Source organism: Stomoxys calcitrans, chromosome 3 (assembly GCF_963082655.1).
Source record: "Stomoxys calcitrans chromosome 3, idStoCalc2.1, whole genome shotgun sequence".
NCBI classification, from domain to species: Eukaryota; Metazoa; Arthropoda; class Insecta; order Diptera; family Muscidae; genus Stomoxys; species Stomoxys calcitrans.
In genome coordinates, this window is record NC_081554.1 from 13,983,182 (window position 1) to 14,093,431 (window position 110,250).

The window sequence follows — 110,250 nt, forward strand, 5'->3', positions numbered from 1 at the left end:
AAATGAAATTGTCTTTTGGGTCTTAGCGTTGGGGCGAGCGACCATCTCCTCCCAGTAAAATCAAAACCAAACTGTCATGGAGGACAACCGAGAATATAATGTACTCAAATGAAAGGATGTGTCAGGCGGCAATCCAGGATGTGGGATGTGTCAGGGGGCAATGTATGAAGGTCTATCAGAATAGAATAGGACCGTAATAAAAGGTCTTTGGTAGTAGAGTACACTTTTTATCCAAACAAAATCGTGCTATAACACGATGCTGGTATAATTTCAGTGTCCGCCCCCTAAACTCCCTTCATACCGGCCATGTTTTCTAATAAATAATGGGTATTTGATAGTAGAAAACGCATTTGATATCCAATTTTGAGGCCATGTGTTTGGGGGTCGTCTAACCCCATAAACTCGCCCTAAACCATACATATATACTGACTACCCTATTTCCAAAAATTTCAGGTCTCGGAGATGGGTGTGGCGATTTAGTGTTTCAGGGACGTCTCACCTCCTAAACTCCCCCTAAACTATACATATATACCGACTATAATAATATGTAGCTTAAATTTGGTTTTTGAGAATAGAGTATGGGGGCAAAGGGTTTGACAACTCTTATCCACCACTAAAACCAAGAGAATGAAGTAGATCTAACATCCAAACTTTAATGGGCGGACCTTCTCTTTACCCTATTTCCAAAAACCTCAGATCTCAGAGAGGGGCGATTGTTTATAATAACTCAAAAACGGAAATTTGGTATCCTTATTTAGAATGGGTTAACTAGGAGCCATCCCCAAACCCGTCAAATGGAAATATAAAACAATAATGACAATATGGGGCTCAAATGAAAGGGGTTTGGGACTAGATCACGAATCTGATATATGTGCGTACATCTTACCCCCAAAAATGGAGGTATTTTCGGTTGTGAGATGGACGCACCGGATATATTTACCGACTACAGCAATATAAGGCTCAAATGAAAGGTATTTGGGAGTAGAGCACGAAAATGATATCCACATTGGGGCGAAATATCTGAAAGGCCATACCAGCACCCCAAAACAGGACTTATTCTCCTGCCCAAGTCAGTATATGGCTCAGATAAAATAAAAGAGTGAAAGAAGGCGCTGCTGATCGGGCCCGGTCTTGCTAGTTTTCTATAAAAATTTAATTGTGATAAAACCGTCACCGACAAAAATCGTCATTTTTTCTTTAAATTCTATATTTTGTTTAACTTTTTAATTGGCCTGGTTATTTCAGCAATTTTCGCCTGTCATATATTCGATGTGTGTCTATGGTATGTGCTTGTGTGGGTTTCTGTATTTTTGGGTAGCTTTTTGTTTTTAACCATAAGCTTTTTAGCATTGTACACAAAATTCTTTTCTCTAGGCTAGGGATGCGGTTGGTTAGGGTGGGCATGGCATTGAATCGCCCCTCACATGGCACAAAAGGTTATTTCACTTGTGCTCTTGACAAAAGTCCTTATGGGAATTTTGGGGTTTTGTGTAAACTTTTCTGCAATTCGTCCTCGAGTGAGTGTACATAGAATATTGGTTTTTGTATTTTTAGCCAAGATTTGTCACAGTTCATATGGAATATCGTTTGCAGCACCATGAGCCACAGAGTCAGCAGAGTGATATAGTCTGACACAGTCACCTACATGTGAGGAGTCTAGCACGATGATGACTTTTTGCTCTACATGGCTTTGAACTCCACATGTGTGGGTGTTCGTAGAACTCTGTATGTACCATACTTACACTTTAGATTAAAATATTTTTAAACAATAGAGGACTTATTAGATTTGGGTATAAATAACCTTTAGTTTCATTATTAAAACAGTTGTGTTGTGAGAAAGTCATTGTAGTCTTTTCTGCTGCAAGTGTAACCTTACATGAGCCCCCATGAGTTTACTCATGCATTATGGCATATATGATAAATTATTTGAAGTGCCATAAATATTTGCATTGCGTCTATTGACTTGAGTGTGCACCAGGTGTGTGCTGGGACTTTATTAAATTCAAATTAAATATTAAATTTTTAATTCGTATTTGTTAATACGATATCTACGTCTAAAAGTACTTGCAGTGATTTTTGCATAACTGATTAGCGTTTGTCAATATTAAGAGAATTAACAATATTTTGTTTAGGAATTATTTTGCCTGAATAACATTTTATTGATTGTAGATGTACCTGAGGGTGTAATGAAATTAATTTTAAACAAATTCAGTCGATGTCCAAATAAATTAGTTTTTAAAAAGAAACTGGATAAATGCCAATTTTCTTATTAAAAAAGGGTGATTTTTAAGAGTTATAGGATTGTCTTTATTTGAATCGATAGTACGGTCCATATAATTTAATGTTTGAAGATTATTTCATGCAAATGTTGGCCGTGACTGCACCTTAAATGGTCTATCCGACATTTCGACTATCTATCCAACATTTCCACCGGTATCATACAAATAAATGCTTCAATATTGTCTTTCAATACGTCAATTGAAGCGGGCTTGTCAGTATAGACCTGAGATTTAACATAGTCCCAAAAAAATAGTCTAAAAGCGTTAAATCGCACGATCTAGGTGGCCAATTTACTGGTCCCACTCGTGAAATAAAATCTTCACCGAACTCAATAAATCCATTCTTACGAGTGCTGTGTGGCATGTGACACCGTCTTGTTAAAACCACAAGTCATGCAAGTCAAGCTCCTGCATTTTGGGGAAAAAAAAAACGTTGGATATAATTTCACGATAACCCTCACCATTCACACTTACGTTACGATTTGCATCACCTTTAAAGAAGTACGGTCCAATGATACCACCAGCCCATAAACCACACCACTCTGTGACTTTTTTCCTGGATGCATTGGTAGCTCTTGCAATGCTTCTGGCTGATCTTGACTCCAAAATCGAAATTCTGCTTATTTACGTATCCATTTAGCCAAAAATGAGTTTCGTTGCTGACTGGAAAAAGCCCGCGATGAACTTTCTTAACATGGCACGCATTTTGATAACAAAACTCAATAATTTGCAAGTGTTGTTCGTATGTAAGACGATTCTTTCTAAAATTATAGAACAAACTAAAGATGTTAGTCAGTGAAACAAAACACGAAATGTAAGTGATCTGTTTAAACCAGTATTGCCAAAAAGAGAATAGCTAAAAAATCACCCTTTATAAGGGCAGTATAGCCAAAAATATAATAGCTATAAAAATCACCCTATATAAGGGCAGTTTTTTGAGGATCAGGATGGGAATTGCCTTATGCAACAAGAACGGCCTCCGTTTGTATCAACGGTACCCACTAAAAACTCAACTGTGTCACCTTGGGGGAAAAATTCCACCTTGGAATCACTTTTGATTTCCAACAAATGCGCTAAGTAGGGTTTAAATCGGTCATTCATCTGAAATAACTGCCATGTAAACCGATCTTGAATTTTGACTTCTTGAGCCACTAGAGGGCGCAATTCTTATCAGTTTTGGCTGAAATTTTGCATTAGGTGATTTGTTTTGATTTCCAACAAGTGTGTTACGTATAGTTCAAATCGGTCCATAACCTGATATAGCTGCTATATAAACCGATCTGGGATCTTGACTTCTTGAGCATAATTATTATCCCATTTGACTGAAATTTTGTATAATGGCTTCTCCCATGACCTTCAATATACGTGTCAAATATGGTCTGAATCGGTCTATAGCCTGATACAGCTCCCATATAAACCGATCTTCCTATTTTACTTCTTGAGCCCCTAAAGGGCGCAATTCTTAATCAAATTGGCTGAAATTTTACACAATGACTTCTACATTCAACTCCAACATTTAATTCAATTTTGGTCCGAATCGGACCATTACTTGATATAGCTCCAATAGCATAGCAATTATTTTCCTTTATGCTTTGTATGCCTACAAAGAGATACGGGGAAAAGAACTCAACAAATGCGATCCTTGGTGGAGGGTATATACGATTGGGCCGAACTTAGCACGCTTTTATTTGTTTTTAAATGTTGTCTCTATGAAGATTTTCGACCAAAATCCGTTCATATTTTAGAACTGAAAGACGAAAAAAGTTGTGCAAAATTTGGAGAAGATCGGTTGACAAATGGCGAACATATATGTATATAAGAGCTATATCCAAATCTGAACCATTTTTTTTCAACTTCAATAGACTACGTCTTTAGGCCTAAAAGATATCTGTAATCAATTTTGTACTCAAATTAGTATGATCAGAAAGACAGATAGATGGATGCAGCTAAATCGAATCAATACGTGATGGTATGCTTATTTAGGGGTCTATCTCTCTTCTCAGTTTTCGAATCGTTTAAAATCCCGTACTCAGAAACGTGGTACGAAACAATTTTTAAAATTATTTAGTATTATAAACTAAAATCAATCTGGACCAAAGAACCCATTTGCAACGGCCAACGGCCAAAGACATACATCAATAAGAAGTATCTATGAAAAATTTCATGCAGATGCCTCATTCGTTCGAACGCTATCGGGATTTGGGCTATCTGCTGAACGGATGGACAAATATGGGTACACCAACTTAGCCCATTAACGACGAATGGGTAGAAAAATATCCAAAAGTAGAATTGTCTTAGAAAAGTTTTAGCTCAACTTATGAAAAAGGTGATCTATTGAAATTTGGTTTTGGCGTAAGGTGGTCGAATGATAATAGTTAAAAAAAAAATCTCGTCATATAAGGTCACGTTTTGTGGGAAAATTGGATTGTCGATAGTTGTAAATTTTTTATAGCTTCAAAAGTCAAACAAAAATCTTTCTTAGGAGTTAGATTTTTCGATTCTTGTCTCATGTGATGGATTCTATATCAAAAAATAAATTAATGGCGATAAGCCCGATTCTTTTGAAAGCAGGTGCGGTTTTATGCCAAAGTCATTAAAATCCACTTTTCTTTGCTAAATGGTCATAAAATATTAAGGACTTTTCGGAGTCTATGAAAAATTGCATGCGAATGCCTCATCCATTCGAACCGTATCGTGATTTCGGCCATCTGCTGAACGGATGGACAAATATGGGTAGACCGACTTAACCCATTAACGACGAATGGGTAGAAAAATAACTAAATATAGAAGTGTCTTAGAAACTCTAGCTCGACTTAGGAAAGAGGTTATTTAATGAAATTTAGTTTGACATAAAGTAGACGAATGAAAATAGTAAAAAAAAATCCCGTCATATAAGGTCATGTTTTGGTCGAAAGTCGTAAGTTTTTTATAGGGTAAAAAATCAAACAAAAAACTTTTTAGGAGTGAAATTTTTGGATTCTTGTCGTATTTGATAGTTTCTATATTAAAAAATAAGTTAATGGCGATAAGCCTGCTTCTTTTAAAAGCACCTTTCTTATGGCCATAAAAAATTAAGAACTTTTAGGAGTCGGGTATAAATTGCCCTACTCCGCAGCCCTGCCCCCTATCCTATAAAAAATAAAAACAATAACTGTACTTTTCCTATTGCATGTGTTTTTGTGTAATGGCAGATTTTTTGTCTACTCCTTTTCCATTTGCAAAAGAAAATCTCCGATTATAACAGGACACCACATGCAAAATTTCACCCAAATTGGACAAAAATTACGGCTTGTAAGGGGGTCAAGAAGTTTAATCGGGAGATCGGTTTATATGGGGGCTATACCAGGTTGTAGTCCGATTTGGACCGTACTTGGCACAGTTGTTGGAAGTCATAACAGAACACTACAAATAAAATTTCAGCCAGGTCACAGATATCTATTATCACCTTTGGTTTTAGGATGCCATTGAGAGATTCACAGAATACCTACTTATTTTCACCTGTGCCCATCATCAGGAAAATTTCACTCGTTTTTCCTGGTGGACGAAGCGGATGCTGATTTTGGCTTTCTCCGTAAAGCTTGGCACATTCTACAATTTAAATATCTTTCTACCAGCAATATTTAAATAACCGAGGCCATTTGTTAGAATATTCATTGTTTAAGAAGTATCACAAGATTTAATAATTTTCCCAAAACCAAAAAAAAGATGCTCTTGGCCACAAATTTGTCAAAAGAACATAAGTAAGTAGAATTAACATTTTTTTTTAAATCTTTCATTGTTGTTACAAAACGTTTTCACACAATCAAATGGCCCTGAAAACAATAAAGAACTCTCGCAGACAATTAAAGAGTTTTGGCCAAAAAAAGATCAAACACAAATTGCCAACGATCAAATGCACATTAGGACAAAAAAAGATATTACATGGATGCTTAAGTTTCCTTTTTATAAGGAAGAACAAAAAACTAAGGCCCAAAAATAAAACTGTTCTTGCTAGCAGCCTACATCAGATAATCCTGTCTAAGCCTTGTTGTTTATTGAAAGTGGCAATGCTGTAAAATGGCCAGAGCATATTTTTCGTTAACGGTCAATTGAAAATGGTCAATGGAACGATTGAACGATCAAGACCAGACTACATCTCACAGGGAGCGGCAAATGTTTCGAAACATGTGAGCCAACTAGAAATTTGGATGAGTAACACAAAAAAACTCCATACCCATAATAGACCACATTTGATTGTTCCAAGCTGGTCTTTTGTCCTATGGATTGTTTACACAAACGGCGTGAGCCGACCAGCCGGCTGATTGGTCTGTCTGGCTGCTCTACTTTTAGTCTTATTGTTAGACCTCAGCTCAGCCTACACAGGAAGACCTTTCATTGAAAGCAGGCTTTGCCAGTGGGGTAATTATTTCAGAGATTATCACTTTACGCCTAAAACTATCAAGGAGAAAAAAAAATAATAAAGACCTTGAAAAAATAGTCTCAGTACATGCAAGAAGACAGCCATACATATTTGTTTTTGTTTTATACCTTTCAAGGAATTGTTTCATATTTTTTAAAAAATTTTTTATTACATGTGGAGTTTTCCCATTTTCTTTACTTGCTACCTTTAAGTAAGCTGTTATTTATTTATACGTGTACAGGGAATTATTTTAGCAATCGATCTTTTATCCTTTCATGATCTTCAATATTTGATTAGATTACACAGCACACCTAGTAGTTTACATGGAAAACCCCTTTCAAATATTTGTGATAATTTGTAAATACCACTGTGTTAGTAGGCAAGCCAAAACAATTGTCCGCTGCTGTTAACCCTTTGTCGATTGCTTTGCTTGTATAGCACTTATAGCAAACGCCTTAAGGATAGGCTGCAGCATTACTTAAGTGGTTCCTGGGCTGTTGTGTGATCTCTAGGTTGACTGTAGCATTGTCTTGAGCGCTGTCGATGATTGGGGAAGCCAAATAAAGCTGAAATATCATCGTCAACATCAGTGCAAAGAGTTAAAATAAACAAATATTTAATTTTGGGTATCCATGAATTTGGCTTCTCTCCTTTCACTAGCCTAAGAAGCCTAGAAAATACCTAAAGAGTGAAAATATGTGTGGTGATATGATTTACACAAAACTATAGGGGATTTAATAAAGCATTTCATGTGTCTTGATATTTGTTTGTTATTTCGTTGAATATGTATGCTGTATGGGAAGGATATGTTATTTTTATAGCATAGCCATCCTTTAGATTTGTAAAATAATATTTAGCTGCAAATTTAGAAAGAGTGCTTTTGGAGTTCTGTATTCATCTACCACCAGCAATCTCAAATTTATATCAACTATTTCCCACACATAACACCTCTCTTTACCTTAAGTGCTCAAAATCAAGGATTATTTTATGCGATTTCATCACCGATATTAATTCTAACCACATGCAAGGAATTATAAGAAACGTAAATAGGTTTTCATAGTTTTAATTTGTATATCTGTGTTTTAAATCATTCGACACTCATTGGCATGCATGTTGAGAAAAGTTAATGAGATTATAATTAGGATTTTGCAGATAACCAGCCAGTCAGTCAGTCATTCGTTCAGTTCTTCCTAAATGGCCAATCAATGCTTACGCCCCCGTTCTATTGTTCATTCTCAGCATCGATTTGAGGGTTATGATAAAGCCTTGTGATGGTTCACTCATTCAACCATCAACTGCTACTGCTGCTGACAGTTTAATAAGATTCTTCGAGTGTTTTGGGTGAGTTTGACTTGCTGGCTGCCGCTTGAGTGTTGGAGGTGATTGTTGGTATTCCTCAATGCTTGTTATTCCAATTGTCTTTTCTGGCTTTGTAATATAACCACCAGAATAAAGTCATTTAATAATTTCACACCCTTTTTGCACATTTAGGGTTTCATTTCTAAGGAGATGAGGGAAAAATGTATGCCTTTTTTAACTTTTATGAGATTTTTATACCCACCACCGAAGGATGGGGTGGGGTATATTCATTTTGTCATTCCGTTTGCAACACATCGAAATATCCGTGTCCGACCCTATAAAGTATATATATTCTCAATCAGCGTAAAAATCTAAGATGATCTAGCCATGTCCGTCCGTCCGTCTATCTGTTGATATCACTCTACAGTCTTTAAAAATAGAGATATTGAGCTGAAACTTTGCACAAATTCTTTATTTTGTCCATAAGTAGGTTAAGTTCAAAGATGGGCTACAAACAACAAAGAAAACTAATTAGGCTCAAAAATATATCAACATATCAATGTCCGATTCAAGTTTGAGTTCAATGGTAAGGGGCCTTCCTTTTATAGACGTGTCCGAACGGCGTGCCGCAGTGCGACACCTCTTTGGAGAGAAGTTTTACATGTCATAGTACCTCACAAATGTTGCCAGCATTAGAAGGGAAAAACCATCACTGAAAATTTTTCTGATGGTCTCGCCAGGATTCGAACTCAGGGGTCAGCGTCATAGGCGGACATGATAACCTCTGCACTACGGTGGCCTCCTATATATCTTGATATAGCCCAAATATAGACCGATCCACCGATTTAGGGTCTTTGGCCCATATTTATTATCCGATTTGGGACAATGAGTTGTGTTAGGCCACTCGACATTCATCTTCAATTTTGCCCAGATCGGTTCAGATTTAGATATAGCTGCCATATACACCGATCTCTCGATTTAAGGTTTTGGGTCCATTAAAGGCATTTATTGTCCGATTTCGCCGAAATTTGGGACATGAGTTGTGCTAGGCCTTCAACATCCTTCTTCTATTTGGCCCAGATCGGTCCAGATTTGGATATAGCTGCCATATACACCGATCTCTCGATTTAAGGTTTTGGATCCATAAAAGGCGCATTTATTGTCCGATGTCGTCGAAATTTCGGATAGTGAGTTAAGTTAGGCCATTCGACATCTTTCTCCAACATAGCACAGATCGGTCCGGATTTGGATATAGCTGCCGTATAGACCGATCTCTCGATTTAAGGTCTTGGGCCCATAAAAGACGCATTTATTGTCCGATTTTGCCGAAATTTGGGAAATTCAATTGTGTTAGGCCCTTCAACATTATTCTTCAATTTGGTTCAGATCGGTCCAGATTTGGATATAGCTGCGAATAGACCGATCTCTCGATTTAACGTTATGGGCCCATAAAAAGACACAATTATTGTGCGATTTTGCTTTTTTTTGAATTGTAGCACTTGTATTGTGAACACGCGTTTTTGATTCGCTCCGAAATATTAACGAGGAATAAAGTTTGTGGCCACAATTGGAACCTATAAAGGATTGCTTCTCATAGCCTTGTATACAGCTTGCACTGGATGTTTGGATTACACGGGAACCGAATTGCAGAAAAAGCGGTATATTATTTATAAATCTAGCGAAAATTTGCAAATTCAAAGGGAAATTTTGCGGAAAAATAACTTTTGGTGCTAACCGGTCGGTGGATAAATTTATTCAGCACTCTGGGTAAATAAACAACAGCTGGTATGTGTTTGACATTAAATGTAACAAAAAAGCGCTCCTACATGTAAATTAAACTCGAGTCACCTAGTTGCTAACAAATATAGTTCAGCCTAAAAGTATGCTATAATTATCAGCTATAATTATTTGTATAAATTAACGGCCGATAATTCAAAACGTAACCAAGGAATGCCAAAGACACCAACAACAAACGAACAACATTCATCCCAGCAAACAAAAAGAAAATTAATGGAGACGTCACCTGAAATAATAAATATGGCAAAGAAGCCAGTGGGAAACATGGAAGTAGGCGAATTGATGAGCATGATGAAGATTACAATGAATAGTATACTTGAGGAAAAACTGGAAAACTTGCCAACGAAACAGGATATGGAAGAGGTTAAGGCTGGTATAGTTTTAGCATCATCGGAAATAGCTGACTTAAAAGCGGAAAATAAAAAATTAAAGGAGGAAATTGAAATTTTGAAAAGAAAGATGGAATTAGATGGGGCAAACTTGAGATGGTTTGAGCACCAAATAAACAATACGAAGCTAATCTTCAAGGAAATTCCAAATGAAAAACCGGTGTTAAATGCAGTTTTAAAAATTTGTACAGAAAACCTTAAAATTACACCGAAGATTATCTCGGCTAAAACAATTTTTCAAAAACAGCACACACAATCAGCGATTGTTGAATTTGAAAATGAAGATGCTATTAAATTGGTATTAAGGAACACAAAGCATCTAGCTGGAACCAAAATTTCAATAGAAAGAGACTTAAATCCAAGAAGGCAACGAAATAAAGTGGCGATGCTTTTAATACGAAAGAAGATCTTGGAAGAAAGCCAAAAACATAAAATAATGGTCAGGGATGACAAATTGAAAGTCAAGGACAAATGGTTTACTTGGACAGTTAATGGAAAACTAGTGTGTGGAAGAGAAAATGCTGAAGTTGCACTTAAGATGCTTTATGGAAATGAGCTACAAAACGTATCATTTGATAACATTTTTGAGCAAATAGACTCAAAAAACTAAAGAAGCCCCAAGCCAATGCCAATAAAGAAACAACCGCTGGAGAAGTAGTGAATTTGAATTTAAAAATAGTGTCATACAATGTTAACGGATTAGCTAATAAATACTTGTATCCTCTTTTTTTTACCTATTTAAAATCTTTTGATGTTATAATACTGGTCGAGACTCATTTAATGAAGGAATCAACAAAACAAGCAGAAAAGTATTTTCCGGGCTTTGATATTTTTTGGACAGAAGCAATTAAAATTAACAGATTTGGAAGGGCTATAGGGGGCAAAATGCTGGGAATTAAAAAATCCTTAAAAAACCTAAATCTGTACTACGAGCTGGTAACAGCATATCAAATTAACGCACTTTGCATTAAGGTAAATAATAAGAGGATAACACTACTCCCACTATATTTGAGAAGCGCGAACTGGGAGCAGGATTTTTCGTTGGTAAAGCAATTTATGAATGAGATGGCAGGTGAAAACCCTATATTAATAGGAGATATGAATATAAGAATTGGAGAGCTGCAACAAGATATCTCGATGCACCAAGACACGTTCTTAACTGCCACAGAAATCAGAAAATCTATGGACAAGGAAGTAAACCACAAAGGCAGAGTTTTCCTGGACCATTGTAACAACCATAGCATTGTTGTTCTAAACGGACATACGAAAGGAGATGAAGAAGGCAAATTTACATTTTTGAGTTCAGCCGGCGAGTCAGTAAATGATATCTGTGCTGTATCGTATAGTATGCTAAAATATGTCACAAGTTTTTCTGTTGAAGATTGTATATGGTCGGATCATTTTCCCATAGTCCTTGACCTTAAGCTGGATGTAGTAGAAACTGATGTTAAAAAACTAAGCCTCCTACCCAAATTGTTGTGGAGGCAGTCAGATTTGAGTAACTATCAAAGAAACCTCAATTGCCATTTGAGAAAAGCTCTGGAAGACCATACGATATGTACTCTCAAGGATTTGACAAATACAATTATTATTTCTGCCCAGCAAAGGGGCAATAAGCCGATATTTAACCCATTAAATAAGTGGTTTAATAGCAATTGTTATTGGGCAAGGAAAAAGTCATTTAAATCTCTAGCGAAATTCAGGAAAACCAATTCTGAAGAGCACAAGAAAACATATCTGGAGTCAAAGAAAAAGTTTAAGGAGATATGCGAGAGTAGCAAACAAAATTACTACAACAGCATCAGCCTAAGAATTAATGAAGTATCTAATGCTAAAGAGTGGTGGAGCATAGCTAGAGAATTAAATGGTCAGGATTTTAACATTGGCTCCAGTGTCTCTGCACGTGAATTTGAACAATATTTTAAAAAACTGCTTAACTTAGAGCAGAGATCAAGATTCATACCATATGCTCCACTGTTAATCGCTGACGAAAAGCTCGATAAGGATATTTCTGTGGATGATATTAAAAACATGTTGTCCAAAGTTAAAATGAACAAAGCACCTGGTGAAGACAGGACCCCTTATGAGTTTTTTGCCAACGCATCGGAAGAGTTTCTGACAGAATTGGCTAGGACATACAGCAGAATGTACAGCAACGGAACCATAGATGAAGTATTCATAAAAACGATAATTTTCCCTATACATAAAAAAGGAAGTTTAAATGATCCCGCAAATTATAGAGGGATATCTTTTATGAATGCGATAGCCAAAATTTTTATGGGTATCTTAAATGAAAGATTATATGCTTGGGCAGAAGAAAGAAGTATAATTGTAGAATATCAGGCCGGATTTCGAAAAAATTATTCGACCACGGATAATATTTACAACCTATCGGCGATAATAAACATTAAATTGTCAGAGAAGAAAAAAACATATGCATTTTTCGTAGATTTCAAAGCTGCCTTTGATAACATATCACGAAACCTAATGCTTTACAAATTATACGAACTGGGTTTATCATATAAATTAACTAAAATAATTGAAAGTGCCTATCAGAGGACAGAAACAGCAGTGTGGACTGGGAATGAATTGTCCGAATATTTTAACACGAATTCAGGAGTAAAACAAGGCTGCCTGCTGTCGCCATTACTTTTCACCTTATATGTCAATGACATACATGATTCTCTGGGAGGAGGCATAATGGTGGATGACATCAATATACGAGTACTTCTTTATGCTGACGATATAGTCATTTTGGCTGAAGACAAGGACGTTCTTCAAAGAATGATATACAATCTAGAAGATTACTGTGTGAAATGGAACCTTATCGTAAACTTAGCCAAATCGAAAATAATGGTCTTTAGAAACGGTGGTAGATTATCGGCGCAAGAAAGATGGACACTGAATAATGAACAAATTGAAGTAGTGTCAGAGTACAATTACTTAGGATTCATACTGACACCTCAAATGAAATTCAACCAACATGTCGCGGCCAGAACAACGCAAGCAAAACTTGCCTTAAATATGACCTGGAAAAACTTCCTAAGCAAGAACAATATATCCATGAATCAAAAATGGAATCTCTACATGGCAGTATGCAGATCAATCCAATCTTATGGTGCACAAGTATGGGGATTTGGCTGTTTCGATGAAGCTGATAAGTTGCAGCGGTTCTTTTTAAAAAAGGTACTAAAGTTGCCTGATTCTACACCCAACTACGCAATAACTTTAGAGACTGGAGTCGAAGAAGGCCACATTTATATGATGCAGATGCATTTGCATTATATCACTAGAACAAAATTTCAATACAAAAGGGAAAGGCTGCCTTACCAGTTAACCCAAAAAATAATACAAAAAAAACTATTTTGGGCACATCACTTAAACAATCTTTTAAGCCAGTATAACATACCCCACATTGATGAAAACTTTAGTCTGATTTCCTGGAATGCAATGGCAGCAAATTTAATTGAAGAAATGAGTTTACGCAACAAAAGTATTGCTATTCAAAGAGCACAGCAAAGTAGCACTAGACTATATAAATATTTGGACTACACGAGAAGTCATATGTACCTCAGTGGAAACTATACCAATGAAGAAATTGCATGGATATTTAAGGCCAGATGTGACCTAATATTTTTGAACGCTAACCACTTTGCCACACATACAAATGCCAACGACCAGTGTACGATATGTAACCTACAAGAAAGAGAAACGCTTCATCACTTTTTAGGTATTTGCCCAATATATCGACATTTAAGGAATGGTTTTTTCGGTAGATCTGCATTAAATGAGGACGCCATCATACGAATATTAGATGGAACAGACACCCAAGACTGGAAAAATCTTATCGGATATATAAAAGCGGCTCTACACTACCGTAAATTGATAACAACGGAGTTTGCCTAGACCTTTTTTAACTGAATAAGTTCATTATACTACAAATTTTAAAATGGATAACTCATAAATATCCGGCTGACGACACAAGTCATAGCCGATTAATCTTTATTATTTTTTGATTTTCTTCTTACACTCACTCAATTAATTTTTATAATCACTGTTAAATTATATAATGAGAAATGTAATAAATAAATAAAGATTGTACTACTACTTGTGCGATTTTGCCGAAATTTGGGACAGTGAGTTGTGTTAATATCTATGGCCCAGATCGGTTCAGATTTGGGTATAGCTGTTTTATAGACCAATCTCTCGATTTAAAGTCTAGGCTCCATAAAAGGCACATTTATAATCCGATTTCGCTTAAATTTGACACAGTGACTTATGTTAGGCTTTTTGACGTCCGTGTCGTATATGTTTCAGATCGGTCTACATTTGGGTATGGCTACCAAAAAGACCAATATTTGGTTCTACAAAATTGAACAATGACTTGTACTTAATAAACCACTCAATATCCATGTCGAATTTGGTCCAAATCGGACCATATTTCGATAAAGCTGCTATGTGGGCATAAATTATGCATTTTTCACCGGATTCTGACGAAAAATGGTTTACATATATACCCGAGGTGGTGGGTATCCAAAGTGTGGCCCGGCCAAACTTAACGCCTTGTCGCATTTGTCAAGTTCTTTACACAGTATTCTTTATAGGCAAACAAAGGATAATCGATAAAAATTACCATGCTATTGGAGCCATATCAGGTTATGGACCGGTTCGAAACATACTTGGTTTGGATGTTGGAGACCTAAGTAGAAGTCATTTTGGAAAATGTCAAATGTCAATGTGGCCCAGACTCAGCACAGTTGTTGGAAGTCATAACAAAACACGTCATGCAAAATTTCAGCCAAATTGGATGACAATTGCGCCCTCTAGCGGCTCAAAAAGTCAAGATCTCAGATCGCTTTATATGTCAGCTATACCAAGTTTTGAACCGATTTGAATCATACTTAGCATAGTTATTGGAAGTAATACCAAAACACCACGTTCAAAATTACAGCCAAATCGGGTAAGAATTGCGCCCTCCAAAAGCTGAGGAAGTCAAGGCCCAAAATCGGTTTATATGGTAGCTATATCAAAACATGGACCGATATGGCCCATTTACAATCCCAACCGACCTACACTAATAGAAAGTATTTGTGCAAAATGTCAAGTGCCTAGCTTTACTTCTTCAAAAGTACGCGTGCTTTCCACAGTCAGACAAACAGACGGACGGACATGGCTAGATTGACTTTAAATGTCATGGCAATCGAGAATATAAATGCTTTGTGGGGTCTTAGACCAATTTTTCGATGTGTTACAAATGGAATGGTCAAGTTAGTATGCCCCCATCCTTTGGTGGAGGGTCTAAAGAGAACATATCTCAAAACTGTAAAATGGTCTTCAAAGATGATCTACGCTACTTTATTATTTGTTTTTATTTCTTCTAAAACATGTATAACACAAAAAGGAAAACAGAAATAATGCTAAAATATGAGAAACCATTCTAAGCATTTTATTTTAAAGGATACACCATGCTTTTTGTTCATTTAACAATATAAGGATCAAACTCGGATTATTTATGATCCCACATTGCTCCGACGAAAGTTCTTTTTTACTTCAGCCCTTCTGTGGTGGATTTTCTTGATGAGCGGGAGGATCTCATTACCTTTTAGAGGATTTCAATTAGGCTGAAAATTGACCACAAACAAAAAGAAACTCACTTGGTGATCTTTGCGTTGCTCTTCTAAAGTAGGTGATATTTTCACTAATCCATGAAGTTCTTCTTGTTCATTTAGTCCGTTTCACTTTTATAACTTACAAGGGCGTGGACATGTTTGAAAATGTGTCGAAGAAGAAGAAAGGGCTAGGATAAGTGTTTGAAATAGGCACAGTAAAATAAAACTACTCGGATGTCATTTAGATTACTCATATCTTCAACTTCTTACTAACTAATGTAAATGCAGCAATGGTTGAAGTATACTTTTTGAGTTTGAAACATGGCTCTAAATGTTAGTTTCTCTTGAAAAATAATACCACATTTCGAAAAACTTCAAAAAAATTATTTTCATGATAAAACAGCAATTGTCATATTAGAGGAGTGGAAAGGTTGTCATATTTTCGAGTTTGAAAGTACTGTGCAGATATAAAGGATATGAAAAATGCTTCTTTAACAAAATAACAAGAAATTTAAGTGCGTCTCTCATATTCAGTGGTGAGAGTGTAAAAGACTTCAATTAAGTTACAAATTGTTCAGATTATGGTTGAGCCTGACTACGATTTTAAAGGTTATAACTTCCATCAGGTAGTCATGGTACAGATTTAATCCTTTTCCCACCCCTTTATCCAGTAGCGACATATGCTCTTTTCATAAATTGATCAGTCAGATCATATTTAAGCCTGGTTCAGTAAAGATCCACTCTAGGAGGAAGTTTTATATGCGAAGGTCTGGACTAACATAAAACTGGAAGGGTATTTGCAGGCGGCAAGACTTGTTTTGTTATGTCAAGGATTTACTTGAGGAGCAGGAGGATCTCATTACCTTTTATGAGATTTCAATTAGGCTCAAAATGGTTTACATGCGTGTTGAGTTTCATTTTTACCCGTTCAAAGTAATTGAAATACTGTAAAAGGTAATGAGATCCTCCCGCTCATCAAACTAAGCCACCACAAATCAAAACAAAACCAAAGGTGCTACCATGGTTAAGTACTTTTTTAGCCTTTCCGATTTCATTCGGGTAGCAGGTCTCCTTTTAAGTTGCGAATGTGACTCAGACTAAGTGTGGACTTGTACTGATCTGGGTCACGAGCCTTAGATTAAAATTTGAGGCGATGATCGTTTCTTCCATTGTGTACTTCGTCATGAAATAGAGAAAACGAGGGAGATTTTCACCTTATAGATTGGGCAGCAATATATGTGCTAATAGTCAATTCGATATCTCAATTGGTGTCTTTAACGATATAAAGTGGAATATAGTCCTAAGTGGGACTTTATTCCACTATATATTGTGAGAAAAGCATAGAACATATATATCCATTTTCTTCTACAACAACTTAAGTACTTATACAGCGACATACAGCAAAAGATATTTTTATCCCTCCACCATAGGATGGGGGTATACTAATTTCGTCATAATAAATAAAATAGAAATAAAATACAGTAAATAAATAAATTACAAATAAAACACACTAACTTTCGAAGGAGTAAAGCTAGCTGCTTAAAATTTACAGAAATACCTTTTATTAGTATAGGTCGGTTGGGATTGTAAATGGGCCAAATCGGTCCATGTTTTGATATAGCTGCCATATATACCGATCTTGGGTCTTGACTTCTTGAGCCTCTAGAGGGCGCAATTCTCGTCCGATTTGACTAAAAATTTTGCACGTGGTGTTCTGGTATCACTTTCAACAACTGCGCTAAGTATGGTTTTAATCAGTCCATGTATATACCGATATTGACTTCTTAAGCCTCTAGAGGGCATGCAAAATTTTGCATGAAGTGTTTTGTTATGACTTCTAATAACTGTGTCAAGTATGGCGCAAATCGATTCATAACCTGGTATAGCAGCCACACAAACCGATCTTGGATCTTGACTTCTTGAGCTTCTAGATGGCGCAATTCTCATCCGATTTGGCAGAAATTTTATACAACGGCTTCTCTCATGATTTTCAACATAAGTGTCTAATATGGTCTGAATCGATCAATAGCCTGATGCAGCTCCCATATAAACATATCTCCCGATTTTGCTTCTTGAGCCCCTACAAGGCGCAATTCTTATCCTAATGAACTGAAATATTACACAATATCTTCTACAATGGTCAGCATTCATATATAGTCCGAATCGGACTATAACTTAATATAGCTTCAATGGCATAACAGTTCTTATTCAATATTCTTTGTTTGCCTTAAAAGAGATACCGCGCATAGAACTCGACAAATGCGATCCATGGTGGAGGGCATATAAGATTTGGCCCGGCCGAACTTAGCACGCTTGTTTTGAGTGAGTTTATTTGATAACTCTTTTTCCGTTTTAAACCAAATGATCTTGACCCAGATCTTTCTTGGTGCGCTAAAAAAGAAAAATATTCTTAAGAGCAAAATTTCAACCTAGAGGCCATATCTTTTTGACAAATGCTACTGGTACCGAAGAAAAACGCGATCTAGGAAACCAGTCAAACAATTAGCAAATATTGATTTCCTTTAAAGGTAGGTAGGAAAAATTGTGACAATTTTTTTTTTTTTTAAATATTGACAAAAAAAAACCAAATCTCCTTATAAAGGGAAATTCATTAAAATGTGCGAGATTTTTATTAACCCAATTAGTAAAACTGCAAACTAGCCCAAGAACATTACATTAAGGAATATCGGGAATACCTCTCTTATATAAATGAGTGCTGTCCGATTCAAGTTTAAGGTCAATGATAAGGGACCTCCTTTTTATTTCGGAGTCCGAACGGCTTGCCGCAGGGCGACTCCACTTAGAGAAGTTTACTTGGCTGATAACCTATGGTAATAACCTCACAAGTGTCGCCAGTACTAGGAGATAGTACGATAGTACGGTTCATATAATTTAATGTTTGAAGATTATTTCATGCCAATGTTGACCGTGACTGCTCCTCAAATGCTCCATCCGCTTAGTCCAATTTTGGCATACTCTTTTCAACATTTCAGCCGGTATCTCACGAATAATGCTTCAATGTTGTCTTCCAATGCGTCAATTGAAGCGGGCTTATCTTTATTGACATGAGCTTTAACATTGCCCGACAAATAGTCTAAAGGCGTTAAATCGCACGATCTAACTGGCCAAAATGTTCTCTGAACTCGCCTCTCAATAAGTCCATTGTTACGCGTGCTGTGTGGCATGTGGCACTGTCTTGTTGAAGCCACATGTCATGCAAGTCAAGCTCTTGCATTTTAGGCTAAAAAAAAGTTGGATATCATCTCACTCACCATTTACAGTTACGTTACGATTCGCATTATCTTTGAAGAAGTACTGTCCAATGATGTCACCAGACCATAAACCGCAACAAATTGTGATTTTTATACCCACCACCGTAGGATAGGGGTTTATTCATTAAGTCATTCTGTTTGCAACACATCGAAATATCAATTTCAGACTCTTCAAAGTATATATATTTCGGATCTTCGTAAAATTCTAAGACGATGTAACGATGTCCGTGTGTCTGTCCGTCCGTCTGTTGTAATCACTCTACAGCCTTAAAAAAATGAGATATTGAGCTGAATTTGGCACAAATACGTCTCTTTGATGCACGCTGGTTAAGTTCTTGAACGGGTCAAATCGGACCATATTTGGGTATAGCTGCTATATAGACCGATCTGCCGATAAAGGGTCTAATGCCCATAAATGCTTTATTTTTTTATTCGATTTCGCTGAAATTTGAAACAGTGAGTAGTTAAAGGCTACCCAATATCTGATATAAATACGGTTCAAATCGGACTATATTTATATATAGCTGCCATAAATACCGATCTGCCGATAAAGTGTCTGCAGCCTATAATAGCTTTATTTATTACCTGATTTCGCTGAAATTTGCAACAGTGAGAAGGCCTCCCCATATCTGATCTGAATATGGTTCAGATCGGACTATATAAAGGATCTGAAGCCAATAAAAGCTTTATTTATTATGCGATTTTGCTGAAATTTAAAAGAGTGAGTAGGTAAAGGCCTCCCAACATCCGACCTAAATATGGTTCTGACCGGACTATATTTAGATATAGCTGCCATATAGATCTGCCGATAAGGGGACTGAAGTCCATAAAAGCTTTATTTATCACCCGATTTCGCTGAAATTTGAAACAGTGAGTTTTTCTGAGCCTTCCGACATCCGACCTTTATATGGTTCAGATCGGTTAATATTTGGATATAGCTGCCAAAAAGAAAAGAAAATTATATAGTGATTTATATATAATAAACCACTCAATGTCCATGCCGAAAAGGGGTTTACATATATACCAGGGGTGGTGTATGCAATTGCACCACAAAAGAAAACAAACTAGAGAGATGGGCAAATACATTCCACCGTTCACTAACATACGTATCCCTGCTACTAGCCTTACGTTCGGGCACATGTCGTTCTGTAGTTGTGAAAGTAATCAAATATTGGAACTTAAACTTAATAAAGAAGTGACAATGGCCATAGTCACGATTTAAGACAAAAAATATCTCTTGCGGGATGGCGCGGCATAACTACTTAAGCGGTTGTAGAAGAAAATGGAATAAAGTCCCACTAAGGACTATATTCCACATTGAATCGATAAAGACACCAATTAAGATATCGAACCGACTATTATCACATCAATTGTTGCCTAATCTATAAGGAGACGAACTCCCTCGTTTTCTCTCTTCCATGATGAAGTAGAGAAATTTGTATAATGAAACCATCATCCCTTCAGATTTTAATCTAAGACTCGTGACCCAGATCAGTACAAGTCCACACTTAGTCGGAGACACATTCGCAACTTAAAAGGGACCTGATGCCTGATCGAAATTGAAAAGGCTAAAAAAGAACTTAACCATGGCAGCACCTTTGGTTTTGTTTTGATTTGTGGTGGCTTAATTTGATGAGCGGGAGGATCTCATTACCTTTGAACGCGAAATATTGAAATTCTAGAAGTATGTAAACCATTTTGAGCCTAATTGAAATCCCATAAAAGGTAATGAGATCCTCCTGCTCTTCAAGTAAATCCTTCGTATAACAAAACAAATTTTGCCGCCTGCAACTACCTTTCCAGTTTTATTTTAGTACAGACCTTTGTATATAAAACTTCCTCCTAGAGTGGATCTTTTCCGATCCAGGCCTTAATATGATCTGGCTGATCAATTTAGGAAAAAGCATATGTCGCTTATGAAAAAAGGGGTGGGAAAAGGATTAAATCTGTACCATGACTACCTGATGGAAGTTATGACCTTTAAAATCATAGTCAGGCTCATCCATATTCTGAACAATTTGTAACATAATTGAAGTCTTTTACATTCTCACCACTGAATATTAGAGACGCACTAAAATTTCTTGTTCTTTTGTTAAATCAGCATTTTCCATATCTTTTATAACTGCGCAGTACTTTCAAACAAGAAAATAATAGGAATGGACAAGAGATTTGTACAAATATGACTTGTTCTAGCAACCTTTTCACTACTCTAATATGACATGAATACAAGTTTTTGAAGTTTTTCGAATGGTGATACTATTTTTCTAGAGAAACTTTCATTAAAACTCATGTTTCAAACTCGAAAAGTATACTTCAACCATTGCTGCATTTACATTAGTTAGTAAGAAGTTGAAGAAATGAGTAATCTACAATAAATGATATCCGAGTAGTTTTATTTTACTGTGCCTATTTCAAACACTTATCCTAGCCCTTTCTCCTTCCACACATTTTCAAACATGTCCACGCCCTTGTAAGTTATAAAAGTGAAACGGACTAAATGAACTAGAAGAACTTCATGGATTAGTGAAAATATCACCTACTTTAGAAGAGCAACGCAAAGATCACCAAGTGAGTTTCTTTTTGTTTGTGGTCAATTTTCAACCTAATTGAAATCCTCTAAAAGGTAATGAGATCCTCCCGCTCATCAAGAAAATCCACCACAGAAGGGCTGAAGTAAAAAAGAACTTTCGTCGGAGCAATGTGGGATCATAAATAATCCGAGTTTGATCCTTATATTGTTAAGTTAACAAATATCATGATGTATCCTTTAAAATAAAAGGCTTACAATGCTTTCCCATATTTTAGCATTATTTCCGTTTCCCTTTTTGTGTTATACATGTTCTAGCAGAAATAAAAACAAATAATAATGTAGTGTAGATCATCTCTGATGACCATTTTATAGGTAAAATATGTGTCTTCAGATATGTTCTTTATTTCCATGTCTCTAGACTAGCAGGATCAATATGAGACCAGGATTAATATTTACTCTGTTTCACTTTCACAAGTAGTCTTGGAAAACGTTTTAAAATGAAAAGGCAGCTTCGACATCCTTCCTCCCATTGAGTTTCTTTGCAGGAGGATCTAATTACCCTTTTAGGGATTACAATTAGATAGATAAATGTTAAAAGAGAATAGACCCATGTGGTGACCAACTTCAAAATTTGTTAAAACAAAACGGTATTTTGTTTTGGGACAGTGAGTCGTGTTGGGGCCTTCGACATTCTTCCTCAATTTAGCTCAGATCGGTCAAGATGTGGATATAGCTGCCATATAGACCGATCTCTCGATTTAAGGTTTTGGGCCATAAAAGGCGCATTTATTGTCCGATTTCGCCGAAATTTGGGACATTCAGTTAAGATAAGTCCCTCGCCATATTTCTGCAATTTGGCTTAGATCGATCAAGATTTGCTTATAGCTGCCATATAGACCGATCTCTCGATATAAGGTTTGTGCATTTATTGTCCGATTTCTCCGAAATTTGGGACAGTGAGTTGTATTAGGCCCTTCGACATTTTTCTGCAACTTGGCTCAAATCGGTACAAATTTGGATATAGCTGCCATATAGACCAATATCTCGATTTAAAGTCTTGGCCCCATAAAAGGCGCATTTATAATCCGATTTCACTGAAATTTTAAACAGGGACTTATGTTAGGCTTTTCGACATCTGTGTCGTATATGGTTCAGATCGTTTTTTATTTAGATATAGCTACTAAAAAGATCAATATATTGTTATACACAATTGAACAATGACTTGCAGCTATTCGTATTTGGTCCAAATCGGAACATATTTCGATATAGCTGCTACGGGGCATAAGGTATGCATTTTTCACCGGATTTTAACGAAAGTTGGTATACGCATATACCCGAGGTAGTGGGTATCCAAAGTTCGGCCCGGCCCAACTTAACGACTTTTTACTTGTTTTTTATTCAGATATACTCGTATTGCTCCTAAAAATGGCCACCTTTGACATATTCAAATCCTGATTTCGCTTTCATCCAAAGATCTCCAAGCGATTTGATATTTTGTTGATTACTATTCATAGCTAATGGTAACTTAGGCTTTTGAATAAAAGCTGTTTTCCTCGAGATTAATATCCAGAAGGCATCAATTCTACATATCGTTCCAGCCTCAACATTTCCCGCAATCATCATCTTTGCAAAAATTTTTAAATTCCTTTTAAGGAAATGAAAGCCAAGCAAACAATATTCATAAGATTATCGCCTCCATTAGATGGATTTTTCTAAAAAATAAACACCAGGCACTCTAAGGACGTGCGTTCAGAGTCTGTTTTGTGTTTTTTTCTGCCCAAACTTATATTTGAAAACAAGAAGAAAAATTGATATTTTTACACTTGGAATAATGCGCACAAATTGAAGACAATCCTTGCTGCAGGATATTTTTCATATTAGCACACCAACGTATAGTAGTTCATATATGAAGCTCGCATCCACACTCCTACTCACACTCTTGCACAAAGCCAAATGGCTTTCAATTGAAATAACAAGAAAAAAAAAACAACAAAAATTCATATGACACACGTCTCGTACTTGTTCGTATATGTTCCGACACATGCATATGTCATACAGACATCTTACAACTTCCCTTTTACTAGTCTCCACTTGGCATTATCCTTAAGTAATAACACCATCACCACGCCGTATATGTGCTGTGATGAATAATAATCTTCTGCTGTTGGTATTCAAGGGATTTGCAAATATTAAAACAAAATTGTTTTCTGGTCATCTTATGCTGGTTTTGGTGGATACTATCATTGGATATGACTAGCCAGCCTGAAGCCATTGGTTGCCTTTATCAGGGATGATTAAAAATCGTATATATGTATAAAAAGTCAATACACTTGGTTTTTCTTACACCTGAAGGGTAGGATTAAACCTTATTTTGTGATGACCTATTTATTGTGACGTAGGGGATGGATTGGATACCAAGTAACGGCTTTCGTTTTTATATCCACCAACATGGGTGGGGGTGTAGTTACAAGTCATTCCGTTTGTGACACTTCGAAATATTGATCTGTGTTCGCATAGGGTATATTCTTGATCAGCTTGATATTCCCAGTCGATTTACTTATGCCCGTCCGTCATTCTGTCCCACTGTCTGTCGAAATCACGATAGAGGTCGAACGCGTATGTAAATAGAACAATGCCAGGCTCTAGTACCTCACAAATGCATTAGGAAGGGAAAACCACAGCTGAAAATTTTTATACCCACCAGCGAAGGATGGGGGTATATTCATTTTGTCATTCCGTTTGCAGCACATCGAAATATCCATTTCCGACCCTACAAAGTATATATATTCTTGATCGTCGTAAAAATATAAGACGATCTAGCCATGTCCGTTCTGTCTTTCCGTCTACCTGTTGAAATCACGCTACAATCTTTAAACAAAGAGATATTGAGCTGAAACTTTACACCTATTCCATTTTATTGCCCACGGCAGGTTAAGTTCGGACTATATCTTGATATAGCCCCCCTATAGACCGATCCGCCGATTTAGGGTCGATTTAGGCCGATTTTTGCCTGAAAATCCTCTGCAGCCGTGGCAGAGTTTCCCAAAGAACTCTTGCAGCATAGCCGGGATGACACGGTCTGGTACAGCCGCCTTAATCGCCTGTAAGGTGCGAATCGCTTACACTAACTTCTCCCGTCAACGATGTTATCGATATCAATGTCCTTGTGTCTCCATCAGTTGTTCCACCATCCCGTGGTTGTTCTTCGAGCTAGATATGCTAGGATCCTTGGAGAGGACTTTGCGCAATCTAAATGCTTCAATAGTGTTCTTTAATTCGTCGCAGAATTTCGCCATCTTCGCCTTCTTCTTGAACATGACCAGGGCCTCACGATATTCGTCTAGACCTCTTCCAAGTTCTAACCCTTTGCCTTCTTAAACAGCCTCGGGCTTTTCTTCCTTAGCACCTTTAGTTCCGATGTCCACCATGAATGGTTCGTTTTACCCGGCGGTACTCATTCCGGACCTTCCCTCCGAAAGTCCTCTTTCAGGCTCTTCGTACAAAAATTCATTGTTGACTCCAGTTACCTTGCGTGCGATATAGGTTCTCCAGGGGACCCAAATCTCTTCATATGTTTCCCCGAAACTATCTCAGTTTGTCTTCCTCGGATTTTTATACGGCTTTCTTCTTCCTCTCTCGTGATCTCTTGTGACTATATAAACCCACAAATCGTAAAAACCTCAATCAGAAAGATAGTGCAGAAATCGATATGATTTCCGAACTCATAGAAACTCAACTCGGAAAATCTATCCTGCAACGATCGAAAACGGAGCGGCTGTTATGGACTTATATCTAAATTTGTTCCGATATAAACCCTGTTGGATCGCAAAAACCTTAACTTGAAAGACAATGCAGAAGTCGATGTGATTCCCTAACTCTTAGGACCTCAAAAAAACACCCTTGCCCCGTTTCCATCCAACTTGGACTCACTAGTGGACCATATCTGGTCTAAGTTTCAAACTTCTTTCTAAGCGATATTCAGCTCGGTAAAAAATGGTCTAAGTACAGCACTGTACATGTAGTGGACTGTATCTGATCTAAGTTTCCAACTTTTTCTTTGCTCTCTCCTTAGCGGTCCCTCTCCAATTCAATTTCTGATCAAGAAAAACACCAAGTTATTTAATCTCCCGAGATAGCGGCAGCGCCGATCTATCCAAAACCTATCCTATAAGCTCGCCATACCTCCTCCTTCCGGTGAACAGCACCAGCTCACTCTTTCTAGGGTTTATACCAAGCCCATTGGTCCTTGCCCATCTACACAGCTTCCTCATCACAACCTGAAGGAGATCCGTGATGGTTGCGAAACAGCGATCGGCAATTGTAATGACAACGTAATCAGCATAGGCCTGTTGAGAATCCCATTAATGACCAATAGCCACAAAAAACTGAGGTATCCCTCTGACCACAATCTTCCTAATCGAGTCTTCAGCTTGTGAAGCATTGATTATTCTGACCTTCAGCAAAGCTTCAATTTTATTCATCATAAGAGAGGGGACCCTAATATCAACCAAAGAATCATACACATATGAAGGCCGCCAAAGTAAATTCAGCTGTTCCCAAGTTTCCCTCCATGTAACCAACCGCATCGTGAAGGGCTCAAATAACCGAACGACTCTAGCCATGATAATAGCTGCTTACTACCGATGGGTCAAGAAGATCCCTGATGAACTCGTCTAACAGTCTCTCAAGTGTTTTCAAAGTGAACGACGAGAGACTGATCGGTGGTTTCAATCCCTGCCTTGGAATTGAAAAGTACCCTAAAATCCCGCAACCGATTCGGCGCATAGCCGAGATATTAAAATCCTACAAGAAGCCGCATGGCATATGGTCCCTCTGTAACATACCAGGCCACGTATCATTCGGTATGGTCGATTTGTATGGCTCGATCGAATTAACCGCCAGATTAACTTTTCCTCTGTTATTGTCCCCTCAACCAACGACAGCGAGTCACCACTGTTTTGTATCCGAGGAACCTCCATAAATGGACTCCCGGAAAATGCGTCGTAGCTAAGGGTTCGAGAGTTTCGGAATTAGACTCTGTCCAAGTTCCGTCATTTCTCAGATATGCAAATTTGCCCATGAACATTATCAGTAAGTGCTGTCCGATTCAACTTTAAGCTCGATGATAAGGGACCTGTTTTCAAAGAAGCGTCCGAACGGAGTGCAGTACCTCACAAATGTCGCCAGCATTAGGAGAAGACGATCACCGCTGGAATTTTTTCTGATGTTCTCATCAGGATTCGCACCCAGGAGTTAAGCATTATGCTAACCTCTGCGCTACGGTGGCCTTTGGAGATATAATAACTCTTAATCGAGTAATTACGTACTTTATCAGCTAGAAAATATAGCAGATTGGTGAAGCGAATGCATCGTTTTAGGTCACCCTGTGTTTGCTAGCGAAAAGTTCGCTAGAGCTGCGTATTGACCTTTATTCCTTAAGGTTTTTACTCAGTTAGACCCAGTAAGAACCTCAAACGAAATATGCGTAAGCAACCACATGTTGACAAAAAACTATGAATTCGTTTGACCCATCGCCACATTATTTTGCTGATAAAGTACGTTATATTGAAGCATTAATGTTCTTGCAATGAAAAAAATAATCCACTGCTTCCAATTTCACCCTGTAGCACAAAGCAAACAGAACATTTCGCTTAGGATATGTCAATGCATATCTTATGGCAACGAAAATTTCGTTTGAGCTGCATACCGCCCTATACATTCAAATTTCTAACTTTTGGTTTCTTTCACTGTACATTTGAAAAATAGGAGTCGTCCAGTCAATACTGCTTTGATAACCGTTGCAACCGATAACAAAGTAATGTGGACACTGCTGTATCAGCATTGTATTTAACGATAACAATGTAAAGTGGACACTGCTGTATCAGCATTGTATTCATCAGGTTTTGAAGCTTGTTCCAATATAATAAATTTTTGGTTTTTTCATTTTTATTTTGTATTTATAATTTAATGGCTTATAAAACTAAGGCAGTGGTGTATTAAATTAAAATTTTCTTATTGCTAGCGCTGATGCTCATTTCATACGTAATCTTAATCTCTTGGCTTCAGTCGTTGTTGAGACAACAACGAATCAACAAACGCGTCATATCAAAATCAATATAAAAACAATGTTTTCTTCTAATTTAATGTCAGGCAGGTAAAAAGGTTATTTAATTTTTTTATGTTATATTTACTTTTAAATAATTGCATTGGTTTGTTAAATTGTTTTATTTTCATTTTTAGAGAGTAACTCACGAAGCCAATCTCGTTTTCATTTTGTGCGCCTCTGAACCAAGGTAATAAATATTTTAATGGCGTATGTTATAGCATGTGTCGCCCTGTTTCAGTATTGCAATTTCCGTTACAGTCGATAATAAAGTATTTGTCACTGCTTTATCTGCATTGTTTAAATCAGCTATTGGCTTAGTGCGCTATGCAATAGTCGATTTTTCCACTTATATAGGCATAAAAAAGCGATTATACCAATTTCTTCAATAGTGTGACTTTAGTTGGCGCATTGAATGAAAGTGTGTCTTTAGTTGGCGCATAGAATGAAAGGGAAAGAAATATTTTTCGTCTCATCAAAGTTTTCTTACAACGTTTTAATTTAAAAAGCTGAAAGAAGAAAACTGATGACACAAAGATATTTCGTTATTATATTTATGTATGTTATTAATATTACAATATATTGATTATCCGATGCACTTGATATCGGCATGTTGCTAAGACTAGTAATTGTTACAAAAACAAATGCGCATTTGCCCATGGACATTCCATAAAGGGATTAAGTAGTAAACTTCTCACATATCAATGACTGCTGTCCGATTCAACTTTAAGCTCGCTTGTTTTCAATCGATTGTGGACATTTTTTGCATTTAAACTTAAAATTAGTTTTATAAAACACTGTATAACATTCTTTTTAGCTTTGTTTAGTTAATTTACTTTTTTTACTGTTTTTATGTTCCCCCCCCCCCATTCCCTTTTCTTCCCTCTTAGGGTTAGTATTCCATTCTGCTTTCGGAATAGTCGCGGAAATTTTTAATTGTTCCCCGAGCGGAATTTGATAGTTATGTTTTGTTTTTATTGTCGTACCAAAAGACGTTTTTTATCTGCATTTATGGTTTTATTTTGTTTTTTCGCATATAAATAAAATTACAAAAAGAAAAACAAATGAAACATTGAAACCAAATAAACAAAAATGATGCCGACATTGATGTCAAAGGTTGCCACTAAAATTTATTTTTGCCATTTTCCTCATTATAAACAGAGTACTTCTTTTTCGCCTATATTCCTCCATTGTTTCACTGACTATATTTTTTATATGGAGTTTGACAGCATTCCGCTTGAAAAGCTGAACAGAATACTCAGTTTTAGGTGACTCAAGTATGAAACTCTTAATAATGTTCGTGGTGGCCCATTTCTGTGGAAACGGTAATCGACAAATGCCAATCATCGAAAAATCAAACGGAAGCATAAAGTTCCTTTGCATTGGCCACTAAATCCGGATTTATTGCATTTTCGAGATTTATGGGCTAAATCCTGTATTTTTTGCAAGTTTTACCATACATAAAATAAAACTACGTTTACACTGCTCATTAGGTCCGGAATTAAAGCTCTCATCAGCTGATTTTAAAGAGGGAAACATATAGTCGAGTCATTAAATATAGATTTAAAGAGCAATATAAACGGGGTTTATATCCCGTTTTTGCAGGATTTATTTTTAAATCCTAAATAAACCCGATTTCATGGCTGAATAATCGATAAAAGGCAAAAAAAAAAAATATGCAACTGTTTTGAAGAATTGTGTATGGTTGTGTGTGATATGTACATTCATGTATACGCATGTACGCGGACAGGATATGTTTTTGGATTTAGTTAAATACAGATTTAAAAATTCCGATGTTAACATGTTAATACAGCCCTATGTTCACCAATGCTATTATAATGATCACTCTTCATGATGTGCAATGTAAAGTCCCCATTACTTTAAGGTTGGCTATTCGATGGCTAAAAACCACAAAAAGTCGACTTCGACTTTTCGATAAATCGATTAGTCAAGAATCGACTTTTGGATCCCTAATAAAAACAATAACAATTCCCATCTTTTATTGGTATTACTTGGATAAATAAGGAAATATGTAAGTTTTCTTGTAGTTTTAAGCCTAAATTTAAATAATTTATTCTTTATTTGCTTATAGGGCAGACTATTGGGTTTCAAATGAACGAAAATATTGTGATTTTTGCAAATGTTGGATCAGTGATAATAAGGCGGTAAGTTGGAATGAACAACTTTTGTCCAACCGGCAATCATTTTTTTTATCCCATTACACCATAATTCTATTTGCAGAGCATATCCTTTCATGAAAATGGTAAGCGACACAAGCTCAATGTGGCCAAGCGTATTACGGACATTAGCCGTAACAGTGAGAAGGCGGAGCAAGAAAAACGTAAAATGGATTTGGAAATACGTAAAATGGAAGAAGCTGCCATGCGTTCCTACGCCATGGACATTCATAGCAAAGGTGACTTAACGGCAAGATCCATTAATGCTGTAATGGCAGCTGGTGTAGGACCCTCAACTTCCACTAGCAACAGTAGTGGCAAAGTTGATGCCAAATACAGACAACAAGATCCCCTGCGTTTGGCTGGACCCTCAGACGATGAAGAGGATGGTCCTCGCGTCTCTGTGGGTGCACAAAAAGTTGATCATAGTGCTGTGCCTAATGCCTCCCTGTGGGTGGAGGGTAAAAACGATGAGGGTTATTCTTACTATTGGAATGTCAAAACCAATGAAAGTGTTTGGGAACCACCTAAAGAGGGTTATCTTTCATATGAAGAATATCAACGTATCAATGATATAGCGGTTCAACAACAGGAGCTACAACAAGCTGAAGAAGCCAAAAAGTTTCGAGAGAATGTCAATGAAGAGGTGGCCAGATATAATCGTGAAAAACTTAAAGCCTACAAACGACCGCCCTCGATACAAGAACAAAAGGCCGAAAGGGAATTGAAACAGAGTTTTAAAACCGAAGAAGATGCAAAGGCACCGGTGATGGGCCAATGGCAAGTGGTGGAATCAAAGTGAGTAAGAAATTTTAATTTTCGATTGAATTAGCAACAGTTGATTTGTAATTTTAGGCCTCCTCCTGCCCCTGTAGATTTGGAATTGCCTCAGGTCAACAATCACTATGTTGCTCCTGTAGTTTCGGATATCCCCTATGAACCCCCAGTTAAACGTTTTAAAGAAAAAACCATAACGAATTTGGATCCTGAAGTTGCGAGTGGAACATCAACGTTCTTTAAAAAAAGAAAATTTGCTGCCAAAGGAAATGCACGTCAACGTTTAGATGATGATTAATACTAGAGTTAATGTTAAATAAGTAAGTCTTTTTATAAAGTAATTTTTGTATATTTAAGAGCTGTAGAGCAATAAATAAGACGACATTTTGTTTTTTAGAAAATATCTGTATATGTTAAAATAAAAACATGTTTTAGGCTTAATATATCTGGTTTACCGTCGATATGGGTATAGATTTATGCCGGTATCCTACAACTTTTGAAAAGAAAAAGATTGAAGTAACGTCTGTAAAGGGTTGGTAATTAGAAATAATGCCCTTCTTAGGTCATGCAGCCTTCCATACGTCATGCTTAAGCTTTTATCAACATCATAACGTCGTAAGAGTGTAGTTGAAACTCGGACATTCCCCCTTGTTCTGGTTGGCGGTGGCGTAGTCGAATCTCCGTGCCGGATAAGGACTTTCGAATCCCCTTTTGCAAGATCTGTACTTTGGTGTCATTCCATTTGGAATTACATTACAATTTTTTGGTTTCAAGTCCGAACCAAAATTGACAGCAAAAAAATCCGTTTCTTGATAAGCATACTCGTATTTGGTCCTTGATAGGTTATTTTTCATCTTAAAACCGATATGGTTGTTGTAGGTTTATATGTATTTTGTGTCTTCATCTGTTATTCGGTAGCTAAGTTTTTTTATTACAGATTCAAGTCTAAGATCTCTGTATTAGGGTACGTCCGAGTGATCTGATTGTAACTGATTGGCTGAACAGATATCCAAATGATATTTGGTGTGATATTATCCGGCGCGCACATCTATCGAGTGGAGAGATTCCAGTAGCGGCTTTTTCATAAGTACTGAGTACCTTTAAATAACCAATTGCCATAACGTTTCCGCGGCGATCGGTCCTATGGATCGGAACGAGTTTGCTAAACTACAAGAGCTGCTTATGTGGCTACAACAACCAAAAAACAACCCGCATTTAACATGTTGGGGCCAACCCCATAGCAACAGGATGTAAAGCGGCTTATATGCCGAATCGTGGTTGAGCGAGAACTACCACGGTGTCTCGTAGTACCTCGGAACCATGTAACAATACGGGTAGTATCAGTTTCTAGTCCCGACAGGGCATAGCTGTGAGCACCACACAGGCTGGAACGTTGAGGTCCGATCTGTGTGGTGTTTATTGCTGTCACGAGAAGCTTAGTTACAAACTACCGGACGCGCAGACAGGGTGCGGATAGTAGAATTTAATTGCGGACAATTAGCGGTATCGAGCAAAGAGTCTCAGTGAGAGGCCGGGCGGCACTGGTTCTTGCACAAATACTGCGTGGCTATTTTGCTCGATATGACAAGGCGTGTTATTGGCGTCTTTAAACTTACAGGAGCTTGACGAGGATCGCCACCTCCACATGAAAATGTGGCTACAACAACAGCAGTGTCTTGTATAGTGTGACATTTGTCTGTCGAGTGGTGGCCTTATTTCAAAACTGCTTGCTTAATCCAAAGTTGTTGTTGTTGTATTCTATCTTTCGTCTGCTTGATTCTGTTAAGTGTCCAGATCCAGGAACTCTGCAACTAAGATGGGGTGCGTCCAGACGTATCTGAGTCTGAGTAGAGTGGGTCTGGCTGGGCAGTTAAACAGGTGACTTGTGGTCCCTGGTCACAATCGCGACTTACATTCTGTAAGTCGGCATCAATCCTTGCTCTGTAGGAGGTAGGCGGATGCATCTGCTGTAACGTAATTGAGCCAGAACTACTCTCATTTCCCGGGGGAGGTCAATTTCTTCAGGTGCAATGGGAGGCGGTCGTTCTTTAAGGACTACATTCGCCCGGTAGCTATTTACCGCATCTGCTACCGTGTCTGCATTAATGTTATCTAGACCCGCTTGATCTAGAGGTTCACTCTGAGGTGCTTCGACTTTTTATCCCTAAATTCCACAAATGACTGGCGACCACACAGATAATTCGTGACCCAGCGTTTCAGGCCTGACTGGAGGGACGTGTTGGCGATGTCCTCAAATAGTTTGGCATGACTGTCGAAGGTATTCGACACGGTCTATATCGGGAGATCCGTTTATATGGCAACTATATTAATTTTTGGTCCGATCTGGATGATATTCAACAAACAAGTGTAGAGGTCTATCAAAACGCACTTTCAATTTTCATCCAAATGGATCTTTAATGGCCTCAATACCCTATATCGAGAGATCGGATGGTTGCTCTATAGGGCAGCTATATTCAAATATTGTCCTATCTGAACCACACTTTACAAAATGGATAGGGGTCTATCAGAACTCACTGTGCCAAATTTCATCGAAATCGGATGAAAAATGACAAATTTATTGTCTCAAGACTTTAAGTCTGAAAATCGGTCTATATATCGGCTATATATCCGATTTTAAGAGATCAGAAGGTCAGGTTTATATACGAAGAATACGAAATCATCAAACATTGTTTGGAAAATGTTTTTATACCCAAGATATCTGCAAAATTATAAATACCCAAGCGTTGGGTATTTACCCTGTAGAAACCCATCTATACCCATGAGCTTTCCATTAAGGAACAGGGACAATCTTCTCACATATCAATGAGTGCAGTCCGAATCAAGTTTAAGTTCAATGATAAGAGACCTCCTTTTTATAGACGAGTCCGGAAGCGGACTCCTTTGAGGAGAAGTTTTTACATGGCATAGTACATCACAAATGTCGACACCATTAGGAGGGGATAACCACCGCTGAAAATTTGTTGATGGTCTCGCCAGGATTTGAACCCAGGCGTTCAGCGCCATAGAAGGACATGCTAACCTCTGCGCTACGATCGCATACCCTCTCTTTCCTAGCTCGAACTAGAATTTTTCTGAGACAGCTCTATTCTTGGTTATTTTTCTACCCGTTCGTCGTTAATGGATTAAGGCAGAGTCCATGGTGGAGGGTATATAGGATTAAGTCCCTCCGAACCTATCCCGCTTTTAGTTGTTTTCTATATCACTATGGTATGTTAGTGGCAACTTACTTGTTTTCCTTACAGTAATACAGCTTATGCTTGCCTTTTATATTTATTTCACTTGGAAATGGTGTATTTCATTCATAAGGGAAATTCGAATGGACAGCAGCACATACTTACGTCTCAGTGTACATACCTACACATGTATGTGAATGAATGTATGGTCGAGTAAGATATTTTGATGTCATTATAATTAATAATATTTAATGGCATTTTCGACGAAAATGCGGCAATCGAAAGTGTATTGTCATTTCTTCCCGCTGGGTTGGTTGACGTCTTAAGTTCATTCCATAGCTAAGTTCTTTTCGAGATGCGGCAACAGCGTACAAATCGGAAATGTAAATAAATTTTATGAGTATATCGTACGGATAATGATTTTTTTCTTCAACTTTTGAGGTTCTCACAGACAATCGTCTGTATTGCTGTCGTTCTGTCTACTCTGTTGTCTGAGATTTTATTATATTGGCAAATATCACTAGAGGTGGACTTTTATAGGATTAAAATACCTCAAAAAATCAGAAAATGAACTGAAAGTAGAGTAAACAACAATTATGTCCGTGGGTTGAAAACGTGGTCATTAACTTGAACGACTCAGTATTGTGGGTTTTTTACTCATTCACATCATATTGTTTTATGTATGCCCCTTAAATGACCTTTTTAAATAATTTTTCCGGCATCAAAGTCTTTTAAATTATGTTATTGGCCAAAATTTTCTCATCAGCAGATATATAAACAAGTAAGAGCGTGCTAAGTTCGGCCGGGCCGAATACTATATACCCTCCACCATGGATCGTATTTGCCGAGTTGTTTGCGTGGTATCTTTTTTTAGGCAAAACAAGCGTAATGGATAAGAATTGTTGTGCAAATAAAGATATATCAAGTTATAGTTCGATTCGGACCATAAGTGAATTGAATGTTGAAAACCGTAGTAGAAGTCATTGGGCAGTATTTCAGTACATTCGGATAAGAATTGCGCCTTGTAGGGGCTCAAACAGCATAATTGGGAGATCGGTTTATATGGGAGCTGTATCAGGCTATATATCGATTATGACCACATTGGAAATGTAGGTTGAAGGTCACGGGAAAAGCCATTGTACAAAATTTCAGCAAAATCGGATTAGAATTGCGCCCTCTAGAGGCTTAAGAAATCAAGATCCCAGATCGGTTTATATGGCAGCTATATGAGTTTATGGACCGATTTCAACCATACTTAGCACAGTTGTTGGAAGTCTTAACAAACACCTTCATGCAAAATTTCAGCCAAATCGAATGAGAATTGCGCCCTCTAATGGCTCAAGAAGTCAATACCCAATATCGGTTTGTAGGGCAGCATTATCAGGTAATGAACCGATTTGAACCATTCTTAGCACAGTTGTTAGTAGTCGTATCAAAACACTTTGTTCAAAATTTCAGCCAAATCAAATAAGAATTGCGCCCTCTAGTGGCTCAAGATATCAATACTCAAGATCGGTTTGTAGGGCAGCTTTATCAGGTAATGAACCGATTTGAACCATTATTAGCATAGTTGTTAAAAGTCGTATCAAAACACTTCGTTCAAAATTTCAGCCAAATCGAATTAGAATTGCGTCCTCTAGTGGCTCAAGAAGTCAAGATCCAAGATCGGTTTATAGGGGAGCTTTATCAGGTAATGAACCGATTTGAACCATACTTAACGCAGATATTGGAAGTCGTAATAAAATACTTCGTGCAAACTTTCACCCAAATCGGATGAGAACTGCGCCCTCTAGATGCACAAGAAGTCAATACCCAAGATCGGTTCCAACTGACCTACACTAATAAGAAGTATTTGTGCCAAATTTCAAGCGGCTTGCTTTACTATTTCGAAAGTTTGCGTGCTTTCGACAAACGGACGATCGGACAGACGAACGGACTGTCGAACAAACGGACGGACGGTCGGACAGACGGAGGGCATGGCTAGATCGACTTAAAATATCGTAACGATCAAGAATATATATACTTTATGGGACCTCAGATGCACATTTCGAGATGTTACAAACGGAATGACGAAATTAATATACCCCCCTTCTTATGGTGGAGGGTATAAAAAGGAGGAAATGTTCTGTTCAGAAAATAATTAATTTTGTTAAATAATTTCGGAAAAGTTAAAATTTAAAAAAAAAATTTAAATGGCTAGTAACACTGCGTGCACACTTAGCACACTTAAGAGTCTATTTGTCAAAGAAGAAGAGATGCCGAAAATTGGCAATATCCGACAAAATCATTCAGATCGATCTCCTCATTTTTCATGTAAAGCTAAGAAGGCGTAATTTTCTTCCAATTTCACTGAAATTTGTAACTGTGAGCTCAAACTACTTCGGGCCATCTTATGCTCGATAACATTTTCACGATAATATTATTTAAAGTTTTGACTAATCATACTTCCTTCTGTATCCACATTATGGCGGTTGCTGTGGTGTTCATTCAAATGAACTTGTCATACATCCATGACATTCATACTGGCAATTCACATGTGCGAATATAGCTGCATGCATACATCCATACATGTGTCTTTTTGTATGTGTGGACTGAGTGATACTTGCTCATTTGACTGCTAAGATGTTGAAAATTCATTTCGTAAGAAACATTTTTTTAATGAGAGCCACCGCACAGTGTTCCTGAAGAAAAATAAAAAGACCAAAGGTCAATAATTTCGAACTGTAAGGAATTCCATTTGTATCTGTGTTCGGTATTTGTATATAAAAAAAACTAAAATGTAAATTGTTTCTTAAAAAAAATCAAAAAAATCCTATATATTTTAAATATTTAAAAAATTTTCAGAAATGTTCCATTTGGCTTTTTTCATGTTTTATTGCTGAAGATGCAGCAAATGCATCATATATGAATTATAATTTCTCTTATAATAAATGTTGCTCAATTAATGTTAATCTGGATGCCACCGTGGCGCAGAGGTTAGCATGACCACCTTTGACGACTGGGTTCATTTCAGCGGTGGTTATCCCCTTATAAAAGCTGGCGACATACGAAGGTATCCAGCTATGAAAAAACTTCTCCCAAAAGTATTGTCGCACTGCTGCCCGCCGTTCGGACTTGGCTATAAAGAGGAGGCCACTCACCATTGAGCTTAAACTTGAATCGGACAGCACTCATTGATATGTGAGAAGTTTGCCCCAGTATTTTAATGACATGTTCTTGGACAAATTTGCAATCAATGTTAATCTTAATCCTCCAATTAATGGAGGTTTGACTCTAAGAACACGAATCTGAACTTTTTTTTGGACAAAGGCCGGACCCCCTACGGGCCAAATAATAAATACATTGCGCCTATAGAGGGCGCAATTTTTATCCGATTGGGCTTAAATGTTGTACAATGATTTCTCTCATGACCAACTTTTTTCAGGTTGTGCCCCCTAGGGGCCAAAAACCCTTCGCATTTAACACGATTTTGGCGTCTAGTCGATGAAGAAGTCAAAATCCGATATCGCGTTATATGGCAGCTATGTCATGTTATGCACCGACTAAGATCAATCTTGACATAGTTATTTAAAATCAATTCCTTGTACCTTGTGCAAAGTTTCAGCCAAATCGGATAAGAATGGCTCCCTCTAGAGGCTCAAAAAGTCATACTCCAAAATCGGTTTATATGGCAGATATATCAGGTTATGAACAAAGACCTTTCTTGGCACAGTTATTGAAAGTCAAAACAAAGTATCTCGTGCAAAGTTTCAGCCAAATCGAGTTAGAATTGCGCCCTCTAGAGCCTCAAGAAATCAAGATCCGAAATAGGTTTATAGGGCAGGTTTATAGAGCGGACAATAATTGTGCCCTTTAGAGGCTCAAAGAGTCAAAACTCTACATAGGCTTATATGGCAGCTGTATCAGGTTATGAACCGATTTGTACTATTGTTGGCACAGTAATTGGGAGGGGACAAAATGGGAGGTATAAATGGATAGGTTACCAAGATGCAAAGAATTGAAGTTCAAACTCTAAATTGACTCTAAAAATGAAAATTGTTCGTTAGCGGTGCTTTTTTTTCGTTTTTCCCCAAAGCGAACTTATATTTTTTTCAAATTTTAAATTCAATTTATTGGTTCTATAATGAAGCCAAACAAGGCTTAATGTCGTTACAAAAAATATAAATAATTCAGTAACAAAACCAGTAAGGAAAGGGAAAAGTCGAGTAGTCGGTGCCGACTACATAATACCCTACACCACCTGGTGTATGTAGTAGTTTTTATATGTAGAACTTATCTCGGAATATAGTCAGACTTTAATTTGGATACCAATTGAAATAGCAATTTAGTACCTTGTAAGATTTTTCTACCATGGGACAAAAGATTGGGATTTCCACATCTATAAAAGGCCATATCGGTTATATCGAAACCTGTGCCAATTTTAATGACACATACTAGGACAAGAAATAGAACATCTTACGCTCTATATTGTAGAGATGTGACCAAAATTATGGATTTTATTGCTTTAAAAGTCGATATCGGATGAAATATACACATTGGAGTTATATCTAAATTAGGACTGATTTTAATGAAATTTTGCGAACGTATTGGAACGTCAATTTAAACGTCTCATGCTAAATCGGATGAAAATTGTGGATTCTACAGCCTAAAAAGGCCAATACGGATGAACAATATATATGGGAGCTATATCTAAATCTAAACCGATTTTTATGAAATTTTGCACACATATGAAGACGTCAAATAAAGCACCTCATGCTAAATTTTGTGAAGATCGGACCAAAATTGTGGCTTCTACAGCCTTAAAAGGCCAAATCGGGTGAAGGATATATATGGGAGCTATATCTAAATCTGAACCAATTTTTATGAAATTTTAAACATACATTGAGACTTCACAAAAACGACTCCTCGCCAAATTTGGTGAAGATCGGACCAAAATTGTGGCTTCTACAGCTTTAATAGTTTAAATCGGATGAAAGATATATATGGGAGCTATATGTAAATCTGAACCGATTTTGATGAAATTTTCCATATATGTTTAGATCAGTAAAAAAATTTTGTGCAGATTGGTTGAAAATTGTAGCTACTACGGTCATTTAAGTGCAAATCGGTCGATACATATATATGGGAGCTTTATTTAAATCTGGACCCTTTTTTATATAATTTTGCACACATATGGAGACGTCAAATAAAACCCCCCATGCCAAATTTTGTAAAGATCGGTAATTGTAAAAATTGTGGCTTCTACAGCCTTAAACGGCCATATCGGATGAAATATATATATGGGAGCTATATCTAAATCTGGACCGATTTTCATAAATTTTCCACACATATTAGGATGTCAACTAACACTGTTCGCGCAAAATATATTAAAGATCGGACTAAAACTGTGGCTTCTACAGCCTTAAAGTCCATATCGGTTGAAAGATATATATGGGAGCTATATCTAAATATGAACCGATTTTTATGAAATTGTAGATCTCAAATAAAATACTCAATGCCAAATTTTGTGAAGATTGGACGAAAATTGTGGCTCCTACAGCCTTAAAAAGCAATATCGGATGAAAGATATATAAAGGGTGATTTTTTTGAGGTTAGGATTTTCATGCATTAGTATTTGACAGATCACGTGGGATTTCAGACATGGTGTCAAAGAGAAAGATGCTCAGTATGCTTTGACATTTCATCATGAATAGACTTACTAACGAGCAACGCTTGCAAATCATTGAATTTTATTACCAAAATCAGTGTTCGGTTCGAAATGTGTTCATTCACCGTAACGTTGCGTCCAACAGCATCTTTGAAAAAATACGGTCCAATGATTCCACCAGCGTACAAACCACACCAAACAGTGCATTTTTCGGGATGCATGGGCAGTTCTTGAACGGCTTCTGGTTGCTCTTCACTCCAAATGCGGCAATTTTGCTTATTTACGTAGCCATTCAACCAGAAATGAGCCTCATCGCTGAACAAAATTTGTCAAAATTTGAACACATTTCGAACCGAACACTGATTTTGGTAATAAATTTCAATGATTTGCAAGCGTTGCTCGTTAGTAAGTCTATTCATGATGAAATGTCAAAGCATACTGAGCATCTTTCTCTTTGACACCATGTCTGAAATCCCACGTGATCTGTCAAATACTAATGCATGAAAATCCTAACCTCAAAAAAATCACCCTTTATATGGGAGCTATATGCAAATCTGAACCGATTTTTTTAATATCAATAGCGTTTGTCCTTGGGACAAAAAAGTGACATGTGCAAAATTTCGTGACAATCGGACAACAAATACGACGTCTGCACTTTGATTGCAAGAATACATGGACTCACAGACGGACATGGCTAAATCGAATCAGAAAGTGATTCTGAGTCGATTGGTATACTTCTCTTTCTTAGCGTTGCAAACAAATGCACAAATCTATAATACCCTGTACCACAGTGGTGGTGTAGGGTACAATTAAAAATTCGCTAACAAATTGATAGAAATTGCTTGGGTACAGGTTCCTTCTAGAGTTTTAGTTTATAAGCTACTTATTATTGAGTTGCCCAAAAAGTAATTGCGGATTTTTTAAAAGAAAGTAAATGCATTTTTAATAAAACTTAGAATGAACTTTAATCAAATATACTTTTTTTAAACTTTTTTTCTAAAGCAAGCTAAAAGTAACAGCTGATAACTGACAGAAGAAAGAATGCAATTACAGAGTCACAAGCTGTGAAAAAATTTGTCAACGCCGATTATATGAAAAATCCGCAATTACTTTTTGGGCAACCCAATAATATCTTGCATTTGATACTCATATTGCCTATGTTGCCTCAAACTTTTCAAGGCCCTGTAGGTTCTTCCTGGGTCCAATTTTTATGCATATTTGTAATGTAATTGTGAATACCTTCCATTTATAACAATATTCTTTGGCTCCTAGGAAGGTCCAGGGGCCTTGCCCCAAAAACAGACTTTAGAGTAGTGTTCCTGGGATAAACATTTAAGAAGGTTGCAAACCAGTAAAAAAAACGCAGTTGCGCTTTATAATGTGGATTTTTTCCCTCCCATAAGTTAGTCAATAGAATTAAATATTTACTGATAGAATTCTTCGTTGTGCTTGTTAGGATCAATGAATGATTTCTATTCTCAACCACTGTGCATCTTACATTTATTTACTTTCCAACACCACCATAATCTGTCAACATAAATTTTTAGTATTTAATATGATTTTGTGTGTTCCTTTATAGTTTTGGTGATTGGTATTGCAGTTTTGTTTTTGTTTTGTGTATTGCTTTATTTGGTAGCTGCAAAACATTGTTCGGTGATGCAAATACAAAAATGTTGGCCTCCTCCTTTTCACAACAAGAAAACACACAAAATATGGTTTGTTTGATTTTTTTTATTGAAGAAAAAGCATACGCACACAGAGAAAAATAAAGCTAACGTTTTTCTCAAGAAAATGTTTTATGTTATGGAATATTCGGCCGGGCCGAACTTTGGATACCCGCGAACTCGGGTATATATGTAAACAATCTTTCGTCAAAATCCGGTGAAAAAGGCATACCTTGTGCCCCATAGTAGTTATATCGAAATATTTTCCGATTTGAACCAAATACTATTGGGTTGCCCAAAAAGTAATTGCGGATTTTTTAAAAGAAAGTAAATGCATTTTTAATAAAACTTAGAATGAACTTTAATCAAATATACTTTTTTTACACTTTTTTTCTAAAGCAAGCTAAAAGTAACAGCTGATAACTGACAGAAGAAAGAATGCAATTACAGAGTCACAAGCTGTGAAAAAATTTGTCAACGCCGACTATATGAAAAATCCGCAATTACTAAAAATAAGTCGATCTGAACCATATACAACATGGTTCGAAAAGCCTAACATAAGTCACTGTGTCAAATTTCGGTTAAATCGGATTATAAATGCGCCTTTCGTATGCCAGCTATATTCAATATGTCGAGGGGCTATGGCAGTTATAACTAAATCTGGACCGATCTGGGCCAAATTAAAGACGGATGTCGGAGGGCCTAACACAACTCACTGTCCCAAATTTCAGCAAAATCGGATAATAAATGTGGCTTTTATGGGTCTAAGACCCTAAATCGGCGGATCGGTCTATGTGGGGGCTATATCAAGATATAGTCTGATATAGCCCATCTTCGAACTTAACCTGGCTAGATCGTCTTAGATTTTTACGCTGATCAAGAATATATATATACTTTATAGGGTCGGAAATGAATATTTCGATGTGTTGCAAACGGAATGACAACATGAATATACACCCATCCTTCAGTGGTGGGTATAAAAACATATATTTTTTTGGGGCATTAGTCGCAGAAAACTGTGTTTTCATTGAAAATATTCCTTGCATGAAAAAGGCAAATGAAATTAATGCTGCTAATGTTCCATTTTTGATGTTAAACAAGAAGCGCATTTTGGATCTTTAAGTGGGACATCACTCACAAAAATCATGCATGCCGGAAGCAACTGTGTATGCTAATGTCACGATAGTTTAAACTTACACTATTGCATCCAGGGGTGCAATATTTTCTGCTGGGCATTTAATAACCGATTCTCTTGAAATTTGGTAGGAAGGATTTACTTACGACCCTCGAAATTACTGCTGAACTTCAAAGAAATCGGTGCAGATTAGGTTATAGCTCCCATATATATCTTCGCCCGATTTGCAGTAATAATGCAATTAAATAATTAACCGATTCTCTTGAAATTTGATAGGAAGGATTTTCTCTTGACTTTTGACATCACTGGTGAATTTCATAGAATTCGGTTTATTTATAGATATAGCTCTCATATATATATATATATATATATATATATATATATATATATATATATATATATATATATATATATATATATATATATATATATATATATATATATATATATATATCGATCGATTTTCATTCCTAGAACCAGTGCAAGCGCATTTATTGACCAAACTTGCCAAAACTTTAGACAACGACTACCATAATATCTATAAAGTTTGGTTAACATCGATTTAGATTTAGATGTAGCTCCCATATATATGTTTGTCAGATTTTGGGTGATTTGCAATAATATTGTCATTTGTCAACCGTAGTTATTACATTTTGAACATTTTGCTTTGCTCGAAATTTGATTCGGGTTGTTTAATAATCCATCTGTAAACATCCATCGAAATTAATTCAGAATAAGACTTAGAATTAGACCACTTTGTACTTATAGGATAGGTGTTAGGTATTATAAAGTCGGCACTTCCCGAATTTTGCCTTCCCTTACTGGTTTTGTATATAAATTTGCAAAGAAGATGTTGGGTGTTTAACACAAATATCTGTGATATATTTATGGTAAATACATGTTCATATATTTGGAAAATATTGAAACCGCCATCGGACATTAGCATTACTTTTTAATAAAAATAGGTCTAGGAGAAGTCATGGATTTATTCTTTTTATGTCAGCAATGCGTGATATTATATTCCAGTAGAAAAAGAGATGTCGTAAAGTCCGTAGCATACATGATTTGGCAATTTGATTAGCATGTAGTTTTTTTTCTCCATATTTTTTATATGGAAAAACTAAGTGAACGAGGTGACGTATGACGCATGACATAAGGGGTATAACTATCGAAAAGTAAACATACGAACCCAGGTTCAAAAAATGTAATGTTTGGTGCTGTTTCAGAGGTTGTCGCCAATTCATAGGAGTTACGAACTTTAATCCATCTCTTCCTGCACTGGATCGTAATCTTGCAGATGCCATGCATAGTTGACATACAATACTAGGAACCCATGGCTTTACCTAATGACGTTTTTTTAATTTACTGCTCATTTTAGGAGCAGTTGAAGAAAAACTGTTTCCTGGTTTGGAAATAACGGGCCAATTTGAGATAGAAAAATATATCAGGGAAAACAAAAGTGTAGACCAGTGTAATTTTTTGAAACATGTAATTGTGTATAGAAAAATTTCAATAATTTTTTTCCATTTAATTTTTAATTTGGTCGAAATTTCGGTTTAATTTTTTTAATTTTTTTTTTTAATTTCATTGTAATCCATAATTCCCTCCTATATATATATTTATATTGACGCAGTACTTTTTTAAATTTTTTAACAAATTATATAATATATATATATATATATATATATATATATATATATATATATATATATATATATATATATATATATATATATACATATATATTTATATATTTATATATTATATTTTTTATATATATTATATATTTTTTTTTTTTTTTTAAGGTAAAATATTGAAAAAAAAAAAAATTTCGTAATATTTTATGACCATTTAATACAGAAAAGTGGATTTTAATGACTGACATAAAATTACACATGCTGTCTATAGTAGTACGCTTATTGCCATATATTTATTTGGTTAAACATAGAAACCATTAAATACAAAAATACATTAAAACCATTGGCAGAAATTTCACTCCTAAGATTTTTGAGAAAATTTTTTTGTTTAAATTTTTTGAATATAAAAATTTACCAAATTTTCAATTTTCCCTTAAAACATGACCTTATATGAAGGGACAATTTGTTTTTATAGGAACGTATATATGGGAGCTATATCTAATTCTGAACCGATTCCGAGTAAACTTCTCAGATAATGTGGTAGTCGTCAAGCAAAGCGTTGTGCAAAATGTTGACAAGATTGGTCAAACAATGCGCTTGCAGTGGCTCTTGGTGTGAAAATCTGGGGATATACATATATGACAGCTATATCTAAATATGGGCCGATTTCTATGAAATTCACCAGTAATATTGAGAGTTATAAGAAAATCCTTCCTGAAAAAATTTCGACAGATTTTGGATAATTTGCCATAATGTTGTCATGAAGGGATAATTTGTTTTTATAGGAACGTATATATGGGAGCTATATCTAATTCTGAACCGATTCCGAGCAAACTTCTCAGATAATGTGGTAGTCGTCAATCAAAGCGTTGTGTAAAATGCTGACAAGATTGGTCAACATTTTACACAATGTCTATACAGACAAGCCCGCTTCAATTGACCCATTGGAAGACAACATTGAAGCATTTCTTCGTGAGATACCTGCCGAAATGTTGGGAAGAATATGGCAAAATTGGACTAAGTCGATGGACCATTTGAGGCGCAGTCACGGTCAATATTTGCATGAAATAATCTTTAAACGTTAAATTATATGGACCTTAATATCGATTCAAATAAAGATTTCATGCCTTTTTCTGGATTTTATGGGTTTTTTTATGAAAAACTTTCCTATAGCTCCTAAAAATCACCTTTGAGCTCCAATCGGTTAAATCAGGAATATTGGTTAAATCGTCATAGAATTTTAGGACGATCAGAAATATATATACTTTGAAGTGTCGGAAATGGATATTTCGATGTGTTGCAAACGGGTATAAAAAATTTTAAAATTAGATTTTTAAAAGAAATTTTTTTTAAATAAAAATCAATGAAATTAATTTTCACCAAAAAACTGTTATAGTTTTAATTTTTTGTCTTATTTTACTTATTTGAAATCAATTCGTATAACCTTTTGTTACCGTGCAAATACTTCCTTCACTTACACTCAATTAGAGCAAAGCCAGAATGTAGAAAAAATACATTTTCTAAATCTCTGAGAATACAAAATCTCTTCTTTGGTTCTTTGTGCTTTCTCACTCCACTACTCAAACACCAGCAGCAGCAACGAAAAACTTATTGAGATGTTAACTCGTTGTGCTACAAATCCTTGTGACGTGAATCGTTGTGTACCAGCAACTGTGTTTAATGCCCCCTTGGTGGATGGGCGTAGAGGGGCTAGCGAAGCTTGTGGGCTGGCATCACTGAAACAATGAATGAATGTGGGTGGTGTTCGTAGAGAAGGTTGCGTGAATGAAAAATGTGCGATTATACTGAAATTCCAGCCAGTTTACATGCCCTATTAAATGGGTTAATGGCAAACGACGAACGTGGTCATGAGCCAGAACTAACAGGAGAACAACAAAAATTCCACAAGAACGAGAAAAAAAACAAAAATAAAGCAAAGCTAAGCAAAGCCCCACCATGTGCCCAAGACAGAGGTTGCAAAGCAACTTGTATGTCGTTCCCAAATGTTGTGATGTGTTGAGGTTCGATGCTTGTTGTCTTTTGGTATGCGCTCGTCACGAATCGTCAGCCAACCAACAGCAGCAGCAGGAAATTAATGTTTATCGAGTTTCCTTTTTTCATTCAGTTTTCTTGTGGCAGTGATGGTGATAACGGGATAAATATTTTATTTCGTGGAAGAAAAATCAATTCTCCTGTGGTCGGTCGTCGTGGTTATTCTTGTGTTGTGTTTTTTCTTCCTTCCCGTATGATTTCAATTTAAATTTCTTATCCAATAAATATCATAAAAAAATATTTTGTTTTATTAAGAAAATATTTAAAATAAAATAAAACAAAATATCAATTCAATCGCATCCCTGTTCCGAAAAAAAAATAAAAAAGAAATACATCAAAGGAACCCCCAACACCCTCTTGAAAGAAAAAAATTATATACAGGAATTTTTGGCATCAAATAAGTCCTCTCATGCCAACCTCAGTTATTTTCTTCGTCTTGCTTAAAGCCAAGAACAACAACAACAACTACCATTAACATCAACCTTCCCCTCAAGTGAGAAGTGAGTGAGGTGCTGCTTTTATGCTGTACAAAATCACATTAAAGTGCAAATACGGTGTGAGAGAAAGAGAAAGAGTGGCAGTCCTAAAAGGGGAGTGGATGAGTGTGTGGCTGAGGCAACCGCAGCAGCACCACCAGCAGCTGAGAGAGAGCTCTGGCCAAGTTATGCTTTAACCAACAAATAAAAGAAATTTTTAACACGAATTTGAATGCGGTTTCGGTGCCGGCTCACACAGTTTCCGGTCCTTTCTCTATTGTAAGTGAAATTTTATTTATTGTCCATTTAAATTATAAAAAAATCATTAAGTCTGAAAAATTATGTTAAAACCATATTCGCTTAAAGTTGGCCACTTGCTTGTGGTAGTGGTGGTATGAAATCAATCAGTTCCGGTTTCAACCTACATATTTGATGAAACAGTGGGGCCTCAAATGTGCTAAAATTTCAATAATAAATTGTATGCGATCAAATAGGGATTTAGTTAAAAACAAGTAAAAGCACCGGGCCGAATCTTGGGAACCCACCACCATGCATTCTGCTAAACATTTATACAAAATAAATTTAGCAGAAGGGCATAATACCATCTACATACCAAATTTCTGCCAAACCAGAAAAATTTAAAGCTTCTAGGAACCGAGCAAAGATAATTAGAGCTATACCGGGTTATATACCGATTTCATAACAGAACACAATGTTAAGAATTTTAGATAAATCCGACAAAAATTGCTGCTTCCAGGGTTAAAGATATCAAATCGGGAGATCGGTTTATATGGGAGTTATATTAGGTTATAGACCGAACTTGGCACAGTTGTTGGAAGTCATAACAGAACACTACATGCAACATGTCAGCCAAATCGGACAAAAATTGCGGCTTGTAAGGGCTCAAGAATTCAAATCGGAAGATTGGTTTATTTGGGAGGTATATCAGGATATAGACCGATGTGGACCGTACTTGGCACAGTTGTTGAAAGTCATAACAGAATACTACGTGCCAAAAATTTCAGCCAAGTTGGACAAAAACTGCGGCGAAGTCAAATCTGGAGATCGGTTTATATAGGAGCACTAAATTAAATTACCCATGAACATTCCATTAGGGATCATGGGATATATCTCTAATATCGATGAATGCCCGCCAATGGCGCCTGGTTTCAAATACCGACCTGAACATCAGAAAAATGTTCAGCGGTATTTATCTCCTTACTAATGTTGGCTATATTTTTGAGGTATCCTGCCATGTTAAAAATTCTTTATGCCGTTCGGACTCGGCATAAAAGAAGGACCTTTGTCATTGAGTTTAAACTTTAATCGGACTGCACTAATTGATATGAGAGAAGTATCGCATGAACCTTAATGGAATGCTCATGGGAAATTTAGTAGTTTCGTAGTTGGGTTGCAAATGTAAATTTGCCCATGAACATTCAAAATTCTCACATATCAATGAGTGCTGTTCGATTTAAGTTTTAAGCTCAATTATAAGGGGCCTCCATTTTATATTTAGTTGGATTGCTTTGAAATATATCGATGATTCCCATTCCATCCCAGACATATGCCCTAAGATATAATCGCCCTAAACCTAATGGTTCAGTCCTCCTATGACCATCGAACTTATATTTGAATTGGACAGCAATCCATGATGTAACAAAATTATTCCCGTGAAATGAAGTGATGAAGTATTCGGTGATAAATTTGCAGTGATATCTTCTGATCAATTTTCTTCCGTTAAAAAATGGTCTGCGACATCTTTCAAGCTCCACTGTTAAAATTTCAAACTGACATGTGTTCAACGACAAAGTTGCTTGGTATACATGTTTGCTGGCAAACCAAACGAACACACCGTTGAACAGAGAGACAGCCAAAAACAACCCATCAAGCAAGCAACCACCTTGTCAAAGAGAAAAATTTCCCCCCAAAAAAGGCATAACGCATAATTTGTTAGAGTTGTAAGCTCACGCACAAGTGAGTCCACATACACCTACTCATACACACACACTCACACTCACCCATATTAAGCTACGCACATTTGATTTTCTTGGTATGACAGCAGGGCATGGTTAGTTAGTCAGGTATGATTTGATTTCATTCGGTTTGATTTGATGGCTGGCAACAGAAACAATTGACAGGCAAAAAGAAGTCATCAAAAAAATGTTAAACAAATAAGGCAAAAGGATATAAGGGTGTAATGGCTAAACAAAAGGAGGGAATAAATGGGGATAGTAGGCAATAAAGAATCCATTTTACAATATATTTAAGAATTTTAATCCCTGATTATCATGGATTTATTACATTGAATCGGATTTGTTGTTGTTTAGCTTATTTGTTATTCTTTATCGATTTTGGCTTGTTGTAGTCGTTGTTGTTGTTTTTATTTTTATTTGGTCTTCCTTTTGTTTATATCTGTCGCTGTATTTGCCCCTTTTGTTTGTTTTCACTTGTCGAGATTTTTGAGCAATGAGAACAACCAACAGATTCCCCCCTATTTGCCTTTCACACTTTGCCGCCCTCTCCCTACATATATACATACCACCCCCTTATGTCATCCCACTTTCATAGGTCTTGCATCAATCGTACTGAGTTTGTTGGCGGGCAGGTTGTTTAGCTGGCTGACTGTTTTGGCCAGCATGTCTCAGCCCGTTTGCTGCCGATATTTTGTCATCGACGTCGTCGCTGTTTGTTGTCCGTAATTATTAACATCGCAACAAAACGTATCCAGAAGTGACAGCTGCTTGGGACAGAGTTGAGATGGCCATTTAATAGGCCTTTTGTGGCGGCGGCAGAGTCTGTGTGTACTGTTTGAAATATTTCATATGTTGTCAGTGTTTCATTAGGCAATGTTGTTGTTGTTGTTGCAGTTGGGCAAATGGCAGATCGGCATCATATCGACAGTTAAATTTAAAAATATCATGAATCAATTTGTCTTGTTTTCGGTGGAGGGAAAAATAAAACTCTTAATTAATGTTGAACATTTATTAATATTTAATCTTCGTAGAATATTTCATGCAAATTTGACATTCAAACAAAATTTTGTCAGAATTTGATTTGTGGAAATTTTATTACCATATAGACATTGCGTAAATGTACTAAAGACCAATAGGCAGCACATAACACTAAAGGGACGGACTCTGGGCAATAAGGGGAGCGGATGGGTCAATGCGATGAATAGAACCTGTTGCCAGGGTAATTTTTATATTCATAGAAAATGTCGGTGAAATTTGATATTTAAAAAAAATTTTGTTCAATAATGATTAAAAAAAAAATTTCTCCAAAATTGATATGTGCCTTATTGTTGAGTTTAAACATGTATCGGACAGCACTCATTGGAGATATCTTCACTGTTCCTTAATAAAATGTTCATAGAAAAATTTGCATTTACTGCATCGGAAAGATTCTGTTCACTCCGACAGATTTTAACGGCTTGTCGGCAATTTCCCGATCTCACACTAGATGCCTGAAAAATGCTTTTTCTCAGACGTTTCACACTCCTCTGGTTAAACTCATAGAACTTTGCCAGTATCTTCTAATTTTTCACAGAATTTCGGCCAGAAATTCTTCTTCGCTGTCTCGCCTCTGTTTAAAGCCGGGGTTAATTTATATAGTTTTCATAGAGAAATTCGTAAAAATTATTATTTTTATTATTGAAAATTTCGCTGGTATTTAATTATAGAAAATCTTGTAATATTTTAGTCTAGAACATTTTTTTTGGAAATTTTATCATGGTGGAAAATTTGCTTTATTTTAAATATATGTTAGTCATTATGCAAGAGTGCAAGAATCTGGAAATGGGGACTTAATCTCAAGATGGTTTACATCATAGGATTATTATAACAAGTATTCGAGTGTGAAACACAAATAGCAAGAATGCAAAAATGGACTGTAGGGTCTCTAGCGGAAATGCCACCTGGTATCTACTGCTACAGATTGGTATCGAAATTATCTAATAGAAAAGATATGATATGTCTATTGTTGCTCCAGTAATAGAGCTCTTCTATCTCCTGCAGGCGGAGTTATGTGCTATAACTTGTATATTGCTAAATGTGCTCATTGATAGTCTAATTGCTATAGGAGCAAAAACAGCCTGGGCGGTAAGGTAGGTTTCAGACCATGGTGGATCGGAAGAGAACGTTCGCGCTATATATGGTAGGATTTGGGTGCGATAAAAAAAGGTGTTGTACAGTTCGACAATGAGGGTTTGCCGACAATTAACTTATTGAAAATTTTTCTGAATTGAAAACATTTGGTCTGGTCTATTCATCAATCTGGCGAAAACGTTAGCGTATGGACAAAGAAAACGCTCTTCCCGCTAAATGCTAGGAATTTTGACGCTGACCAACACTAACAATCATCCGAAAGCATTAAATATCAACAAAACAAAAAAAGTATTTTTGTTCATAAATAAATGTTTCTTGGACTCCATAAATGTGGTTTTATTAAAATGCTTAGCAATGTTTCCATTTCAAAAAGTTTAATCATTGAAAAAATATATTGCGTTCTTCCTCTTTGAGTAGTTGTCATTCCGATTGAATAATGGCGCCATATGTTTTCTATTATACACGCTTACCAACAATGTCATCAACAATCGGCCATAATAGAAGGCGATAAGATAAGCCGCTCAGTAAGCATTTTTCTCTATACAAAATAAGCGAGAAAATCAGCTAGGAGGTAAATTAAACAATTCTATTGACGATAGTGACATGGCGAAACGTAAAACCTGTCGGTAGGACGAAAAGATCCTTTGGGGCGATCCAGATTGCAAAAGAAAAGCCAAATATTGATGGAGAAGAAGAAAGTGATCAGCACGATCTTCGGTATCTACACGGGACACACATCATTATGGAAGCACATAGAACAAAAAAGGTGCAGTTAACAAAGTAGTATGTTTCGTGAGAGAGAGAGATCCAGACCAGATTTGAATCGAATTGGGGCAGGGAGCACAGAACGCATAATAAAGGTCTTTGGAGGTTTTCTTATTCGGAATTGATTTAAAATTTGGCAGAAATTGATCATTTTACCAAAATTGAACATTTTTTCAAAATTGAAAATTTTTTTCAAATTGGAAATTTTATTCAATGTTGAAAATTTTGTTCAAAATTGATTTTTTTTTTCAAATTGAACATTTTTGGTAAAATTGAAAATTTCAGAAAAATTTAATATATCAGAAAAATTGAATTTTTAAGCAAAAAATGAAAATTTCAGCAAAAATTTAAAATTTTACAAAAAAATTTAAAATTTTACTAAAAAAATTTTACCAAAAATTGAAAATTTCACCAGAAATTTAAAATATTACCAAGATTTTAAAATTTTAACAAAAATTCAAAATTTTACCAAAATTTTTAATTTTGTTGAAAATTTTGTTCAAAAATTCAAAATTTTGTTCAAAAATCAAAATTTTGTTCAAAATTCAGTCGCGATTTCGCCCTTTGCCAGAGGGCTCTCACTTCAATGTGTTACAAACGGAATGACTCTAATTGGGATGGTATGTAAAGCACGATTATCTATTTGACGAATACCGCTGATGAAAATTCATGGCGAATTAGAAATAGCCATACGGGTAGCCGGTCAAATGCCTTTAGTAACATTACAAAGTTTGCCTAACTTTCAAGAGTTCTTTGCTGTGCTATTTTTTGAATAGAAAGCATTGAACAAAATGATCAGTATATCCTGCAATGGAATCTCAATAAGATCTAAAGACCCAAAATAAAGCGAAACAGACAATTTTTTTAATGTCTTTGAAAAAGGTTTAATAGAAAAATTCTTTAGATAAATTGCATTTAAATTTTGTTTAAATCAAACTTCACTGAAATTTTGTGTTTGGACAAAAACTCATTAACATTTTGTGTTTGGAAATAATTTCATTAAAATTTTATTCTTTTTTGTGCCTGTTAGGGTGAAGTTATTAAACTTTACAATTTTTGTTTTTGACGAGGTCAATGATCGCAGATGCAAATGGAAAAGGAAAGCCAAAGATAGCAACACACACCAACCACTATGGGACGCGTTTCGTCTTTGGTTAGAAGACTTTTCAACCATATTAGGTGGGATGGCTTCAGGGGCCGTGCGTTGGTATGTTGTATTTAAATCGTATTAAAAGCGAAAACGCATCTATGATACAATTACCACAATAACCACGCTCGACAACCCTGTCTATTAGCTGTACTATTTCCCAATGCATGAATTTTTGTCTAAATAGTTGTGCAAAGTTTGGAAATAGTTCTAAATCTGAACCAATTTCTATGTATATCATAGAAATTGAAATATGAAATAGCAGTATTAGTCCAAATCGGTTGAACAAATACATATATGAGAGTTATATCCAAATATTAACCGATTTCTTCCAATTTCAAAACAAAGAGACAGACAGACGAACAGACATAGCTAAATCGAATCAGAAAGTGATTGCGAGTCGATTGGTATTCTTGTTAATGGGTCTTTCTCACTTCCTTGTACCACAGTAGTGGTGAAGGGTACAAAAATAATATTAGAAACTCCCACCCGATTTTTAAGATCTTATCGAAAATTGAGCTATAAGCTCAACAAATCAAACAAAAATTTTTCTCAAAATTCTTAGAAGTGAAATTTCTGGAAACCAATAACAACTTTAAAAAAATTAAAAAAATATATTAAAAAAAATTTTAAGTACTCGGAGTCGACTCCGGGGTCGAAGTCGACCAATCTTCCCGAGTCAAAATTGCTCGACTCCGCAGCCCCCATAATTACTCTAAGATTTATTTTTGAAAAGAATTTCTTTGACAAAGGCCTTGGTGACCCTGGCCTCTCTTTACACTCAACACTCACGCCACTGAGGACGTTCCTTAACATCCGTCATATAGTGAATTTCTTTTGTATATTCTATTTTTTTTTTATTTTATTCTATAATGTAGAATGTATGTCCACTTCACGTGTATGTTTGACTGCGTATGCACATATAGACAGACATAAATATATATACAGACAAAATGTAGACACTTGTACTCGTATATAAGCATATGCAGAACCATATAAAGAAATGTGTCTGAATGACCTAGACCCATGTTGCCATAATTTTAGGAAATATTTTTAAAGAAAAGTCTTGTGAAGTAGGGCGAATTAACGAAATGTCGAGTCGTTTAAATTGTTCTAACTTTTTAGATAGAAAGTGATTAGTGATGAGGTGATGTATGGATGAAGATATCACTCCCTCATCGAGTTGGTTGCATATAGAGCAAGCCATAAACTATATTTGGCTGTTGTTAAAAAAAATAGTGGTGAAATTAGAGAATTTTTTTCTAGAAAATTGGTTGTTGAGATAATTTGTTTTGTCTTATTTTTAACCGACCCGTCGAAAAAAATTGATATGGTCAGTTCCAATTGTGTATATCTGCCATCAGATATAATTGGATCAAATTATATTTAATTAGATAAAACTAAAGATAGAATTATTATATAAAATTTGTCCTCAAAATTATAGCCATTTTCCTAGGCGATTCAAAAAATTATTTCTGTATGAAATATTGTCAAAATTCTATTTATTTGCAAAATCGACTCCTTATAGTTATAAAGTACTAAAACAATATGTTTTTGCAGCAAAAAATTAATTCATTAAGAAATTTTAATCTAGGATAATTTTTGTTTTAATCTCAAATTTTTAGATTATTTTTACCTATTTTTTATTTGCTTTGTTTTTTAATTTATCTCTAAATTTGTATTTCTTTTTTGTTTTTTAATATTCTTTGTTTCTATTTTTGTTTATTTAATTTTTTTGTTGATCCTAATTTTTTAATTAAAAAAAATCTAATATTCGTTTCAAATAAGATGCTCTAAACTGCCAATTAGGTTTATGGCGGATATGGCTTAACCTAATTTCACCCTGGCTAAAGTTTTATCGTCGAATACGATCACGACGATGGGTTCGTGCAATGGTGTAGAGAGCGAATGAGCCAATGGAAATGGCCAACGGTGGCTCTCGCAGATCTTCAGAAGATTCACCATCAAGAAATCCCGGTCTAGTGTGTCGCTGGCAGCCCCAGCTCTAAGAACCGATGCGATGGCCCAATCCGCCATCCATTTAAAAAAATCACGATTACAGAAACATCAACAAGAAATACGAGGGTTGCTTTTAGCTTGCTTTAGAAAAAAAGTGTAAAAAAGTATATTTGATTAAAGTTCATTCTAAGTTTATTAAAAATGCATTTACTTTCTTTTAAAACATCCGCAATTACTTTTTGGGCAACCCAATATTTCGGGATTATTCCCCATTAAGATCTATACACTTTTGCATGCGTTTGAACCAATTGTCGAAGCACATTTGCCACTCTGTTTGAGGTATACCCAAAACATGCATTCTGAACGCATCAACCGCTTCTTCATGTGTAGAAAAACGTTGACCTCTCATTTTATTTTTTTGCGTATGGGAATAAAAGAAGTTATTCCGTGCCAAGCCAGGACTATACGGCGAATGACTCATTAAATCGATGTCTTGAGTGCTCAAAAATGCAGTGGTTTCGTATTTTTGGAGCATTTCTTTCGACTACTCGGGACGACCCCTTTTTGAGCGATTGAAAAATTGTGTGGGATCCAACGCGAAGAAATTTTTTTGGCGGTCAAATGTCAATGCAATATTGAATTTATGCTGGTCCGACTAATGCCTAAGGTTGTCTCAATCTCATGATAGGTCACATGATAATCTTGCAAAATCAGTTGACGCACAGCATCAATGGTTTTTGGAACAAGAACTGATTTTCATCGACCTTCCCGAAATTCCTCTTGGTGTTAACTACGCCCTCGGTTGAATTCACCATACCATCGATAAACACTGGTCCTGGATGGAGCTTCATCGCCAAAAATTGAATTAAGTTCATCGATGCATTGTTGTTAAGTAATCCACGACGAAAGTTGTAAAAAATAATCGCACGAAGAGGCCTGAAAAACACATGGATCCGCACGAAAAGGGAGTTGGAATCAATTTATATATTATGGAATCAAGCCGAGGCTTTGGCTGGCCAACGGTAGAGTTTGTTGATGCCCTATGTTCACACTGAACAGTTTACTATTGCCCATGTTTTATTGTAATATATTTAGTAAACTCCAATTGTAAACAAAGGACATATACATATTTAAAGTTTGATTCAATTATAATTTCTTGCCACTTTTTATTGACTTTTACACCACCCATTATCCATCTGGCAACTATTGTTTTCATAGTTGGCAAATTGCAGTTCTCTTTAATGTATGTAATTATAAAAATCATGATTTGCTTTTTTATTTTTATTTATAACGCGTCGTTTATAGCCACAGCCGTCGTCGCATTTTTGCATGTACGAATATGTCGTCGCTTGTTGTTGTTGTTATATTTGGTTACGGTAGGTAGGATGGTGATGTTGAGCTAGTTGCCTGCAACCAAGCAACTCGACAACTGCACTGCTGCATTTTTCAGTGCTTGTGTGCGGCCTCTTTTTTTGGTTGTGTGCGAACTGCCTTAAAAAAAAACAACAAACAGCAGCAATTGGTGTTGCCATTGATGTTGTCATGTTGTTCGTGTTGTTGGTTTTACATGATCGACACAGGCAAAGTGTTACAGTGATTTAAGAAAGTTGGCATTCTCATACAAATGCCGTGATTATCATCACCCTATGAGGGGTTCGGTTAGGTTGATATAGTATGAAGTTAATAACACGGTCTTAGAATCCGGGAATATAAGCCCGGCTAAAAGGGCGGAAATATTTTCTTTGAATGACTTGAAGTCATTGATTTCGATGAATTGTATATAGAGGGCACCGTAGCACAGTGGTTTGCTTATCCGACTTTGACGCTGAACGCCTGGGTTCAAATCCTGGCAAGAACATCAGAAAATATTTTCAGCTGCGGTTATCCCCTCTTAATGCTGACGACATTTGTGAGGTGCTCTACCACTTCATATGGCAGTCATGTAAAATCTTCTCCACAAAGAGGTGTCGCAATCCGGCACGCCGTTCGGTCGCTTGTGCTTCTCTTTGTGCTTCCATTTCTTATTTCGTTTAAATAATTGCACCTAAACTTTTTACCACCACTGTATGAAGACTGCAGCTACATTTCATACATACATCATACAAAAGAAGACCGTAGTTGTTTGTCGTTACCCCAATGTCGCATACTAGAGTCCAATGCGCCAACCGACCATGCAGGCAGGCAGAGAGACCGGCAATCTGCCAGCCAGCCAGCCAACATACTGCACTGCCATTGCCTGCCATTATAGCGCTCGCATCGACAAACGAGCAATTTTAGTTAAAGTTTCTGCAGTGCACCATTCCGTCTTCTTAATGTATTCCTTGGTCCGAGTGCGGTGGTTGAGATTACAAGTTGTTTAAGTTTCAATTGGTTTTTTGTCAACAAGTCTTCTGTTTTTTACACAGACACAGCGAGTGTTTGTGGTTTTTGTTGCTAGTTGGGCAAAAATAGTGTTTGGTTATTTTTTTTAAGAGAACAAAGTCATATGCGATAAAAGACTTTGTCGTAGTGAAAGATATTTTTATACGAGTACCTATGCTTTAAAAAATGTTGGCGGAGAAGGGATGATTGGGGTTTGTGGAACTTACGCATATTTGCCAACATGTGGTTTGAGGCGGGGAGGCTCTTGGTCATTTTTTTTGCCAAAAGGAATGCTTGAATGGCTTACTCACTCACTTGTTCACTGTGTATCTCTCTCCCATTGAAAGGGAATTTGTTTGCCACATAATTGTGAGTAATTGCAAATACGAATAAACAAAAAAGTCGGAAATGAATTTGGTAAAAAAATTTATACAAATATTTTAAATGTTTATGGGAAAACCATGGCTATACTTTAGCAGCAAATGTTGTTATTTTGTTTTTTACTCCCCCCACTTTGCCCCCTTAAATGGCACTTTAATTAAATCTAAGAGCCAAGAATTCCCTGAAAGGCATTTTTAAAATATTTACTAATTTACCTTTCCTGAGAAATGGAAAGGAAACCAGACGGTTTGTGAGGAAACATTGTTGTGTTGTTTATTTTCTTTTAATTGTTAAACAAACGCAAAAAATGATTTGAACCCAAATGACTTTAAAATGAATTGCTTTCAAAGACCTAAGAAGACTTCAACCTCAAACTGGGTGCATTGGATTTCAAATGAAACAACGCAATATTGAAAATTTATTTATAGGAAGAAAATTTGTTTTTAATAGTACTGAAATTGTATGCCAAACCTTTTTTAAGAACATAGAAAAAGATTTGGCCGCCTTTTTTAAAGCTCCTTTTAAAAGCACGGCGTTGTAGAAGGTATTTTAGATTTATTAAAAATTAACAAAAAAATTTTCTAAACTTTAAGCTTTGGCGAAATTTAAACTTGTTAGAGTAGAATTTTAAATTTTTTTTGAAATTAAATACGAAAATGTGGTGACAATACCAGACATGAACCAATTCAGAGGCGTGGTATGGAAAACAATTAAGGATTTTGTAAGCAGCACGGAATTCCTCACTTAGATTTTCTTTTTCGAGGTTGCAAATGCAAATTTGCTCATGAATATTCCATTTCGAAACAGGGGCATACTTCTCACATATCAATGAGTGTTGTCCGATTAAAGTTTAAGCTCAATGATAAGAGGCCTCTTTTTTTATAGCCGAGTCCGAACGTCGCGCCGTAGTGCGACACCCCTTTGGGGAGAAGTTTTTATATGGCATAGTACCTCACCAATGTCGACAGTATTACAAGGCGATAACCATCGCTTAAAACATTTTATTTCTGATGTTCTCGCCAGGATTCGAACCCAGGCGTTCAGCGTGGTAGGGGGACATGCTATGCTACTTTTTAGTAAAGGGTGATTTTTTTGAGGTTAGGATTTTCATGCATTAGTATTTGACAGATCACGTGGGACTTCAGACATGGTGTCAAAGAGAAAGATGCTAAGTATGCTTTGAGATTTCATCATGAATAGACTTACTAACGAGCAACGCTTGCAAATCATTGAATTTTATTACCAAAATCAGTGTTCGGTTCGAAATGTGTTCATTCACCGTAACGTTGCGTCCAACAGCATCTTTGAAAAAATACGGTCCAATGATTCCACCAGCGTACAAACCACACCAAACAGTGCATTTTTCGGGATGCATGGGCAGTTCTTGAACGGCTTCTGGTTGCTCTTCACTCCAAATGCGACAATTTTGCTTATTTACGTAGCCATTCAACCAGAAATGAGCCTCATCGCTGAACAAAATTTGTCAAAATTTGAACACATTTCAACCGAACACTGATTTTGGTAATAAAATTCAATGATTTGCAAGCGTTGCTCGTTAGTAAGTCTATTCATGATGAAATGTCAAAGCATACTGAGCATCTTTCTCTTTGACACCATGTCTGAAATCCCACGTGATCTGTCAAATACTAATGCATGAAAATCCTAACCTCAAAAAATCACCCTTTATTTAGAGCACACAATAAGCCGATTACTGGTTTCGGTGTATGTCCATATTCGCATGGGGCGGTTTAATATTCGCACCCTCTTTTCAATCTATCCTAGATACGAAAATCAAAAACATGAAAATATTCATCAAATTGTAATATAGCACACAAAAAATAAAAGTCGGGTTCAAATATGACATTAATTAATCCAATAAATTTTTTAATTGATCCAATTAATTTTTTAACTGATCCAATTTATCTAATAAATTTTTTAGTTAAAGCAGATTCAGTCGCGATTTCGAGAAAGGTAAATAAAATAATTTTATTTAAAATATTGTAAATTCAATTAGCAAACAATTGAAACTTATAAATATTTCAAATAATTTTTTAATTCAGATTCAATAAAAACAAGTAAAAAGGTGTTCGGCCGGACCGAACTTTCGATACCCACCACCTCGGGTATATATGTAAACCACCATTCAACTTAATCCGGTGAAAAATGCATAATTTATGCCCTCATAGCAGCTTCATCGAAATATGGTGCGATTTGAACCAAATTCGACCCGGAAAGCCTAACATAAGTCACTGTGTCAAATTTCAGCGAAATCGGATTATAAATGTGCCTTTTATGGGACCAAGACTTTAAATCGAGAGATCGGTCCATATGGCAGCTATATCCAAATTTGAACCGATCTGAGCTAAATTAAAGAGGGCTGTCGAAGGGCCTAACACAACTCATTGTCCCAAATTTCGGAGAAATCGGAAAATAAATGAGCCTTTTATAGGTCTGAAACCTTAAATCGATTAAAACTATATCCAAATCTGAACCGATCTGAACCAAATTAAAGAAGAATGTCGACAGGCCTAACCCAAATCACTGTTCCAAATTTCAGCGAAATCTGACAATAAATGCACCTCTTATGGACCCTATATGATAACAATATCCAAATCTAGACCTATCTGAGCCATATTGTAGAAAGATGTCGGGGGGCTAATACAACTCACTGTCCCAAATTTCGGCGACATCGGATAATAAATGCGCCTTTTATGGGTCGAAGACCCTAAATCGGCGGATCGGTCTATATGGCCGCTATATCCAAATCTGGACCGATCTAGGCCAAATTGAAAAATGATGTCGAAGGGCTTAACACAACTCACTGTCCCAAATTTTAGCAAAATCGGGTAATAAATGTGGCTGTTATGGGCCTAAGACCCTAAATCGGCGGATCGGTCTATATGGGGGTTATAACAAGATATAATGCGATATAGCCCATTTTCGAACTTAACCTGATTATGGGTAATAAAAAGAATCTGTGCAAAGTTTCAGCTCAATATCTCTTTTTTTAAAGACTGTTTTCGACAGACGAACGGACATGGCTAGATCGTCGTAGATTTCTACGCTGATCAAGAATATATATACTTTATAGGGTCGAAAATGGATATTTCGATGTGTTGCAAACTGAAATGAATATACCCCCATCCTTTGGTGGTGGGTATAAAAATGAGTAACACAAGTAAGTACATGCTGAACCTTATAGGCCCCCACTATAAAAAACATTTGTCAAGTTCTTTACTCGGTAGGATCACAGGATCATGGGTAAGAATTGCGATGCTACTGGAGCTACATCAGGTTAGACCGATACGGGTCATACTTGGTTTGGATTATGGCGACCATATTTGAACTCACTGCACAAAATTTCAAAGTAGATCTATCGGGGTCCAAGAAGTCCGGAGATCAGTTAATATGGGAGCTAAATCAGGGTATAGGCCGATTCAGACTATATTTGGTACGTATATTGAAGGTCAAATAAAAAGTCGCCGTTCTAAATTTCAGCTAAATCGGATAAGAATTGCTCCCTTAAGAGGATCAAAAAGTGCAATCCTCCCGATTGTGTGGAAGGTCAAAGGAAATGTCGCTGTTCTAAATTTCAGCTAAATCAGATAAGAATTGCGCCCTCTAGAGGCCCAAAAAGTGTAATCAGGAGGGCGCAATTCTTATCCGATTTAGCTAAAAATTTGCCTTTATTAACTCGTTCGTATTTTAAAAACAACCAAATAGGGAATTAATTGCAGCTTCTATGGTCTCATAGTGCCTAGCTTCAGCCAAAATAAATTAAAATTGGGGTTTTTTTTGGCTCGGTTTATATGGGGGTATAAAAGTTATTGACCGATTAGGATCATACTCGGCAATGATGTTGATAGTCAGAACAGAAGTCCGTGTTTCTAGTTTTCGGGAATCGGTTTGTATGGGGGGCTATATCAGTTTATAGGCCGCTTCCGATCATACACAAATAAAAATAATTTTGAAAATCAACAACTTTGGTCGAAAAAACAACTACGAAAGTTGTTAATTTCTTGCAACAATTTACTTTGAATCTCAACGACCCAAAGTGCAAATTTGTTGTTGAAGGGCACTCTTTGCAAGCCAACATATAACAACAACAACAATATATCCATAAGCAAAACAAAAACCATCTAAACAGCCACCTCACGTGCTTTGCTTCGGGTGGTGGTGTTTTTATTTTGTTTGTTAGGCTCGCGCTGCTTTGTCTTGTTTGTTTTACTGCTGCTTGTTTTACTACTCCTAAAAACAAATTTTAATAATTTTGGTTTTTATGGATGCTATATCAGGTTATAGACTGATTTGGACCGTACAGTTGTTGGAAGCCATACCAGAACACCGCATACAAAATTTCAGTCAAATTGGGCAAAGAAATGCGGCTTGTAAGGGCTTTAGAAGTCAAATCGGGAGATTGGTTTATATGGGAGCCATATCAGGTTATAGACCAATTTGAACCGTAGTTAGCACAGTTATCGGAAGTCATAATGAAACGCTATGTGTGAAATTTCAGCCAAATCAGACATAAATTGTGGCTTCCAGGGGCTCAAGAAGTCAAATCGGGAGATCGGTTTACATGTGAGCTATATCAGGTTATAGACCGATTCGGACCGTTCTTGGCACAGTTGTTAGACGTCGCAGCTATCTGCAAAATTTCAGCCGAATCGGATAAAAATTGCAGCTTCCAGGGGCTCAAGAAGTAAATCGTTATATGGGAGCTATATGTTATAGACCGATTTGGAACGTATTTGGCATAGTTGTGGAAGTCATACCAGAACACCACATGCAAAATTGGGCTTGTAAGGGCTTAAGAAGTCAAATCGGAAATCGGTTTATGACCGATTTGCAATCTCCATTGTCCCACATCAATAGTAAGTTTCTGTGAAAAATTTCCAGCGGATAGCTTTACACGTTCTACCGCTATCGTGATTTCGCCAGACGGATGTACATGGCTAGATCAACTCAGAACGTCGAGACGATTAGGAATATATTTACTTTATGGGGTTCTAGACGAATATTTGGAGGTGCTACAAATGGAACGACTGGGTTAGTATACCCCCATTTGATGGTGATGGGTATAAAAAAAATAGTTTTTTTTTTGACGGGCCTCTGTTGAAAATTTGGATGTGTTACAAAGGGAATAACGAAATTAGCATACCCGCATTCTATGGTGGAGGGTCTCTAAATTAAAAGGCTTTTATAAATACGGTTTTGCTACTGTCCCATACTGCTACCTATAAATCCCGGACCGGGTTGGCTATGGAACTGTGAGCTCCGATTTGTGTAATGTTCATCTTCATAATGAAAAGCTCAGCCGGAAGCTATCGAGCGCGTCTACTGGTTGCGGATAGTGGGATGCTTCGAAAATGGAGTAGCGATATCGAGTGAAGAATCTCAGTGAGATGTCGGGATGCACCGGCTTTTGTCCAAATACTAAGTGCCAATGATACTCTGTGTGACAAGGACAGTTATTGGCTACTTTGGCTACAACAACTATTGGGTTGCCCAAAAAGTAATTGCGGATTTTTCATATAGTCGGCGTTGACGAATTTTTTCACAGCTTGTGACTCTGTAATTGTATTCTTTCTTCTGACAGTTATCAGCTGTTACTTTTAGCTTGCTTTCGAAAAAAAGTGTAAAAAAAGTATATTTGATTAAAGTTCATTCTAAGTTTTATTAAAAATGCATTTACTTTCTTTTAAAAAATCCGCAATTACTTTTTGGGCAACCCAATACCTTTAAAAAATAAATTTTGAAAAATTGAAAGACAAAAAAGTAAATGAGGATTAGTTTAGGTTAGGTTTTAGTGGCAGTCTGCAATCAGATTCACTTAGACATTTAAGTCTATTGGTATACCACAGATAATAGGGATTAAAACGGAAACATGGCTTTGGCGCTTAAGGCTTTCCTACTATCTGTTTTACTAGTTATGAACTAAAAAATGACATAGGCAAATACGACAATCCCACTTAGGCAAATACAAAATTGTTGTATTATAACATTCATTTGGCATTGACGAGAAATGAGATATTGATTTGCCTTCTCGATAATCCCATTTATAGGCTTTTTACGACTTTCTGCCCTTAGACTGATTACGTAGTTTTGGAAATGTAGGGCAAAAACAAACAAATCTGCGCCAATTATTTGCCATATTTCCCCTCGTATTTCGTTGAGATTTCACAAAATGTTGTGTGATAAGACTAGTTATGTGGCGAGCAGCATATTCTTCACATTTGGAATAACTTGACAGTTCATAACCACAACATTACTCAGAAAATAATCTTTTTTTTATTCCCTAACACAAATGCCACCTGTCATTCGTGGGTGCTTGAGAGGGCATTGGATGAGTAGATAGACAGAAAGACATGCAGACTATTTAATATGGAAATGAAAAAAAAAAAAAAAAACTGTAGACGAAAGCAGCAGTTCAATCTGTCTGTCAGTGGACTTAGTTGAAATTTAACATAACGGATAAGAGCAAGAAAAAACATATGTAAAGCAAAGCGCACAAAACACAGAAGAAAATTGTCTACCATATTTTACAAACCTAGACAAAAAGTAAATTTTGATTGTTTTTCTCTAAGGCTATTCAAATTCTGCATAAGTTTTCTTTTTATTGGAAATGACTCAGCTTTTACAGCGTTGTTGGTTGTCAAAAATCTGAGACAATGACTCGCCTGTAAGTTGTTTGCATAGTCTAAGTGTAAATATCCTTTAGTCCTTTCTATTTTTCCGTAATGTTTTTCCCTCTCCAACACTTCATTCAGCCTTTATTAGCCAACTCTGTGATGTGATGTGAAAGGTGTCAAAGTAATTTCCATTACATTTAGCAAAGTCATTTAGCAAAACTGCGCCAAGTGTCAAAAGTCATGCCAGAGTGTGACACGGCATAGATCAGAACGATATGGAGCACTGATGCGTGTTTGTGGCTACCAAAACGTAAATGTCAAATCACAAAACTACTTTAATTGAGCAACTAAAATGGGTACGTAATTGTATACCCAAACTGACGTTTTTCTTTCTGAAAAAATAGAAATATTTGATTTCAAATGTCGGAAGTCATTTATAATTAAGGATGTGGAGTAACACTAGCTAACAAGGTTAACTCACAAAATCATTGTTTTAAATTTCAATGAAATTCAAATTTAAATATAACGTTTTCATAAAAATATCACCAAATAAAGCAATAAAAAAAATAAATATAAATTTTGAACAATAACAAAGCAAAACCAGTAAAGAAAAAGTCGGGCGGAGACGACTGACTATATAATACCCTACACCACCGAGTATACGTAATACTTTTAATAGGTAGCACTTATATTCAAATTTAGTCAGACCTTAATTTTGCAACTTATTGAAATATCGAATAGAACCTTATACGATTTTCTTACGATGGTACGAAAATTGTGGCTTCTTCAGCCTTAAAAGTCGAAACGCATAAAAGATATATGTGGGAGTTTTATCTAAATTGATTTTGATGAAATTTTGCATACGTATTAGGATGCCAATTAAACCATCTCATGAAAATTTTGTAGAGATCTGAGCAAAATTGTGGCGTCTACAGACTTAAAAGGGCATATCGGATGAAACATATATATGGGAGCTTTATCTAAATTTGGACCGATTTCAATAAAATTTTGCAAGCATTTTGGGTCGCTTCTACAGCTTTAAAAGGGCACATCGGATGAAAGATATATATTGGAGCTATATCTAAATCTGGGCCGATTTTTTTCGGAATCAATAGCGTTCGTCTTTGGACCAAAAAAGACACTTATACAAACACTTTTGTGAAAATCGGACAACAAATGCGACCTGTACCTTAATTACAAGAATACATGGACAGACAGACAGACGGACATAGCTAAATCGAATCAGGAAGTGATTCCAAGCCGGTCCGCATACTTATCGATAGGTCTAGCTCTTCTCCTTAGCGTTGCAAACAAATGCACAAATATATAATCCCTTGTACCACAGTGGTGGTCCAGGGTAGAAAAAGAAGAAAAATAACAAGTAAGAGCGTGCTAAGTTCGGCCGGGCCGAATCTTATATACCCTCCACCATGGATCGCATTTGTCGAGTTCTTTACGCGTTATTTGTTTTTAGGCAAACAAAGAATAATGAATAAGAACTGTTATGCTATTGGAGCTGTATCAAGTTGTAGTCCGATCCGTCCATAAATGAATTGAATGCTGAACTTTGTAGAAGCCATTGTGTAATATTAAAGTTCATTCGGATAAGAATTGCGCCTTGTAGTGGCTCAAGAAGCAAAATCGGGAGATCGGTTTATATGGGAACTGTATCAAGCTATAGATCGATTCAGACCATATTGAACACGTATATTGAAGGTCATGAGAGAAGCCGTGGTACAAAATTTCTGCCAAATCGGAAGAGAATTACACCCTCTAGAGTCTCAAGAAGTCAAGATCCCAGATCGGTTTATATGGCACCTATATCATTTTATGAACCGATTTAAACCATACTAAGCACAATTGTTGGAAATTACACCAAAATACCACGTGCAAAATTTCAGCCAAAAAGGATGAGAATTGCGCCCTCTAGTGGCTCAAGAAGTTAAGATCTCAGATCGGTTTATATGGCAACTTTATCATTTTATGAACCGATTGTACCATATTAAGCACAATTGTTGGAAGGGAAGAAGTCAAGACCCAAGATCGGTCTAAATGGCAGCTAAATCGAAACATGGGCCGATTTGGCCTATTTACAATCCCAACCGGCCTACACTAATAAAAAGTATTTGTGCAAAATTTCAAGAGCATAGCCTTACATTTTCGAAAGTTAGTGTGTTTCGACAGACAGACGGACCGATATGGCTAGTTCGACTTAAAATGTCATGACGATCAAGAATACATATACTTTATGGGGTCTTAGACGCATATTTCGAGGTGTTATAAACAGAATGACGAAATTAGTATACCCCCATCCTAGGGTGGAAGTTTTAAAAATGGCGGCAAATGGTTGGACGAATGCGAAATTCCTACTGTTCCATACAACTATCATTCAATATTAAATTTAATAAAGAGTTTAAAATTTTTGAATAAGTGTACAATTTTGTAAATTTTAAAATAAAAAAATTTTTAAACATTTAGAAATTTTGAAATATTAGAAAAATTTGAAAATTTTAAAGAGTTTAAAAATTATACAAATTTTAAAAAAAATTTAAATTTTTAAAAAATTGAGAAATTTTGGAAAAAATTGAAAAATTTTGAAAAAATTGAGAAATTTTGAAAAAATTGAGAAATTTTGAAAAAATTAAGTAATTTTGAAACATTTAAAAATTTTTGAAACATTAAAAAATTTTGAAAAATCTAAAAATTTTGAAGATTCTGAAAAATTGAAAAATTTTGAAAAAATTAAAAATTTTGAAAAGTTAAAAAATTGTAAAAATTAAAAAAACTTTAAAAAATTGAAAAGTTTTGTGAAATTGAAAAATTTTGACAAATTGAAACATTTTAAAAATGAAAAATTTTAAAAAATTTTAAAATTATAAAAGAATTGACAAATTTTGAAAAACCGAGAAATTTTGGAAAATTTAAAAAATTGCGAACTTTGGACAAATTGAGAAATTTTGAAAAAGTTCTAAAATTTTGAAACAATTTTTTTTGTTTCTCTTTCGGGACGAGCTCAATGATCGGAGATGCGAATAGAAAAGGAAAGCCAAAGAAAGCAACACACACCAACCACTATGGGACTAGTTTCGTCTTTGGTTAGAAGACTTTTCAACCATATTAGGTGTGATGGCTTCAAGGGCCGTGAGTTGGTGTGTTGTATTTGAATCGTATTAATAGTGAAAACACATCTTTGATACAATTACCACATTAACCACGCTCGACAACCCTGTCTATTAGCTATACTTTTTCCTAATGCATGTATATTAGTGTAATGACAGATATTCTTTCTGTGCCAAATTACAATTCTTCCGTACTACATGTGATTTTGTACATCTGTTGGAAGATGGCTTCGAACGCTAGACAACGGCTCTCGCTGTTGCTCCGTGTGCTCAGTTTCGAATCTCGGCCGGGCTCTGCCGAATTTTTCATTCTTCAAGTTTTTTGCCTGTTTGGGCGAAGACCATTAAATTTTACAATTTTTGTTTGTTTCTCTTTCGAGACGAGCTCAATGATCGGAGATGCAAATGGAAAATGAAAGTCAAAGATAGCTACACTATCGCTATTAATACGATTCAAATACAACATTCCAACGCACTGCCATTGAAGCCATCACACCTAGTGGTTGGTGTGTGTTGCTATCTTTGGCTTTCTTTTTCCATTTGCATATCCGATCATTGAGCTCGTCTCGAATGAGAAACAAACAAAAATTTTAAATATTTTAAAAATTTTAAATATTTAAAAAAATTTAAATATATAAAAATTTTAAAGAATTGAAACATTTGGAGAAATTGAAACATTTGGAAAAATTTAATTAACGGGAAAGTGGAAAAATTTAAACATTTGAAAAAAATTTAAAAATAAATTTATTTAAATTAAAACTTAAAAAAAATCAAAAACTCTATAAATATAAGTTTTGAACATTAACAATGCAACAAACAGAAGAAAAATAAAATATGGCGGAAATGGTTAGGCAAATGCGAAATTCCTACTGTTCCGTACTACTATAATTAAATATTTTAATAAATTTAAGAAAAATTTAAACATTTTTGAATAGATGAAACATTATAAAGTTAAAAATTTAAAAAAAAAATTAATATACTTGAAAATGATTAAAATAAGTTGAAAAATTTTAAACTTTTAAAAAAGTGAAACATTTTGAAAAATTGATAAATATTAACAAATTGATAAATTTTCAAAACTTAAAAAATTTTGAAAATATTGAAAAAATTTTGATGAATTTAAAAAAATTTGAGAAATCGAAAAATTTTTTAAAAAATTTAAAACTTTTGAAATATTAAAAAATTTTGGAACATTGAACATTTTTGAAAAATTGAAACATTTTGAATTTGAAACATATTGAAAAACTAAAACATTTTGAAAAAATTGGAAATTTTAAACCGTTTGAAAAAATTAAAACATTTAAAAAATTTAATAATTTTAAAAAATTGAGGAATTTTAAAAAAATTCTAGCACTAAAAATTTTTGGAAAAATTATAAAAATTTTTAATTTTTGAATGAATGAAAAAAAATTAAGGTATTGCAATTTTCCATTTAAACCAAATAAATAAAAGACCACCAACTAAAAAAAAATTCGAGTGAATTTGTAACAGCTTACAATTCAGCAACAACCAATGTTAGCTCACAACCAATTAATTCAGAAGCTAAAGGCTTTTATGCTTTTTTCCCCATATCCATGCTTCCTTCCGATTCCGTTAATGATTTCCTCTTGAACTCATGTTTCCACGAAACACATTCGACAAGTACACGTTGTCTATTCGCTTATTCGTTTTTCATATGCAGTGGGAAAAAATCAGACCTGTGATTTATTATGGCTTTTGTTTTGTTAGCCATTATTTTGGATGTTTGAATGTTGTTATGGCCAAGCCAAAACACAAATCAGCAGCGGAAAATTATTCAAAAAAAATTGAAAATTATTTAGACTTTTTATCTTCTACAATCGCATTTAATATTGGAATTAATGTACATACATTCATACATAGTATGGTGTTTTTATATTGCTTTTATTTTTGTGTGATCACAGGCGTCTGCCTCTATAATTTACACTAATGCTCAAAATTGCTAGGTGTTAATGATATTTATGTGAGGGGATTTGTCAGCTAAATCGCTTTAGCTGACCGTTATCAAAAAGATAAAGCCGACATAAGAAGTGCCTAAAGGGAATAAATCTTGTTTTTAATACCCTACACCATTCAATGGGATTAGAAAGAGGCATGTACCATTAAGGAATTGAAATTTTTAAAAATTTGTATATTTTAAAGATTATTAGATTTTAAGAGTTAAATGTTTAAAAACAAAGTATTTTCGATTTTTTTTTAACGATGCCAGATGAAGTGGTAGAAAGCTGTGCAATATCCCGCTGTAGTTTATCCCATACTGCCCACAGTTTTCTTGAAAATCCCAATGATTCTTTTAAAAATCCAAATTAGGAGATTTTATGAACAAATTTGGGAATTTTACAAAAATAAAAAAAAATAATTAAAAAAATTCCTAAATCATTTTTAAAATTAAATAATAAATAAATTTAAAATTATTCATCGCAAGAAAGAAAGCTGTACAATGTCCTATTCTAATTTTTACTACTTTTAAACTGAATTTCCCCAGAGCATCACTTAAAGGAACAGGGGATACTTATCTCATATCAAAGAGGGCAGTGCTGTTCAAATTTTAGCTCAATGATACAGGGCCTCCTACTTTATGACTAGACCGAAAAGCGTGCCACAGTACTATGCACTACATAGTCTCAAATGTCGCCAGCATTGCAAATTGGAAATTTGCCCATGAACATTCCATTAAGAATCTGAGACAAACTTCTCACATATCAATGAGTGCTGTCCGATTCAAGTTTAAGCTCAATGATAAGGGGCCCCTTCTTATAGCCAAGTCCGAACGGCGTGCCGCAGTGCAACATCTCTTTGTGGAGAAGTTTTTACATGGCTGCCATACTAAATGCCACAGTACTTCACAAATGTCGCCTGCATTAGGAGGGGATAACCGCGTGTGAAAATTTTTTCTGATGTTCTCGCCAAGATTCGAACCCAAGCGTTCAGCGTCATAGACAGACATTCTAACCTCTTCGCTACAGTGGACTCCAATGCTAGCAATTGGAGAGGAAAACCACCGAGAACAGGTCTTTCTGATGCTCTCGTCAGGATTCGAACCCAGGCGTTCAGCGTTATAGGTGGACATGCAAACCTGTGCGCTACGGTGGCCGCCAGTAAAGAAAAAGCGATAGTATATCCCCATCCTATGGTGGCTAAGTTCTGCCGGGCCTATGTCAGTATATACACCGATTTGTGCCAACTTTCAGGCAAATTAGTTTTTTGGTTTTTTCAAGTGTCTAGCTTTATTTCTTCGAAAGTTAGCGTGCTTTCCACAGACGAACATAGAGACTGACGGATATGGCTAGATCAACTAAAAATGTTATGGCGATCAGGAATATATTGTATATGCTTAATGGGGTCTTAGACCAATATTTCGATGTGTTACAAACGGACAAACAAACGACGTTAGTATATCCCCATCCTATGGTGGCTAAGTTCTGCCGGGCCTATGTCAGTATATACACCGATTTGTTCCAACTTTCAGGCAAATTAGATGGAAATTGAAGTCTCTAGGGGCTAAAGAAGTCAAATAAGGGGATAGGTTTATATGGGGGATATATCAGTATATAGACTGTTTCGGGTCACACTTAGAAGGTCCAGAGACTGGCCTGCGTCAGAGTCACAGAAGCACTGAGATCCGAACCGCAGGCAGGCCTGCAGGGGTTTCTGAATACGCAGCTAATTGAGGCTTATATTCGGAACTGCGCCGCCAGGGTCGCGCTGCGGCCACAGTTCGATTCTAGATGTAATGGATGCGGAGGGTTGATTGAGGAGGATCTCCGCCTACCTGGTACCAGCGGCGATTGGAGTGAGGCCATTCGCGATTCGTTTTCCTGGTAGGGATGAATGGAGGGCGATTGCTGTACTTGGGGAGGATGAGACCTCGATCTACATCGATGGATCCAAGATGGAGTCAGGGACAGGATTGGGGGTCTACTCTGACGCATTTAATATCGATATGTCTCTGAGACTGACGGACGGGTGTACGGTCTTTCAGGCAGAGGCCTTTACCATTGCCGTGGCCCTCAAGATGCGTGGCGGACTGTTTGGAGTCCTTGGATAGCCTACGGGCCCACGATGTGATGTTGTCCGGGGTTCCTGGTCATGAGGGGATTCCACTAAATGAGAGGGCGGACGAGGGCGCCAAGATTGGTTTGTCTGCGCCGGGCGACCAGTCACCAATATGACCCATTTGCAATAGATTAGAAGTATCTGTGCGAATTTTCAAGCTACTGTCTTATTGATTTTGAAGGACGGACGGACGGACATGGCTAGATCGACTCAGTTGACATTCTGAGTCGATCTAGCGATCTGACACGATCAAGAATACATATACTCTATAGGGTTTCAGGTCAATATTTCGAAGTGTTGCAAACAGAATGACTTAATTAGTATGCCCCCATCTTATGATGGTGGGTATAAAAAAGATCAGATTCCACAATTTCCAAAAATTTTCACAAAATTTCCTAATTTCAAAGAATAAGATTTTTTTTTTTTAATCTTATATATACAATCATCAACTTGTGTTTGTTTGTTTGTATGCTTGTTTCTTTGTTCCGTATAGATTCAAAAACGGCTTAACCGATTATCTTGAAATGTTCACAGATCGTGTAGGTTGGTCTGGAAGGAAACATAGGCAATATAATTGTTCGGTATCGGAAGGGGGACGGACCCTCCCCCTTATGCCAAACACATATACGAATACGAATATGACATTGAAATTTGGGTTCAATTCTAGGTGACGCTCTTCGTCCTAAAGATACGACAAATGGGTTATTTGACCCATTATAACAATATGGAACTCAAAGGAAAGGTATTTGAGAGAAGAAAACGAATTTGATATCCAATTTGGAGGCAAGTGTTTTAGGGTACGCCCTAAAGCACCCCCGAAACTGAACTTCATTTCCGTAGGGAATATGGAACGAATTTGATATCTTTTTTCCGTGCTGGTGGACGCCCCAGCCCCAAAACACCCTCCAAACGGTTCTAGAACGGCGTCCCGCAGTGCGACACCTCTTTGGGGAAAATGTTTTAAATGACCATGCATTTCATTGTACCTCGCAAATGTCGCCAACATTAAGAGGGGATAAAAAGTAATAAATTTACAGAAAATAATAATTTCCTACTAAATCGTTTTACAATTTCGAAAAGCTAAGGAATTTTACTAATTGTAGAAATTGAAAATCCCAATGAGGAGATTTAAAAAAAAAGTTGTACTATAAGATACATTTTTCGTTAAAGAATTCCTAAATTATTTAAAGAAGTCCAAATTTCAAATGTTAGCAAACATAAAAAAAATGTTATTTCTGTATCCAAAATTGTTTCTTAGCTATTGAATATTTGGATTTTATACTCTATGAACAGTAAGATATTTAATCAATTAAATATTTTAGGACATTGTGAAAAAAATTCCCTAAAATTTACATGTTGATGTACAACTTTTCCATAAAATCATGTCAGCAAGAAGTTGCATGTAATCCTAATCGTATATGTTAACTTTATATCATATGCCTTCTCTTAAATATCCCTCTTTAACATATTCAATTTAATGGTGTCCTTGAACATCAACTTTTGTTTTATACATCTATCCTCTGTGGAAATTAAAATATCCCTCCAACACTTTAATAACCCCAAACATACCATTTGTTGTAATTGAATACTTGTACAGAAAATTGTTGTTGCTTTGCTGTCTGTTTGTTGGCTAGAGTACTAGGAGTATCTTTAGCCCTCATATACGGGGTTGTGTTAAGTACAAACATTAAAAATTAATTTGTTCTCAGAGAAAAGCTTAAATGAGCTTTTTAGTCCCCTACACAAACACACGTACATACACACACAGACAACCAAGCAAAGAAGGTGTGTCCCTTTAAGCTGAAACAATTCATCCATCAGAACTTCCTTCCTGAAATTTTACAAGTAATAGGAAAAAAAAACCTAGTAATTAACAACAATTCACAAGCTGGTAATTATTTTTGGTCATCAGTGTTCGCTTGTGTACATTCCCGCCGCCTCTTAGAACACCTTAGGCCCCCCCCAAAAAATATATATATGTAAAAATGTGGGTCTGGTTGAATCCATAGAGATTGATGATCCAAGTGCGGGGGCTTAGAATGGGGAAATAATTTACTGTTGTTGTTGTTGTTCTGATGCGTTTTTTTATTTCTTTGTATTTTTGCTGAATTATTTGGTATTTGGAGGCGATGGCTATTGAAATTGCTTTTCAAATACATGGAGAATTATCATTGCGTTTGCGGTTTCCTACCAAAATCTCTGGCCAAATCGTAAGAAAACAAATTTTGTGAAAATTGGCATTGGTTCTTGACACGCGAACGCAAGATTTTTAATTATTTGTTTCAAACAACCACAAAACAATCACATTCAGACACCGCCACTGCTGATTTGACGATAGATTCAAGAGGAGAACATTGTAAAGCAAAAAATTTTATTTGGAAATGTATTGAAAAAGAAAACAAGATTGAAGTCGTGCAATGGGGACATAGGGATACCGTACATCGTAAACAAGCAAATAGAACAAACAATTTTCTAAGCTTTTTCAATAAGGAGATTTTACTTTAAAAGTTTGGGATTTCTGGAAGATTGAAAAAAAGAAGGGAAAAGAATTTTTTCCTTAAAAAATCTTAATTTTTTAGTTGAAGAGAACCATTAATTGTGAATGATCCCAAAATTACCAATTTTGTCTTAATAATGCCAATGAGGAGATTCTATAAAAATATTTTGGGAATTGCAAAAAAAAAAACGTTGATAGTTTTAGTTAATGTACAAAAACATCATCAACAAATCAATCCCCATTTTTTTTCTTAAATTTCCAATAAGGAGATTTTATAAAAATGTTGGAAATTTATTAAAAATGTGTTGAAATAATCGGTTGGAGGAAAACATTATTTGTGAAAATATCCTATAATTCACAAAAATTTCCTATGAGGATTTCCCAATGAGGAGATTTTTTAAAAGATGTTGGGAATGAAAAACCAAAAAAAAAACATGTCGAGAAAAATTTTAATTGTAAACTCACATTTTTCTAAAAAAAATTGAAAATTTAAAAAAAAAATCGATCAAAGGTGGAAACCTATTAGTTTTGGCCTAACCCTGTAATTCAGAGAACATGTTGCCTTGGCATAGGCGGAGCGATGTGAACCACGTTCACTAGGACATTGGAGACTATTCTAGATATCCGACCCATTGACATACAGATTAAGTGTGAGGCAGCCACTGCGGCTATGAAACTTAAGGCGATGTGAGAATGGATTGAGGATGGGAGCAGCTCATACCATTACGGTATAATCGAGACGATATAAAACCTGGAAGGAGGACACTTGAGGTCGAGTGCGAGGCACTGCTGCCAGCGGCACAGTCTTAGATTGACGAAAACCTAGTATTGCCATCTAGAAGATCATGTTGCATGGATGGATCAAAGCTATAGGACAGAGTTGGCCTGGGGGTTTGCATTGAGAACACAGGAACTGAGATCTGTTTTAGACTGACCATAATAGGTCGTGCAGGCAGAGGTCCGGGCGATCACGTCATGCGTGAGGTGGTGTGACGCTAACGTGAGGACGTCGAGTGTGAACATTACCATAGGTATGGTTAAATTGCCATAAGGGCAATAACAACCAGGACGGTAAGGTTACGAACAGTCTTGCAATGTAAGAAGGAAATTAACGCCTTCTCTGAGGATGGCAAAATCCGCATCGTTTGGGTGTGCGTTTTAGGTAAGTGGGAATGAAAGGCCAGACGATTTGGCGGTGAAGGCCAGTGGACTGCCGTCAATAATCTTGGTAAACCCGAAGACTTTCGGTTCAACGCAGGCCGAGTTAAGGGCGTGGTCGGCGAACGCGCATGCTTCCCTGTGGAACAGCGAAACGGTCGGCAAGACGGCGAAAATCCTATGGGGGGATCCAGATCGTAAGAAGACGAGTTTAGCTTAGGTGGGGACACAATACCAGACATGAACCAACTTAGGGGAGTGGCGTGGAAAACAACTTAGATTTTCTTATTCGAGGTTACTTCTTTTATACCCACCACCGAAGGATGCGGGTATATTTCTTTGTCATTCCGTTTGCAACACATCGATATATCGATTTCTGACTATAAAGTATTTATATTCTTGATCAGCGTAAAAATCTAAGACGATCTAGCCGTGCCCATCCGTCTGTCTGTTGAAATCACGCTACAGTCTTTAAAAATAGAGATATTGAGCTGAAACTTTGCACAGATACTTTTATTGTCCTTAAGCTGGTTAAGTTCTAAGATGGTCTATATCGGACTATATCTTGATTTAGCCATCATATAGACCGATCCACCGATTTGGGATCTTAAGCCTATAAAAGCCACATTTATTATCCGATTCTGAAATTTGGGACAGTTAGTTGTGTTAGGCCCCTCGACATCTTCAATTTGGTCCGGATATGTCCAGATTTGAATATAGCTGCCATATAGACCGATCTCTCGATTCAAGGTTTTGGGGCCATAAAAGACGCATTTATTGTCCGATTTCTCCGAAATTTAGGACAGTGAGTTGTGTTAGGCTCTTCGACATTTTTCTGCAACTTGGCCCAAATCGGTCCAGATTTGAATATAGCTGCCATATAGTCCGATATCTCGATTCCCAAACTTTTTCTAAAGAATCCCGATAAGGAGATTTTATAAAAATTTTTGGGAATTTATGAAAACTAAAAAAAAAAAGATTATATGGAAAAATGTGTGCTAAGGAGAGAGGAGAGGACTTATTGAGCTCTGTTTCAAAACAAAAGCGTGTTCTACACCGTACTCAATATTCAATGGGTATGTAGGGCACCATTTATCAATTTAACGAAGGTGTTGATGGAAATGGTTGGAGGCCACCGTAGCGCAGAGTTTAGCATGTCCGCCTATGACGCTGAACACCTGGATTCGAATCCTAGCGTGAACATCAGAAAAATTTTCAGCGGTGGTTATACCCTCCTAATGCTGGCGACATTTGTGAGGAATTATGCCGTTTGAAAAAATGGTATGTCGCACTGCGGCACGCCGTTTGGACTCGGCTACAAAAAGGAGGCCCCTTATAATTGAGCTTAAACCTGAATCGGACAGCACTCATTGATATGTGAGAAGTTTGCCCCTGTTCCTTAATGGAATGTTCATGGGCAAATTTGCATTTGTTGATGAAGATACATGGCGTATCAGAAATCGCGATCCACGATGGCATTCAAAGTGTTTTGAATAATAACACACACTTGCCCAACTTTTATAAGTTCTTTCCTATGCTATTCTTTGAATAAAAAGAATTGAGTATGATCTCTAGCTAGAATATGTTCGAAAAATCACGGAAAGGGAAAAAATAATAGTAAACTTATTTGGGATAAGTTTACCAAAAGTCTACCAAAATTCTCATAAAAACCCCAATGAGGAGGTTTTGTGAAAAGTTTTGAAAATCTAAGAAAAACTGAAAACCCTGTATCAAAAGGAGAAAAACATTTATTTAAGTTTTTTTCTTAAATAATACCAATATGGAAATTTGATAAACTTTTTTGAAAATTTTTGAAAAATTTTAAAAATCGATCAAAGGTGGAGTACCATTAATTATGGATTAATCCTGCGATTTTGCTCCCAAATCCCCATAAGGAAATTTTATCAAAAGCTTGGGAATTTATGGAAACGAATAAATATTATCGGTTGGAAGAAAACATTATTTTTTGAAAATATTCCACAATTCCAAAAAATTTTCAAAAAATTTCAATGCGGAGGTTTTGTGAAAAATTTTAGAAATGAAAGAAAAACTGAGAATTTCAAATCAATGGTTTGTGTTATAGTTACCACGCTAGTGATGTAGGGTATAGCCATTACCACAAAACCATTCCACATGCTTTAGGTTGGTAAATTATAAAGGAGACATGTCGTACTTATCAATGAATGATCCAAAAGAAAAAAAAAAAAAAAAAAACAAAAATCATGACTAGACAAAATGTATAAAACCACCAAAGCAAAATTCTTTCAATGATTTCCCACATACCAATTCCCAGCAAAAAAATAAGAAAATTAATAGAAATCCAAGTGTTTGTTAAATGGTTGGGAATCTAGCGGCTAAATTGTTGTTTATATTCATTTTGCTGTCCGTCCGCCGATTTGTGATGGGAGGAATTTATGGGCGCGCAAAAAGTGATAAAAAAATATATTAAGCAGGGATTTTGTTTATATTGTCATTGTCGTTGTCCGCGTCAAGTTCCATTTCCACTTCCTTCACATCGTCGTGGCATTCGGTGTCTATATTCTTCAGGTCGCAATATTTGTACTATTTGCTTATGGTTTGCTTGGTTCTTATTAGAAATTTATTAGTTTTCATAAGATTTAATTCCATTTTATCTAAACACAAGCATACAGCAGCAGCCACCGGGAAGGCATTTCAAAAGCACACTTCTTTCACTTCTCTGTCAGATTGTCCCTCTATGCATATATTTTTATGGGTTTTAGTCGTTGAGATTCTAAAGAAATACTGAAGTGTTTTATGATTCATTATCTCTGGCATAAAAACATGGGTAAAGAGCTCCATGGTGTTAGGAGCCTAGTATAGCATCCCAATGATTGTAAAAATGTTTAGCAAATATCAAAGACATTGGCAATGGATTTCAAGATAAAGGTAAAGGGGGGAAAGATATCAATTTTGTGTGTTTAATTGAACAGTGTTTAGGGGAACTATAATAAAAAAAGAAGTGCAAATGAAGTGTAGATGAATATTTTAAAAAGTTTATTAAATTGTAGAAAAATTTAACTATTAGAAAATTAGAGAATTTCTAAATTTTTTTGTTGAGTTATTCCGCAATTTCTCAAAAGACGTGAAAGTTCCAATTAGGAGACTTGATTGAAAACTTTGAAAATTTAAATACTGAAAAAAGTATTTAAATGGTAGAAAATGTTATTGGGTAACTAATCCCACAATTCCCAAAAATGTTCCAAAAATTCCAATGAGGAGATTTTATGAAAAATTTTAGGAATTTAACCAAATCTTAACCTTTGTTAATAGGATTTGGGAGGAGGTATTAGATGTGACGATATGTTCAGAAAATCTGATCGATGAGGTTCAGGATTGGAGGCTCTCGATGGAACACTCTCTCTGACCATCGCTACATTCGGTTTAGAATAGCACGGCAAGTGCCAAATCCGATAAGCTTCCGGAATAAGTTGAAAACCAACTGTACAAAATTCAGAAGGCTACTCAGAAGAAGACTTGGGCAAGATAATTTAGATTGTCCTAGCATAGAAGACATTGACGAAAATGTCAACAGGAGTACGACTGCACTGGTGGAGTCCTTCGAAGATAGTTGTCCTCTTCAGAAAAGGAAATCAGCCCAAGAAAAACTCTGGAAGACCGGAGCAGAGCACTTCGTACAAAAGCGGAAGTTTACTGGGATGTGTATTACACACGGCTCAAGGAATACAATAAGATTACCAGAGTTGCAAAACGTGCCTCCTGCGAGCTTTTCTGCGAACTGGTCGGTAGCGTTAATGACGCCGCCAAGATAAAAATGTTTCTCTCAAAAACTCATGTCCAAACTAAAACTTTAGTAGACGACATGGGAGTGAGAGCAGAGGACAAGGACAAGGCTATTGATGAAAACCCATTTTCCACAACATACCAATGGACTCACGGATACGCCGGAATCTTGGAATAATGACGTTGATCGAAGGTTTATAATAATGGAATATATGGTGAAAAAATCCTTGAGGAGCTTTAAACCATTTAAGTCACCCGAACCTGATGCAATATTCCCGGCGTAACTACAGAAAGAGGCAGACTATCAGGTGCCTCGTCTAGCCAAGGAATTGCATATACTCCGAACGCCTGACTGGAGGCAAGGTTGGTGTTTATACCCAAGCCCGGCAAGGCAAGTTATGCGACACCAAAGGCCTACAGACCCATAGGCCTTACGTCCCCTCTACTTAAAACCATGGAACGTATTGTGGACACCATGATGAGTATGACATCCAGCGAACTGCTCAAATACAAACAGCATGCGTATGTCAAGGGAAGGTCGGTAGAGACTGCCCTGCACGAGGTTGTGCATAAAATAGAAGAATCCTTCGATGCCAAATCGTACATCCTGGCGGTATGCATTGACATCGAAGGGGTTTTTAACAATGTGTGGAGCGACACACTGATCCAATCCTTAGACCAGTACCGGGTGGACCCGGTCCTTAGTGTGTCCCATGGCATAAATATAAGGGAGAAAGTGGCACAGGGCACGCCACAGGGGGGCATTTTATCGCCACTCCTATGGGTGACCGCCATAAATGACCTATTACGGATGCATACTGGGGAGGGTTTTGAACCCGTCTGCTACGCAGAGGATGTGACAATACTTCTAAGGGGTAAGGATCCGAACGAGCTATGCAGAAAGGCCGAAAGGGTCTTGCATATGGCATATGACAGGGCTAGACCTAGAGGTCTCAATGTTAACCCAGAGAAGACTGAAATATGCCTATTCACGAGGAAGACGATTTTGAGAACTGGAGACTATTCTAGATATCCGACCCATTGACATATAGATGAAGTGTGAGGCAGCCACTGCGGCTATGAGACTTAAGGCGATCGCGGCATGGTCGAGGCGACGATAGAAAATCTGGAAGGAAGGGAAGAGGTTTCCGATCGTATACCTGAGACCACACTTGAGGTGGAGTGCGAGGCACTGCTGCCGGTGGCACACTCTTGGATTGACGGAACCCTAGCATTGCCGTCTGGAAAATCGAGTGTGAACATCTTAACGGAGAGTAAAATCGTGAACTGGTGTGGTACTAAAGCAAAGACGTCGAATGTGAACATCTTTACGGACAGTAAAATGGCCATATGTTAGGTTAGGTAAAAGTGGCAGTCCTTTACAGACTCACTTAGACAATTTTAAGACCATTGTGATACCACAGTAGCGATAGACCAAGGCTTTTCGCGGGAATCGAACCCACGACTCCTGCACTGGTAGTCCAAGCACGCTACCAACTCGGCTACCGGGGCGCCCAAAGGGCACTAACAACCAGGAGGATAAGGTCACGAACAGTCTTGCAGTGTAAGAAGGAGAATAAAGCCTTCTCTGAGGATGGCACAATCAATATCGTTTGGGTGCCGGGCCATAACGGAGTAAGGAGGAATGAAATGACAGACGATTTGGCAGTGAAGGCCAGAGAGCTGCCGTCGATGAACTTAGTTAACCCGAAGCCTTTCTGGTCGACGCAGTCGCGGTAGAACGGCGAAAATCTTATGGGGTGATCCAGATCGTGAGAGGAGGACACTGTTACTGAAAGAAAGTAAGAAGGAGGTCAGTATAGCTTTGGTGTTATAACGGATCACATAGGACTACGTGCTCACTTATGATGATAAGACGCTGGAGCATTTCCTATGTCATTGCCCGGCTTTCGCGGCTAAAAGACATTTGTGCTTAGGTGGGGACACAATACCAAACAAGAACCAACTTAAGGTAGTGGTATGGAAAACAATTAAGGATTTTGTGAATAGCACGGAATTCGTAACTTAAAATCTTTTTTTTAGAGGTTACTTTTTAGTTTTTAGAGCGCTCAACAAGCAGATTTCTGGCTACGGTGTATGCCCATAGTGGCATGGGGCGGATTAATATCTGTACCCTCTTTTCAACCTAACCTAACAGAAAAACCAATATCCTTTAACCTATCTCATAATTCCTAAAAAACCCTGGAAACACCACAGATGATATTTTATAAAACATTTCGGGAAAATAGTTTCTTTAACAAATCTTATAATTTCCAAAATTTTCCCTAAAATACCAGGAGAATATTTTTAATATATTTTGAAAAAATATATTTGAAAAAAAAAATATTATTTATTATTGACTTATCCGCAAACCCTAAAAAAACACTGCAAGTCCCAATGAGGGGATATTGTAAAAAAATCTGAATCGAAGAAAATTTGAAAGAAGTTTTCAAATGGAAATCTGATTTTTTTTTTTTTTGGAAAAACATATAACTCCTGTGAGCATATAATATAAAATATTTTGGGAATTAAAGGCAAACTGATAATAATTGATCAAATATCACCAAATATTAATTTTGATAACTTCTAATAAAAAAAATGTTTAATGAATAAGGAGTTAAAAATATTTTTCATACATTTTTTTTTAATTGCTTTTGAAAATTTTAGGCTGATTCCAAATTTTTCTTCAGCGATTTATATTTTATGCTGCTTTCGTTACACTGTGCCTTTTTTATCACTAATAAACATTTTTTTATGTTTATTTTTTCGTTTCATTTTTACACTTGATTTTTTTCTTCATCTACGTAACTCGCAGTTGATACACGTCAGAGCAGCATCGCAGATAATTATTCTACTTTTTTTGTCCAGATTTTTATTTAACGACAAACAAAAAGATTAGCAAAGTTGGCATTAGTTCAGTGATGGCAAGCAAAATCCATTTGCTTAAATATTTTATGGCAATTATACACAATGATTAGAAATTCAAACTATTAGGATGGTGTTTCTGCTCTAATGGGATGATGATAGAAATGTTTTTCAAATGTTGTGATTTCAACAGCATTCTTAATTAGAAAAAAGTGCTAATTGTAAATAAATCGCACAATTCCTAATTTTTTTTTTTCAAAATCCCAATAAGGAGATTTTACGAAAAAATTTTAGAAATTTTAGCAATATGAAAAAAAATTTTCATAACGTAAATTGTAAAGAAATCCTATAATTCTTAAATTTTACTTAAAAATCCCAATTAGACTTAACGAAACAATTTTAGATATTTTTGAAATATGAAACATCAATCACCATCGGTGGAAAACAAAAAATGTAATATAAAGCTCAAAATCACAAAATTCGAAATTTTTGACTAAAAAAAATTTGGTATCGAATTTTTTTTCAGTAAACAATTTGGTACCGAAATTTTTTATATAGCAAATTTGGCAGCGAAATTTTTTCTATTAAAACTTTGGTAGCGAAATTTTTTCTATAAAAATTTTGGTATAAAAATTTTTTCTATAAAAATTTTGGTATAAAAATTTTTTCTATAAAAACTTTGGTATCGAAATTTTTTCTATAAAAAATTTGATCGCAAATTTTTTTTTATAAAAAAATTTGGTCACAAAACTTTTTCTATAAAAAATTTGGTACCGATATTTTGTGTATAAAAAAATTGGTAGCGAAATTTTTTCTATAAGAAATTTGGCAGCGAAATTTTTTTTAGTAGCTTAATTTTTTCTATAAGAAATTTTGCAGCCAATTTTTTTCTTTAAAAATTTGGTCGCGAAATTTTTTCTATAAAATGTTTGGTCGCGAAATTTGTTTTATAAAAAATTTGGTCGCGGAAATTTTTCTTTAAAAACTTTGGTCGCGGAAATTTTTCTTTAAAAACTTTGGTTGCGAAATTTTTTCTATAAAAAATTTGGTCACCAAATTTTTCCTATAAAAAAATGGTAGCGATATTCTTTTATAAAAAATATTTTATAGAAAAAAATTAATAGCGAAATTTTTTCTTCATCAAACAGGCACCGAAATTTTTCTTTTAAAAATTTGAAAAAATTTTTATAAAAATTTGGTGCTGAAAATCTTGAAAAATGAAGCACCACTCATCATCAGTTATTTGGTGGAAACATTAAATGTGAAATAAAGCACGAAATCACTAAGTTTGAAATTTTTTTCTATAAACAATTTGGTAGCGAAATTTTTCTATAAACAATTTGGTAGCGAAATTTTTTCTATAAAAAATTTGATTGCGAAATTTTTTCTTTAAAAACTATGGTTGCTACATTTTTTCTGTTAAAAATTTGGTCACAAAATTTTTCCTATAAAAAATATGGTAGCGAAATTTTTTTATAAAAAATTTTATAGAAAAAATTTGGTTGCGAAATTTTTTCTGTAATAATCTGTAATTTCACTTCAATAAATTTATAAGTGAAATTTTTTCTATGAATATGGTACTGAAATTTTTTCTATACAGAATTTAGTAGAGGATTTTTTTTCAAAAAAAATTTGGTAGCGAATTTAAAAAAAATAATTGGTAGCGACATTTTATCTATAAGAAATTTGGCAGCAAAATTTTTTCTACAGAAAATTTGGTAGCGAAATTTTTTCAATAAAAAATTTAGTAGGGAATTTTTTTCTATAAAGAATATGGTACCGAAATTTTGTCTATTAAAAATTTTACGATGAAATTTCTTTTACAAAAAGTTGGCACCGAAATATTTTTTATAAAAAAATTGGTAGCGACAGTGAAATTTTTTCTATAAAAAATTTGGTAGGGAAATTTTTCTCAATAACAATTTGGCAACGATTTTTTCTTTAAAGATATGGCACCGAAATTTTGTCTATAAAAAAATTTTTTTGTTAAAAAATTTGGTAGCAAACGTTTTTTCTATGAAAATTGGTTATTGGAATTTTTTCTGTAAAAAATTTGATAGCGAAACTTTTTCTATAAAAAATTTGGTACTGAAATATTTTCCATAAAATATTTGGTAACGAAATTTTTTCTTCAAAAAATAGCGATTTTTTTTTCTATGAAAATATTAATACCGAAATTTTTTCTATAAAAAATTTTGAACCAAAATTTTTTCTATAAAAAAATTGATACCGAAATTTTCTTATAAAAATTTTGGTAGCTACATTTTTTTTTATAAAAAATTTGGTACGGAAATTTTTTCTATAAAAAATTTGGTATCGAAATTGTTCCTATAAAAAATTTGGTACCGAAATTTTTTCTTGGTAGCAAAATTTTTTCGTTAAAAAATTTGGTAGCGAAATTTTTTCTATAAAAAAATTGGTACAGTAATTTTTTTTGCTAGCGAAATTTTTTTTTATAAAAAACTTTGTAGCGAGATTTTTTCTATATAAATTGGGTAGCGAAAATGTTTCTATAAAAAATTTGGTAACGAATTTTTTTATAGAAAAAATTTTGCTACCTAATTTTTTATTTAAAAAATTTCGTTACCAAATTTTTTATTTCGTTACCAAATTTTTTATAGAAACATTTTCGCTACTCAAAAAAATTTTAGCAAAATTTTTTCTTTAAGAAATTGGGTACCGAAATTTGTAATAAAATTTGTTCTGACACTCTCCCTATCATTCTAACACAGACGTTTATCTACACAGTCGACATGGCCCAATTTTTGCCCTCTTTGTAGAAAATAAAAAAATTAAAGTTATCTCCATAGGAATCAAATGGAATTATTTAAATTAAATCGATGTGTAAAATGTCTAAAGAATTACACAATAAAAGTTGTTGGAAATTGAAGCGTGGGACTTTTCGGCTTGTACTACGAGTATCAAATAATTGTGTGAAATTTATCACATTTTTCTTGGAATCATTTCAAGGGAATATTGAATCAATGAATTATTTAAAGAAAGGGAGCCTGCTTTGTTATTGAGTTTAAAATTGTTGTACAATATTAATATGGGAATTTTGTCATGTGTTGGCGTTTGTTCTTGTGTGAGTGTGTTTTTGTCAATGTACATCGTAGGTGGCATGAAGCGTGTATAGCGTCACTTTTTTAAACGACATACAAAAATACAATTTAATAATATATTTTGCCTACTTCATTCATGTTGACATTTACATTTTCAATACATGTCCCTTTTTTATAGCTCAACCTTTTATAATTTTTTATTATAATGGTAAATGGTTTGTAAATATTAATTTCAATTAAAGTCCATAAAAGAATACATCTTGCCATAGTCATATTTTAATAAATACTGTTGAGTCATAATGTTGTGCAAAACATAAAAGAAAAAGCTGTCATTTTCTGAAAATGCAAATTTATTTTTAAGCACAAACCATGAACAAAAATTAACGTCGCATTCACCATTGATGCAAGTTGACGAATGCATCACCAGAGATTACGAAAAAATTCATTTCCTTTCTACACCAAACGAAATGTCATTAAACTTATATGAATGATAAAAGTCTTGCATTAAAAATAATTTTTGTTTGCACAAATGCTTATATTGAGGCATGTTTTATGAGTGAATGCATATAATAAAACTTTGTATGGAGCTTAATCCAGTTCAACTTATCTGCACAAAATAAGTCGACATTGAATTTCAGACAACAACACAACAAGTGTTCGCTTAATTTGCCATAGCAATGCATATGCTTTTGATGAGATTATTAACATAAAGTGAACTAATGAAAATGTTCACTTAAATAAATTGTACTGATATGCATATAGGTCATCACAGATCAAAAACAAACTTTCCCTTGATCATTCCATTTTAGAACATCAGGAATACCTGTCTCTCATATCAATAAGTGCTGTCCGATACAAGTTTAGGTTCCTTGTTATTGGCGAGGTGACGTAGGAGTAAGGTAATTGTTAGCAATTTGGAGAATTACAAAATATTGGAAGTTTTAGAAAAGTTCAATTGAATACAATATTTTGTTGAATTATCCCTTAATTCCCAAAAAAAAACAGAAAATCCACAAGCTGAGATTATATGAAAAATTTTGAAAATTGTGGAAAATTTAAAAAAAGCTTTTATGTGGATCCTGGGGGACACCGTAGCGCAGAGATAAGCAAGTCTGCCTATAACGCTGAAAGCCTGGGTTCGAATCCTGACGAGACCTCAAAAAAATTTTTCAGCGGTAATTTTCCCCCACATTTGCGAGGTACTACGCCATGTAAAACTTCGCCCCAAAGAGGTGTCGCACTGGGGCACGCCGTTCGGACTCGGATATAAAAAGGAGGCCCCTTAACATTGAGCTTAAACTTGAATCGGATTGCACTCATTGATATGTGAGAAGTTTGCTCCTGTTCCTTAGTGGAATGCTCATGGGCAAAATTTGCAATTGGCAACTATGTGGATCCCATAGGCTAGGTTAAGTGGGTTGCCCACCAAAGGTTAGTTCACTCGGAGGCCAGTCTGGCTCATTGTGGTACCCTAGAAAGAAAGGAAAGAGAAAGAAGATGTGAGACCTCGGGCTAGAGGTTATACACGAATAAAAGAACAAGTAAAAAGGCGTTAAGTTCGGCCGGGCCGAACTTTGGATACCCACCACCTCGGGTATATATGTAAACCACCTTTCATAAATATTCAGTGAAAATTTCATACCTTATACTCATATAAATTTCATACCTCATACCGATCTGAACTATATACGACACGGATGTCGAAAAGCCGAACATAAGTCACTGTGTCAAATTTCAGTGAAATGGGATTGCCTTTTATGGGGCCAAGACTTTAAATCGAGATATCGGTCTACATGGCAGCTATATCCAATATCTGGACCGATTTGGGCCAAGTTGCATTAACATGTCGAAGAGCCTAACATTAAGCACTGTCCCAAATTTCGGCAAAATCGGACAAAAAATGCCTCTTTTATGGGCCCTAAACCTTAAATCCAGAGATCGGTCTATATGGCAGCTATATTCAAATCTGGACTGATCTGGGCAAAATTGAAGAAGGACGTCGAAGAGCCTAACCAAACTCACTGTCTCAAATTTCAGCGACATCGGACAATAAATGCGTCTTTTATGGCCCCAAAACCTGAAACCTAGATATCGGTCTATATGGCAGCTATATCCAAATCTGGACCGATCTGTGCGATATTGCAGAAGTATGTCAAGGGGCTTAACTTAACTCACCGTTCCAAATTTCGGGGACATCGGGCAATAAATGAGCATTTTATGGGCCCAAAACCATAAATCAAGAAATCGGTCTATATGACAGCTATATCCAAATTTGAACCGATCTGGACCAAATTGAAGAAATATGTCAAAGTGCCTAACACATCTCACTGTCCCAAATTTCAGCAAAATCGGATAATGAATGTGGCTATTATGGGCCTTACACCATAAATCGGAGGATCGATCTATATGGCAGCTATATCCAAATCTGGACCGATCTGAGCCAAATTAACGAAGGATGTCGATGGGCCTTACACAATTCACTGCCCCGAATTTCATCAAAATCGGATAATAAATGTGGCTTTTGTGGGCCTAAGACCCTAAACTGGAGGATCGGTCTATATGGCAGCTATACCCAAATCTGAACCGATCTGGACCAAATTAAAGAAACATGTCAAGGGGCCTAAGGCAACTCACTGCCCCAAATTTCAGCGAAATCGGACCATAAATGTGGCTTTTATGGGCCTTAGACCCTAAATCGGAGGATCGGTCTATATGGCAGCTATATCCAAATCTGGACCGATCTGAGCCAAATTGACAAAGGATGTCGAAGGGCCTAACACAACTCACTGTACCAAATTTCAGCGAAATCGGACCATAAATGTGGCTTTTATGGGCCTTAGACCCTAAATCGGAGGATCGGTCTATATGGCAGCTATATCCAAATCTGAACCGATCTGAGCCAAATTGACAAAGGATGTCGAAGGGCCTAACACAACTCACTGTCCCAAATTTCAACAAAATCGGATAATAAATGTGGCTTTTATGGGCCTAAGACCCTAAATCGGCGGATCGGTCTATATGGGGGCTATATCAAGATATAGTCCGATATAGCCCATCTTCGAACTTAACCTGCTTATGGACAAAAAAAGAATCTGTGCAAAATTTCAGCTCAATATCTCTATTTTTAAAGACTGTAGCGTGATTTCAACAGACAGACGGACAGACGGACGGACATGGCTAGATCGTCTTAGATTTTTACGCTGATCAAGAATATATATACTTTATAGGGTCGGAAATGGATATTTCGATGTGTTGCAAACGGAATGACAAAATGAATATACCCCCATCCTTCGGTGGTGGGTATAAAAACAGTAGGAATGGGGACCCCGAGCAGGGGAAGGTGAAGAAACGGATCTCGTCGGAACCATCTTGCTAGAGGTACGTTCGCAAGTTCATGAACACAGCAAGTGCTCAATAGTCTACTCTTCATCCTCATCGAGGCAATTTCTACAGATACCATTATGGGGTATTCCCATGCGTGCCGCCATGTAGCCTATGGCACAGTACCACGTAACCTGCAGTACCCACCTCTTATCGATCGCCAGCAGCTTCGTTCTCCTCCACCCTGGAAATACCCGAGATATGGCAAATGACATGCTGACCCTGTTCTCAAGCTGGGAAAGTCTGCAGACCAAGGAGAGTCATACAGGCTGATCACTATCTTTCTCGCTCTCTCTCTCTCTCTATTATCCCTGTTTTTAGCGGACAGCGAGTGCCAAGCAGTAATCCCTGCATACCAGAAGTATTCAGATCGGAAACTTTTGGTGAGGTAATAAGGTGGCCATCATAGCGCAGAGATTAGCATGTCCACCTATGAACGTCTGGATTCAAATCCTGGCAAGAACATCAGGAAATATTTTCCACTGCGGTTTTCCCCTTCTAATGCTAGCGACATTTGTGGGGTACTCTATCATTTGCAGCATGCCGTTCGGACTCGGCTATAAAAAGGAGGCCCCTTATCATTGAGCTTATACTTGAATCGGACTGCACTCATTGATATGTGAGAAGTTTGCCCCTGTTCCTTAGTAGAATGTTCATGGGCAAAGTATTTGCAAAAAAAAAAAAAAAATAAAGCAAGCCAAACCTTCTAATGAAATCTTAATGTTGATGCTCAAGCATCTAGAAAACGCAGATTTAGTTGAAACCCAAAATCTTCATTCTGGTTGAGTACTCCCGGGAAGCACTCAATTTCTCGGTCTCGACCCTGGTAATACCCGAGATATGGAAAGTGGGTAGGTTGATCCTATTGTCAAGCAGAAAAAGTCTGCAGAGCAAGGAGAGTCATCGATTGTAGATCTCTCTCTATTCAAATAAAGTTCGATGGACCATACTCGTCATATATATCGGTTTCCGAACTTAAGGTCTTAAAGCTGCATTTATAACTCGAAATTTGGCATCGTGAGTTATATTGGACCCCTCTACATCCTTACCGAGAATGGTCTAAATCGGACTATATTTAGACAAAGCTGCTATATATACTGATCTCCCGGTTTTAGTTCTTGGGATCATAAAAGGCATATTTGCGAAAGCTGGTAATAAGCTTTCGCAAAAATTTGTCATTGTGAGCTGTGTTAGGCCCTTCTCCGACGTATGTGCTGAGTAGGGTTCAGCTCGGATCATATTTGTATATAGCCACCATATAGACCGATTTCTCGATTGAAAGTCTTTTACTCATAAATGACGTATGAATTGGCCGATTATGCTGTATAAGCCCCTAAACATCCTTCCCGAATATGGATATTGCTGCCAACAGTGAATTGTGTTGGACCCATTTACGTCCGTTCCGAGTTTGGTCCAGATCGGATCATATTTTGACTAAATGTGGGTGTCTAGACCCGGCCTTACATAAAGCCTTTTTCCTTCTTTTTCCATACAGAAATCATTTATGATTTCCAAAAAAAGAAAACATTATTCACGATTAATTAACGAAAAATGTCTTTTAAAATTAATCTTACGAATTGACATCAAATTAAATTTTACGGCATTGCAAATTCTTCAAATGAATGCCAAATGCCCTCAAAAACCTCAGCGGCAGAGCAACAACAATAACAAGAACAGCAAGCATTTGTAACAAAGCACAGCAGTGTAGCAATTATACAACAACAAGAACAACATCATTATCATCATCATTGTGACAGTCGTCAAGTCAGGCAACAACTGCAATTGCCACATTACATTGGCAACTGAAATTGTGTGGCAGCAAAGGCAACTGAAAATAATGATGCAAGGCAAACCAAACTAAGAAGAGGCATGCAACGATAGAGCTATAGACAAATAGATGGACGGACGAACATGACGTAAATGTCATATTTGGCCCAAAGACAAATTTCCTACAGCAGCCTCAACACACACACACATACACAGTGTGTGGCATTTAACAACTAAGATACGTATGAAGCAGACGACGATGATGATGATGATGAAGAAGAGTTATGTTTGGCAACATTTTGTTGCATTGCTACCAACAATAAATCTTTTGATATTTTCTTTATAAAACGAAATATAACAACTTACACATATGAGTGCACATACATAAACTAAAAATATGTATATAATATAAATATATATGGCCATATATGTATGTATGTGTGTTGATGTTTATTTACATATGCAAAATATATTTTAAAATAAATTGCATGCATATAGCATGCAAAATCATCTTTTCCAAATTGCCAAGGAAAACGACAGAGAAGGGACATTAGCTAGGGCCTTAGTGTAGTTGAAGGCTTTCAACTTTTTGAGAAATGAGGCTAAAAACTATAAATAATATAAAATGAAATAAAATACAATAAAATAAAATAAAATAAAATAAAATAAAATAAAATAAAATAAAATAAAATAAAATAAAAAAAATAAAATAAAATAAAATAAAATAAAATAAAATAAAATAAAATAAAATAAAATAAAATAAAATAAAATAAAATGAAATAAAATAAAATAAAATAAAATAAAATAAAATAAAATAAGATAAAATAAAATAAAATAAAATAAAATAAATTAAAATAAATGAAATGAAATGAAATAAAATAAAAAAATAAATTAAAAAAATAAGACAATATTTGTTAAAAAAATAAAAATGAATAAAAAAAATACATTTTAAGAAAAACTTAAAAAAAATTACGTCGGTTGTGCTGTAACTAGACATTTAAACCTTACCGGGGTTATTAAAACTCCTTGCTTTTTTCCATAATTCTAAAATCTTTTTTATACATGTTAAATTTCTTATACTTTTACATCTTTACTAAAATTATGTTTTTTTTATTTTTTTTAAATTTTTTTCTTTGCAGATTTGTACAAAACCAAACCTTTATCAATTATAGCCACCATTCTCAACTAATCTAAGGAACCATACCTACTATTCTCTACTACAACTATAACACAATCAAAAACCAATATGAAAAGATAAGAGAGCGAGCGATAAACTTAAAACTCCCAACAACTCTCATCATACTCAAAACATCATATCAAAAGTTAATAAAAAAAAAAACAAGAAAACGTCATTATACACAAGAAAACCAAACAGCATTGTAGATAAAACCAAAAAGGAAAAAATCAAAAAAAAAAAAAATCTTAACAAATCATAAAACACCAATACAAAAACAAAATAAGCCTCAAATATAATGTCAACGCCGTCAGTACAAAATCCAAGTGCGGTTTGTCAAGCAAATACGGATTTCAACTCAACTCAAAACAAGCAACAAGCACAGCCACAGCCACAGCAACAACTATCGTCCATATCAATAATGTGGGATTATGATATCGATAATACCCTAAATACAATCAAAGAGAATGGTAGCACGAATATTTTTAAGGGCAGTGCAGCAACGCCTACGCCTTCACCCTCACCACCATTAAATTCCTCTATAGAGCGACAGCAGCAGCAGGAATCTAGTAAAATGGGAGTTGCAAAGGCAACCCCCCATGCCTCAGCCATTATGGATACCAACTCTAGTCCTGAAAAATTACAACCGCTTAGCGTTAAATGTGATGACATCAAAGCCATATTACCTCTAACGCCACCAGCCACCCCTGTCACCCAGAACACTGCCCGCAAACGATGGAAGATATTGGCCAAGGTATTACGCAAAGACTCCGAGGAGACGGTCTCCTCCTCCGGGGAGGAATGTACGCCTGAACAAAATACCGCCTCAGTGAGGCGTTTCAAGTCATTTGATCTATTGCGTCAGGATAGCTTTGAGGATCATGGCACCCTGAATTATTTGGGCAAAGCCGAGAATTGGTACAAATACAAAGTGATATTGGATGGCAGCACAAATGGGCAGCAGGAGTATACAGTGAATATCCATCATATGGAGCGGCATTTGACAGCCTCTGATTTGATGGGCTTCAATAATACCGGCAACATATGTGTTTGGCCTTCGGAAGAGGCCCTAACCGCTTTCGTTCTCTCCGATTTGGCTTCATACAATGGCAAATGGATTTTGGAGTTGGGAGGTGGCTTCACCTGTTTATCGGGCCTGATGCTATCGAAATATGCCAAACCCTATGCGGTACACTTGACCGATGGCAATGAGGTGTCGGTGGAGAATGTCAAGAAGACAGTGTGTCTCAATGAGATGGCCTGCTATACCAAGTGTTCGGTGCTCAAGTGGCAGGACAAGGCGAGTCGTTCCCCTTCTGAGGCTGGAAAATTCGATGTTATCCTGTCGGCCGACTGTCTTTTCTTTGATGAGGCCCGCTCATCTCTGGTCGATACCATATGGTATTACCTCTCTCCAAAAGGCGAAGCCCTGGTCATGGCTCCCAGGCGTGGCAAGACCATGTCGTTGTTCATTGATGAGGCTGTGAAACAAGGCTTTCAGGTAGCCTTGACTCAACGCTACAACGAGACCATATGGCGACGTCATCTGGAGCTTATGAATTCCTCATTATATGATGCTGATCTACACTATCCGGTATTGCTGCGTCTGCGTAAACCTTCGACCATGGTGGTGCCCATGGATGTTTGCAAAGAAGAAGAAGAATCCTTAGGAGACATCTAGGTGCTTAAACAAAACACTCCTTCTCCCAGTCCCATTTGTTTGTTGGTAATCCCAAGGTTTATTTGATTGGTAGCAAAACAAAAAACGTATTTTACTTCAACAATTCCATTTTTATTAATTCCACTCTTATTACTTACGATAGTGAATGGGGTCACCACATGAGATGTGTGGTGAAAAGCCCATTGACTTGTTGTTTACCTTAGACCAAAATTATTTGCATAGGCAATTTCAGGGGTTCAATGGTGGATATGGTTGGCAAAATGTTTAGGGAATTGAAGAAGAACCTTTAAAAATATTGACTTGAAGTGAAAAAATAAATTTAAAATATTAAATTAACTTCAATTAAAATGAAATGATAGAAATAAAATAATATACAATAAAATAAAATAAAATAAAATAAAATAAAATAAAATAAAATAAAATAAAATAAAATAAAATAAAATAAAATAAAATAAAATAAAATAAAATAAAATAAAATAAAATAAAATAAAATAAAATAAAATAAAATAAAATAAAATAAAATAAAATAAAATAAAATAAAATAAAATAAAATAAAATAAAATAAAATAAAATAAAATAAAATAAAATAAAAAAAAATAAAATAAAATAAAATAAAATAAAATAAAATAAAATAAAATAAAATAAAATAAAATAGAAATAAAATAAAATAAAATGATATATGATATAAAAGTCGAAATTAATTATTTGTTGTAAGATCCCATTTTGGTTTTATCTAAGAACTTTATTAACGTGATAACAAGCAGTTCATTTAAGGGGAGAAGTGAAACCCAGAACAAACAATTATACATAAAATATAATAATAATAGAAAATTTTAATAAATAAAAGTATGTGTATATAACATTTAAATACTTTTTTTAAATATTTTTTTTTTATTTCCAAAAAAATATTTCCTTCTAACATCTCATTCAGAAGCCAATTACATTTAAGTTCAAAGAGATTGGTGTTAAACATTTCTATAAATTTTTTTATTTAATTTCCTCTTATTCGTCACTTTTATTTTCTTTTGCCAAACATATCTACCTACAACCTATGGAAAAACATACCAGCTTTAGATTCCTGTTTATTAAGACATTTTATCTCTCGTTTATTTTTATTTGACTTTATTTTTTTTTTATTGAGAATTTATTATTCTTTACCTGGTAATTTTATTCCTAAGCGTTATAGAAAATGTATATAAACCTATTAAATACGATAATAAGAAAAGACTAAACCAAATTTATATTTAGATGTATTCAATCGAACTCAATAAAGAAGGATATAAAGAAAAAAAAACAAAATAGAACGGAAAAGAAAGCAAAACACCAAACAAAAGAAAGCTTATAAATGTTGTTTCCCAAGGAAAAAGGAAAGGAAACGAAAGGCAATAATAAAAATGAGGTAAGAAACAAAAGTTTAACATTCCCCTATATACGAGTATATACAACTTATTTTTTTTTTTTTTGTAAACCTATGTATTTATGAGACTTACCTAAACACCATGAGCTAAGAGGTGTGTTTAACAAGGACATTAGAGCTTAATTTAAGTATGTGCAAAAAAATCGCCTTGAATTAAGTACTTAGCGCTATTAACAAATTCTCACCAAAGTAAATGATACAATGCCTTTGAGACCATAGCACCAGTAGGGTGGTCATACAGCAACTACTACTGGTATGGCCCACACATTTACCATTTATTTTCATGGCAGCAGAAAGAAGCCTAGAATCCCTTCCATTACTAAATGTATACCTTCACAAATCACAAAGAGCTGAAAATAGCTAACCTTTTGTTTATGGTCAACACGTATGAGGCCATTGCAAATGGCAAGTGAGGGAGGCTTAAAATTCTTATACACGGTCTATTACACAAAGGGTCGGTTGCCTCCTAATGCCATACGTCATACGGAGGCACTCACATTTCAAAAGGCTCATGTTGTATGCATGTATGTATGCCTAGGAAATATATTCAGATTCAAATGGACATAGAATTGTGAAGAAAATAACATTCTTGCTGGAAGGAGGCTTTTTTTCTTCACACTTTTTCCAAAAATATCTTTGGTATTCACTTATAAGACTTGATAGCATTTTAAGGAAGGCAAGTATTTGTAAACATTAATATGGGAACATTTCCTTTAACTTGTATCCTTTTGATAATAAATACCCAGCAACATAAATTGGAAGTTATTCTTCTGCTGTTCTTAAGAATAGCATTTTACGTACTTCCAAACTATACTATTCCTACATCTTGGGAAGTAGAGTAGAATAACATTAAATACAAATACTAAATTTCCCATTAACATCCATTAAGGAACAAGGGATACTTTCATCATATCAATGAGCGCAGTCCGCTTAAATTTTAAGCTCACTGATATGGGGCCTCCTTTTTATGCCGAGTCCGAATGGCGTGCCGCATAGCGACAGCACTTGGTAGAGCAGTTTTAACACAGCAGAATACCTTAGAAATGTAGCCAGCATTAGTAAGGCGATAAACACCGCTGAAAATATAAATTGGGGGAGATATGAATGAATTCTATTTTTTGTAGTTTCAAATCAATATATCCTTGATTGAGTGTTGTATGTTCCTTACGCCGCTTTGTCTATTTGAGTAAGATACATTAAAAGGTGTTTCGCCATACTCTGGCAGAATTTTTGGTCGGCCTTCCTGTTATAGTTTTTATGGCCAATTTTTTTATGCCGCATGCGTTATTATAAACCTATTGCAGCATTATCGAAATATGGTCCGATTTGCACCGACGTCGAGTGGTTTGATAAATACAATTCACTGTTCAACATCGTAAAATATAAAATTGGTCTAAATGGCAGCTGCACACAAAATTTTGAACCTCAACACTTGTTAAAATGAACTAAATTTGTGCAAGATTAAACTTCATATAGCGCCAAAGAGTTATATGCTCGTTGTTATTTCAACAATTTCTTAACAGCTGAGAAATTGTTTTACATCCAATCACGAAATTAATTGATCCAATTAATTTTTTAATTGAAACTGCTTCAATCACGAAATACCAGAGTTTCGTCTGTTCAAGACTGTGCCGCTGGCAGCAATGACTCCGATCGGAAACCTCTTCCCTTCCTTCCATGTTTCCTATCGTCGCCTCAATTATACCGCCATGGTATGAGCTGCTCCCATCATCAATCCAATTTCCCATCGGCTTAAGTATCATAGACACAATGGCTGACTCAAACCTAATTTGTATTTCAATGGGTCGGATATCTGGAATAGTCTCCAGAGCCCTAGTGGGCGTGGTCCCCAGCGCTCCGCTTATGCCAAGACAACACTTTGCACTTTTTCTCCATAGCAGTACACCAAACTACTGAGGCGTAAGTAAGCATTAGTCTTATCACGCTCCTGTAGAGCCAGTGAACTATCCTCCTATTCAGGCCCCATTTCGAGCCCACAAGCCGTCTACATAGTGCCCAACATCTGTGAGTCTTCTCATGTGACATTTCCAATTAAGTTTCCTATCCAAGATCACTCCTAAGTATCAGACCTTATCTGATATCGAAATCGTTTTGTTGACGAAATGTGGTGCGTCAAATTGGCCCACCTTTCCCTTCCTCGCAAACAGGCATATCGGGTAATTAACACTGCTTTTATGGGCCCAAGAACTAAATTGGGAAGATCGGTCTATATGACAGCTACATCCAAATATAAACCCATCGGAACCATATAAGACACGAATGTCGAGAAGCCAAACATAAGTCACAGTGTCGGGGGATCGTTCCGTACGGCAGCTATATCCAAATATAGCACAATCGTGACAATACTCGATACGAATGTTGAAGAGCCTAAGGCAACACATTATATAAATCGGTAGATCGGTCTGTTTGGCAGCTATATCCAAATATTAATCGATCAGGCCCACATATGACACGGATGTCGGAGAGTCAAACACAGCACAGTGTGCCAAATTTCAGCGAAATCGGGTGTTAAACGCTGATTTTATGGGCCCAAGACCTTAAATCGGGAGATTGGTGTAAATGGCAGCTATATACAAATACGGAAATAGATATATCGATGTGTTGCAGGCAGAATGACAAAATGAATATATCTCCCTTCTTCGGTGGTGGATATAAAAATGTGAATGAAATCCAATAAAAATGATGTAAAAAAAATGTTGAATTTTTTGGCGACATCGCTTTTTATACCCACCACCATAGGATAGGGTGCGAAATTGATTTAACAATTCAACCATAGGTGTTGGAGGGACCATCCCATCCCCAAACACCACCCAAAAATAACATATTTACCGTTTGTGGCAATATGGGTACCAATCGAAAGGTAATTAGATGTATTGCAGAATACGAAACTTATAAAAAATTTGTGGTCAAGTGCCAAGGAGACCGCCACAAACCAAAAAGTCACCTCCAAACGGACATGTAAGCCGATTTGGATCGGGTATTCAAACAAAAGGTACTTGAGAGTAGAATATAAAGTTTGGGGTTTATTTCCAGACTAAACGGGACAAAATGAGACTCAAACGAAACGTATTTGAATGTAGAATACCAAAATTATATACAAATTTGGTTTCATTCCCGCGGAGTCGCCCTAACCTAGAATTATGCCCCAAATGGACATGTATGCCAAACTGGACAATATGGGATTCTAATGAAAGTTATTTGGGTGTTAAATACGAATATAAATATCAATATCGAATATCAAGTGGGCCGCAAACACTAATTAGTGTAGCGAAGCACAACGAGTCCGCTAGTAGTCTTTAAAAATGAATGTATTGAGCTGAAAGTTTACAGAAATACTTTTTCTACCATATGCAGGTTCAGTTCGAAGATAGCCCATATCGGACTATATCTTTATATAGGCCCCATATAGACTGATCTGCAGATTTAAGGACTAGGTCTCATAAAAATAACATTTACTTCCCCGACGTCGTTAAAATTTAAGACCATATATAAATAAACTACCATATATACTAATTTCCGATTTGAGGACTTGGCCCAAAAAGTCCCTTTTATTACCAAATTTCGCTAAACTTGCAACAGTGAGTTGTGTAAGATCTATCGATATTTGAATACAGCTGTAATATAAACCAATCTCCCTATAAAAGGCCTTTCCGCAATAACAGGAATATTTATAATCTGATTTAACTGACATTTGCTGTCTCTCGTTGTTTTGGACCCCTTTACATCCTTCCTAGATATTGTTGCAGATCGGATCATGTTTGGATATGGCTGCCATATAGACCAATTTTCCGATTTAAAGTTTTAAACCTTTAAAAGATAATTTTTTTTTACGTAAAGGCCAACGAATTTCCTGATATCTCGGCAAAAAGAAGGTCCCTTACCATTGAGCTTTAACTTGAATCGGACAGCACTAATTGATAATGTGGAATTTTTGCTCCTGTTTTTTAATGGAATGTTCATGACAAAATTTGCAATTCCCCGAATAAACATTTTGGGTTCATGAATAATGAATTTTCGTGGGATTTTAACCATATTTCGTTGATACATTTCGGAGATGGTGCGTGTGCAAAGTTCGGTCCGGCCGTTTTAAATGCCTTTTTACTAGTTAAGAGTTTTGGTGCTCAACCCAGCACAATACAAAAGTGAAAATCAGTCGATAACTGCTGTTTTGGTAACAGTTAATATTTTGCACACCCGATTTGATTTATTTCACCGCCCACAGATCAGCTACTGAACGCACCGGTAACACACAATCACGTATTGGTGCGTGATTATGTGTTCCTGATTATTGCTTATTTTTCAACCAAAATTAAATTTGGTGTTATCCAAATCCCCTTTCAAAATAGAATTATTTTCAAGGCTATTTCATTTTAGATATGCTGTGTGTTGGAGGGAATAAAAAAATTGTGTACCACTTACGCTAGTTGCGTATAATGAACGCAACACTCATACGCCACATAGGCCTGCAAGTCAAAAACACTTATGCGAGCATCAGTAAAAAAATCAATGCAAATACATATAAAATGAAATGCAAGATATTTTATTGTGGCGATATAAGAACTTATATAAATGATACTAAATGTCCTCTAACCCCTTCTCTATCATATGGTAGTCATGTTTTTCATACATATTTGCCATATGCTCATAATAAAATGTTCAATACATACAAAACACTAATTCTTCGAAGAGCTCTCTTAGAAAAAGGCATTGTTTTAAATGTTCCTCCCTTTTTGACCACATTAAGTTGGGCAAAGGCAAAAAATGTGCCTCGTCTGTTAGACAATTTGTTGTCAAATGCAAATCCCAATTATGTCAGAGGAGATACAGAAAGAACTTAAAAGTGATTATTTTACAAGCTGCCAACACACACAGGCACACACACATCTATACTTAGCCCATACAATAAACTTTTAGTTGTGCAATAACATGAGCACGTTCAAAAACTACAAATTGCTTTAAGTTCTAAATGCTCGTACATACATATCAACGCACATTAAGCGCATAGTTTATAGTTACACAAATGTGCTCACATGAAGGAATATTCATTCTATTGTAGTAGCATGGGTACTCGTACATGTAAGTACTTCGGTGTAAATCCACATATAAGTAAGTGACTATTAGGGTGAAACACAACGAGGAAGGGTAACATTTGAGAGTATACAAAAAAATTTAAGCATACAAAAATTGTCCTTGGTCTTATTGTAGCCTATTGGAAAAATTGGATATTGAGTTTTTTTATCTTTAATTTATTTTTTTTATTTAATTCCACCCTATTGTTCACCATAGTGTTTTCTCCATTTCAACTCATAATACGCCTGCTATATTTTAGGTGAAAATGTCACTTGTCATGTCATTTGCAGTTCAATTCAGCTCACCTTATTACTACCATTTTTGTTGTTGTGATTATTCCCAAGCCCGTATTGACTGAAACTTTTATTTGAATAATAAAATAAAAATGCCAGAAAAAAATAATAAAATAAAACGCAAAGAAATAAATCAAAAATAAAAATCGTTTTGTCAGCCAATAAATGTGTTGAGATTTCTTTTTTATTTTCATTTTGAGTTCTAGCTTTGCGTGTTCTCTCTAGCTTGCCATTATTGTATGCGATGTGGTTTTTTTTTTGTTTGTTTATAAAGCATGCGGGTGTCTATTTTTACATAATGGCTTAAATAACACTCTACTGATGGCTAGTAGAGCATTTTGTAATGGAAATAGACTGAAAATAGTATATTTTTCAAGCGTTTTGCCTGTTAGGGCGAATATCATTAAATTTTACAATCTTTGTTTGTTTCTCTTTCGAGACGAGCTCAATGATCAGAGATGCAAATGGAAAAGGAAAACCAAAGATAGTAACACACACCAACCACTATGGGACGCGTTTCGTAGTAGGTTAGAAGACTTCTTAACCATATTAGGTGTGATGGCTTCGAGGGCCGTGCGTTGGAATTTTGTATTTGAATCGTATTAATAGCGAAAACGCATTTATGATACAAAAAGTTATAAAAAGGTACTAATAAAATATGAGAATTTAAGAAAAAAATTAAAATTAGCATCTTTTTAATTTTTTTTTTTTAATTTGGAAACAAGTGCAAAATGTTTTTTATTATTGCGTAATCTATTATACTACCACCTCAACAAAATTGTTTTCTTATTTTTTTTTTTTGAAAATGCAGCGACGATATTTTTGGTTTGAGTTGATATCAATTCCTTTGACATAATTTAGTACATGTAGTAGTCCCAAGTTAATAGATGTATGTTAGAGTGTTGCAAAAAACAAAAAGTTCCATTTTTTTCCTTTTCGAACACATTAAGCAAAATATGAAATATTATGCCGATCAGTTAACGTTAAACCTTTCCGATAAGACCCTCAAAGTGGGATGTAATACTCATGTTACGTTATGTTATGTTATGTTATGTTATGTTATGTTATGTTATGTTATGTTATGTTATGTTATGTTATGTTATGTTATGTTATGTTATGTTATGTTATGTTATGTTATGTTATGTTATGTTATGTTATGTTATGTTATGTTATGTTATGTTATGTTATGTTATGTTATGTTATGTTATGTTATGTTATGTTATGTTATGTTATGTTATGTTATGTTATGTTATGTTATGTTATGTTATGTTATGTTATGTTATGTTATGTTATGTTATGTTATGTTATGTTATGTTATGTTATGTTATGTTATGTTATGTTATGTTATGTTATGTTATGTTATGTTATGTTATGTTATGTTATGTTATGTTATGTTATGTTATGTTATGTTATGTTATGTTATGTTATGTTATGTTATGTTATGTTATGTTATGTTATGTTATGTTATGTTATGTTATGTTATGTTATGTTATGTTATGTTATGTTATGTTATGTTATGTTATGTTATGTTATGTTATGTTATGTTATGTTATGTTATGTTATGTTATGTTATGTTATGTTATGTTATGTTATGTTATGTTATGTTATGTTATGTTATGTGTTATGTGTTATGTGTTATGTGTTATGTGTTATGTGTTATGTGTTATGTGTTATGTGTTATGTGTTATGTGTTATGTGTTATGTGTTATGTGTTATGTGTTATGTGTTATGTGTTATGTGTTATGTGTTATGTGTTATGTGTTATGTGTTATGTGTTATGTGTTATGTGTTATGTGTTATGTGTTATGTGTTATGTGTTATGTGTTATGTGTTATGTGTTATGTGTTATGTGTTATGTGTTATGTGTTATGTGTTATGTGTTATGTGTTATGTGTTATGTGTTATGTGTTATGTGTTATGTGTTATGTGTTATGTGTTATGTGTTATGTGTTATGTGTTATGTGTTATGTGTTATGTGTTATGTGTTATGTGTTATGTGTTATGTGTTATGTGTTATGTGTTATGTGTTATGTGTTATGTGTTATGTGTTATGTGTTATGTGTTATGTGTTATGTGTTATGTGTTATGTGTTATGTGTTATGTGTTATGTGTTATGTGTTATGTGTTATGTGTTATGTGTTATGTGTTATGTGTTATGTGTTATGTGTTATGTGTTATGTGTTATGTGTTATGTGTTATGTGTTATGTGTTATGTGTTATATGTTATGTGTTATGTGTTATGTGTTATGTGTTATGTGTTATGTGTTATGTGTTATGTGTTATGTGTTATGTGTTATGTGTTATGTGTTATGTGTTATGTGTTATGTGTTATGTGTTATGTGTTATGTGTTATGTGTTATGTGTTATGTGTTATGTGTTATGTGTTATGTGTTATGTGTTATGTGTTATGTGTTATGTGTTATGTGTTATGTGTTATGTGTTATGTGTTATGTGTTATGTGTTATGTGTTATGTGTTATGTGTTATGTGTTATGTGATATGTGTTATGTGTTATGTGTTATGTGTTATGTGTTATGTGTTATGTGTTATGTGTTATGTGTTATGTGTTATGTGTTATGTGTTATGTGTTATGTGTTATGTGTTACGTGTTATGTGTTATGTGTTATGTGTTATGTGTTATGTTATGTTATGTTATTCCAACAAATTTTCAACATATGGATCTATATGCAACATACAAAATTTACTTTACCATATAAACTCCAAAAAATCATTTTCGGCTCTGCAGACAATCGCGTTAAATGAAATAATTAATTGTGGCATATCCTTGATGACAACTTGGCCAAACATACACTAACCAAAATAGTAAACTTTTGAACTCTTTGATTAACGATGGTCAATGATGTCTGCCTAAAGCCAATTTCCACATGCCATCATCATGCTCACAATAAAACTTTTCAATTACCATAATTATTCATGGATACGACAAATTTGCCCTCAGCACATCCATCCACAATTTGACAATTGCCTTATTGACAAATGCCAATAAAAATGTCTTGTAATAAATCTTGGCGATGGAATGAATTTATCCAAACATATGGATTTTCATTTGTAGTCGTAGAAACGTATATCACAAATAATATGGCCATAATTCAGTACAACGGTTGATGTATGAACGCAGTGCATGTACGGGTATTTACGTAAAGTTTACATGTTTACATTACGTTTGTTTGCTAAAACAATAAACAATGCCACCACCAAAAGACCACAAGCCATGTAAATCCCCTATGCCCATAACGCACGAATATGTTAATTTACCCCACTCACATATTATAGGGTGCGAGTGGGGAGCCAGAGCCAATGGAGGCCATATGGTGTGTTGGCGGTTAATGCAAATATTAAAAATTTTTATGTGAAAATTGAGAAACTACGATGCGAAAACTTACAGAAGTCAAACAACACACAATTGCAAAAACTCATTAAGAAAACCATAATTTGCATGCACCTACCTTCCTAGCTCCTTAACTACCTGCCCATCACACATCATTAATTTGGCTAATAATCCCATCAAAAATCTAAAGCAGCATTGTGCTAACAAGAATGTTAAGAGGATGGTCGCTTATTGCAGGTATAAATTGAATTTCCAGAAATCTTTTTTTTTCGAATTTCACGAATGAAATAAATTTTATTTTATAATGAAAGATTGCACATGCAGCCAAAACAGAAGAAGGGAAAATTTTAATACAAGCACAGAAACATGGAATTAAGGGCGAGAGATGACTGGAAATTTTTAAGTGATTTTTGTAGTTTCAGATAGGTAAAAATAATTTATTGGTGTTGGAAAATTTCATTAAAAGTTTGTCCATGGAGAAAATTTTATTAAGATTAATTAATTTTATTTACTTTCAAAGAGAAAATTTTGTGAACAGGGAAAATTTGATTTTAATTATGTCTTCAGAGAAGACACACCACATTAAATAACATGAAATAAATTTAGTATGAGTTGTTTCTTTGGACGTCTTAAGATTTTGATATAGCTCCCATACATATCTTTTATCCGATATATTTATCCTATTAAGGCTGTAGAAAAGAGCTGGCAAAATATCGATGGCACTATCGATACTATCGATATTTAAGTGTTTAGCTGAATATCGATTGATATTCAAAAGATAAATTTTTTGCAAAACTAAACAAAAATTAGCAATCCGACACTGAATGTATCCTTTAATATACATTGGCCCTATAGAGGGCGCAATTTTCATCCGATTATACTAATTTTTTTATAGTGATTTCACTCATGACTTCCAACTGACTTTCTTAACCTTGGTTTTATTTGGTATGTGCATTGATATTGCTTCTATATAAATCGATCTCCTGATTTTTACTTCTCATTATCGATTTAAATATATGTGATGGGAAGTTAACTATAGTATCGATACTATCGATATTTATTATTAAAACTATCGAAAATATCGAATGTTGCGATATCGATAGTTTTCTAGCTCTACTGTAGAGGCGACAAAATTTAATCCAATCTTAATAAAATTTGGTATGAAGTAATTTTTTTGACATCCCAATATGTTTGCAAAATTTCATCAAAATCGGATCAGATTTAGATATAGCTCCCATATATATCTTTCATCCGAATGACATATTACGGCTGTAGAAGCCACAATTTTAGTCCGATCTTTACAAAATTTAACACGAGATTTTTTATTTGACACCTCAATACGTAAGCAAAATTTCATAAAAATCGGATCAGACTTAGATATAGCTCCCATATATATATTTTATCCGATTTGGCTTTTTAAGGCCCTAAATTCCAAATACGTGTGTTAAATTGCATCAAACTCGGTCCATATTTATATGTATGGTTTTAAAATTGCGGTAGCCAGAATTTGGGTCTCATTGTAAAAACATTTTGCTGTATTAAGCGATATTTCAAAAAATTAGAGTCTGACAAAATTTTTATATAGGTTCTATTTATTTAAAGTATTAGGTAGCCTTGGTGGTATTTGGTATTATATATTTGGCTAAGCCCGACTTTAGCCATTCCTAAGAGGGTTTTAAATACAAATTTCATCAATATTTTTTGGAGCGTGGGCGACCTCAGACACTTTTTCAGGAGTATTGATATCAGATCCGTATTAAACTCTTAAAGACCTTTCATGTGAGTCTCATATTGTTCCAATCGTCCTGCAGGTTCATTTGGAAGGCTTTTGTGGAGGGTAATATGGCCCCCATATAGACATGGCCGAAATTTGGATATCACTCATACTCATACTCCAAATACTTTTCATTTCACACCTATACACACAGCGATCCACTGGAGAATTAAGCTCTATATTCAGGATAACAGGGGAATTTCGATCCAACTTTCTATGAATCTATACGGAAAAACAGACAAACAAGCAAACCTCAACCATTTGGTGGAATACACAAGATTCCTTGAATTTTATCTTAGTTAACATTGAATTTTCTTTAAAAATATTTTTATAAATACAGGTTTTTGTAATATCGCTTAAAAAATTTCACTGGGTTATTAATCATTCGATTTTGTTTTATTAGTTCCAAAGCATTTCTTTTAAACACTTCGTTTTTGTGTTTCTGTGTCGACGACGTCCTTCAATAAGATTAATGATAAATTGTCACTTGCCATTTGAAGTGTTTCAGTATTCTTTGGCGTGCCTTGCTTTGTCTTGCTTTACAGAGTCCTTGTCTTAAGATGAGGATGATGATGATGTGAAAGCTATACAGCAACACCAGAGCATTGTGAACCTAAACACATCCCTCTTACATCCTCCAAGTGCAGGAGTGTAATGAACGCAATATCTGTAGAAGAATAGAAAAATGACTTTGGTCCATTGCAAAGAAAGATGTCACAATAGTGTGATTTTTCTTAGCTGAACGTGATAAGAGTGCGATTGCGTTTCGCAATGCTGCAGAACGCGAGGATGAGAACGAAACATGCGACATCCTTAATTTACCAACTTAATAAATCTTAACTAAGTTGCAAAGATGTCTGATAACTAAGTTGAAGCTTTCAATTTATTTTATTTTTTGTTCAAAACCAACACGAAACTCCCTTAAACTTGTTAGAGAACAGTTGGATAAATCATTTGATTAGAGGGAGAGAGAAACACAGGGGGAAATGCAAATTAAAATGGAGCTGTTAATTGAATGAAAAAAGGTTTATGCCATACTGCGTTTAGATTTAAATGCAGAAAAGCACACAGATCTCTCAGGGAGAGGCTAATATCCCAGCAAGAAGAAATTGAAAAAGTTCAAACCAGTTAAAACCAAATGTGACAAAGTACATGAGGTAGCTGAAGGCAAGGAAGTAAGTTAGTTGTTGTCCACAAAACCCCATCTAAGTCACTAATCTTCAAAAATGTTGGATGTACATATTCTAACGTCAGTGCGAATTGGTTTTCAAAATATTGAATATAATGCATATAAGTAATAAAAATACATAAAGGCCACTGGGTAGAGGCCTCTTCTATTAAGGCCTTGTCACTTGCATTTATATACTACTTAAGGATTCTTATGTTGGCAACATTTCAAAGTTGGTTAACGATGGCATGCCATGCTGCTGTGACACCTTAAAATTGGCTTGAATATATTAAAGGTATTTTTCGCTCCCTCGGTGGCTGAACGGCATAGCCATTTAGTTTCCTTTCCTCTTCAACTCCTGCCCTCAAACCCTCTTCAATCGTCAGGCAAACAAGCAGCAGAAGGACAATTTATTCCAAAACGTATTTTTGTATTTCTTATTGGATGTAATAAACAAATCTTGACACTTCTTTTACAGGCATTATTTTCACTCGATTCCCATTCCAACGGTCTGCTGCTTTCTTCCTTCCACCTGCTGGCTATGCTTTGCTTTGCTTTCCTTATGGCTGCCTTTTTCCTGATACTATTTTTTCCTTCTACTGCTGTCGCTGCTTTTTCCTTGCTGCTGCTGCTGCTACTGCCATCTGCTGTGTTGATACAAATGATGACTTGGGTGTTGTTGTGGGTGGCTGTGTAAGCAGAGGTGGGGCTTCATACAAATTTATGTTAATAGTGCTACTCACTTCACTACTCTCACGTTTGTTTGCCTTGTGTGCAAATGTAGGGACGTTTGTATGGACGTGTGTGTGTATGTTTGTATACCCTCAACCAACTTCCGAGTAAATTTGTTTACTTTGCCTGGCTGTTCGCTTTTGCTGATTTTTTGTTTACCATCAACCAACAACAGCAAGAACAATATACTGGCTAGCGGCTCCAACCAAAGTATCAACAACAACAACTAACCTGCACCATTGACGAAAAGAGATTCATTCAAAAGTGTGTGTATGTGTAGGCAACTTGTTTGGCGTTGAACTTTTTAGATATGAGACATGTATGACTGAGTATATTGCAACTAGTTTGATGCAACATGTTGGAGGTTGAACATTTTACACCGTATGCTTTGGAAATAAAAGAAGATAAAGTGAATAAAAACGAAAAAGAATAAAAAACAAGTAAAAGCGTGCTAAGGTCGGCCGGGCCGAATCTTATATACCCTCCACCATGGATCGCATTAGTCGAGTTCTTTTCCCGACATCTCTTCTTAGGCAAAAAAAAAAGGATATAAGAAAAGACTTGCTCGGCTATTAGAGCGATATCAAGATATGGTCCAGTTTGGACCACAATTAAATTATATGTTGGAGACCTGTGTAAAATGTCACCCAATTCGAATAAGAATTGCGCCCTTTGTGGGCTCAAGAAGTAAAATAGAGAGATCGATTTATATGGGAGCTGTATCGGGCTATAGACCGATTCAGACCATAATAAACAGGTATGTTAATGGTCATGAAAGAATCCGTCGTACAAAATTTCAGGCAAATCGGATAAAAATTGCGACCTCTAGAGGCTCAAGAAGTCAAGATCCCAGATCGGTTTATATGGCAGCTATATCAGGTTATGAACCGACTTGTACTTTATTTGACATAGTTGTTGAAAATAACAATAAAAAACGTCTTGCGAAATTTCAGCCAAATCGGAGAGAAATTGCGCCCTCTAGAAGCTCAAGAAGTCAAGTCCCCAGATCTGTTTATATGACAGCTATATCAGGTTATGAACCGATTTCAACCATATTTGGCACAGTTGTTGGATATCATAACAAAATACTACGTGCAAAATTTCATTCCAATCGGATAAGAATTGCGCACTCTAGAGGCTCAAGAAGTCAAGACCCAAGATCGGTTTATATGGCAGCTATATCAAAACATGGACCGATATGGCCCATTTACAATACCAACCGACCTACACTAATAAGAAGTATTTGTGCAAAATTTCAATCGGCTAGCTTTACTCCTTCGGAAGTTAGCGTGCTTTCGACAGACAGACGGACGGACGGACAGACGGACGGACATGGCTAGATCGACATAAAATTTCACGACGATCAAGAATATATATACTTTATGGGGTCTCAGACGAATATTTCGAGTAGTTACAATCAGAATGACGAAATTAGTATACCCCCCATCTTATGGTGGAGGGTATAAAAAATTACATGAAATAAAATAAGTACGAGGGTTACCTTTTATATTTCGGGATTAGAGAACACAAAAACAAATATTAATCATCGAAAATCGCGTAAGTGTTTTTCAAAATATTCCCCATTAAGTTCTATACACTTTTGCATGCGTTTAAACCAATTGAGTTATTTCCAAAAGATGCATTCTGAACGCATCAACCACTTCTTCAGGTGTCAAAAAACGTTGACCTCTTATTTAATTTTTAACGTACTGGAATACGACAGGGCTATACGGCGGATGACTCATCAAATCGATGTTTTAAATGCTCAAAAATGCAGTTGTTTCGTATTTTTGGAGCATTTCTTTCGGCCAATCGACACGAGCCTTTTTTGAGCGATTGACAAATTGTGTGAGATCCAACGCGAACAAAATTTTTTTTATTTTTGATGCAATATTGAATGTATGCTGGTCCCACTAATGCCCAAGGTTGTCTCAATCTCACGATAGGTCACATGACGATCTTGCATTATCAGTTGGCGCACAGCATCAATGGTTTTTGGAACAACAACTGATTTTGGACGACCGTCACGAAATTCGCTTGATGGAGCTTCATCGCCAAAAATTTAATTATGTTCATCAATGCACTGTTGTTGAGTTAATCCACGTCGAAAGTTGTAAAAAATAATCGCTCGAAATTGTTCACGATTTAATTCCATTTTTTAGGCTAGATGAATCTTTTAAGTTGCTGTAAACAACACAAATTGCGCTCGTATGCCAAAACGTTCTGAGTATGTATAACCTCAAAAATGTCAAGCTTTACGATAGAGCATTCAGTTGGCATATTATAACACAAGGGTTATCCAATCCCGAAATATAATAGGCAACCCTCGTAAAAATGTATTTAGTACGGTCGTGCCGAACTTTGGATACCCACCACCATGGATATATTAATCATCCTATATTATTATAACTCCACTTCCATATTTACAGTTATATCACCATATATATAGTTATGGGGGCTGGTCTGGACCATAATTTATTGCAACAAAAAGACGTAACTCTGCCAAATCTCAGCTCAATATCTCAATTTTTGAAGGCTATAGAGTGATAACAACAGACGGACGGACAAACGTTCCGAAATATATATATTTTGTAGGTTCGGAAATGAATACTTTGATGTGTTGCAAACGGTATGACTTACTGAACTACCCGCTTGAATTAAAAAACAGCAACATTAATATATAAAACAGTCAAAATTTCAGAGAAAATTTTCTCTTAAAAAAAATTCATTAAAATATTGTTAAATTTTTGTTGTAACAAAAAATTTCTTTCGATTATTGAGGTAAGAAAAAAGTGTATTAAAATTTTGTCTTTTCTTTGAAATATTATTTTAAATAAGTAAAAGCGTGCTAAGTTCGGCCGGGCCGAATCATGGAAATCTACCACCATGGATTCTTCTATAAATTTATACAAAATAAATTAAGTTCAGTAATTTTATTCTAAATACCAAATTTCTGTCAACTCAGCAAAAATTAAAGCTTCTGGGAATCGGACAAGGATGATCAAGAGACCAGTTTACATGGCATCTATATCAGGTTATAGACTGATTTGGACTGTATTTAGCATAGCCGTTGGAAGTTGTAACAGTTTACCGTATGCAAAATTTCCAACAAATCGAACAAAAATTGCGACTTGTAAGGACTCATGAAGTCAAATCGGAAGATCGGTTTATATGGTACCTATATCAGGTTATAGACCGATTTGGACCGTATTTGGCACACTTGTTGGAAGTCATAACAGAACACTTCATGCAAAACTTTAGACAAATGGGACAAAAATTGCGGGTTCCAGGGGATATGGATGCTATATCAGTGCATAGACTGATTCGGACCGTTCTTAGCACTATTGTTGAATGTCATAACGGAACATTATATGCAAATTTTAGCCAAATCGGACAAAAATTGCGGCTTGTAAGGGTAAAAAAAGTCAAATCGGGAGTTCGGTTTATATGGGAGCTATATCAGGTTATATACCGGTTTGGAACGTAGTTGGCACACTTGTTGGAAGTCATAACCAAACGCAACATGCGAAATTTCAGCCATATGGGGCAAAAATTGTGGATTCCAGGGGCTCAAGAAGTAAAATCGTAAGATCGGTTTATATGGAAGCTATATAAGTTCATAGACCGATTCGGACCGTACTTAGCACTATTGTTGAAAGTTATAATGGAACATTACATGGAAATTTTCAGCCAAATAGGACAAAAATTGCGGCTTGTAAGGGTAAAAAGGTTAATTGGGGGATCGGTTTATATGGTCAGGTCGGTCAGGTTATGGACCGACTTGGATCGTAGTTGGCACACTTGTTGGAAGTCATAACAGAACACTACATGCAAAATTTCAGCCAATTCAGATAGCAATTACGGCTTCCAGGGGCTCAATATGCACAATCGGGAGATTGGTGTATATAAGAGCTACATTAGGTTATTGACCGCTTTGGAAGGTACTTGACACAATTGTTGGAAGTCATAACAAAACATTACGTGTAAAATTTCAGCCAAATCTGGAGATCGGTTTATATGGAATCTTTATCATGTTATTGACCGATTTAAACCGTACTTGACACAGGACGATCATATCAAAACACTTAGTGCAAAATTTC

General features: G+C 35.6%; 2 protein-coding genes across 2 annotated transcripts; both read left to right on the plus strand.

The window, feature by feature from the left end:
• The first annotated feature begins 29,636 nt into the window (after positions 1-29,636).
• LOC106084032 (WW domain-binding protein 4) lies at positions 29,637-90,694 on the plus strand. The gene is made up of 5 exons (XM_013247453.2): positions 29,637-29,709; positions 29,770-29,842; positions 29,919-30,652; positions 30,710-30,951; positions 90,612-90,694. Coding segments are annotated over exons 1-4 (1,029 nt in total). The 5' UTR covers positions 29,637-29,707; the 3' UTR covers positions 30,930-30,951; positions 90,612-90,694.
• A 250-nt stretch (positions 90,695-90,944) lies between these two features.
• Positions 90,945-92,735, plus strand: LOC106084031 (calmodulin-lysine N-methyltransferase). The gene has a single exon (XM_013247452.2). It carries the CDS (start codon positions 90,945-90,947, stop codon positions 92,325-92,327), a length of 1,383 nt encoding a protein of 460 aa, XP_013102906.2. The 3' UTR covers positions 92,328-92,735.
• The last annotated feature ends 17,515 nt before the right edge of the window (positions 92,736-110,250 follow it).

Coding starts and splice junctions, on each gene's coding strand:
- LOC106084032 (XM_013247453.2), top strand. Junction 29,843..29,918: donor GGATCAGTGATAATAAGGCG/GTAAGTTGGAAT, acceptor TTCTATTTGCAG/AGCATATCCTTTCATGAAAA. Junction 30,653..30,709: donor TGGCAAGTGGTGGAATCAAA/GTGAGTAAGAAA, acceptor TTGTAATTTTAG/GCCTCCTCCTGCCCCTGTAG.
- LOC106084031 (XM_013247452.2), top strand. CDS start 90,945: ATGTCAACGCCGTCAGTACAAAATCCAAGTGCGGTTTGTCAAGCAAAT.